General features: G+C 54.0%; 2 protein-coding genes across 4 annotated transcripts; one reads left to right on the top strand and one right to left on the bottom strand.

Moving 5' to 3' along the window:
- The first annotated feature begins 10218 nt into the window (after nt 1-10218).
- Nucleotides 10219-88964, top strand: Ap2a2 (adaptor related protein complex 2 subunit alpha 2). Of its 3 annotated transcripts, XM_070009763.1 has the most exons (23): nt 10219-10430; nt 35812-35880; nt 39836-39978; nt 47459-47652; nt 50892-51021; nt 54615-54716; nt 57226-57334; nt 62577-62727; nt 63123-63291; nt 66522-66659; nt 68767-68949; nt 69615-69712; nt 69922-70153; nt 70253-70426; nt 75405-75571; nt 78648-78730; nt 84054-84145; nt 85270-85391; nt 86043-86159; nt 86251-86320; nt 86410-86544; nt 87257-87367; nt 87444-88964. In XM_070009763.1, the coding sequence occupies exons 1-22, from the start codon at nt 10364-10366 to the stop codon at nt 87332-87334; spliced, it is 2823 nt and encodes a 940-aa protein (XP_069865864.1). In that variant the 5' UTR covers nt 10219-10363; the 3' UTR covers nt 87335-87367; nt 87444-88964. The 3 variants fall into 3 exon arrangements, with proteins under 3 accessions (XP_069865864.1, XP_069865865.1, XP_069865863.1); XM_070009764.1 differs by having other exon boundaries at nt 10220-10430; nt 62580-62727; nt 87257-88964; XM_070009762.1 differs by having other exon boundaries at nt 10220-10430; nt 87257-88964.
- A 1584-nt stretch (nt 88965-90548) lies between these two features.
- On the bottom strand, nt 90549-116662 carry LOC138818654 (mucin-6). Its single transcript, XM_070009631.1, has 33 exons — nt 116605-116662; nt 113344-113406; nt 112553-112793; nt 112338-112464; nt 111936-112026; nt 111740-111849; nt 110495-110702; nt 110264-110386; nt 109777-109897; nt 109516-109654; nt 109326-109430; nt 109167-109239; nt 108890-109027; nt 108511-108672; nt 108334-108428; nt 108061-108193; nt 107648-107897; nt 107512-107564; nt 107301-107410; nt 106779-106930; nt 106470-106611; nt 105921-106031; nt 105415-105600; nt 105004-105243; nt 102620-102776; nt 102257-102397; nt 101421-101483; nt 101086-101118; nt 100493-100678; nt 99794-100015; nt 92439-99404; nt 90987-91119; nt 90549-90726 (listed from the first exon to the last, which is right to left on the bottom strand). Exons 1-33 carry the CDS (start codon nt 116660-116662, stop codon nt 90549-90551), a joined length of 11310 nt encoding a protein of 3769 aa, XP_069865732.1.
- Between the last annotated feature and the right edge of the window lie 1939 nt (nt 116663-118601).

Here is a 118601-nt window from a genome sequence, read left to right as displayed (position 1 = left end):
CTCCACGTCCCACGAGGGGTGCGCACGGCACGCCACGTCTCCTCTCCACGTCCCACGAGGGGTGCGCACGGCACGCCACGTCTCCTCTCCACGTCCCACGAGGGGTGCGCACGGCACGCCACGTCTCCTCCACGTCCCACGAGGGGTGCGCACGGCACGCCACGTCTCTCTCCACAGCTCACGAGGGGTGCGCACAGCACGCCACGTCTCCTCTCCACGTCCCACGAGGGCTACAGGAGGGTGTGCAGAGGCACACCACCCACTGCTCTCTGCTTTCCTGACATCCAGTCCCAGGGGCCACCATGACCAGGTGATCCAGATGCTGACCCCCAGATCTGGCAAAGCTCTGAACAAGCCCCAGAGCTATGTAGGGAATTTTGGGGGTGGTGTAGTCCTGGCAGTACTGAGGCCAAAGCCCCTTAGGACAGGATCCCAGTAGGGTCAGAGGTCTGCAAAATCATGAAGGGTTCACTGTGCTTGGGTGCTGTTCAGTAGCCTAGAACAGAAGGCAGGGAACTCTTCCCAGAGCCCAGCTGTACACATCTCTCAGGGGCCTGTTTAGTTGATTTTTCTTTTTTTTGGTCGGTCATGGGTCTTGAACTCTGGGCCTGGGCGCTGTCCCTCAGCTCTGCAGCTCTGCAGCTTTTTAGCTAGTGCTCCACTGCTTGAGCCACAGAGTCACTTCCAGTTTTCTAGTGGTTCATTGGAGATAAGAGTCTCATGGACTTTCCTACTCCGACTGGCTTTGAACCAAGATCCTCAGATCTCAGCCTCCTGAATAGCTAGGATGACAGGTGTGAGACACCAGTGCCCAATGGGTCTGTTTAGTTGTAGGTACACAGGAGTCAGTCCCCCAGCTGCCCAGACAGCACCAAGATGCTCTAGATCTACAGTAAAAAAGGCTTAAAAATCACTTTTTATAGTCAGGTGCTGGTGGCTCACACCTATAATCCAGCTACTCAGTAGGCTCAGATCTGAAGACTGCAGTTCAAAGCCAGCTTAGGCAGGAAAGTCCATGAGACTCTTTTCTCCAATTAACTACCAAAAAGTGGGAAGTAGCGCTGTGGCTCAAGAGGTAAAGTGCTAGCCTTGAGCAAAACAGTTCAGACCCAGGCCCTGAGTTCAAACCCTAGGACCAGCATACACATACACACAAAAAAATCATCCTTTGTGGTGCTGGGAATCAAATCCAGGGCCTCTCTAATGCTGAGCTATCCCCATTACCAAAGGGACTTTTTGAAATGGTCATCCATCTTTACCCATTGGGAGATGTAGAAAGAAGCAAAGAAGGGTCTAGGAGAATGAGGATAAGGCATTAGCATTCCTATATTAAGTGAAACTTGAACATACTTTGTGTTTAACGTGATAGAGTGCCAGCCATGAACAGTCACAGGACGGTGAGAGTCCCTGAGCTCAAGCTCCCAAGCTGGCAAGAAAAGTTTCTGGGACATCTAAGCTAACTTGGCACCTACTACATTTAGAATTTGTTGCATGCTTTAGATTTCTGAGATTGTGTTGTCAACGTAGAGAACCTAAAGCACTTTAGTGGGGAGGGGCAGTGAGGCCACTCAGTCCTCAGTGAAAATGTAAAAGATTTTATTGAGTTAAAGTACTGATGCGGGGCTGGGAAGGTGGCTCAGTGGTAGAGCGCTTGCCTTGCATGCATGGGGCCCTGGGTTCGATTCCTCAGCACCACATAAGCAAAAAGAAAAAAGCCGGAAGTGGCACTGTGGCTCAAGTGGTAGAGCACTAGCCTGGAGCTGAAGAGCTGAGGGACAGCGCCCAGGCCCAGAGTTCAGGCCCCACGACCGGACCCCCCCCAAAAAAAAGAAAAGAAGAGAAAAGAAAAGTACTGACGCGCCAGGACCTTACCAGGAGTTGGGATCCCGGGAAAAGGTGGAGGGCTAGCCCACATGGGCTTTTAAGCATTTTGGGTTAGAGCAGGGGAAAGGGGGCGGGGGAGGGCTGGGTGTTGGTTTTAGCCAATGATTGTTACAAGAAATGCACGCCTTGAGTTTAAATTTCCCGCCTAGGTTTTGCTGGTGGGAAGCTGGGGAATAGAACAAAGGTGGTGATGGTCTGCTGGGTTAGGGCTCCCATTGCTCAGAAAACAGCAGAAACAGAGTTACAGAGTTACAATTACAGTTACTAGCTAAAGTAATGAGTTACCAGGGAAGTCTTATCCTCCGCACACTTACATTTATATCTTTTTTTTTTTTATTTTTTTTGTCTGGTCGTGGGGCCTGAACTCTGGGCCTGGGCGCTGTCCCTCAGCTCTTCAGCTCAAGGCTAGTACTCTACCACTTGAGCCACAGCGCCACTTCCAGCTTTTTTCTTTTTTGCTTATGTGGTGCTGAGGAATCGAACCCAGAGCCTCATGTGTGCAAGGCAAGCACTCTACCACTGAGCTACTTTCCCAGTCCTACATTTATATCTTAAAATCATTCATTATCCATTTTACACAATCCAAGTCAACTATCATACTCCATCTTTACATCCTCCACCAGATCACACTAAAAAGGAATATTTCATTTATAAATTGATAAATTCATCTTGAAATGTTGAAAACGCTTAATTAACTGGATTTGTAGATGGTTCTAAATATCATGCAGAGGCTCTAATAGTGTCTATAGCCAAGCTGTGGTGATACATATAACCCCAGCTACACAAGAGACACAGGAGGATTGTAGGGAAAAGCACAACCATAGCGGAAAAATAAACTGAAGCAAAAGGCCTGGAGGTGTGGCTAAACTGGCAGAAAGAGGGCTTGCCTAGCAAGTTTGGGACCCTAAGTTCAAACAAGCCTAGTGGGGGGCTGGGAATGTGGCTTAGTGGTAGAGGGCTTGCCTAGCAAGCAGGAAGCCTGGGTTTTATTCCTCAGTACCACATACACAGAAAAAACCCAAAGTGGCACTGTGGCTCAAGTGGTAGAGCGCTAGCCTTGAGCAAAAGAAGCTCAGAGACAGCGTCCAGGCCCTGAGTTCAAGGCCAATGACCAAAAAAACAAAGACAAAAACAAAAAAGCCTGGTATGGTGGGGCGTACCTGTAAACCCAGCACTGGGATTCAACAAAGTAAATTGAATCCTAAGCATTTAACTCTGAGTATACTCCCTCCCCTTTGCCCAGCCCTCAATCCAGCTTCCTAGCTCTTCCTACCAGGTCAATGTGGGGTGCTCTTCCTGGCTGAAGGCCAAACCCTGAGGTTGAGCCTGGCGCTGGCCCCGTGGAAGCTGTCCTGCTTGCTCCAGCCTAGGTGCAGTTGGCAGTGGAGAAGACAGAGAGCAGAGGCAGGCACTGTGGACCAAGGGGCCTTTCTGCCCTCTGCAGACCGCTCACTCCTGCCCTGGGACTAGCCCTGGTGCACCTCACTGAGACTACTTGGGGACACTCTGGGGCAACTCTGCGGTGTGACTGTAAATCCAGCGTGTGGCCCACACCTTGACCACCCAGGGCCTCCGGTTGCTGGAGATGGCCCGGGGCTGTGGAGCCTCAGGGCCAGTGGCCCTGGATAGGAAGCAAGGGTAAAGGCCCGCCTTGCTGGTGGCCCTAGGCCAGTCCTCATTTGCCAAGTCAGCATAGGCTAGGTCCTTCCCGACAGTGTAGCCCGTGACTGCTTCCTGTTCCGTCCAGAACCCTGGCCTCGGTGACCCGGAGGGCAGGTTCAGTGTGGACAACATCCTGTCGTTCTTGGGCCTGCAGATATCCCATTGTGGGGGCTGGGAGTCCCCGAGTGGGGACACACACCAGCAAGCCCTGCTGCAGAGATATCATTTCTGGGTGCTGGGATAAGCAAATCCAGGCAACGGGGAAGGAGGAAGCAGGCTCAGTCACATGCAGCAGAAGCTTCCAGATGGAGCTCCAGGGCCAACACAGCAGATTCTGTCTGTATTCCACATGTGGGCCCTGCTGGCCTTGGCAAGGGTGATAGCTGGGTACAGACGTCGGGTCAGCAGCTGGGCAGGCATCTGTCATGTCACGTGATGGCATGCTTTGTGCATTTGGAATTTGCAAGGGGCTGTATGCCTCCAGGCCTCCATCAGGGGTTTCTCTGCTCCTCTGTATCTCTTAAAGGATCCAAAATGCCTGAAGACAAAGGGCAGAGGTCTGGGTGTGGCGTTGATAAGGACGGTGAGGCAGCATGGCTTGGTGGCGGTTGTGGGTTTTCTAGTGCACTGTCTCCAAAACGATTGAGAGTGTGGTCTTACTTGGACACAAGGGTCTCTGCAGATGTCATCAAGTTATGGAGTTTGGATTAGGGTGAACCCTAAATCCAGTGACGCAGGTCCTTGTAAGGGGAAAGAGAGGCTGGGCTTTAGTGGCTCCCGCTATAATCCTAGCTACTCAGGAAGCTGATATTTAAGGATCCAGGTTTGAAGGTAGCCTAGGCAGAAAAGCCCTGAGACTCTTATCTCTAGTTATCCAGTAAAAAGCTGGAAGTGGAGATGTGGGTCAAGTCATAAGTGTCAGTCCTGGGTGAACAGGAGAGCTGAAGCCCTGAGATCAAGCCCTGTCACTGGAACGGGCACACACACACACAGACGGGAGAATGAGCTTTGAGACAGAGACGTAAGATGGCCATGTGCAAGTGGGGACAGGAAAGGGGCCATAGCTCTAAGCCCAGGATCACTAGCACCTGGAGACTCCATCTCAGGATCTCTAGATGAACCCTATCCGGCTGATACCTTGATTTTGGACTTCTGGCTTCTAAAATTGTGAAGAAATAAGTTCCTGTTCTTTTTGTTTTGTTTTGTTTTTTGCTTCTTTTTCTTCATCAGTCTTGGGGCAGGGACTCATGCTAGGTACTGCCCTGAGCTTTTTTCACTCAAGGCTAGCACTCTATTACTTTCAGCCACAGTTGTGCTTCTGGTGGTTAATTGGAGACAAGAGTCTCACAAACTTACCTGCCCTTGCTGGCTTCGAACTGCAATCCTCAGATCTCAGCCTGTTGAATAGTTAGGATTGCAGGTGTGCATTGGGTCAGGTTCAAATATCAGAGCAGTCCTAGGAAAACCATTCTGTGGTGTGGAAAGAACCTCGTGATTGTCTCAATGTGTTTTCTTTCCTAAAGCTGTTTCAATTCGTGCTGGTTGGGCCTGTAGGAGAAGGAGCCAGGGTTTAATGCCTGAGGGGTGGGTCTGGTCTGGACAGACCATTTGCTGTAAAATCCAGCCCATGCAGCAAGCCCACTGGCAGGCCTGATGGGGAAGGTCTATGGGAGTATTTCTGGACAGATATCTCAGGAGGTCAGAGGTCATGGGTTCCTGATGTGAGGGCAAAGAGGAGCTTCATAGGGGAGGGGATGGGTGTGTGTGTGTGTGTGTGTGTGTGTGTGATGGGTCTTGAACTCTGGGCCTGGGTGCTGTCCCTTAGCTTTTTAGCTCAAGGCTAGTGCTCTACCACTTGAGCCACAGCGCCACTTCCGGCTTTTTCTGCTTATGTGGTGCTGAGAAATCAAACCCAGGGCCTCATGCATGTGAGGCAAGTGCTCTACCACTGAGCTACCCTCCCAGCCCCTGAGAGACTCTTATCTCTAAGTAACCAGCAAAAACCTGGAAGCGCAGCTGTGGCTCAAGTGGTAGAGTGCTAGCCTTGAGCAAAAAGCTAAGGGACAGGGGCTGGGAATGTGGCTTGGTAGTAGAGTGCTTGCCTAGCATGCATGAAGCCTGGGTTCCATTCCTCAGCACCACATAAACAGAAAAATCCAGAAGTGGTGCTGTGGCTCAAGGCTCAAGTGGTAGAGTGCTAGATTTGAGCAAAAGAAGCTCAGGGGACAGCGCCCAGTGCCCAGGCCAACTTCAAGCCGCAGGACTGGCAAAAAACAAACAAACAAAAAACCAAGGGAGCTGAGTGCTGTTGGCTCATGCCTGTCATCCTAGCTACTCAGGAGGCTGAGATCTGAGGATCATGGTTCAAAGCCAGCCCAGGCAGGAAAGTCCATGAGACTCTTATCTCCAATAAGCCACTCAGAAAACTTGAAGTGGTGGTGTGGCTCAAGTGGTAGCATGCTAGCCTTGAGCTGAAGAGCTGAGGGACAGTGCCCAGGCCCAGAGTTCAGGCCCCATGACCCACAAAAAAAAAGAAAAAAAAAAAGAAAAAAAAATGATTAGGACAGACACATCCAGTAGACAACCGGATGAGGGAGGACACAGGGAGAAAGTGTCCTTTGGAAGTCAGGGAGAGGCCTCGGGTGAAGCCATCTCTAACACCTTAAACACAAGACTCCCAGATTTCAGGACAGTGAGAGAGTGAGTGTCCGCTGTGTGTGGCTGTGCATTTGTTCTGGTAGCCTCTAGTAATTCACACATCCTCCCTCCATGTTCCGTGGTTAGCTGGTGGTGCCTGGTGATACAGACTAGAAATAGTCTTTATTCTGCATGGTGCCTACTGAATCAAAAGTTCAGTTACTGAAGGAGTGGAGATTCCGTAAGAAGGAACAGCTTCAGAAAGAGGAATTGGCCAGCAATCTGTGCCATTAGAGGGCCTGCATCTCCCCAAGGCTCCAGGGTACGTGCTACTTCCTGCTTAGCAGGTGTAATGACCCAGATGATGCAATGACCAAAGTCCTCAGGAATTAAGCCATTGCTGAGCCGCCTCTAGAGCGTTCTTGTGTGACCCTGAAGGGACTTTTCCAGGTGTACTGCTTCTGTGAGCAACAGGCCAAAAGATCAGAGTTCCTGGCATTCTCTGCATATTTACTGTGGCATTGGCCAATCACTGTTCCTAGTTTCTCCGTTCTTTCTATATTCTTCAATTCTTACCTTTCTTTTTCCCCAGTGGGAAGGCAGCATCTGGATATATAGGGAAGACTGGCCTTGAAATTGAGGTTCTCGTGCCTCAGCTTGAACTCAGGGCCTGAGAGCTGCCCCTTAGCTTTTTTGCTCAAGGCTATCGCTCTACCATTTGAGCCACAGCCCCACTTCTAGACTTCTAGACTTCTAGACTTAATTGGAGATAAGAATATCACAGACTTGCCTGCTGAGGCTGACTTCAAACCAGATCCTCAGATCTCAGCCTCCTGAGTAGCTAGGATTACAGGCATAGTGGCTAGAATCACAGTGAATAGTTTAACCACTAAATCTAGTGATGACAGACTCAGGCCTAGCTGGAGTTTATCTTGGTGACCCTTTGCCCCTAAGCCAACCCTCTGAGCAGTTAACTGATAGCAACTGGGGTTCTAGGAATCAATGTGTCCAACCCAACATTCAGTAAACCCTGACCAGGAGATGGATGTCTCTTTCCCTAGTTTTGCCAAATCATCAGGAAGTAGGTCTTGGAAGATAGGATTATGTTCTTTCGAGGCCTAACATCGGATATACTGCCTTTTGGTCCCAACTTGCCTCTTAAAATCAAATCAAGTGAAGTTGACCAGGCCTGGAACCAACCTACTTTCCTTCCCTCCTTCCTTCCTTTCTTCTCTTTCCTTCCTTCCTTTGCCCCTACTCATTTCTTTTTGGTGGTTCTGGTGTTTTGTTTTTGTTTTTTTTTCCAGTCCTAGTGCTTGAACTCAGGGCCTGGGTACAGTCCTTGAGCTTCTTTTGCTCAAGACTAGCACTCTACCACTTAAGCCACAGCACTACCTCTGGCTTTTTCTGTGTATGTGGTACTGAGGAATCAATCCAGGGCTTCACACATTCTAGGCAAGCAATCTACCTCTAAGCCACATTCCCAGCCATTTGGTATTTTTAAATTTGTTTTTGTCAGTTACTCAGGGTCTGTGTGCTGTCCCTGAGCCTCTTTGTGTTCAAGGCTAGCATGCTACTACTTGAGCCACAGCACCTCTTGTTTCCGGAGTGGTTAATTGGAGGTAAGTCTTACGGGGACTTTTCTGCCTGGCCTGGCTTGGAACAGCGGTCCTCAGATCTCAGCCTCCTGAGTAGTTGGGATTACAGGTGTGAGCCACTGGCACCCAGCTAGTTCCGGTGTTCTGATTTTTGAACTCCTGGCTTTGTGCTGGCCAGGTAGTAAAGTACCACCGGAGCCATGCCCTGGCCTTGAGTTTTCTTGACCAAGAAGGAGCAAAAGGGCCACCTCTAGGGTTCCTTGAACAGGTCCCATCTGAATTCCTTTTGTACATTTTTTTTTTTTTTTGGGTCCGGGCGTGGGGCCTGAACTCTGGGCCTGGGTGCTGTCCCTCAGCTCTTCAGCTCAAGGCTAGCACTCTACCACTTGAGCCACAGCGCCACTTCCGGCTTTTTTCTTTTTGCTTATGTGGTGCTGAGGAATCGAACCCAGGGCCTCAGGCATGCAAGGCAAGCACTCTACCACTGAGCCACCTTCCCAGCCCCTGAATTCCTTTTGTAACTTACACAGTTCCAAGGCTTTGCTGGGAGGGGTCCCCTTGGGGATGGCCAGGCAGGATCAAGCTTTGAAGCTAGCAAATTCCCCTCTCTGAATATGGTTCTAGAATCTCTGACATCTTAACTATGTTTTGACACCAGAGGCAAGAAGAGGGAGGGATGCGCGATTGCTGGTGCATGGCTGGCAAAGGGCCATTCTCTGGGCCTACTGTCTGCATTCACCTACAAACTGTAGAGTTTTGCCAGTGAGCTCAACTTCCTGAAGTCCACGAGGCCCATGTTTTCCCCCTCAGGGTGTGTGATTTTGGGACTTGACATCTAGGTCCCCAGGATTAGTGGAGGAGGAGGAGGCTGTTGGAAGTGAGGATTGGGCCTTTACTTCCCCCATTTACCCCAGGCCAGCTCCCTTGGCCTCAAGGTGGCCCGTCCAGTGTGCAGCACCACTGGAGGACATCTGGGAGTCTGTTTATTCATTGCAGCAATTTTGCAATGGACGTGACATGCAGGGAAATTAAAGTGTTTCCAAGCACTGCATGTTATGAAGATGGCCTCTTCCTTGCTGACAGTAACTGTGGTCAGCGAAGACCACAGGCTCCTACTCCAGATGGGAGGGGCAGGGAGGGGTCACAGGGCTTGGGGAGCAGCGGATGGCAGGATGTGTCTTTCCTGTGGTCATTTGTTGGGCTCTATAGGACCTCTTGGCACACTTGTGTGACAGGATGACTGTGGGGCTCGGAGGCAGGGTCCAGGAGGGTCTCTTCAAGGATGTGGTCTGAGAGGTGACCCAAAAGGTGCTTTTACTGGGCCTGTGAACTAACTAAAAGTTGGACACACAGTCCCCCACCCCTTGCATCTGTGCTCTTTGATCTGTGCCACTCCCAGCTGAAGTCACTTTACAATCGCTTTGGGCTCCCTGTAAAGCAGGATTCACCAATAAACATCTTGTGGCAGAAAGCCAACTGCCCTCAGACCCACTTGAGCCACAGCACTACCTCTGGCTTTTTCTGTGTATGTGGTACTGAGAAATCAAACCCAGGGCTTCATGCATGCTAGGTAAGCAAGCACTCTACCACTGAGCCACGTTCCCAGCGTCTGTTCCTGAGCTTTTTGTGTGCAAGCCTTGTTCTATTATTTGAGCCACTGCTCCACTTCTGGTGGTTAACTGCAGCTAACGCTCACGGACTTTCCTTGAGCTGACTTTGAACTGCAATCCTCAGATCTCAGCCTCCCCCTAGCTAGGATTACAGACTTGAGCCACTGGTGCCTGACTTGGGCAATGCCTGCTATTTTTGTTGTCAGCTGTGGGGCTTGAACTCAGGGCCTGGGAGCTGTCTCTGGGCTCTTTTGCTCAAAGCTAGCAGTGCGCTACCATTTCGAGACCCAGCGCCACTTCTGATTTTCTGGTGGTTCATTGGAGGTAAGAGTCTCATGGACTTTCCAGCCCGGGCTGGCTTTGGACTGTGATCCTCAGATCTCAGCCTCCTGAGTGGCTAGGATGACAGGCGTGCGCCACCAGTGCACGTGTAATGCTTTTCTTTAATCATCTTATAGAGCACGGCCAAAAACCTTAGGAGATCACCCACAGAGGAGCTCCGGACTAAAAGCTGGTTTCAGTGGGAGGCCTGCCCCCCGGGAGCCGTTCCTCCACGGACCTCGCGGCATCGCCGGGCCGGCCTCCAGCCGGGGCTGGGACACAGCGGGCCGCCGAGCTGGGGCGTGGGGCCTGGCGCGGGCCGGGCGCGGCGATAACGGGGAGCCGCGCCCCGCTCCGTCCCCGCCTTCCCCCGGGGACGCGGACCCGCGGGGCGGCCTCCGGGAGCGAGGTTCTCGGCGCGTGCGCGCGCACGCCGCACGCCGCCCCCCCCCGCGCGAGGGCTAGCGTGCGTCGTGCGTGCGCGCGCGCGCCCGGAGAGCGGCGCTCGGGGCCCGCGGCGGCTGTGGTGAGGCGGCTTCGCGCTCCGGGGCTGCTCCGAGTCGGCCCGCGGCCGCCCGCCCAGCGCTCGACGCCGCCCGCCGGCGCCCGCCTTCCCCGCGCCTGCCGCCGAGGCCGCCCGGGCTCGCGAGAATGCCGGCCGTGTCCAAGGGGGACGGGATGCGGGGCCTGGCGGTCTTCATCTCCGACATCCGCAACTGTGAGTGTCCGGCGCGCGGCGGGGCCCGGCGGGGCGGGGGGTGGGCGCCCGGGCGCGGGGCCGCCGCGGGGCGCGGGGTCCGGCCCGCCGCCCCGCCGAGGGGCTTCCGGCCCCCGCCCCCGCTGACGTCACCGCCCCCTCCGCGCCGCGGGTTCTCGGCCCGGCCGCCCGGGGAGGGCGCTGGGGGCCTCGCCCCCCGCCCGGGGCGCGCCCCGCGGGGGACCCGGACGCCGGGCCGCGGGTGTGTGGAGGAGTTCCGGGCCCGCGCCGGCAGGGAGTCGTGTGGGGGACTTGCGAGGCCGGGCCTGGCCGGGGCCCCTCGCGACGGCGCAGCTCGGCCGGGTCTGTGGGGAAGAGGCGGCCCGGCGGATGGCGAGCCCGGCTTGGTACCCGGCCCGGGAGCCCCCGGCGCCCCGGACAGGCCTGCGCCCGGCCGGGCCGTCGGGATGGGCCGTCGGGATGGCCGGGGGGACAGGCCTGCGCCCGGCCGGGCCGTCGGGATGGGCCGTCGGGATGGGCCGTCGGGATGGCCGGGGGGACAGGCCTGCGCCCGGCCGGGCCGTCGGGATGGGCCGTCGGGATGGCCGGGGGGACAGGCCTGCGCCCGGCCGGGCCGTCGGGATGGCCCGTCCGGCTCGAGGATGCTGCGCAGCGCTGGACACTGCGAGGAGGCAGAGTTGGCTCTGGCTGGCTGAGAACCCGCGCGGGGCCAGTGCGCGGTCGGCAGCAGGCGGCCCCGCCTTGCTGTTCCCACCTCCCGTCCCTGTTCCCTCTCTTCTCCTTGGGTGGAGCCTTCTCCGCCAGGGCTGGGGGGGCCCTGCACGATAAGCCCTGTAAGTGGGCGCTTGTGAATCTCGCTCTTAGCATCGTCTGGCACGCACTCTGTGTGAGAGGTCAGCCCTGAGTGACCCTCAGAAGCCCTGAGTGAGCGAGCCAGACGGAGCCTGGGCTTGATTCCCCGGTGGAGGTAAGAGGGTCCTTGTGCTTTCTGGATTCCCATTGTAACGGTGGATGGTAGGAATCCTCAGGTCCCCAGAGCCGAGGGTCCTTGATCCTGACCCCAAAGTGCTGGGTCAGCCTGGCTCTTCTACCAGTCCTGTGACCAGAAGCCACCGGTAACTGAGCCTAAGTGTTGATGGGTGGGATTCAGCTGAAGTGCCGTCCCAGGCCCATTTCACCTCTGCCTTGTAGCTCCCTTCTTTCATGAAGACCTGTTTTTAGCATGGTGGGCATCAGGTAAAGGACAGATGAACACGTGAGCCATGCTGCCTGGCATCGGCTTGTATGTCTGGTTAGTAGTCTGCTCTTGGCATCAGCAGCCATGAACCTGCTCCAGGATTGAAGAGGCACCATTGTGTTGTGGCTTAGGGAGCAGATAAGCTCATAAAATGAACTTGTTTCTTCCCAATCAGCTTCCCAATCAACTAAGACCAGTGAGTTTGGTAGTTAAGTGTATGGGAGTTAATAAACTAGTTCTTTGAGCTGTCATTAAAAAAATTCTAGCCCTTTTTATTAAGTACTATTTTTTTCTCCTAAGCTGCTTTTATTTTTGTTAACATCAGCTGTTCAGGGGTTTTGTTTTAATGTGTCCCAATTATGAATAAATGCATTTTGATCAGTCACCCCAGACACCATTCTCCCTCCTCCCCCATGCCCTTTTATACTACCCTTTTTTTTTTTCCTTCCACTGTTAGGGCTTGAAGTTGGAAACCTTCAGTCCTTTGTTTTGGTCCTCTTGCTCAAGACTGGTGCTGTACCACTTGAGCTATGCCTCCAGCCTGGCTTTTTACTGGTTAGTAGAAGATGAAGTTTTCTGGTCTTTTCTTCCCAGGTTGTCATCAAGCCTGGATCTTTCAGCTCTCAGCCTTCTGAGTAGCTAGAGTTATATGTGTGAGCTACTAGTATCCAGCAACTATATATTATTTTGACTGATTTTAGGTGTTTTATTTTGAAATAGTTACAGGAAGTTGTGAAGAAATACATAGGGAAGCCGGGCGTCGGTGGCTCATGCCTATAATCCTAGCTGTAGTGACCGCCTACTCGACCAGCGAGGAAAAAACGACCACCACTCCAGGAGTCTTCTCAGATCACGCTTTATTGGAGAGCCTTTTAGTTGTAGGAGAGCTTGGGCGCGAGAGAGCGTGCACCCGAAATACAGCCGCTTATATAGGGAATTCGAACACGGGTCTTTTCTATTGTTGGTCGCCTGCCTTTTACCGTCACCAGGTGTCATGGGATTGGCTGGGGACACTACCTTGCTCGCGCACGCGACAGCCCAGGCGTCCCGCCAAGCACCGTCTGGAGTGGTAATCCTCAAAACTGCAAGGGAGTGGGCGGAGTCTCGCCTCGGCTCCCTACAGTTCCCCCTTCTTTGTTTTATGGCAACAGGTAAGAGTAGAGGTTGGGCCTCTGTCTAAGACATTAATGAGAGGACCTTGCACTGGCCTTCGCCTGAGGGGCGCCTTCCCCAGTGATGACCAGGCCCGTCCGATGCCTTTTTTGCAGAGGTGGGATCTTGGGCATCAACCCACTTGCAACCCAGCATGCTCTTCTTGAGGAGATGAGAACCATCTCCTCAAGTGCAGTGCACTTGCCTGGCACCCTGTCCCAAATTGCAAATTGCATACCTGTCCCGGTGCAATGGGATCCCCTGATCCCTCGGGGTGCTAAGGCTCTGCAGGATGGTAAGGCTTAACTGCCTCTCAGGGCCGACAGCCAAATCTGGGGTGAGGATCCACTCTCCAAAGCGGCTAATGCTTGCAAGATAACAACCTTGTCCCTTCTGGTTTGGGCTCGAAGGCGACAGACCAACCATAGGCAGACCACGCATCCTCCCAAGCAGCAGGCTAAAAACATTCCAACTCCCACCCGCTCTTTGACAAAGGACACCACAGAGGCAATCCAGTCAGTAAATTGTGACATCCCACAGCATCATCGGTTTAGCTATCACAGGGATTGCTATTAGCACTGTTGCTAACAGCAAGAAGATCAGCTGCATCTTCAAGAGCGGGTTCTGCTGCAGTCTCCACCGGCCTGGTCAGTCTCGTTGGCACCCAGTGAGGTACTTCTTGACTCTGTGGAAAAACACAAACAGCTCCCCTGGATCTCGTTATTACCGGATCCGGTCCATACCATTTATTATTAATAACATCCTTCCACATAACCATGTCTTTAGTATCCATGGAGTCTCTTGTCATATGCCGATCTGCGGCAGACTGATCGTTGTCATTTAGAATTAAAAAATTAAGGGTAAAGAGCGCAAGAGAAAGTCTTTCCCTGGGGGACGCGGACTCAGCAACTCCCCCTTTTTGTTTTTGAAGCATTTCTTTTATGCTTCTATTAGCTCTTTCCACTATACCTTGTCCTTGAGGATTGTAGGGCAATCCGGTGGTGTGGGCAACCTGCATTTGTGCGCAAAAGGCGCGAAAACCATGGGAAGTATAAGCAGGGCCATTATCCGTCTTAACCAGTTGTAGTGACCGCCTACTCGACCAGCGAGGAAAAAACGACCACCACTCCAGGAGTCTTCTCAGATCACGCTTTATTGGAGAGCCTTTTAGTTGTAGGAGAGCTTGGGCGCGAGAGAGCGTGCACCCGAAATACAGCCGCTTATATAGGGAATTCGAACACGGGTCTTTTCTATTGTTGGTCGCCTGCCTTTTACCGTCACCAGGTGTCATGGGATTGGCTGGGGACACTACCTTGCTCGCGCACGCGCACAGCCCAGGCGTCCCGCCAAGCACCGTCTGGAGTGGTAATCCTCAAAACTGCAAGGGAGTGGGCGGAGTCTCGCCTCGGCTCCCTACACCTAGCTACTCAGGAGGCTGAGATCTGAGGATTGTGGTTCAAAGCCAGCCCGGGCAGGAAAGTCCATGAAACTCTTATCTCCAGTAAACCACTCAGAAAATGGGAAGTGGTGCTGTGGCTCATGTGGTATAGCGCATGCCTTGAGCTGAAGAGCTGAGGGACAGTGCTTAGGCCCAGAGTTCAAGACCCACAACCAACAACAACAACAACAAAATACATAGGGAATTTCCTGGCATCCTTCACACAACCCCTCCTGCTGTAGACCTCTTACTTTCAGCAGGGTAAACTGTCACCGGTGCAGATCACTGGCTGTTTAGATTTCATTATTTAGGGTGGCGCATGGCAGGTCCAGCAGGTGCCAGGTGGCCTGAGCCTACCAGCCTCCTCTGCCCAGGGCCCATACTGCTCTGGCCTGGCCTGGCCTGGGCTGGCTGGGTGCTTCCTGAGAGAGTGTCACTGCTGGGTGGTCAAGAGCGCAGGTCTGGCCATGGCCAGCTTCAAATCAGGCCTCCTGCAGGAAGGCCAAGCACATGCTGATAGATGAGCAAGACACCCCCTGGTGGAGAGCTACTCTTTCCAGGCTTGAGGGGAGGTGGAGGCTGATGGCAATGGTGCTAAGATAATTAGCATATGCGGTTGACAAAAATTGAGGCAGGGGGTCATGCAGGTTCCTTGGTGAGCTGCTGTGGGAGTGGCACTGGGGAGGCCCAGTTCCTGGGTTTCCAAGTGGTGCATCTCAGATGGCCTGCAGCTGGTACCCTGAGGCTGCCACCCAAAGCCAAAGAGACCTCCGGCAAACGGGGCAGCAAGCGCTTGGACGGGCTTGCAGTCCCACAGACCCCACAGAGGAGCAGTTCCCTGTCCTGACGTGGGGATGTGGTAGAGGAGAATTGCTACACCTGATGTGAGTGGCGTTATCCTCCTTGCACAGTACCTGAGAAGCAGCATCAGGAGTTCAGCATCTGGAGGCTTTGCCAGGTGGCCTGGTGGCTCCTGGGCCACAGAGGGACTGGTCTCCCCACAAGAGGAGGGGTTCCTTCCAGCATGAGTTCGAGCTGGAGCAATGCTGGGCACCAGGGCCACTACTGTGGGCACAGCCGAAGTCAGACTAGCGGTTGAACCTGGAGGTGCCAAAAAAGCTAGCGGTGGGCCCCGAACAAACACCACGAGGTTCCCCAGGCACGTGCCGTCTGTGGGGACAGCTCCCCTCAAGTGTTATCTCCAGCAGAGAACGTTAATATGTTTGTAAACCCTTGTACAGTTTAGGCGTTTTTGGGGGGAGAATGAGGAGGGTTAGAAACCACAAGTAGAATCATTTGCTGTAAAGTTCACAGGGCAAGCACCGCACATCTAGAAACTGTCAGGTAGCCAAGTTTCTCTCCTGGGCCCCAAGAAGGGGCCTGTAGAGAGTTGTATCTGAAAGGGCAGGGTAGAGGGGTGAAATCATTAAAAAAAATACTTTACCTCTTTACCTTTTCTTATGGTACTTGGATCATGCTAGGAAAGTGCTCTAAAGCCACGTCCCCAGGCCCTAGATCTTACTAGTTTACATATACTCACATGTGTGTGCATGTGTGTGATTGCACCATAGAGAGATACACAACTGTCACATCGTCACAAAAGCTTCTTCCTGCCAGCCCTTGGAGCCACATGTACTGCCCCCATTTTGGCAGCCACTAATGTGTTTTCCAGTTCTGTAATTTTGTCATCTCAGGGTTGTTGTGTAAATGGATGTGTACATAACCTCTGGAGACTGACTGTTTTCTTGGTGGTCCGGTGAGATTCATATAGGCTGTTGTGTTAATTGGCATTGTATTCAACAAGCAATGGATTTAAAGAAATAAAGGCATTGCTGATATTGGAAAATAACTTGTTTATTACTTAGTTATTTTGGAACTTTTGTTTGCCTTTACACAGGGGACGTATGGAAGGAGAGTCACATAGAGCACTAACTCTGGGCCATACCCTCAGCCTTCATACCCTCTGTCTTCCTGCGTTGCTGTTGTCTTATCAGCACTAGACTCCATGGATGGGAGTACTGTATATAGATGATTTCCGACTTTGATAGTTTGGCTTAATTTTTATTTTTTCCACTGGCAGTCTTGAACTCAGGGCCTGGGTGCTGTTCCTGAGTCTCTGTGCTCAAGGCTAGACCCACAGTGCCATTTCCAGTTTTTGAGTGGTTAATTGGACATGAAAGTCTCGAGACATGCCTGGGTTAGCTTCGAACTGTGATCCTCAGGGGGCAGTACCCAGACCCAGAGTTCAGGCACCATGACTGGCAAAAAACAAACAAACTAAAAAATGAACTGTGATCCTCAGATCTCAGACTCCTGAGTAGTTAGTATTACAGGCCTGATCCACTGGTATCTAGCTTAATTGTATTCTTGCATGAAAGTTACATGCTTTTAGTAGAAGCCCTACTTTTTTTTTTTTTTTTGGGTCCGGTCCTGGGGCCTGAACTCTGGGCCTGGGTGTTGTCCCTCAGCTCTTCAGCTCAAGGCTAGCGCTCTTACCACTAGAGCCACAGCGCCATTTCCGGCTTTTTCTTTTTGCTTATGTGGTGCTAAGGAATCGAACCCTGGGCCTCAGGCATGCAAGGCAAGCGCTCTACCACTGAGCTACCTTCCCAGCCCGCAGTATTGGATTTTTAAAATAGCAATTGTTCAAAGTTAAAGGTCCATTTTGTCTTTTCTGACTGTCCATTTAAAAAGTGCTGACTTTGAGAAAAGAATGCTCTTCTTGCATATTTCCTTTTGCACTCTTCTGCGTAATTCATGTTTCTTAGAAACTGATTTGGGAAATGTGTGGGCAGAGCAAGGAGAGGGATGAGGAAGGAAGTCTGCTCCAGTTGCTCCCTCAGCTGGCCCATGGTTGCAGCTTCCCAGAAGTGCTCCGCTGTTCAGCTTTCCCCACTCCCCCAAAGCGTGGGGTCTCTGTTTCTTTGGTGTCAAGTCAGACTTCCTTGTGGTAGCTATTCCAGCGTCAGGTGCTTATTAGCATCTGTTCTCTTTCCTCTTAGAATGGTTTCCACTCTGATACTTTTGGCAACAGTATGCATGAGAGGTTGTAGTCATGGTTCTTGGAAAGGGCGTTTATTGGATTAGATGATGTTTCTTTGGTTCTTCAAAAATCAGATGAGTCAGTTCAGAAGGGATAATTAGAAGCATGATACAGAAAACAGTATTTTGAAAAGGCCTTGCACTATTATGAGTAGAGATTATTGTGTAGTATGAACTAGCAAGGAAGGCCTTGAGTTCCTTAGAACCAAACATGTCTGCTGCAGGCTCTTGAGCATGAGGCCAACCTCCCTAAGCACAAACTTCAGAATTAATAAGGTTCCAAAATAAGTCTTAAGTTTGTAATAGATTTACTTTGCAAAAACACCAGACCTGAAGAGGCAGCGGGGGTGGGGGTGGGGGTGGGGGTGGGGGGGTGGGGAGGAGGAGTTCAAAGCCAGCCTGGGCTACATAACAAGACCCTGTCAAAACCAACAAAACAAAATACAAATAAAAATACAATATCAAAAAACAAAAATACTGCTGGACTCCAGTGCCTCGTGCCTGTAATCCTACCTACACTCAGGAGGCTGAGATCTGAGGATCAAAGTTTGAAGCCAACTGGGGCAGAAAAGTTTGAAACTCTTCTCTCTAATCAAAAAGCTGAAAGTAGTGGTTTGGCTCAAGTGGTAGAGTGTTAGCCTTGAGCAAAAAAGGTAAGGTAGAGGAGCTAGGAAGGTGGCTCAGTAGTAGAGTACTTGCCTTGCATGCATGAGGCCCTGGGTTTGATTCCTCAGCACCACATAAGCAGAAAAAGCCAGAAGTGGTGCTGTGGCTCAAGTGATAGAGAGCTCGCTTTGAGCTGAAGAGCTGAGGGACAGTGCACAGGCCCAGAGTTTAGGCCCACGACGGACCAAAAAAAAAAAAAAAAAAAGTTAAGGTAGAATACCCTAGCCCTGGGTTCAAGCCTTATTATGAGGTGCATGTGTGCATGCACACACAGACACACACGCTTCCAGTCATTACAGGAAACTGACCCAGAGTGGAGGCCAGGTATTACACATGCCATGTGCTGGCATCCTCATAGAGAGAGGCTTTGGTCTCAGATTTCAGAAAGGGCACGGGCAGTCTGGGCCTGTTGGGGAAATGCTTACAGGCTTCCAAGAGGCAGAGCACATCTCTAGTTCCCTGAGGTGCCCGGTCCGGTTTCCCCAGTGTCCTCTGTCTACAATACCTTCTGCACTCAAAACTAGGTGCAGGGGGGCCTCAGGACATGGGAATGGAGGACATGGCCCCTGCTCTGAGGGACTTCTCTGGAGGGGGGTTGGCCCAGGGGACAGCAGAGTAGAACAGGAGAGGAGAGCACAAAAGCCCACTCAAGTTAAACTCAGGAATGCCTTTTGTTTGTGTATGCCCTTGTTGAGTCCACGTTCTTTTTCTGTGAAAGTGTGTCTGATGCAGTCCCTAACTTCAGGAAGATAAAACGAGTGCAAAACAAGTAGGAATGCTGCCCTCACCCCTTTCTCAGCGGTCATCTGTGTAAGTGCTTAACCTGATGTAAACACACCAGGATTTGATGTTAAAGCTACAGGTTTGGGAACTAGAAAGTTGACTATAGCTGTGTAGTTATTTTCCTGGGTCTTCCTGGGTTTTATTGCTCTTCAGGTCCTTTTTTAAAAAAAAAAAAAAAATCTCAGTACAAATCTGTTTTAATCACTATGGCTTTGTAGAATAGTTGAAGTCTTGTGATACTTCCAATGATGTTCTTTTTTGCTATTCAGGGTCTCTTATACCTTCATAGGAGGTTTTGGCTTTATTTCTGTAATTTTGTGAGGAATAATACTGAGATTTTGATGGTTATTGCATTGAATCTGTAGGTTGCTTTTGTCAATATGGGCATTTTTCATGGTTTTAATTCTTCTAATCCATGAATGTGAGAAGTCCTTCAATCTTCTGATGTCTTCAAGGTTTTATTTATTTAGTTGGTTGGGGGTTTGAACTCATGGCCTGGACTGACCTGCTTTGTGTTCAAGGCTAGTGGTCTGCCACTTGGGCCATAGTACCATTTCCAGTTTTTAAGTGGTTAATAATCGGAGATAAGAATCTCAGGGAGATTTTTCTGCCTGGGCTGGCTCCGAACTGTGATCCTCAGATCTCAGCCTCCTGAATAGGAATAGCTAGGATCACAGGCGTGAGCCACCAGTGCCTGGATCTTCAAAGTTTCATAGTTTTCATTGTAGAGGTCTTTCACTGCTTTGATTAAGTCAGTATCTAGGCATCTTACTGTTTTGAATGTTCATGTAAGTGAGTGTTTTCCTGATTTCTTTTTTTTTGTCGGTCTTGGGGCTTGAACTCTGGGCCTGAGGGTTGTCTGTCCCTCAGCTCTTCAGTTCAAAGCGAACGTTCTACCACTGGGGCCACAGTGCCACTTCTGGTTTTCTGGTTGTTTATTGGAGATGAGTCTCATGGACTTTCTGCCTGGGCTGGCTTTGAACTGTGATCCTCAGGTCTCAACCTCCTGCGTAGCTAGGATTAGGTGTGAGCCACTAGCGTCCGGCCTGATTTCTTTTTTACCCTGTTCATTGTTGGTATATAGAAAAACAGTATTGCTTTTGTACCCTGTTATCTTTCCAAGGTACTTACTAGTTCTAGAAGTACTTTTGGTCAAATCTGTAGTTCTGTTACATACAGAATCATAACATCAGTAAATAGGGATAATTTGATTTCTTCTTTCCCTGTTGTAATCACTTTTATTTCTTTCTCCTGCTTTATTGCTCTGGCTAGGAATTCTAGTACTGTATTGAGTGAGAATGGGGAAAGTGGACATTCTTGTCTCTTTCCTGACTTTGGAGGAAATGGCTTCAGTTTTTTTCCATTTAATATGGTGTTATCTATTATTTTGTCATAGATAATCTTTATGAAGTTCAGGTATATCCCTTTGATTCCTACCTTTTTTAGAGCTTCTATCATGAAAGGATGTTGCATTTGTCAAAGGATTTTTCCGTATTAATTGAGATAATCATGTGATTTTTGTTCTTGGTTTTGTTTCTATGAAGTATTTATTGATATGCATATGTTGAATCATACTTTCAGCCCTGGGATGAAACCAACTTGATCATATTTTGCAGTTTTTTGATGTGTTGTTGAATTTTGTTTGTAAGGTTTTTTTTTTTTTGTACTGTCCTAGGGCTGGAACTCAGGACCTGGGGTGTTGTCCCTGAGCTTTTGTGCTCAAGGCTAGTGCTCTATCACCTGAGCCACAGTTCCATTTCTGAATTTTGGTGCTTAATTAGAAATAAGAGTCTCATGGAGCTGGGTGCCGGTGGCTCATGCCAAGAGGCTGAGATCTGAGGATCACAGTTCAAAGCCAGCCCGGGCAGGAAAGTCCATGAGACTTTTTTTTTTTTTTTTTTGGTCAGTCGTGGGGCTTAAACTCTGGGCCTGAGCGCTGTCCTTCAGCTCTTCAGCTCAAGGCTAGCGCTTTACCACTTGAGCTACAGCACCACTTCCGGTTATCTGGTGGTTTATTGGAGATAAGAGTCTCAGGGGGGAGGGAGGGGGGAGGGGGGGGAGGCTGGGAAGGTGGCTCAGTAGTAGAGTGCTTGCCTTGCATGGGTTCGATTCCTCAGCACCACATAAGCAAAAAGAAAAAAGCTGGAAGTGGTGCTGTGGCTCAAGTGGTAGAGCGCTAGCCTTGAGCTGAAGAGCTGAGGGACAGCACCCAGGCCCAGAGTTCAGGCCCCACGACCAGACACCCCCCCAAAAAAAAAAAATCTCACGGACTTTCCTGCCGGGCTGGCTTTGAACCGTGATCCTCAGATTTCAGCCTCCTGAGTAGCTAGGATTACAGGCGTGAGCCACCAGCACTGGGCCCAGGAGATTCTTTTTTTTTTTTTTTTAAATTGTGAGAATACCGTACTGAGGAGTTACAATTACATGGGCAAGATAACGAGTATATTTTTTATCAAGCATTGTTGCCTCCTCTTTGTTTCCCCTTCCCATCCCTTCCCATACTCCACCCCTCCCCCTACCCAATCCTCCCCCCAGCCCCCACCAAAGTTGTAAAGTTCGTTTTTCGACATAATGACTTGCACATCTCATTGTTGCAGTGGCTCCACCTGTATCCCTAGTTAAACGATTTGTTTTTCCCCTTCTCCTCCACAAATTATACCAACATCAAATACAGTAAAAGCATGAGTTATACCGTGGGGGAGGGACATACAAAGCAACAAAGAAATCATCTTATAAATATGTTAGAAACAATTGCATGAAAGGAAAAAAAAACAAAAAAAACATTTGAATACTTATCTTGGGGTTAATTACCTTAACATCAACTTATCTGACCTTTTCTGCTTGACTCAGACATATACTAGTTATTGCAAATAAGGGAAACCATGGGACCTATGGTTCTTTGGGCCTGGCTTACTTCACTTAATATAATTTTTTCCAAGTCTTTCCATTTCCTAACAAATGGGGCAACGTCATTCTTTCTGATGGAGGCATAGAATTCCATTGTGTATTTATATACCACATTTTCTTGATCCATTCATCTACTGAGGGGCATCAGGGTTGGTTCCGTATCTTAGCTATGGTAAATAATGCTGCAATAAACATAGTTGTGCTGGTAGCTTTAGTGTGGTCTTGTTTGTGATCATTTGGGTAAATGCCCAAAAGTGGGATTGCTGGTCATTGGAGAGCTTTATGTGTAGTCTTTTGAGGAACCTCCATACTGCTTTCCAAAGTGGTTGAACAAGTTTACTCTCCCACCAACAATGCAGTAAGGTTCCCTTCTGTCCACATCCCCTCCAGCATCTGTTGTTATTAGAGTTCTTTTTTTTTTTTTTTTTTGGGTCCGGTCGTGGGGCCTGAACTCTGGGCCTGGGCACTATCCCTCAGCTCTTCAGCTCAAGGCTAGCGCTCTACCACCTGAGCCACAGCGCCACTTCTGGCTTTTTTTCTTTTTGCTTATGTGGTGCTGAGGAATCGAACCCAGGGCCTCATGTATGCAAGGCAAGCGCTCTACCACTGAGCCACCTTCCCAGCCCATAGAGTTCTTGATTTTTGCCATTCTAACTGGGGTGAGGTGGTATTTCAATGTTGTTTTGATTTGCATTTCTTTTATGGCTAGAGAGGTTAAACATTTCTTCATGTGTCTATTAGCCATCCTTCTTTCCTCTTCAGAGAAGTTTCTTGTTAAGTCTTTAGCCCACTTATTTATTGGGCAGTTGTTTCTTTGAAGGTTTGTTTTTGGGGGATTTAATTTTTTAGGTTCCAGGTATATTTTAGATATGAGACCCTTGTCCGTTGTATGGCTAGTGAAGATCTCCCAATCTGGGGCTTTCTATTGATCTTGCGAGCTATGTCTTTTGCCACGTAGAAGCTCTGCAGGAGATTCTTATTTCCAATAAACCACCAGAAAACTGCAAGTGGTGCCGTGGCTCAAGGGGTAGAGTGCTCACCTTAAGCTGAAGAGCTCAGAGACAATGCCCAGGCCCAGAGTTCAAGCCCCATGACTGACCAAAAAAAAAAAAAAAAAAAAAAAGAAAAAGAAAAAGTGAATGCTAATATTGAAGTATGTCATATTTCTGATCACTTTGTTATTTCTGTGGTACTTCTCTACTCTTCCTGCTTTGTGAATCTACTGTTCTACTAGGGCTTATTTCTTGTGTTTTTCTGTTTTTTATTTTCTTCTTTTTTTTTGTCAGTCATGGGGCTTGAACTCTGAGCCTAGGCACTGTCCCTCAGCTCTTCAGCTCAAGGTGAACTCTCTATCACTTGAGCCACAGCGCTACTTCTGGCTTTTCTGTTTATGTGGTACTGAGGAAACGAACCCAAGCCTTCACACATGCGAGCAAGTGCTCTACCACTAAGCCACATTCCCAGCCCCTTAAGTATTTTTTTGCAGCACTAGTTTAATAGTCATTAATTCCTTTGGTATTTGTTTAGCATGGAAGGTTTTTATTTTGCTGGATACAATAGTCTGGCAGCTGTCTCATAACTCGTAATTGTTGGTTTAGTCTTTCTGTGCCCTCCTTGCTTTAATGTGTATGTCAGGAAATGCGCTGTTACTGTAATGGGTTGACATTGTACTTGTCTGCTTTCTTTTCAGCTCTCAGTAGTCTTTCTTCATTCTGCATGATTAGAGTTTTTACTATAATGTGTCTAGGGGTGTTTCTTGTCTGATCTTGCCTGCTTGGAGCCTCAGTAACATGACTGATGCTTTTTTTTTTTTTTTTTGGATCCAGTAGTGGGGCCTGAACTCTGGGCCTGGGCGCTGTCCCTCAGCTCTTCAGCTCAAGGCTAGCGCTCTACCGCTTGAGCCACAGCGCTACTTCCAGTTTTCTGAGTGGTTTATAGGAGATGAGTCTCACAGTTTCCTTCCCAGGCTGGCTTTGAACCTCGATCCTCAGATCTCAGCCTCCTGAGTAGCTAGGATTACAGGCGTGAGTCACTGACGCCTGGTGAATAGGGTCTTTAAGCCTTTAGTTTTTATTTCTTCCTGGTCTATCAAAGGTTTGATCATTTGACAGTATTTTCTGGCCTTTTTTTTTTTTTTTTTTGCCAGTCATGGGGCCTGAACTCTGGGCCTGGGCGCTGTCCCTCAGCTCTTCAGCTCAAGGCTAGCAATCCACCCCTGGAGCCACAGCACCACTTCCGGCTTTTTCTGCTTATGTGGTGCTGAGGAATTGAACCCAGGGCCGCAAGGCAAGTACTCTACCACTGAGCCACCTTCCCAGCCCCTTTTCTGGCTTTTTTTTCAGTGTCTTTGATGTTTGGTCTGTTTGATCTCATTCCTCTGCTTTATTTTCAACCTCTGATATCCTCTTCTCGACTCTTTCTATTCTATTGCCTAGGCTTTTTTTTTTTTTGTCGGTTGTGGGCTTGAACTCTGGGCCTGGGCGCTGTCCATGCGCTCTTCAGCTCAAGGCAAGCACTCTACCGCTTGAGCCACAGCACCACTTCCGGTTTTCTAGTGGTTTATTGGAGAGTCTCACGGAGTTTCCTGCCTGGGCTGGCTTTGAACCGTGATCCTCAGATCTCACCTCCTGAGTAGCTAGGATGACAGGTGTGAGCCACTGGCGCCCAGCTTATCACCCAGGCTTTTGATTGAGTTTTTTTTTTTTTTTTTCAGTTGTGCTCTCCATTTCCAGAATTTCAATTTGATTTTTTTCAAGGTTTCCATCTCTTTATTGAATTTCTCTCTTATATCCTACATTGCCTTCTTTAGTTCATTCAGCTGTGTATATTTTCTTGTTGTATGATTTTTCTTGTAGTTTGTCCAATACATCTTATTTGTTTGAATTTTTTTTGAATTTATCCAGGTTTTTAAATATCTGTTCCTTTGTCATTAACTAACTGTATCATTGTTTTACTGATCTCATTATTTGAACTTTTTCTCTTTTCACTATCACTTAATTTCTTCATTGTAGCTTTTTTATTTTTGAGGGAGACAGGTTGCTCTGTTTGTTCATGATTTTTGTGATTTTTCTCTGGGATTTATGAATCTGTGTTCTGAGTTTGTTGAGATTTCAATCTCTTGTATATGTTCACTGTTGGTGGTTTCTTGTGGTTTCATTCAGATAGAATAATACACCGTAAGATCAAGGGAGGTGGAAACAAAGGCACAGTGCCTATGTGTTGGTCATATAACATAAGATTTACTGAAAGAGCTCTAGGAAATGGAATTAAGAGGGTTTTCTTTTTTGTTTTTTCTTTTGCCAGTCCTGGGGCTTGAACTCAGGGCCTGGGAACTGTCCCTGAGCTTTTTTTTTGCTCAAGGCTAGCACTCGACCACTTGAGCCACAGCACTACTTCCAGCTTTTTCTGTGTATGTGGTACTGAGCCACCTTCCCAAGAGTTTTTTTTTTCCTTAAAAAAAAAAAAAAAGTGTTGGGTGCTGGTGGCTCACGCCTGTCATCCTAGCTACTCAGGAGGCTGAGATCTGAGGATCACGGTTTAAAGCCAGCCGGAGCTGGAAAGTCTGTGAGACTCTTATCTTCAATTAACCACTAGAAAACCGGAAGTGGCGCTGTGGCTCAAGCAGTAGAGCGCTAGCCTGAGGACACATAGACCCAGGGACATTGCCTGAGTTACAGCCCTGGGGCGGGGATGGCTGGGTAGACGTTGCGCATGGGCGGCTGGGAGGGTTTCAGAGCTGGGGTGTGGGGGAGGCTCCTCTCCACTCCCGGTGAGGACACTTGCCACACAGGCTCTTGAGGGTGGTAAGCCCCAGTTCCATGCTTGTGCTGAGTGCTCATGGAGACCTGTCACTGCCACTGCTCTGTTCCTTTCTAGGAACGCTTGGTGAAGCTGGGACCCTCTTCCCTCAGTCTGACAGGCTTTCTTGTTCCTGGGAAGGTTAGCATCTGGTGCCCCCCCCCCCATTCCACCCAGCCTTCTGCCCCTCAGTCCTCAGTTCAAGGAGACCCAGGCCAGAATCCCTTCTCTCAGGCAGGCAGGGCGCTGCTGTATTTTGGTCTGTATGTGGGTTCTCAGTTGTCTGAGGGGAGAAGGAATATCTGGCCCCTGCTTAGGGCCTGTAGATTTTGGGGAGAGATGTTGAACTGCAGTTAGGAAACTGAGGGAGATGGGGCTCTGTAAAGGTGATGCTAGAGCCTAGGGTTCACTAAGCAAGGTGAGAAGATGCAGGCGCAGGCGCAGATGGTACTCACTGTCTCTGGGGTACAGCTGGCAGCAGGCTCTCTCTCCCCATCCCATGGGCGGAGATCTGAGGCCAGTGATGCTCCTGAGCACCGAGGCCTGGCAGGCAGACCAGGTACACACTGCATGGCACGAGCTGTCCAGAGGAGCTGTCCGGAGGCGTTCTGCGCTGAGCGGTTGGGGAGTGGGGGACCTGGCCCCAGGAGAAGCACCGCCAGTGAGCCTGACCGTGTCCCTGGGGGAGAGCTGGCTTGGGCCCCTGGAGGGCCTTGCTGTGAGAGCAGCAAGCTTGGGCTGCTGACTGCAGGACAGGTCTAACTCATCTGCCTGTCCTGTGCAGTCACAAGTGCAGTACAGTGTGAGTCACAGCTCCTCCACGGGGGTCTCTGGCTGGGGTGGAGAGAGGTGTCTGCAGGACTTGCATGGTGAGTTTTCTTCGTCACTTAATCAGGCCACAGCTGAACATAGGTCCTTCGTGGCAGAGCTCAGGTCTCCTTGCCTTCTGAGCCCAGAATGTTCTTTGGCCGCAGAGCCTGCTTGAATTCCTCCTTGTTTCTTCTGTTGGCCCTGGCTTGGCCTTCTGGCTCCTTCCTCCTTCACACACCCTTGGGTTCAGCAGGACTCCTGTTTCTCTCCATTTGGCGTGTGCAGCATCTCTCCTGCAGCATCTCTCCTGCAGGGTTCTTTCTGCCTGTAAGGAAGCACATAGGAGCCGGTAGCAGAACAGGGAGGTGAAGTCTCTGGGTACATTCTACATATCTGCAGGGTCAGGAGGGCTTTGAACTCAGGGCCTGGGTACTGTCCCTGAGCTTCTTTTGCTCAAGGCTGGCACTTGACCACTTGCGCCATGGTGCTACTTCCAGCTTTTTCTGTTTATGTGGTACTGAGGAATCGAACCCAGGGCTTCATGAGTACTGGGCCAGCACTCTACCACTGAGCCACCTTCCCAGCCCTTATTGTTATTTTTTCCAGTACTTGAGTTTGAACTCAAGCCTCCTGCCTGCTCAGCTTACTTATTTAGCTGGTGCTCTACCATTCAAACCATGCCTTTGCCAGCCTTTCTTTTGGTGCTGGTCTTGGGGTTTTTACTTAGGGTCTGGGTCTGTCCTTGAGCTATTTTTGCTCAAGGCTAGCTCCCTAGCACTTGTGCAACAGGTCTACTTCCAGCTCTTCAGAGGCTAATTGGAGATAAGAATAGTCTCAAGGACTTTCCTACTCAGGCTAGCTTCAAATTGAATTGTGATCCTCAGATCTCAGCCTCCTGAATAGCAGGGATTACAGATGTGAACAGACACCTGGCTTCAGCCAGCTCTTTACTGGTTATTTTGGAAATGAAGTCTCATGGACTTTTCTAGCTGGGCTGGCTTTAAATCATGATCTTCCATATCTCAAGCTCCTGAATAGCATGGGCTACCACAGATGTTCATTTTTAAACAGGGTGATCAGAGTTGTCTTGCTGTGAGGGTGAAGTTGAGCAGAGACTTGAGTTGCGTGACACACTGGACCAGCAGAAGCTGGGGAAGGAGCAGCAAGCTCAGGGCTATGTGGGGAGAGTGCCTGGGGTTGGAGGAAGCCGCCAGAGGCTCACCTGGCGTTGTAAGTATGAGAGCAGGCCTGGAGAAGACGTATGGTTAAGTTAACCCTGAGCATCTTTGAGTAGCTCGAGGCCCATTGAGGGGGTGGTGGTACGAAGCAAAGGGTGCAGATAAACCATGCGATGGGCAGCATAGCAGAAGGCCAGGCAGGGAGTATGGGGTGGATCTCAGCCAGTTCTGACAGGGCTGATGTGGTGTAGGGGTGATCCAGGAAAAGGTGCCGTGTGCCAAGCCGAGGGACACAAGAAGCCATGGTGAACATAGGTCCTTCATGATTTCAGCGTGACTAGTGCCTGGTGGGCATGGGCAGAGCCAGGGTAGAAGCAGATGGGGAAAGCCAAAACCAGGTGAGGAACTCCATTGTGAGATGTGGGCTTTGGGGCATTTCAGGCAGGCTGAATGGCTGTATTTATTTGTTTGTTTGTTTTTTGGCTGTGGGGCTTGAACTCTGGGCCTGGGCACTGTCCCTCAGCTCTTCTGCTCAAGGTGAGGGTTCTACCACTTGAGCCACAGCACCACTTCTAGTTTTCTTAGTGGTTTATTGGAGATAAGAGTCTCAGGGACTTTCCTGCCTGGGCTGGCTTTGAACCTTGATCTTCAGATTTCAGCCTCCTGAGTAGCTGGGATTACAGGCGTGAGCCACAGACGCCCAGCTTGAATGGCTGTATTTATTAGTAAAGTTATTTTAGATGTAGAGAATTAGATGTAGAGAATTGTGTGTGTGTGTGTGTGTGTGTGTGTGTATGTGTGCGCGCGCGCGTGTGTGCTTGCAAGTGCATGGGTGTGTGTGCACGTGTGCTGTTACTGGGATTTGAACTCAGGGACTTTTCCTTTTTTTTTTTTTGTCAGTCGTGGGACTTGAACGCAAGGCCTGGGTACTGTCCTTTAGTGTCTTTTGCTCATATTGCTCTACTACTTGAGATACAGTGCCAATTCCGGTTTTCTGAGTAGTTTATTGAAGATAAGAGTATCATGGACTTTCCTGCCTGAGCTGGCCTTGAACCACCATCCTCAGATCTCAACTTCCTGAGTAGCTAGGATTACAGGCACCTGGCTTGCTTGGTCTTTTTGCTTGTGGTAGATGCTGTACCACTAGAAACACAACTCCACTTCTGACATTTTCTGGTTATTGGGATAAGAATCTCTCCAGTTTGTCCTGGCTGGCTTTAAACCTTGTTCCTCAGATCAGCCTCCTGGTTAGCTAAGATTACAGGCAGGAGCTACCAGCCTAGCTGAGATAATGTTTTTTCAGAATAGGCATGTATATAGGTATTTAAGAAAAGATTGATTGTCCTGCTGGAGAAGATGTGAAAGAAGACTTTATTACTGACTTTCAGAAATGAAAAAGACCTTAAGTGAATACTGTGGATAATTGGGCACCAAAACATTAGGCATTTTAGATGAAATTAGCAAATTTCTAGAAATACAACTAATGAAACTAGCTGTAGAAGAATATGTAAATTACTAATCTAAATTAGTAATTACAAAATTCAGAAAATCTAAATTAATAATTTAAAGTCTTACTATAAGAACAAGCCCTGGGGGCTGGGAAGGTGGCTCAGTGGTAGAGCGCTTGCCTTGCATGCATGAGGCCCTGGGTTCCATTCCTCAGCACCACATAAGCAAAAAGAAAAAAGCCGGAAGTGGTGCTGTGGCTCAAGTGGTAGAGCGCTAGCCTTGAGCTGAAGAGCTGAGGGACAGCGCCCAGGCCCAGAGTTCAGGCCCCACGACCGGACCCAAAAAAAAGAACAAGTCCTGGACCAGTGACTTTACTGATGAATTCTACCAGACACTTAAAATATTAATGCTAATTTTTTGGTAAACTTTTTGGAAAAACAGAGATGGAAGGAATAGTTCCCAGTTTTTTCTATGAGGTCAGTGTTACCAAAACCAGAACAAACACCTCACAAGACAACTACAGGACAATCAGTGTTACCAAAACCAGAACAAACACCTCACAAGACAACTACAGGACAATCAGTGTTACCAAAACCAGAACAAACACCTCACAAGACAACTACAGGACAATCAGTGTTACCAAAACCAGAACAAACACCTCACAAGACAACTACAGGACAATCAGTGTTACCAAAACCAGAGCAAACACCTCACAAGACAACTACAGGACAATCAGTGTTACCAAAACCAGAGAAGACATCACAAGACAACTACAGGACAATCAGTGTTACCAAAACCAGAACAAACACCTCACAAGACAACTACAGGACAATCAGTGTTACCAAAACCAGAACAAACACCTCACAAGACAACTACAGGACAATCAGTGTTACCAAAACCAGAACAAACACCTCACAAGACAACTACAGGACAATCAGTGTTACCAAAACCAGAGAACAAACACCTCACAAGACAACTACAGGACAATCAGTGTTACCAAAACCAGAGAAGACATCACAAGACAACTACAGGACAGTATCATTAATAATTTGTTAAATATATTTAACAATATATGTTATTATATTAATCATAAATGTAGGAGCAGAAATTCTCAACCAAATAGTAGCCGCCTGAATCCAGCAACACATTAAAAAGATTGTGGTCTAGTTCTAAGTGAGAGTTGTCCAAGCAAGGCAAGCTTGCTTAACGTCTGGAAATAGTGAAATTAGCATATTAATACAATAAAGGGGAAAATGCACTATCACCATAGTTGGTGATGTAGTAAAAGAGCAAATGTTGGAGGGTTCACTTTCTTTTTTTTTTTTCAGCCTTTCTTGGGATTTTCATTTTTTATTTATTTTTGAACATTTATATTATCTTTTAGTAGTTGGAGGGTTCACTTTCCGATTCCCAGACTTAGAGTTTCAGATGGTGTGGTACCGGCAGGAGGACAGATACATAGATCAGTAGAATAATTCTGAAGTACAGAAGGAAACTGTTACATGGCTTGTTTATTTATTTACTTATTATTTACAGATACACAGATCAGTAGAATAATTCTGAAGTACAGAAGTAAACTGTTACATGGCTTGTTTATTTACTCATTATTTACAGTGATGAGGACAAAGCCTAGAAGGTGCTAGGAATGAGCTCTGCCATTGAGCCACCAGCTCAGCATCTGGTAAACCAGTGTGTGACAAGAGTGCCCAGACAGTAATCAGTGGGGAAAAGATCAACCTTCCTCACATGTGGGGCTGCGATCATTAGGGCTATGTGCAAAAGAATGTGCTGGCTCTCCTACCTCACAGCATACATGGAAATTACCCCCAAAGGGATTATCAGTCCCAATGTAAGCACTAAAGCTATGAGAACCTTCCCAAAGAGGGCTGGGGTCCTGGCTCAGGTAATAGAGCATCCTGAGTTCCCACTCGAGTGCTCTGTCGAAGCAACAGTCATGACAACAGTAACCACGTGGGCACGGTACGCTCTCTCCCCCCCCCACCCCGTGTGTGTGTGTGTGTGTGTGTGTGTGTGTGTGTACACATGTGTGTATAAATATCCATGTGTGTATATATACACGTGTGTGTATACAAACACATAAATCTTAGTGACTTTGTGAAATTTTTTTTTTTTGTCAGTTGTGGCGCTTGAACTCATCATGATCTGGGAGCTGTTCCTGAGCTCTTTTGTTCAAGACTCTGCCATTTTGAGCCTCAGCGCCACTTACAGTTTTCAGGTGGTAGAATGCTTGCCTTGCATGCATGAGGCCCTGGGTTCAATTCCTCAGCACCACATAAACAGGAAAAGCTGGAAATGGCACTGTGGCTAAAGTGGTAGAGCACTAGCCTTGAGCTGAAGAGCTCAAGGCCCTGAGTTCAAGCCCCAGGACTGGCAAAAAAAAAAAAAAAAAAAAAAAAAAAAACAAAAAAACCAAAAAAACCCCAGTTTTCAGTTGGTTAATTGGAGATGAGAATCTCAAGGACATTCCTGCCCAGGCTGGTTTTGGGTTGTGATCAGATGTCACTTAGCCTCCAGAGTAATTAGGACTACAGGTGTAAGCCATTGGTGCCTGGCCGAAATGTTTTCTTAAATATGACAGTAAAGTTATATGTGATTAATATCAGAAGATAAAGTAAAAATATGTACTTCTAAGTCTTAATAAGGTAAAGAAACAACCCAAGAATGAGATAAAAATCTCTGAAAATCGGGCTGGGAAGGTGGCTCAGTGGTAGTGCTTGCCTTGCATGCATGAGGCCCTGGGTTCTATTCCTCAGCACCACATAAGCAAAAAGAAAAAAGCCGGAAGTGGCGCTGTGTCTCTAGTGGTAGAGCACTAGCCTTGAGCTGAAGAGCTGAGGGACAGCGCCCAGGCCCAGAGTTCAGGCCCCATGACCGGACCCCCCCCCCAAAAAAAAATCTCTGAAAATAATATATTTGAAGAAGAGCTTAAACCTAGAATATTTAAAGAAGCTCAATTATAAGGCAAATAGCCCAATAATAAAATGTTAGATAGGGCTTGGTGGCATACAACTGTTTTCTGTAAACTTGAGAGACAGGAATGACCCCGAGTTCAATTTCAATCTGGGATACATAGTGAGAATCTTCCTCAAAAAGCAAGCTAGAGAGCCGGGCGCTGGTGGCTCACGCCTGTAATCCTAGCTACTCAGGAGGCTGAGATCTGAGGATCGTGGTTCAAAGCCAGCCCGGGCAGGAGAGACCGTGAGACTCCTATCTCCAATAAACCACCAGAAAACCGGAAGTGGCGCTGTAGCTCAAGTGGTAGAGCGCTCGCCTTGAGCTGAAGAGCTGAGGGACAGCGCTCAGGCCCAGAGTTCAAGCCCCACGACCGACAAAAAAAAAAAAAAAAAAAAAAAAAAAACAAGCTAGAGAGAGGTTTGCCTCAAGTGGCAGAGCACTTGCCTAGCAAGCCCAAGGCTTTGAGTTCAAACCCCAGGGCCACCAAAAGCAAAAAAACAAAACAAAACCCAAAAAACAAAAAAACCCACCAGAGCTGGGAATGTGGCTCAGTGGTAGAGTGCTTGCCTAGCATGCATGAAGCCCTGGCTTTGATTCCTCAGTACCACATACGCAGAAAAGGCCAGAAGTGCTGCAGTGGCTCATATGCTAGAGCTAGCCTTGAGCACAGAGAAGCTCAGAGACAGAGCTAAGGCCCCGAGTTTAAGTCCCAGGACTGGCAAAGAAAACAAACAAACAAACATAAAAATGTTAGGCAGAGCTGGGTGCCGGTGGCTCACACTTGTAATCCTAACTAATCAGGAGGCTGAGATCTGAGGATCGCAGTTCAAAGCCAGCCTGGGAGGAACGTCTGTGAGACTCTTATGTCCAGTTAACCACCAGAAAACCAGAAATGGCGCTGTGGACCAGGTGGTAGAGCACTCACCTTGAGCTGAAGAGCTCAGAGACAGCATCCAGGCTGAGTTCAAGCCTCAGGACTGACACATATACACAAAATGTTAGGCAGAGCTGGGCTGTGGTGGCTTACACCTGTAATCCTAGCTACTTAGAAAGCTGGGATCTGAGGATTGTGGTTCAAAGCTAGCCCAGGCAGGAAAGTCTGTGAGACTCTTATCTCCCATAAACTACTCAGAAAAATCTGGAAGTGGTGCTCACGTGGCTCAAAAAAAAAAAAAAAAAAAAAAAAAAGAAAACAAATGGAAACCGCATTGAGCACCCCAAGGGTGTGTGCGTCACATAATGAACTCCCCATACTGCCTGGTCTGGCTACAAATTCACAGTCCTCCTTCCTGCCTACCCTCCTAAATACAGCACCGCTCTATGGTCCTAGTTTGGTATTTTCTAATGAACCTGTTGTTGATTCCTGTCTTATATGTTGGAGTTTGAGCTGTTCTGGCATACCAATACTGTAGGTGATGAGTTCAGCTTGCAGAAGAAATGATTAACCAGCCTGTTGCTGAGGAATTAGCTTGAGCCCAGAAGCTCAGTCCATGCCTGTCCCACAGTGTGTTCCTTTGACTTACTGAGGCAAATCACAACATGCTTTGGTCTCAGCAATGGGTCACTAGTTAGCCATACCACTCCAAAGTCCAGTGTAGGAAGTATCTGCTGGATTTCAAATGTGGACAGCACAGGGTAGCTAGGGCCAAAGTCAGACTGGCAGGCCAGTTTTTCTGGCTGGCATGTTACCCTTTTACATATTTATTTCTAACATCAAGATGCCTAAAGCTCATCTTTTTTTTTTTTTTTTGGGTTAGTCCTGGGGCTTGAACTCAGGGTCTGGGCACTGTCCCTGAGCTTCTTTTGCTCAAGGCTAGCACCCTACCACACTCTACCCCAGTGCCACTTCTGGCTTTTTCTGTTTATGTAGTACTGAGGAATTGAACCCAGGGCTTCATGCATGCTAGGCGAACACTCTACCGCTAAGCCAGGTTCCCAGCCTCCCCCCTCCCCCCTCCCCCCTCCCCCCTCCCCCCTCTCTCTTTTTGGTCATGGGGCCTGAACTCTGGGCCTGGGCGCTGTCCCTCAGCTCTTCAGCTTAAGGCTAGCGCTCTACCACTTGAGCCACAGCGCCACTTCCAGCTTTTTTTCATTTTTGCTTATGTGGTGCCGAGGAATCGAACCCAGGGCCTTAGGCATGCAAGGCAAGCGCTCTACCACTGAGCCACCTTCCCAGCCCCCCTCTCTTTCTTCCTTTCTCTTTCTTTCTTTCCTTCTTTCTTTCTTTCTTTCTTTCTTTCTTTCTTTCTTTCTTTCTTTCTTTCTCTCTCTCTCTCTCTCCTCCTCCTCCTCCTCCTCCTCCTCCCCCCTCCCTCCCTCCCTCCTTTTTTCCCTCCCTCCCTCCTTCCCATAAGATCTTTGCCTGCAAGGTAAAGCCTGGCTGGGAATGGAGTGTGGTTTTGGCGAGGGAGAACTGTGGTAGACAGAAGCCTGGCTTGTTGTCCTTGTCATCCCATGGTGTGTCACTGACCGCAGATGTCCCCACACCTAGGATGGAGCTGTCCCATGGAATTGTGCTAAGTTGTCTGAAACCTTTCTTTGTAGGGCCCCTGACCTAGATTCTCCTATGTCTGCCTCCTGAGCATCTGAGCTTCCCAGCATGTAGTCTTGATGACTCCTTACTTATAGTCTCTTTGTGTGGAATTGAACCTCGATATTTTCCTATTTCTTGTTGTTGTTATATTATGGTAGTAGGAAGGGAGCCCAGGGCCTTGCCTGGCAAGTGCTCTGTTCTGAGCCACCTCTCAGCCCATCTTATAGTTTGTTTTGATATCAGATTAATGTTCCTGAACTGTTAGAAACTGAACAGGTTCCCATGTGGCCAAAGCAAAGGCTTGAACACCAGCTGTGGGACTTCTAGCAAGGTTCCATATTCAGTCTCATCCACCTGTGTGCCTGGAGCTTGCTGGGGTGGCACTGGCCCCGGAGTGCTTCCTAATCCAGCAAATTCTGAGTGCTGTTACACGAGCAGGTGTGCAGCAGGAGATAAGTGATACTCGGGGAGTGTCCCAAGGAGGACGTGCTGCTGGCGGGCAGATAAGCTGAGAGGGCCCTGTGAAGCGGAGGATACAGGCAGGTCCAGTGTTTGGGGCTCTGCGGCAGGGGGCCTGGAGGGCGGCTTCTGATGGTGGGGGGGCTGCCAGTGCACCCCCACACGTGTAACTCGCTTGAGAGAAAGCCTCAATGTCCACCTCACTGGAGCTTTCAACAAGTGACCTGCACACAGTCACAGACTCCCCTGTGCACACAGTCCTAAACTTACTACTTGTGTGCTGTAGGCCCAGCGGCATGCCAGTCCAGGTGGAGTGGAACAACAGGTCATTTTGTCTGAGATCTAACACAAGGTGCCCCTGCAGGCCTTGTGGAAGGGCTGGAAGTTTAGCAGAAACCGATGTTCTACTTAGTGAAGGTTTGGCAGTTGTGTAACTGGCAATTCTTCTGTCTGATCTTAGCACAGTAGAGAGATCTGGAGCTTCGTTGTGTGTTACATAAGTGGACTTACCAGAATTTTTTATGTTGGTGGATTTCATAAGGAAGAGAGCTGGAGCTGCATGGCGGCTATTGTGCTTTCACTGTCAGTCTCAGGAGTAAACTGTTACTGCTGTTGCTTGTTATGGAACACCTTTAGCAGGTGTTTGAATGTTTTCCAGTCTCAGAGCAGTGGGACAAAGGTGGAGTTTTAAGATGGGGGTAACAGCCGTGCGAGCACATGGCCGCACAGGCACCGGGCTCCTGAGTGGCGCGAGGCCAGGGGCTGCTTGTGTCTGTCCTTCTGTCTTTGGTTTTTCTTCCTGCATTAAAACACGCGGCTGAGCAGAGACTATAGGACTTCACTTCTCCTTAGCTAGGATTCTGGTGGTCATTTCTCAGTGTAGGCTCTACCGTGGCACAGGTGCTTTTTGGAGTCAGTTAAATAACATTTTTGGTTTTTTCTCTCTTTTTCAGGCAAAAGTAAAGAAGCAGAAATAAAGAGGATAAACAAAGAGCTGGCAAATATTAGGTCAAAATTTAAGGGTAAGTGTTTGGGTTTCCCACGGTGGGTCCTGTTTTAAATAAAATTTTGCAGTAAGGACTGGATCTTTTGATCCCATCTTCCTCCCACCCCGCCGCTGCCACCTCCCCACCAAATCGAGTTCTCAGTACAGTTACTATCATGGCTGTCAGTAATTGAAGCCCGTGAAGAGTCAGTCCACTGGCATTCCCGGGTTGTGGGAATAGCTCATGTCAATTGTTTGGATGGTGTGTCTCCTGGCATAGGTCCTGTTTGTTTGTTGTTGTTGTTTTTTCCTCCGCTTAATTTGTCCCCCCTTTGGAGATGGGCGCATGTGGCTCATACCTGTAATCCTAGCCACCCAGGAGGCTGAGTTCTGAGGATGGTGGTTCAAAGCCAGCCTGGGCAGGAAAGTATATGAGACTTTTTTCTCCAATTAACCATAAAAAGCCTGGAGTGGAGCACTAGGCTTGAGCACAAAAGCGCAGGGGGGCTGGGAAGGTGGCTCAGTGGTAGAGCTCTTGGCTTGCATGCATGAGGCCCTGGGTTCGATTCCCCAGCACCACATAAGCAAAAAGAAAAAAAGCCGGAAGTGGCGCTGTGGCTCAAGTGGTAGAGCGCTAGCCTTGAGCTGAGGAGCTGAGGGACAGCGCCCAGGCCCAGAGTTCAGGCCCCAGACCGGACCCCCCCCCCCCCAAAAAAAAAAAAAAAAAGCGCAGGGACAGTACCCAGCCTTGAGTTCAGGCCCCAGGACTTGCACACACAAGAACTTCTTTTCTTTGGGATTTTTCCTCATGGGGTGACAGGGAAATCTTTTCCCTATTTGGAGAGTCTGTTAATTTTTTTCTTTCTGCTTTCTTTAATGGCTTTCCTTTCACCCTCCATTTATATTATGTATATTACATATCTGTATATTATATGTGTGTGTATATTACATATATGTATATTATATGTGTGTGTGTGTGTGGTACCTGTTCTGGGCCTTGAACTCAGGGCCTGGGCACTGTCCCTGAGCTTCTTCTGCGCAAGGCTAGCATTCTACCACTTGAGCCACAGTGCCACTTCTGGCTTTTTCTATTTATGTAATATTGAGGAGTCAAACCCAGGGCTTCATGCATGCTAGGCAAGGGCTCTACCACTCAGCCACATTCCCGGTCCTATTATTACTATCTTAAAGTAGTTGTACAGAGGGATTTTAATTCAAAATATTAATTTATGAGTACAGTATTTCTTGAACAATGTCTCCGCACCCTCCCTCCCTGTCTCTCCCAACCCTACCCATTCTCTCAAGTTACTTAGTTCCATTTTCACATACATACACTGAACATTTAACTATGTTCACCCACCCTTTGTCTTGTCTGCACCCTCCTCTGGACCTTCCCCACTCCTGATGACCTAACATTTCAGCTTTATTTTGTTAAGCTATGAGTTGGTTGTTCAGTGAGTTAAACTATTGTAAACCTCCCATGCTTTAGACAATATGTTTATGGTTTATGTGTACACACACACACACACACACACGCACATGCATGTCCCTGTGTATGTCCTGGCATAGGTCTTGGTCTTCCCTTGGATTGGAACCACGCTGCTCAGCAGCTTGCAGAGGTAGGTGGATGTTAAGTATTTGGAATGCCCTGCCTGAGGCCATTAGATGTTTGAAATGTTAGGAAGGAATTACAGCACTTCTAGGGATGTCAGGTGTTTCCGGCTCTGCCAGTCCTACCTTCTCCAGGTGGCCGCCTCTTCCCTGAGCATGCTCACTTTGAAGAATTGTACAGCACGGTTTTAGTTTCTAGTCTTCAGCACGTTTGGGGAAGCCCAATCACTCCTTTATGCTCTTCAAATTTTGGTGTATTTTTGCAGGTTTGGGACCTGGCTCAAGCTCCTGGGTATACTTTAGCCCAGAGAGTACCTGCAATTGGCCAGAAACCATGAGTCCAAGAGAGTCTGGCACTGGACCCTGAGCAGGTGTGGGGTCTGCAGCAGTCTGCCCTGCGGACTCCTAGAGTCTTCCAAAATGGGTGCTTTTTGGGGGGCTTGAATGAATTTTTTAAACTTGTTTATAAGTTTTATTTATTTAAATTATTATTTGTAATTATAAAGGTGATGTACAGAGGGATTACAATTGCATAAGTCAAGTAATGAGTACATTTCCATTCCTTTACTCTGTCCCAGTCCCTTCCTCCCATCTCCACCCACAAGTTGTGTAGGTCACTTTCATTAGTGTCCATTGAGCTCTACTACTGCACTTTCGAGTGAATATCTTGTATGAGCAGCTGTTGCAGAAACTGGAGTTGAGTTGCTACTAGTTGGCATAGCACCTGTTGAGCCCTAGGGGCAGTGTTAAGTCTTGATATTTTATTTTATTTTATTTTATTTTATTTTATTGTCAGTCGTGGGCTTGACCTCTGGGCCTGGGCACTGTCCCTCAGCTCTTCAGCTCAAGGTGAGCGCTCTACCACTTGAGCTACAGCACCACCGGTTTTCTGGTGGTTAATCAGAGATAGGAGTCTCACGGTCTTTCCTGCTTGGGCTGGCTTTGAACCGAGATCCTTAGATCTCAGTCTCCTGAGTAGCTAGGATTACAGGCATGAGCCACCGGCACTGGCTTGATATTTTATTTATTTACATATGTATGTATGTGTGTGTATGTGTGTATTTATTGCCTGTCCTGGCACTTGAACTCAGGGCCTGGGCACTGTCCCTGAGCTGCTTTTGCGAGCGCTTGACCACTTGAGGCACAGTACTACTTCTGGCCTTTTCTGCGTATGTGGTGCTGAGGCATCGAACCCAGGGCTTCATGCATGCCAGCACTCTGTCGCTGAGCCCCCTTCCCAGCCCTTAAGTCTTGATACTTTATTATTTATTTATTTTTGTGGGTCCTGGGCCTTGAATTCTGGGCCTGGGCGCTGTCCCTCAGCTCTTCAGCTCAAGGCTAGTGCTCTACCACTTGAGCTACAACGCGACTTCCGGTTTTCTGGTGGTTTATTGGAGAAAGAGTTTCACGGACTTTCATGCCTGGGTTGGCTTTGAACTGAGATCCTCAGATCTCAGCCTCCTGAGTAGCTAGGATGACAGGTGTGAGCCACCAGCGCCCGGCAGGTCTTGATACTTTAAAGCCAGGCCCTGGGATGTTCTGATTGGGAGGCCTGCTGCTCCCATCGTTGTGAAGGGTGGGATGTCACAGGTCGCCCTCCCACCCCAGAATACAGCTCGGTGGGCTCAGGAGGACTCCTGCGCCTCCCAGGCAGCCCCGAGTGGCTCTTGGTGACTCGTGGGGTTTTGTATTCTGCTGATTACTGTTTGGAGCTTCTTTGTGGTAATCTTGAGAGAGGTGTTCAGTCATGTTGCAATTACAGTAAAGATACAAGTCCTAGGGTGTTTGTGTGTGTGTGTGGTTTTTATGACTTGGTGATTTGTCATCAAAGTGTTCTGAGGTAAAAGATAATTTGGAGTGTGTACGCCTGCCTAAATTACTGATCTTATTTAAAAGATTAAGTTGACAGGTCAAGGTGAGGCTTCCAGCTTCCCTGGCTCCTGTGACTTTGGGATTGTAGCACTCGAGGGAAGCCCTGCAGACCCCGCTGGGGTTTTGCTGCGGGGTTGAACTGGGGGGCAGCGTTCTTGATGCCAGATGCTCTGGTTCCACTGTCAAAAAAAAAAAAAGCTAACCAACCCTGGGGTTGGAAGCATGGCTTGGTTGGTAGAATGCCAGCCAGTGAGTAATAGTATCAAGTGCCAAGTTTGAGTCCTGGTCTTGAGTCTAAAGAAGTGAAGAGTGAAACGGTATTTCTGGATTCTGGTGTATACCACGTAGATGAGAAGTGCTGTCCTTGTTCTACTCCAATCTAGCTCTGGTCCAGGCCCCACACCCCCATGGGAGGCCCCACTCATGCCTTGCTGTGGCGTTATGGCTCATTTCTCTGCCTTACCTACCCTGACCACCTGGGATTAACCCTTTCTTCACGTTTTGTATAGGTGACAAAGCTCTGGATGGCTATAGTAAAAAAAAGTACGTGTGCAAGTTGCTCTTCATCTTTCTCCTTGGTCACGACATTGACTTTGGACACATGGAGGCTGTGAACCTGCTGAGTTCAAACAGATACACGGAAAAGCAGATTGTGAGTATGGTCACAGGGAGGGCTGTGTGCCTAGTGGACTGTTTTCAGACTCCTTCCTCCTGTTCCATGCTGGCACCAGCCTCGTTGGCTGGGACAGTGGAGGTTTGTCTTTTTTTTTTTTTTTGGGCCTAGGCGCTGTCCCTCAGCTCTTCAGCTCCAGGCTAGCGCTCTACCACTTGAGCCACAGTGCCACTTCCGGCTTTTTTCTTTTTGCTTATGTGGTGCTGAGGAATCGAACCCAGGGCTTCATGAATGCAAGGCAAGCGCTCTACCACTGAGCCACCTTCCCAGCCCCTGGAGGTTTGTCTTAAATCAGCTCTAAGGAGGGTCTTTGTTTGCGTGGAGTTCTGAGGGGGTGCCCTTTCTTCCAATGTAGCTTTCCCGCCCCAGTACTGGGGATTTAACGTGGGGCCTTGTGCATGCTAGGTAAGTATACTATCTTTTGGGCCATGTGTGCATGCTAAGTAAATATACTACCTTTTGAGCCATGTCCGCAGCTTTTTTTTTTTTTTTAATTTTAATTTGCTTTATTGTTGTTGGGTGATACACAACCAGTTTATATTTACATATGTCAGATAGTAAGTACATTTCCTTTTGCACAGTGTCATCTGTTCTCCCATTCTTTCCTATTCCCTTCTGTTCTTTTTCTTCTTCTTTTTTTTTTGTTGGTTGTGGGGCTTGAACTCTGGGCCTGGGCACTGTCTCTCAGCTCTTCAGCTCAAGGCAAGTGCTCTACTGTTTGAGCCACATCACTGCTTCTGGTTTTCTAGTGCTTTATTGGAGATAAGAGTCTCCCAGCCTTTTCCTGCCGGGGCTGGCTTTGAACCATGATTCTCAGATCTTAGCCTCCTGAGTAGCTAGGAGGACCAGAGTAAGCCACTGGCACCCAGCTATTGTTACTTGTTTTTGAGACTAAGTTTTACTCTCAGCAGACTAGACTAGAACTGTCATCCCCTGCCCTGCCCTTCTGATGGCTAGAATACAGGCATGCACCTTCTCCTTCGGCCCCTTTTGTCTTTGGTGCACACTCTGACCCTTCCTTTGTGCCTGTTGCTGCCCACATGGCCATCTTCAGCCTCTCTGTTCCCAGTCTTGTTAATGACAGCAGTGGCAGGTGGGTTTGCCCTGTGGCTCTGTGTCTGAAGGACACACGGCACCGACAGGGTCAGGAGGTGGAATGCAGAGGGGACGGTCCTCCCATACACACTGCACTGGGGTAGACAGCACACGAGCACCTGTGGCGTTTGGTAGTCTTAGTGCCCTGAGGATATTGAGGTACCATGGTAGACAGGTACATGAGTGTCGTGGGGTCCTGGACCAGTGCCCTGAGCACACCCAGATCTTTACTTTTTCTTTTCTTTTTTTTTTTTTTTTTTGGGTCCGGTCGTGGGTCCTGAACTCTGGGCCTGGACGCTGTCTCTCAGCTCTTCAGCTCAAGGCTAGCACTCTATCACTTGAGCCACAGCGCCACTTCAGGCTTTTTTCTTTTTGTTTATGTGGTGCTGAGAAATGGAACCCAGGGCCTCAGGCATGCAAGGCAAGCGCTCTACCACTGAGCCACCTTCCCAGCCCCAGATCTTTTCTTTTCTTTTTTAATTTTTTTATTGTAAAGATACTATACAGAGGGTTACAGTTACATGAGTGAGGTAATGAGTACACTTCCTCTTGAACATTGTTACCCCCTCCATTGTTTTCCCCCTACCATCTCCTCCCTCCCTTCCCCGAGGTTCTTTTTTTTTTCTTTTTTGATTGTGATTAAGTGATTACCTAATTTCCGGAAATTCACAGTATTGTGGAATAATGATGCTCATTTAAAGTCACAAGTTCATTCTAACTTTCCTGGAGCAAATTGTCTATCACAGTCTGTAATATATAACGGTGCTCACATGTTATATACCATATATGTGATCAGCAGCATGGGGATATTTGGTAGTGGTTCAACCAGATGAGTGGGAATTCTTTGTTTCTTAAGTCCTGTTAGTTTTGTCATATCACCTAACATTTTGGATTTAGAATCCACTTATCAGGGAGACCATGTACTGTTTGTCTCTTCGTTCTTGGCTTACCTCGCTCAACATGATTCCTTCTAGCTCCATCCATTTCCCTGCAAATGCCATTATTTTGTCATTTCTAATGGCTGCATAATATTCCATTGTGTATAGATACCACAATTTTTGGATCCATTCATCTGTGGTGGGGCATCTAGGTTGTTTCCATATCCTAGCTATTGCGAACAGTGCTGCAATAAACATGGAGGTGCACGTGTCCTTGTATATTGGTTCCTGTTGTTCAGGGTAGATGCCTAGAAGTGGTATGACTGGGTCGTAAGGGAGGTCAATCTTTAGCTTTCTAAGGACCCTCCGGACTGCTTTCCAAAGTGGTTGTATAAGTGTACATTCCCACCAGCAGTGTAATAGGGTTCTTCTTTCTCCACATCCCCTCCAGCATTTGTCGTTGGCTGATTTGTGGATGTGGGACATTCTGACTTGGGTAAGGTGGTATCTCAGGGTTGTCTTTATTTGCATTTCCTTCACCACCAGGGATGATGAACATTTCCTCATGTGTTTCTTTGCCATTTTTATTTCTTCATTTGAGAAGTCCCTCTTTAGTTCCCTTGCCCATTTAGTAATTGGTTTGTTAGGTTTGGGAGGGATTAGTTTCTTGAGTTCCCTGTATATACAGGATGTTAACCCCTTGTCTGATATATTGCTGGTAAATATTTTTTCCCAATTAGTTGGTTGTCTTTCTAGCTTGGTTGCGATAGCTTTATCTGTGCAGAAGCTTTTTATTTTAAGGTAGTCCCATTTGTCGAGTCTCTCTCCAACTTGTTGTGACCCTGGGACTCTGTTCAGGAAGTTCCTTCCTGTGCCTATTAGTTCAAGTGTCTCTCCTACTCTGTCCTGCAGTAGTTTCAGAGATTCAGGTTTAATGTTAAGGTCTTTAATCCATTTTGAGTTGATGTTGGTGCATGGTGATAGGCTGGGGTCCACTTTTAGTTTCCCCCAGATCTTTTCTTAATAAAAATTTATGGACCAGGTGCCAGTGGCTCAAACCTATAATCCTAGAACTCTGGAGGCTGAGATCTGAGGATCACAGTTCAAAGCCAGCCCAGGCAGGAAAGTCCATGAGACAGACTTTCTCTCCCCCTCCTTCCCTTCTTCCCCCCTTTCTTTCTTTCTTTCTTTCTTTCTTTCTTTCTTTCTTTCTTTCTTTCTTTCTTTCTTTCTTTCTTTCTTTCTTTCTTTCTCTCTCTCTCTCTCTCTCTCTCTCTCTCTTTCTTTCTTTCTTTCTTTCTTTCTTTTCTTTTCTTTCTCCTCCTTCCCTTTCTTTCCTCTCTCTTCCTCTCTCTTCCCCCCTCCCCTCCCCTCCCCTCCCCCTCCCCCTCCCCTCCCCCTCCCCCTCCCCTCCCCCTCCCCCTCCCTTTTCTTTTCTTTTCTTTTCTTTTCTTTTCTTTTCTTTTCTTTTCTTTTCTTTTCTTTTCTGTCCTGGGGCTTCAACTAGGGCCTGGGCACTGACCCTGAACTTCTTTTGTTCAAGGCTAGCACTCTACCACTTGCGCCACAGCACCAATTCTGGCCTTTTCTGTTTATGTGGAACTAAGGAATTGAACCCAGGACTTCATGCATGCTAGGCAAGCATTCTGCCACTAAGCCACATTCCTAGCCCCCGTGAGACTGTTAATCTCCAATTAACCACCAGAAAACTGGAAGCGACGTGGTGGCTCAAGTGGTAGAGTGCTTGAGCTGAAGAGCTTGGGGACCTCGCCCAGGCTCAGACTTCAAACCCCACGACCACCCCCTACCCCCCCAAAAATGTGGAGTGAGCCAGGGGATGTGGCACATTCCTGTAATCCCAGCTACATGGAAGCCAGAGGCAGTAGGATTGTGAGTTCTAGCCCAGCCTTCACAAAGTTAATGAGACTATTTAAAACATACTATGCAAGTGTGAACCATGATTCAAACGTGCCCCCGATATTTATGGTTCAAGTGGTAAGTGGTAGAGCACTTGCTTAGCAAACGAGAAGTCCTGGGTTCATTTCCTAGTACCGCATTAAAGAAAGGAAGAAAAGGAAAGATGGGAAGGGAAGGAAACAAGGAAGGACAAAAATAAAAAAATGAGTTTAGTGTCTGTCCTGTACTAAGCAGTGTGCTGGAAGACCCTGGAGAACAGTGACTAAGAGCAGATGTCAGCTTGCTGCTGCCCAGTGAGGTGACGGCACCAGATAGTCCAGTAAAAACCAGCAGCAGCTGATGGTGACTCACGTTTGTACTCCTAGCTACTCAGGAGCCTGAGATCTGAGCATCCTGATTTGAAGGCTACCCGAGTGGGAAAGTCTGTGAGACCCTTATCTCCAATTAATCACCTAAAAAAGTTAAAAGTAGAGCTGTGGCTCAAGTACTAACCTTGAGCAAGAAGAGCTCAGGGATAGCACCCAGGCCCTGAGTTCAATCACACACAAAAAAGCCCAGTTGTGGCTGGGCTCTGATGGCTCATGTCTGTAAATCTAGCTTCTCAGGAGGCTGAGATCTGCATCCTGGTTTAAAGCCAGCCCAGGCAGGAAGGTCCATGAGATTCTTACCGCCAATTTACCATCAAAAAGCTGGAAGTGGAGCTGGGGATCAAATGGTAGCTCTGAGCAAAAAAAAACCCCTCAGGGATAGTGCCCAGGCCCTGAGTTTAAGCTCTGGGACATACATACATACATACATACATACATACATACATACATACAAACACATAAACACAAACACACAGACACACACATAGTGTGGCCGATGCAAGGGTTCTGTATTGGTTTAAGCTTCAGGACAGATAGACACACAGACACAGACAACCACACAACACACACACACACACACACACACACACACACACACACACACACACTGTGCTGCCTCAGGATAGACACATAGACACAGACAACCACACAACACATACAGACACAGACACACAGACAGACACACAGACAGACAGACAGACACACACACACACACTGTGCTGCCTCAGGATAGACACATAGACACAGACAACCACACAACACATACAGACACACAGACAGACACAGACACACACAGACAGACACACAGACAGACACACAGACAGACAGACATACACTGTGCTGCCTCAGGATAGACACATAGACACAGACAACCACACAACACATACAGACACAGACACACAGACACACACAGTCACACACAGACAGACACACAGACAGACAGACAGACAGACAGACACACACACACACTGTGCTGCCTCAGGATAGACACATAGACACAGACAACCACAAAACACACACACACACACACACATACACACACACTGTGCTGCCTCAGGATAGATAGACACATAGACACAGACAACCACACAACATATACAGATACACAGACACACACAGACAGACACAGACAGACACACAGACAGACAGACAGACACACACACACACACTGTGCTGCCTCAGGATAGACACATAGACACAGACAACCACACAACACATACAGACACAGACACACAGACAGACACACAGACAGACAGACAGACAGACACACACACACACACACTGTGCTGCCTCAGGATAGACACATAGACACAGACAACCACACAACACATACAGACACAGACACACAGACACACAGACAGACACACAGACAGACAGACAGACAGACAGACAGACACACACACACACACACACACACACACACACACACACGGTGCTGCCGAGGCCAGGGCCCTATATTGGCTCTGTGAAGGAGGGGTGCAGGTGTGTGGAGAAGGGGCAATGGAAGAGCGGGGCTTGGTGTACACAGTGGGAGGCGGCTGAGGGGAGGGGGGGAGGGGGGGGACTCCCTAGGACCTTTACCTTGGGAGCCATGGAAGTGGGCTGTGATTTAATTGGGAAGTGTGTGGTCAGAGATATTTTGAGAAGATTGCTGTGTCCCGTGAAGGAAAGGTGTGAGTGACTCTTGTGGTTGTGTGTGAAGAGGAGGAGGTGACAGAATGGTGACATTGGGCTGGGATTTGGTTAGGTAGAGGTGTGACTGGGACACAGGTTGAGAGCGAGCAGTGGATAGCGGTCAGCTGAGTTTCTGAATAGTCTGTTTATTAATGAGTAATGCCAAGGTTGGTCCTCTGGGCCATGGCCCCTTTCTCCCTGATTTAAAGATGTATGGCTTCCAGACACTCAGATGCATGACGATTGGAATGTACCCTAGAAGGAATGCTGAGGCAGGGCAGGGTTGTAGCAACCGTGTAGCAGCCATGTAGCTTGTGTGCTCCTGAGAGTGAAGAGTGAGCTTTTGGGACAAGTCTCACCTGTTCTGTGGGGAAGGTGATGGAGATTTCATTGTGGACTGTGGGGACAGTGATGGAGGTCTCACCTGCTCTGTGGGGATGGTGATGGAGGTCTCACCTGCTCTGTGGGGAAGGTGATGGAGGTCTCACCTGCTCTGTGGGGAAGGTGATGGAGGTCTCACCATGTTCTGTGGGGATGGTGATGGAGATCTCACCATGTTCTGTGGGGACATTGATGGAGGTCTCACCATGTTCTGTGGGGACAGTGATGGAGGTCTCACCTGCTCTGTGGGGATGGTGCTCGAGGTCTCACCTGCTCTGTGGGGATGGTGATGGAGGTCTCACCATGTTCTGTGGGGATGGTGATGGAGGTCTCACCATGTTCTGTGGGGAAGGTGATGGAGGTCTCACCATGTTCTGTGGGGACAGTGATGGAGGTCTCACCTGCTCTGTGGGGAAGGTGATGGAGGTCTCACCTGCTCTGTGGGGAAGGTGATGGAGGTCTCACCTGCTCTGTGGGGAAGGTGATGGAGGTCTCACCATGTTCTGTAGGGATGGTGATGGAGGTCTCACCTGCTCTGTGGGGATGGTGATGGAGGTCTCATCATGTTCTGTAGGGATGGTGATGGAGGTCTCACCTGCTCTGTGGGGATGGTGATGGAGGTCTCACCATGTTCTGTGGGGACGGTGATGGAGGTCTCACCATGTTCTGTGGGGATGGTGATGGAGGTCTCACCATGTTCTGTGGGGACAGTGATGGAGGTCTCACCATGTTCTGTGGGGATGGTGATGGAGGTCTCACCTGCTCTGTGGGGATGGTGATGGAAGTCTTACCTGCTCTGTGGGGAAGGTGATGGAGGTCTCACCATATTCTGTGGGGACGGTGATGGAGGTCTCACCTGCTCTGTGGGGATGGTGATGGAGGTCTCTTTGTGTACTGTGGGGATGGTGATGGAGGTCTCTTTGTGTACTGTGGGGATGGTGATGGAGGTGGTGATGGAGGTCTCTTTGTGTACTGTGGGGATGGTGATGGAGGTCTCTTTGTGTACTATGGGGATGGTGATGGAGGTCTCACCTGCTCTGTGGGGATGGTGACAGAGGTTTTCAAAGGTTTGCTTGTCTGTGCATCGTGTGTTACGTCCCAGTCAGTTGTGATAAGCTCTTTGTCTCCTGCCTTCTTGGAACACAGGGATACCTGTTCATCTCCGTGTTGGTGAATTCTAACAGTGAGTTGATCCGCTTAATAAACAACGCCATCAAAAACGACCTGGCCAGCCGCAACCCAACCTTCATGGGCCTGGCCCTGCACTGCATCGCCAGCGTGGGCAGCCGGGAGATGGCTGAGGCGTTCGCTGGAGAGATCCCCAAGACCCTCGTAGCGGGGTACGTATCTGGTGCTGCGGACAGTGTGCTTTGGGTGGACGGATCAGTTGTGTAACGGCCGACTCAGGCCCCATCTCGCTTGTCTGTTTTATGCAACAGGATGTGCAGTGGTAGAGTTCACATTCCCAGTTAGGATTTTCCTCTCTGACTCATTAAGTGAACTCAAGGCCTTGTGCTTGCTAGGCAGTCCCTCTGCTACCACTTGAGCCACATTCCCAACGCTTTTTGTTCTAGTTATTTTTCAGTAGCATCCAGGTTTTTGTCTGAGGCTTGCCTCAGGCTGAGATCCTTCTACTTTCAGAGTTACCACGTGGCTGGAATTACAGGCACATGTCATCACGACCAGCTTTTCTGTTCAGATGGGATCTTGCTCATTTTTTGCCTGGACTGGCCTTGATTCATGATCCTCCTAAGTAGCTGAGATTACAGATGTGAAGTACAGTGTCTGGCTGACCACTGAGATTTAAGGAAGAGAAGAAAACCCTGACTCTCACCACCCACACCAGACCCAGGAGGGCCTGTATGGCACCAAAGGAAGAAGCATAGTTGCTTTTCAGTGTGGTTGAGCTCTGTCCTGCCTTTCCCATAAGCCTTGGAGAGAAGGCCAAGCCCCAGACCCTGAGGATTTGCATCACCTATCCCTTCATTTGGAGAGCAGCTGAGTGGGGCTGAGTGGCTGGCTATGGAAGTGTTTGAAATAGCCCTAGCTTGCTTCCCTGCCTGCTCAGGGTGTTTTGTTGAGTTGGACATCTGACCCTTTGATACGCTTGGCTATGCCTCCAGCAGGATTCAGAGGGGCGCAGGATGGCTCAGGAACTGGGCAGGTGCCAAGGCCACGAGGGATGCAGCTCTCTCGCTCGTGGCCAAGGCTGGAGAGAAGGTGCAGTGTGTGCCAGCCTTCTCCAGGTCACGTTGCCCCAAGAGGACCTGGAGACCGGGGCTGCGGTGCCCACAGTGAGGTGCCTGCTCAGCAGAGGTCCTTGGGCTAGAAGGGAGCCAGTAGGGGCACGGGCCTGCCGCTTTTCCTGGGTGTTTGTATATAAAACATTTTTGAGCCGGGGATGCAGTTAGTGGCAGAGCACTTGCCCAGCATGCATGAAGCCCTGGTTCCTTCCCCAGCAGCACACGCATACACACAAATGCATGTACACGCACATGCACACACGTGCACATACACATAAATGCACACACACACAAGTAACTTTGGGAGAGTCCTGGAAGAGAATGGAGAGTTTTTCCTATTGGTTTTGCTTGTTTAGGAATAAATATCAGTAACCAAGAAGTAAATGGGAAAGAGCCCCGTCTCTCCTCTTCCCTCTCTGTGGAACAGCAGTCCTTACCTGAAGTACTGTGAGGACATGGGCTCAATCTCAGGTGTATTCTGACAGCCTCTACAGGGTCTTCCTGGTGGGCCTGCAGCCTCCTGGCTAGGATGGGAGAGGGAGGGGCCCCAGTGCTCTCCACACTGGGCTGATCAGAAGCCAGCTGACCCTTGCCTGGCCTAGTGTCTCCTCAGACCTGCAGCCATTGTGCTTCTGGCCTTTGGGTTACCCTGGAGGGAGACGAGAGAGAGACAAGAGAGGAGAGGAAAGAGGTGGCAGTGTGCTCCCTGAGGCTCGATGTTGGCCCTGGGCTCTCCAGCCGTGGGACTGGAAGGGGCAGTGGGGTGGGCAGCATGCACAGTGGGGGAAGGAAGCAGGGCCGTCTCACACTGGGCCTGACAGGCTGAGGCCAGGCTAGGACACAGAAGTGACACATTTGTGCAAACTGCTTTTTCTTTAAGCTTTCTGATGAGAGCGGGTGTGGTGGTACACACTTAGGATCCCAGCTTTTGGGAGTGGAGGCAGAGGATTGTGAGTTTGCAGCCAGCTTGGGCTATATATAATGAGGCCATGACTTAAACAGGGCCTTGGGCAAAAAATGTCATGTGATCCTATATCAACCAACAGCTGGGCATGGCGGAGCACATCTGTCATCCCAGCTGTTCATAAATAAAAAAAGACGGGAGCGGGCTTCAGTGGCTCAAGCCTGTCATCATCCTAGGATCATGGTTCAAAGTCATCTTGGGCAGGAAAGTCCGTGAAACTCTTCAGTAAACACCAAAAAACTGTAAGTGGTGCTGTGGCTCAAGTGGTAGAGCACTCGCCTTGAGCTGAAGAGCTGAGGGACAGCGCCCAGGCCCAGAGTTCAAGCCCCAGGACTGAAAAAAACAAAAAACAAAAACAAAAACATGAAATCCCATTTGAAAAATAAATAATAAGGATCAAAAAGGGTTGGAGGCATGGCCCAATTGGTAGAACACCTACCTAGCAAATACAAGGCCCTAAGTTCAGACCCCAAGACTCCTCCACTGCAACAAACAAACCACTCATACCCCAAGGGCTAGAAATCTAGCACTTAGCAAAGTCTTGTATTTTTTTATTTTTTATTTTTTATTATGTGTTGTGGGGCTTGAGCTCTGGGCCTGGGTGCTGTCCCTCAGCTCTTCAGCTCAAGACTAGCACTCTGCCACTTGAGCTATGCTACAGCCACTTCTGGTTTTCTGGTGGTTTTACTGGAGATAAGAGTCTTATGGTCTTTCCTGCTTGGGCTGGCTTTGAACTGCGATCCTCAGATCTCAGCCCCTGTGTAGCTGGGATTACGGGCGTGAGCCACCAGTGCCTGGCCAAGTCTTGGGTTTTGTTCTTAGTATTTCCATAACAAAGCAAAACAAAACAAAAATCTATTCCCACTCCCACTTGTCTCAGTTCAGCTGTTGGGTACAAGTTAAAACCCTTCCTCCATCTTGGATATCAGGAGTGGGCAGATGCTGTCTGTGTGTGAGCCTGCCCCCCAACCCCTTCCGGCCCTGCTTCCTCAGCCTGGCGGGCAGGGTGAGGTGTGGGGGCGTGGAAGCGCGATGGCATTCTGGAGGTGAGAAGGGCCTCCCTGGACTTGTGGGTGGAGGCCCCTGGCACGTTCCTGGTGTGAGAATGGGTGTGTCGGACCCATAGCCAAAAACACGATGGGTCTAACATGCAGAGCCTGCACGGCCAGGAAAGGTGTGAAAGTTGATGCTGTTTGAGGTGAGCCTGCAGGGCTGCTGGGCCACCGGAACTGTGTCCTTCAGTGAGACCTGTGCAGTAGCACATTGATGTCCAGCCTTTGTGGTGATCCTGGCATGCTCTCCCAGAGAGGGGTGCTCTACCGTGCGGGGCTTGGCACGCAAGCCGCAGTGACTGCTCACCTCTGTCTTCTAGGGATACCATGGACAGCGTGAAGCAGAGCGCGGCCTTGTGCCTGCTGCGCCTCTACCGGACATCACCTGACCTTGTGCCAATGGGGGACTGGACTTCGCGAGTGGTGCACCTCCTCAACGACCAGCATTTGGTGAGTCCTGTTGCTGCAGAAGGGCCCGGTGTGACTGCGAGGGGCAGCTGTGATGGTGCTGGTGTCCCCCCCCCCCCCCCCCCCCCCCCGTGTGGCTGGGCACCAGCCCAGACTCCCCCAGGGACACTGTCTGTGTGGACCATCCCAGTTCCTCGGCCAGCTGCTGGTGTGGGGCGCTGGGCTTCCTGCCAACGCCCCTCCTGTTAGGGCTGGCACCCTGCTTTATAGAAGGGACAGGAGGTCTGCGCCCGCTGTCACAGGGCGGGGCTGACCAGGCTGGTGGCAGCGGGTGGTGGACAGTGTACCTTACGGCTTGTCCTGAGCAGACATGTCAGTGGGTCTGGCCCACTGGCAGGGGAGAGTGTTAGTTTGTTACTGCCTTATTCCCCAGGAGAAATCTCCAGATGCTAGAAGTACAGGTGATTGCACGTGAGCTCCGAGGGAAGCATGTGGGGTGTGGTGGATGCTGTGCTGTGGAGTGCGGCCTCCGGGCCTGCCCCCATCACACTCCTGTGCCTGCGGTGTGGGAGAGGGCCCACCAGCCAGGGCCCCTCAGATGGGAGCCGAGTAGCATCTGCAGGCTGGGTGCCGGGGGCGGGGGAGACTCACTGCTGGAGGCCGTTGTCAGGTGGACTTGTAGCCGAGTCCAGCCTCTGAAACCAGGCTGCGTCTTCAGAGGGCCTCAGTGGGTCCTGGGGGATCTCAGGCTCAGGCCTCACGGAAGTGTGCAGTGAGGCCGAGCTGTGAGGACTGCCCACAGCACTTTCTGTGGAGGACTGCGGTCCTGCGGCTCTGGCGCGTGGCATCGGCCTCAGAGGTGCGTGGCCACAGCACAGTGTTTTTCTGAGTGGCAGGGCCTGGCCTAAGGTGCCCGAAGGACCCTCTCAATGGATACTGCGATGCTGGGACCACAGCTACATGGAGAGAGGGGAGTCAGGGGAGAGAGAGAGAGAGGGACAGAGAGAGACAGATAAGTATGTATGTGTACTGGGGACCAGAACTATGTTTTTTTGCTTACAACGGCACTCTCTGCTTTGAACCTCACCTCTAATTCCTCCTTTTTGCTGGTTATTGGCAATGAGTTTGTCAGGTTTGTCTATTCTGCCAGGCTGGTAGCTAGGATTGTAGGTAGGAGCCACTGGTGCCTGGCAGGTAGTTTGCTTGTGGGTTTTCTTTCTTTCTTTTCTTTTTTTTTTTGGTCGGTCGTGGGGCTTGAACTCTGGGCTTGGGCACTGTCCCTGCTCTCTTCAGCTCAAGGCCAGTGCTCTTGAGCCACTTCTGATTTTCTAGTGGTTTAGTGGAGATGAGTCTCACGGTCTTTCCTGCCCAGGCTGGCTTTGAACCATGATCCTCAGATCTCAGCCTCCTGCGTAGCTAGGATTACAGGCGTGAGCCACTGGCACCCGGCTTGCTTGTGGGTTTTCATGTGTGTGACTTAATTGCCTAGTGCTGTGGCTAGCATCCTTTCTTTCAGTAGGTAGACCCTCAGCTTGATGTGAGTAAGGTAGAAGTTGCCACGTGCAGGCCAGGAAGACCTCTAACCTTCCTCTTTCCTACTCTTCACATGTGGCTTTGCCCAGCCTTCCCTGCTCTCAGCTTCTGGGACTTGGGAAGTGTTAGCTGCCCACTGGAAGTGAATGAGCAGTGTCAGGGCTCAGGGCCACCTTGTGCAGGGGGGTGAGAGGAATGGAGGTGTGGAGGCGGGGCAGTTAGGGTCAAGCTTGAGGTATCAATCAGGCAGGTGCTGCGCTGCCCTGGTGGGGAGTGGACCTAGACCTGAGCTGGGCCTGAGGGTCAGGTGGAGGAGCAGCTGGTCTGGGGAGGAGGAGGGCACTGTTCCAGCATGGCAGCAGTGCTCCATGAACTCGCTTCCTGCCAGGCTGTGGGGAGGAGAGGACAGCCACTGGGAGGAGCTGAGTGTCAGGGGGCTTGGAGCCAGGCTGAGCAGCTCACTGCACAGATGCAGCCATGCCCACAAGCCTCAGGGTTCTCAGAATTCTCTGTGGGACACAGGAGATCTGTCAGCAGTCATTTGCCCACTGAGCCGCTCAGGAAAGGGCAGTTAGGTCTGTTTGCTGAACGCCACCTCCACATTTCACTAGGCGGTCGCAGGCCTCCAGGTGGGCCTGCTCTCAGGCAGGGTCACAGGGGAGGCGGGAAGGGAGGGCAGAAGGGAGTACCTCCGGATGGTCCCTGAGCTAGCTGCTCATGTATTTGTAGTTCTAAATATTTTAATTTTTAGGGTTGTGGGAAAACTTGTTTTATTATTTATTTTTGTTGGTCCTGGTACTTGAACTCCGGTTTAGGCCCTGTCCTCAAGCTTTTTTGCTCAAGGCTAACGCTTTAACACTTGGGCCACAGCTGCATTCTGGCTTTTTGGTGGTTGATTGGAGCTAAGATTTCTCACAGACTTTCCTACCCAGGCTGACTTCGCACCATGATCCTCAGATCTCAGCCTCCTAAGTAGCTAGGATGACAGGTGTGAGCACTGGTACCTGGCATACTTGTGTTTGTTTGTTTATTTTGTTGGTTGTGGGGTTTGGACTCTGGGCTTGGGAGCTATCCCTGCGCTCATCAGCTCAAGTGAGCACTCTACCGCTTGAGCCACAGTGCTACTTCTGGTTTTCTGGTGGTTTATTGGAGATAAGGGACTCACGGACTTTTATGCCCTGGCTGGCTTTGAACCGTGATCCTCAGATCTCAGCCTCCTGACTAGCTTGGATGACAGGCATGAGCCACCGGCGCCCGGCCTTATTTATTTAATTTGAGACAGCGTTTTCCTCATGTAGCTGTAGCTGGTCTTGAATTTGCAGTCTTCCTGCCCTAGTTTCCTTTTTTTTTTTTTTTTTTGGTCGGTTGTGGGGCTTGAACTCTGGGCCTGGGCACTGTCCCTCAGCTCTTCAGCTCAAGGCAAGTGCTCTACCACTTGAGCTACAGCGCCACTTCCGGTTTTCTAGTGGTTTATTGGAGATAGGAGTCTCACGGTCTTTCCTGTCCGGGCTGGCTTTGAACTGCGATCTTCAGATCTCAGCCTCCTGAGTAGCTAGGATTACAGGCATGAGCCACCACTACCCGGCTCCTGCCCTAGTTTCCTGAGTACAGGGAGTACAGGCGTGTGTCAACATTCTCACCTAAGGATTGATGTAGTGAATTTCTTTTCTTAACTAAAATCGTTCAAGAGCAGTTACTGGGAACAACGGTTGGCTGTCCTGGGATGGCGACCTTCACGCCTCCTGCGAGACCACTGTGCTTCCTTGGGGTGTGAGCTGCTCTTACTTGACCCCAGTGGTTTGGGGGGACCCCGCAGGGAAGCTGTCCCATCTGGCATGGGCCCGCGTTCAGTGCTTCTGAGCTGGGGGTGAGAGGAGGCAGGGCTGTGACATGAGCGCTTCCATAGTGGACAGAATGACGAGTCAGAGCTGGTCCCAGCAGGTGGTCGCAGAGGCTGGCGGGGGGGGGGGGGGGGGGGGTGGGGGGGTGGGGGCAGGCCTCCTGCTCTATCTGTAGCTGTGTGCGGCCTGGGCTTCCCCTTCCCCGCCCGAGCTCCAGTACCCTGGCTGGACTCACACTGCCTCCTGCTGTCTGTTTTTAAGGGAGTGGTGACCGCAGCCACCAGCCTCATCACCACACTGGCCCAGAAGAATCCTGAGGAGTTCAAGACCTCCGTTTCCCTGGCTGTCTCCAGGTTGAGCAGAGTGAGTACTGGCAGGGATGGATGGCAGGGTGGGGCTTGTCTATTAGTTTACTTTTTTAGAATGTAGGCTATGTGACCACTTGGTAAATTCAGGAGTGGAAACTGTCATGACCAGTCCTTAGGTTTCTTTAAACTTCCGTTGAGTAGCCTCCTCTTCCACTCTGTGGGCAGGCGCAGGGTCAGCCGCCCGAGAGCTTGTCGGTACAGGTGTGTGCCCCTGAGCTTCGCCGTGCCACTGTCCTCACCGAGTCCGTGAGAGTGACAGCTGATGTAGTCAGATGTGCACGTCTTCCCTCTGAGGTTCCTGCTCTTCTGAGGGTTCCCTCAGGCTGGCCACAGCTGGCACGCTGTCTGCCTGTGAGGTGTCTGTTTTCCAGTGGCATCTTCTATCCTGGGACCACCCCGCTCCCAGATGGGGCACTGCTTCCCGCTCCCGCCCACACTGGCCTCCTGGCTTCTGGAGTCTGCCCAAAGCCGTGTTGTCCCGCCCAGCAGCCTTGGCGCCTCACGGTCCTGCTGGGTCTTGAGTCACCTTGCCTTTTTGTTTTTGTTTTTGTGTGCTAGTTTTGGGGTTTGACCTCAGGGATTGGGCGCTGTGTCTGAGCTTTTGTGCTCAAGGCTGGTACTCTACCACTTGAGCCGTAGCTCCACTTCTGATTTTTTGGTGGTTAATTGGCAATGAGTCTTATGGCCTTTACTGCCCAGGCTGGTGTCAAAATGTGATCCTTGGATCTCAGCTTCTTGAGTAGCTAGGATTACAGGTGTGAACTGGTGCCCAGCTTGAACATGCCTTTATGAACATGCATCTCTTCTTTTTGTTGGTTTGTGCTGACACTGGGGCTTGGACTCCTGCTTGGCTTTTCTGCTCATAGCTAGCACTCCATCACTTGAGCCATTTTGCCAGTTCTGGCTTTGTGCTAGTTAATTGGAAATAGATTCTCTTGGAACTTTCTGCCCAGGCTGGCTTCAAACTAGGATCGTCTTATCTTGGCCTCCTGAGTAGCTAGGACCATAGATAAAACCCACTGGCACCCAGCATGAAATTGAAAAAAAAACAACAAAAAAACCCCATACATTTTGGTGTGTGTGTGTGTGTGGGGGGGCTTTAACTAGAGTCACATGCTCCCAGCCATCATGCCCGTGGTCCCAACTTTTTTTTTTTTTTTTTCTTGACAGGCCTGGGACTTGAATTCAGGGCCTGGGCACTGTCTCTGAGCTTCTTTTGCTCAAGGCTAGCACTCCACTACTTGAGCCACAGCATATTCTGGCGTTTTTTGTTTATGTGCTATGGAGGAATCGGGCACAGGGCCACATGGATGTTAGGCAAACACTCTACCACTAAGCCACATTACCAGTCCCAAAACCATGGTACTTTTTTTCTTTCTTTTTTTGGTTGTGGGATTTGAATTCTAGGCCTGGGCACCATCTCTGAGCTCTTTAGCTTGAGGCTAGTACTCTACCACTTGAGCCATAGTGCCACTTCTGGCCTTTTCTGTTTATGTAGTGCTGAGGAATCGAACCCAGGGCCTCATGCATGTGAGGCAAGCATACTACCACTGAGCCACCTTCCAACCATGTAATTTCTTTGTGAAGAATTAGTTTTTCATTTGATTGGTCTTCTCTGATGTTTTCCTTCCCTCCCCCTCCCTCCCTCTCTCCCTCCCTTTCTTCTTCTTTCCCTTCCTTCCTTCCTAACATAGAGACAGGGAAAATAAGCCATGGCTTCAGCTTCATATGTTTTTAAGACAGCCCATATTAGCTCTGTCACTGTGTTACACTGAAACGTGTACTTGTTTTTCTGCTTCGTCTGGCTGTATGCTGTTTGACTACTTGCTATATTTGTCCTGTTAAGTCCTTTCTTTGGCAGACAGTGTTGAGGTCTGCCACCTACAGGTGTGACCACACCTGAGCTCAGGCTATGTTTTGCAGCCTAGAACTGGGCTTATGGATGCCAAACAGTGTTACACACGTGCACTTCGTAGTGAGGGTGGGAAAGCGCTGTGAGCCCTTGGAGCAGGAAGTGTGCTGTGTGCTTGTAGAATGAGCTACTTGTCAGAATACTGGCTCAGGGTCTGCTGCACTAGGAAGATACTGGACCAGGGGTAGAGCCCTGAGTGGAGCCAGGAGTCGGGACGCTGGGTCTCGTCCTGGGGGCTGTAGGTTGTGGAGTAACCAGCATGCTGGCGTCCTGGGCATTTCTTCCCCCTCTGAAGGACTAGAAGACGCTCTCTGGTGTCTGACTAGTTTCCTAGCCCACAAAGGAAAGGTGGAGTGTTTGCTGTTGTCTGGAGCATCTGTGGCAGGGTGCTGAAGAGCGGTGTTCGTGGTGACGCCGAGCAGCTGAGCACTGTCCACTGTTAGGCCGCAGGAGGGTGGCCATAGTGTCTCTCTCTGGGAGATAGGAAACAGTGCTCATACAGCTGATTCTAGCAACAAGCTGGTGTTCAGGAAGGCATGGCCCAAGGAGCCAGCAGGAAATAGTTGTCTCACCCCTGTGGATTGTCTTACAGATTGTGACATCTGCGTCAACAGATCTTCAGGATTATACTTACTACTTTGTCCCTGCTCCCTGGCTGTCAGTCAAACTTCTGAGGTTGTTGCAGTGTTACCCACCCCCAGGTAATGTTCCCCATCCCTTGGGTGTTCTCATTTCCCCTCCCCCAGACAATGTTCCCCTTCATCCAGGTGTTCCCATGAATTCCACCCCCCTCCCCAGGTGCTGGTTCCTGTAAACCCTCTTCCTAGAGATGTGCCCAGGCCCCTCCCAGGAGGTCCCTCACCAGCGCTCACTGGAAGAGCTTAGCTCAATGTCTTCAGTTTGTTAGTATACAATGTCTTGTCCCTGGATTGATACTGCCCTACATCCTGTTTTCATGAAGCTGTTATCACAACACAGTCCTGCTAAGTCATGGGTTTCTTTCTTTGTATTATTTTTTTAGTGCTGGTCCTGGGGCTTGAACTTAGGGCCTGGACACTGAATGTTTTTTTTGTTTTTTTGTTTTTTTTCTTTGGTTGTGAGGCCTGAACTCTGGGCCTGGGCGCTGACCCTGAGCTCTTTAGCTCAAGGCTAGCACTCTACCACTTGAGCCACAGCGCCACTTGCAGCATTTTCTACATATGTGGTGCTGAGGAATCGAACCCAGGGCCTCATGCATGCAAGGCAAGCACTCTTACCACTGAGCCACCTTCCCAACCCCTGAATGTTTTTGCTCAAGACTGTTATTCTACCACTTTGAACCACAGCTCAACTTTTGGCTTTTTTTTTTTGACAGTTAATTGGGGATAAGTGTCTCATGGACTTTCTTGCCTGGGCAGTCTTTGAACTGTGATCTTCAGATCTTAGCCTCCTGACTAGCTAGGATTATAGCCACCAGTGTCTGGCTTCTCTATACATCTATTTATGTATGTATTTATGTATGTCATGGGACTTGAACTCTAGGCCTAGGTGCTGTGCTGTCCCTTAGCTCTTCAGCTCAAGGCAAGCACTCTACCACTTGAGCCACAGCGCCACTTCTGGTTTTCTGGTAGTTAATTGGAGATAGGGGTCTCACAGACTTTCCTGCCTGGGCCGGCTTTGAACAATGATCCTCAGATCTCAGCCTCCTGAGTAGCCAGGATTACAGGCATAAGCCACTGGTGCCCAGCTTTCTCTGTACTTTTATACAGTATAGATCTGTATAGTTAAACATTTTTTTTTTTTGGTGGTACTAGGGTTTGAATTCAGGGTCTTGAGTTTGCTAGGCAGGTGTTCTGCTGTTTGAGTCACAACCCTAACCCCTTTTTTGTTTCTATTTTTAAAGTAGGGTCTGGCTTTTTGCCCGGCTGGTCTGGACCATGGCCCCTTGTGTGGCTGGGAGGATGGCATGCACTACCACACCCGTCTTTTTATTGGTTGAGAAGGGTCTTGAGAGCTTGTCTCCCGACCCCAGCCCCTTGAGTATCTGAGTCAGTCACTACTGCTAGATGAGAGTTAAAAAAAATTTAGCAGATGTATTTTAATGATTATGTGAGAAACTTACTACAGCATAAGCAATTTAGCTGAGGATGCAAAGGATAGACTTGTGTCTCACCCAGATCCCCCAAAATGATGAAGCACTTACCTCTAGTGTGGCTGTATTTGAAATAAGAAACTAAAGTTACATGAAATCATAAAGGTAGAACTCTGAAGATAGCCTTTTTTTTTTGTTTTTTTTGTTTTTTTGGGTCCGGTCGTGGGGCCTGAAACTCTGGGCTTGGGCGCTGTCCCTCAGCTCTTCAGCTCAAGGCTAGCGCTCTATCACTTGAGCCTGTGCACAGCGCCACTTCGGGCTTTTTTCTTTTTGCTTATGTGGTGCTGAGGAATCGAACCCAGGGCCTCAGGCATGCAAGGCAAGCGCTCTACCACTGAGCCACCTTCCCAGCCCTGAAGATAGCCTTCTTAACTAAAACTTTGAAATTAGAAAATTCGAGTTTTAAAGTTTTAATAGTTTGATATCTTTATGTTTCTGTTTCATCCAAGATACATTTGACTTCTAAGGGAAGAATCTAGATATAGAATCTCTTGAAGAATGTGAAATTAAAATTTTTGTTAGCTGAGCACAGTGGCTTACCTCTGAAATCCTAGCTACTTGGGAAGTGGACATTAGGAAGATTGAAGTTCAAGGCTAGCCTGGCCAAAAAATCCATGAGATCTGGTTTCGTCAAATAAAAAAGCTGGGCATGGTTGAACATGCTGGTCATTCTAGCTATATAGAAAGTGTAAATAGGAGGATCAAGGTTCAGGTTATATCAGGCAAAAACATGAGACTATTAAAAATAATGAGAGGGGCTGGGAAGGTGGCTCAGTGGTAGAGCACTTGCCTTGCATGCCTGAGGCCCTGGGTTTGATTCCTCAGCACCACATAAGCAAAAAGAAAAAAGCCGGAAGTGGTGCTGTGGCTCAAGTAGTAGAGCGCTAGCCTTGAGCTGAAGAGCTGAGGGACAGTCCCCAGGCCCAGAGTTCAGGCCCCACGACCGGACCCCCCCCCCCAAAAAAAAAAGAGAGCAAAGCTGGGCATTGTGGCTTGTGCCTGTCATCCTAGCTACTCAGGAAGCTGAGATCTGAGGATCACAGTTCAAAGCCAGCAGGGGCAGGAAAGTCTGTGAGATTCTCATCTCCAGTTAACTACCCAAACAAGGTATAGAGTGCCAGCCTTGAGCAAACAGGCCAGCTGAAAGTGTGAGACCCTGAGTTCAAGACCTATTACCAACAAAAAGGAGGGAGGGAGGGAGGGAATAAAAAAGTAGAGACATACCTTAAATGGTGGGATACCTGCCTAGCAAACTCAAGACCCTAAGTTCAAACTTTAATACCCTTTTTTTTCTTTTGTCAGTCATGGGCTTGAACTCTGGGCCTGGGCGCTGTCCCTGAGCTCTTCAGCTCAAGGCTAGTCCTCTACTGCTTAAGCCACAGTTGCCACTTCTGATTTTCTGGTGATTAATTGGAGATAAGAATCTCTTGGACCTTTCTGCCTGGGCTGGCTTTGAACCACAATCCTCAGATCTCAGCCTCCTGAGTAGCTGGTATGACAGGTGTGAGCCACTGGTGCCTGGCTGATTATTCTGTTCAAACTCCTTCCTCTCAATTTTTGGGTATTGTGTTTGGATTTTTTATTTTTATTTTTATCATTTTTATTTTTTGTCGGTCCTGGGGCTTGAACTCTGGGCCTGGGTGCTGTCCCTGCACTCTTCAGCTCAAGGAGAGTGTTCTACCTCTTGAACCACAGCACCACTTCTGGTTTTCTAGTGGTTTATTGGAGATCAGAGTCTCATGGACTTTTCTGCCCAGGCTGGCTTTGAACTGTGATCCTCAGATCTCAGCCTCCTGAGTAGCTAGGATTACAGGCGTGAGCCACTGGTGCCTGGCATGTTTGGTTTTTAAATTCAGAGCCTCCTACTTTCTAGGCAAGTGCTCTATGGCTTGAGTCTATCCCCTCGCCTTTTTTTCTTTCAATTATTTAATTAGGTATTATCTTGCCTACCTTGTGTTGTACCCCTTATTCCTCCCCCCCCCCCCCCCCGTGGTAAGGCTTGAACTGGGGGCCTGGGTGCTATCCTTGAGTGCTTTTGCTCAAGGCTAGCACTCTATCACATGAGCCACAGCTACTTCCCGACCTTAAGATAGGGTCTTACTTGCTTTTGCTCATGTGGCTGCCTACCTTCTGTTTCCTTCTGTCTCCTTCTGTCTTTGTCTCCTGAGCCCTTTTGCCTGACTCAATCTTATAACCTATTTATATTTGTGTGGGAGACTTTTGTTTGCTAATGTCAGGTAACTCTCTCTGCTGAATACCTTTGAAAAAATTAAAATTGTTATTGTAAGTAATGTACATAGAGGGGCTAGAGTTACATAAATGAGATAATGAGTACATTTCTTTTTGGACAGTGTCACCCCTTTCCCTTGTTCTGTTTTTCCCTTCCATCCCCACCCACAAGTCGTATAGGTTATTTTCAACATTGTGTCTAGTATTACTGTTTGTTCACCCTTTGTCCCTCCGTTCTGTGCCTCCACTTACCCTCCGAAAGACAGATTAATAAAACAAGGCACAAAGAAAACACAAAAGCAGCAGCATTTCCATTTCCTGGAGTTCATTTTGATAAACATTATTTTGTATGGTCATATGCACGTAGGCATTGTGCCTTGTGCTGAATCCCTGTTTACACTGAGTGAACCTTGTTCCCATGGGGCTGTACTCACTTCAAGGGCTACCTTTGCCCCTGTCTGGCCCCAGCAGTTCTCGGACAGGCTGGCCCTTCACTGAGGCTGGGGCCACAGATTCGGCCCCTCCTTCCCCTTAGCCTCTCAGTGAATGTTGGCCTCGACATCCCTGTCTGAGGCTTTTAGTTCTGCCCCAGCGTTTTCTGACTAACTGGTTGGCGGGAGCTCTGCCCTTTCCCCCATGCCTGGACACCCGGATCTCAGTTTCCACAGTGCCATTTTCAGGGGCTCCTCTGTGCGCTGTTGCCAAAGGGCTGTTTTGTAATAGGCTGAATGTACTGCTGATTTAAAAATACTGGTCAGTTGTGGGGCTTGAACTCTGGGTCTGAGTGCTGTCCCTCACCTCTTAAGCTCAAGGAGAGCGCTCTACCACTTGAGCCACAGCGCCACTTCTGGCGCTAATAATAAACCAGTGGTTTATTGGAGATAAGAGTCTCTCGGACTTTCCTGCCTGGACTGGCTTTGAACTGTGATCCTCAGATCTCAGCCTCCTGAGTAGCTAGGATTACAGGCGTGAGCCACAAGCGCCCGGCTATATCAAGTAATTTATATGTATTTGATCTTAGTTTCCTGACTGGGATTACAGGGATGAGCCACTGCCCTTTTGTCTTTTGTTTTGTGGCTTTTAATTGAATTATATTTTTTCTTTCTCATTTTTAAAAATAAGTTTTGTGATTACTGTGTTGTATAGAGGGTTTCTTCTATGTGTCCTGGGATTTACAGTGTTTTCTTTTGTTCATCAGAGCAGGAGAGCTCTATCAAGCTTTCCCCTTGAGCTTTGTAAGCATGCCTTGCTCACGTCTGTTGGATTTTGTTTTCTCATGACTAATCTCTTAATCTCAGCAGAAGTGCTCTGCCAGTTAGTTGCATTAAAATGAGGTGTCACTTCCATAGCTGCTGGACCTTTTAATTCTGATGTTTATTCCACTCATAGGAACAGCGAGGCTTGCTCATTTTTGTCTCACTTGGTTCTTCAAGTGTTCCCAGCCACGTACGGCGCCGAGCATGATTGTATCTGCAGTGCCCACAACATGTACAGCTAGTGGGGGGGGGGGGGGCTCTTTCCTAGGGGCCAGGGCTGGGTAGATTTAGGGCCAGGAGCCCAGCTAACAATCTTGTCTTGCCCAGAAGATCCTGCAGTGCGAGGCCGCCTGACTGAGTGCTTGGAAACCATCCTGAACAAGGCCCAGGAACCACCCAAGTCCAAAAAAGTCCAGCACTCGAATGCGAAGAATGCCGTGCTGTTTGAGGCCATCAGCCTCATCATCCACCATGACAGGTGAGCCACAGGGGGCACTGGCATCTGTTCAGGTGTTGCTCCTTTCTAGCTCTTGGTCTCTTCCTCTCCCTTCTTCAGCCCTCTTTGCCCTCAGAGCGTTCCCCCCTGCACCCCCCCCACCCCCCCGTGGCTCTGCTGGCTCACCCTCATCCATAGCACCTCCTCCAGCCTCCTTGTGCCTGAGTGATTTCTCTTGTCTGCCTACACAGAGGGAGCCAGGGCTCGTGTGAACTGTTGGCTTTGCTTAGAATGGAGCTGTACTCTAAATGGCTTGAGGTCTCCTGGGGCTGTGGACATGGCTGTGTCCATCTCCAGCAGAGGGGTGCAAGGTGCCCCCTCCTCAGCATGTGGCTCCTCACCGTGACCCTTTTTACCATGTCTCCCTCATCTTGTAGTGAGCCAAACCTGCTTGTCCGCGCCTGCAACCAGCTGGGCCAGTTTCTTCAGCACCGGGAGACCAACCTGCGCTACCTGGCCCTGGAGAGCATGTGCACGCTGGCCAGCTCTGAGTTCTCCCACGAGGCTGTCAAGACCCACATCGAGACTGTCATCAACGCCCTCAAGGTGCGCCGGCACTAGATTAGCGTGGTGCCTCCTGTCTCTCGGCAGATGGCCCCGCTCCATGGTCTTCCTGTCCCTCAGCAGATGGCCCGGCTCTGGTCCCCTGCTGTAGTTTAGGGTGGACTTACCTTTGGGAGTGAGAGTGGATTAGTGTCACTCGAAGCCGAGTTGCTTGGTTCTTGCAGTGAGACCCCAGTAACCAACCCTGCCCCCCCAGTCAGTCCTGGCCTTGGGGCCGAGCAGGTCATTATGTGACAGCCTTATGTGGCACTCTTCAGTAAAGTTCTGGTTTTGGTAGGAAGATGAAATATTTGTTATTACTTCCAGGAAACCTCATGCTTTGTAAAGCAAAATTGACTGTCAAGAATTTTTTATTTTGGAAGGGACACTGTGGCTCAAGTGGTAGAGCATTAGCCGTGAGCTGAAGAGCTGACAGAGCCCAGGCCCAGAGTTCAAGCTCCACGACCGATCCAAAAAAATTTTTTTTTTATTTTTGGTAGTAAGGGTTTGAACTCAGGGCTTCATGCTTTCTAGGCAGGTGTTCTACCTCTTGCACCATGCCCCTAGGCTTATTTTTCCAGTACCTGGTGCTTGCTAGGCAGTCACTCTGCCACATGAGGGACTCCACCACCCCTTCTGCATTGGTTACTTTTTCTTTTTGGGGGGTCCGGTCGTGGGACCTGAACTCTGGGCCTGGGCGCTGTCTCTCAGCTCTTCAGCTCAAGGCTAGCACTCTACACTTGAGCCACAGCGCCACTTCCAGCTTTCTTTTTTCTTTTTTCTTATGTGGTGCTGAGGAATCGAACCAGGGCTTCATGCATGCAAGGCAAGCGTGCTACCACTGAGCCACCTTCTCAGCCCTACTTTTCTTTTTTTTTAATTTATTTTTATTGTAAAGCTGATATACAGAGGGTTAAACAGGTCTCACTTTATACCTGGGCTGGTTGGGACCGCAGACATCCTATTTGTGCTTTCCCCATAGCTTAAGATGACAGGCATACACACTGTGCCAAGACACTGGTTAAGAGAGCCTCTCTAGTATTCTTTTTTTTTTTTTTGTCGGTCGTGGGGCTTGAACTCTGGGCCTGGGTGCTGTCCCTCAGCTCCTCAGCTCAAGGCTAGAGCTCTACCACTTGAGCTACAGCGCCACTTCTGGTTTTCTGGTGGTTTATTGGAGATAGGAGTCTCACAGTCTCTCCTGCCCGGGCTGGCTTTGAACCGTGATCCTCAGATCTCAGCCTCCTGAGTAGCTAGGATTACAGGCGTGAGCCACCAGCGCCCGGCCTCTCTAGTATTCTTTACACAGGCTAACCTTGCACCGCAAGCTTCAGCCTCTGCTGTCTAAATATCTAGGATTACAGGTAGAGCTATTGTGCCTAGCTTCTTAGTTTTTTTTTTTTTTTTTTCTTCTTCTGTTAGTCCTGGGGCTTGAACTCAGGGCTTTGGGTGCTGTCTCTGAGATCCTTTGCTCAAGAGCAGTACTTTACCACTTTGAGCCACAGCACCACTTCTAGCTTTTAAGTGGTTAATTGGAGATAAGGGTCTCATGACTTTGCTGTCCCATCTGGCTTCCAACCAGGGTCCTCAGATTTGGGCCTCCAGAGTAGATAGGATTACAGGTGCCAGCCACCAGCACCTGGCTGCTTCTCAGATTTTTTTTTTTTTTGGTCAGACGTGGGTCTTGAACTGGGCCTGGGTGCTGTCCCGCAGCTCTTCAGCCCAGGGCGAGCACTCTACCACTGAAGCCATAGCGCCACTTCTGGTTTTCTGCTGGTTTATTGGAGATAAGAGTCTTAAAGGCTTTCCTGCCCAGGCTGGCTTTGAACCGTGATCCTCAGATCTCAGCCTCCTGAGTAGTTATGATTACAGGTGTGAGCCACTGGCACCTGGTGTTTCTCAGATTTTTATTTTTATTTTTATTTTTATTTTTTTATTTTTGGGTCCGGTTGTGGGGCCTGAACTCTGGGCCTGGGCGCTGTCCCTCAGCTCTTCAGCTCAAGGCTAGCACTCTACCACTTGAGCCACAGCGCCACTTCCGGCTTTTTTCTTTTTGCTTATGTGGTGCTGAGGAATCGAACTCAGGGCCTCAGGCATGCAAGGCAAGCGCTCTACCACTGAGCCACCTTCCCAGCCCCTCATATTTTTTAAAAGATTAAAATTCCAGAATTGTGGTAGGTGAAGTTGGCTCACACTTGTAGTCCGCTACTCAGGAGGCTGAGACCTAAGGTTTGAAGCCAGATGGGGCAGGAAAGTCTGTGACATTCTTTAGCCCTAAGTGGCACGGTGGCTCAGGTTGTGGCCTTGAGCAAAAAGAAGCTCAGGGATGTGCCCAGGCCTTGAGTTCAAGCCCCAAGACTGGCAAAAAAAGAAAAAAAATTACAGAGTTGAAAGAGCCTAGTCAAGGTATGTGTTCCGGGGCTTACCTGTGAATCTCACTCAAGGTGATCTTGCTAGTGTCACACACTGTCTGCCCATTCTTGCTTTGCTTGTTAGTACAAGTGTGTAAGGAGGGAACCTAGAGCCCTTGACTCAGCCTAGTCTTGGGCAGTATCTGGGGACGCCGAGTGTGGCATGGAATTTACATTCAGTATTTGCTGTGAATTTGAGGCCGAGTTCTTCCTGGTCCTGATTGTGTGTCTTCAAGTTCTTCCCTGTGTCAGAGACAACCCTTGTCTCACTCTGCTCCGGCCCTTGCTGGAGGCCCTCTATCCTGTACCGGGCTCCCCCATTTTCTACCACTGCTAGGTGCCTGGACCTTTACTGTGTTCTCAGATGTTGCTGTGCTATGAAGTTTTCTAGGGTCTTATTCTGATGCCACTGGGGTGGGGTCCAAAGACCCGCCTTGTATGGAGTTCCTTGGTGACATAATTCGGAAGGTGCTAGAGTGTGACCACACAATAGAGAGACTTCAGTGACCTACCCACTTGGCCCTGAGCACATTCCTCAGAGAAGCTGGCCAGTGGGACAGTGGCAGTGAATCTAGGTTGTCCAGACCATTTGTTCCAAGTACAGAGAGCAGGGGGGGTGTGAGTCAAGGGAGAGGGCTTCTGACCTGCAGTGTTGGGCCCTGGTACAGATGGTGAGTGAGGCCCTCCCTGTGTGGTATGGGGCAGAGGAAGGGCTGCCGACAGGGCTGAGGAAAGCGGGGCCACGGGGGCCACATACTGTTCTAGACAGCGAGTGCCTCCAGCCTGTACTTGTATGTGGGGTTAACGGTCTGCTTTGCTTTCCAGACGGAGCGGGACGTGAGTGTGCGGCAGCGGGCCGTGGACCTGCTCTATGCCATGTGTGACCGCAGCAACGCCCAGCAGATTGTGGCGGAGATGCTGAGCTACCTGGAGACGGCTGACTACTCCATCCGAGAGGAGATTGTGAGTTCTCAGCCCCAATCCTTGCCTGCTGTGGATGAAAGCCCAGCGGGACTGTCTCACCAGTGTTCGGCAGTTCTGTCTGGGAGGCCCTGCTGGTGTCTATAGTGGACTGATGAGAGGCAGTTCTGTCTGGCAGGCCCTACCGGTGTCTATAGTGGACTGATGAGAGGCAGTTCTGTCTGGCAGGCCCTACCGGTGTCTATAGTGGACTGATGAGAGGTTCGTTTCTGCATCAATTTCCCTCTCAGTGCTGGAACATGTAAAACCCACGGGCAGGCTTCCCCCTCTTCTCCTCTCAGTAGCTGGCTGCTTAGGGTGTGAATGAGGATGTAGTAGACAAGAATTGTTAGGCTATTTTTTTTTATTAAGCAGTTGTATAGAGAGGTTACAGTTTCATAAGTCAGGTTATGAGTACAATGCGTCTTCCATTGTTCACATCCATTTTCCCTTCCCCTCTCTGCTATCAAGATACATAGTTCAGTTTTTTACATAAGGTACACTGAATACAATGACTGCATGTGCTCATCCTTTCTCTGTGCTGTGTGGGGAGTGTGTGGTGGGTTAAAATTCGCATCACGGATAGGCAGAGGAAGAGGTGGCAGCCTGTGGCCCTACAGCCCTCTCCAGGACATGCCAAGTGACCTTGGCATCTTCTACCCTAGAGAGCAGGCCTCCATTGCTTAGGACCCGGGGAAGTTCCAGACCCAGCTGCAGTAGATGATGTGGGGAGGGAGTGTGCTGTGTAGAGGAGGGCTGGTGCGCCATGTCTGGGTGTCACTATGTGACCCACCAGCTTCCTCCAGGGTCTGCTTTGGATTCAGCCTGGGCAGTGTGGCCCAAGTTGGGTAGGGCTGGCCTAGGGCCTGCAGTCATGCTGCTCCGGGTGTGCCCAGCACACAGCAGAGCACGGTCAGCACGTCTGTGTGTGGAGGACTGGAATCCACTCAGTCTTTTTGTGTGGTGAGTGATGGTCCTGCTAGCCTTAGTCACGTGTCCCTCTGTCTCTGCACAAGTGCTGCTTTGGGGCCTGCGGGGAGCCTCCGCCCTGGGAGGTATATGGAGGGCCGAACACTGGTCTGCATGTGCACGGGGTGACACCTGCGGAGGCTGACCCCATGTTCTGGGGCCTTACAGACTTCCCGAAGAAGGTGGGAGCTCCCGTCCGGGGGCTGAGAGTAGCTGGGATTGTGGCTGAGCACATGGCTGCATGGTCAGCATTGGGCTGCAAGTCCAGCTGTTCTAGCTTTTTCTAGAGATGGAACCAAGATACTAGGAGGTAGGGATGGAACAAGGACCTTAGGCATGCTAGGCAAATAAATGCTGCATCACTGATCTGCTTTCCCAGCCTAGGCCATGTGTTTTGAAGATGTTCTAAGGGTGTCATGGGGTCCGTGTAAGGGCGGGAGGTGGTAGAGCAAGTAGACATCCAGTCCAGGCTCTCGGCTGGGGCTCTGGGAGCCCATTCTGCCTGGAGTTCCTGGGAGAGGGTAGCAGGGAGAATGGTGGGGTTGTGTGTGACAGTCAGCCACTTGAGGAGCGCGTGGTGGTGCCAGCGGACACTCTTGGGGGGCAGTGCCAGAAGGAGACTTGGAGTTGAGCCCAGTTTGGAGGTGAGGCAGAGCTGCCTAGGCAGCAGCTGTCTCTGGGGGTATAAGCCTGGTGGCTCCTTGGGGGCAGGATAGGGTGGTGATCAGGTGGGTTTCCCATGAAGAAAAGGGGGACCTGTGGGGCTGAGGAGGGTGGATGATGACGAAGACCTGCTAGGAGAAAGGAGCTCTGGATGTGGGTTGGCAGCGGCTTGGTTGTGGCTGGGGGACAAGGTGCAGGACGGACTTCAGTGGGGTGGTCGTGAGGAGCAGAGTGGTGGCCTGGATGTAGCTGTGAGCCTTTTGAACCCCGGGCTTGGTCATTGCATCTGTCCTTGGAGGTCCACTGGCTTCCTTTGTTCAAGCCGGCCACTCCTCACCCTCTGAGATCTGGTGAATCTTCTCACACACCTCAAGTTTTAGATCCTTTTGAAGCCTCTCACGGGTTTTGACGCTGGCTGGTCCTTGGTGTTGCTGATAGCTTGTGTGGTACCTGCCTGAGCAGCCTGTCCACCCTATAGGTGCTGAAAGTCGCCATCTTGGCTGAGAAATACGCAGTGGACTACACCTGGTATGTGGACACCATCCTGAACCTGATTCGCATTGCTGGAGACTACGTGAGCGAAGAGGTGTGGTATCGCGTGATTCAGATCGTCATCAATCGTGACGACGTGCAGGGCTATGCCGCCAAGACAGTGTTTGAGGTACAGCCTGGGTCTCCAGCGCAGGAGGGTGGGTGTCCTCTCCGGCCCTGTGCCAAGCTCAGGTGAACGTGGGAGTCTCAGCTGCTCCCCTCAGCAGTTCTTTGGAATTCTTTCCTTCCACTGCTAGTGCCCCACACCCACCACCACTTTCCTCTCGTCTTAATTTCCAAACTGCATCCTGGGTGAGACACCGGCTCTTGAAGGGCTTCCTGAAATCGCTGCCTGGGGCTGCCCTTGAATCTGCCTGTGTGTGAGGGGATGGGAAGGGGTCTGGCTGTTACCAGGGAGCCTTTTTTTTTTTAAATTAAATTTAATTTAATTTGTGAACATACTGTACAGAGGGGGTTACAATTACATGGGCAGGATAATGCATACCTTTCTTACCAAGCATTGCAGCCTCCTCCTTTGTTTACCCTTCACATCCCTTCCCAGCCTCCCCCCCCCCTCCCCCCCGGGAGCCTTTGGAGAGCCGCTGCTGACCTTGCTCGGGCTGCTCTGCGGAGGGGCTCGGGTACAAGGGGCACTTAGTAGTCTTGAGTTCCGGGGAAGCTCCTGTGCAGGCCGTGCAGGCCTGGCTTTGGCTCATCATTACGCCGAGCCCGTCTCTAGATCCTTTGCTGCCATGCTTCTCCGGGCCCTGGCTCATGGTGTCCATGGTTTTCCAGGCTCTGCAGGCTCCAGCATGCCACGAGAACCTGGTCAAAGTAGGCGGCTACATCCTGGGCGAGTTTGGAAACTTGATAGCTGGGGACCCACGCTCTAGGTAAGAGATACCAGGAAGCAGCGCAGGGCACTCTGCACTGGCTGTCCTGTCCCCACCCCTAGCTGGCATCTGGCGTCAGATGGACGTGTGCCCATGGGGAGCGTCTGCTTTAGCCCACAGTCTTGCTGCTCACCGCCGTGGATGCTAGGCTGCAGGGTGCGGGATGGTGAGGTAACCGGTCCTCACCTGTGCTCTCTGTCCCCCCCAAGTCCTCTGATCCAGTTCAACCTGCTTCACTCCAAGTTCCACCTGTGCAGCGTCCCTACCCGGGCACTCCTGCTGTCCACCTACATCAAGTTCGTGAACCTTTTTCCGGAAGTGAAGGCCACCATCCAGGATGTGCTGCGCAGTGACAGCCAGCTGAAGAATGCAGATGTGGAGCTGCAGCAGCGGGCCGTGGAGTACCTGCGGCTGAGCACTGTGGCCAGCACTGATATTCTGGTGTGGACCGCCTGGCTGGGCTTGTTGGCACTGCAGCCTCTAGGTCGGTGATGGGCACTGGGGCTTGGTCCAGCTCTGACCCTTTGTTCTTTGCAATAGGCAACTGTCCTGGAGGAAATGCCTCCCTTCCCGGAGCGTGAGTCCTCCATCCTGGCTAAGCTCAAGAAGAAGAAGGGCCCGAGCACGGTGACTGACCTGGAAGAGACCAAGCGGGACCGGAGCATCGATGTGAACGGGGGCCCCGAGCCCGCCCCGGCCAGTACCAGTGCTGTGGTGGGTCCTTGCCACCGGGCCCCCAGCTCCACCAGTTGGAGAGAAGTTTCGTTTACTCGGCACGAGTCAGGAGTTTGGTGTCTGCCTCTTCCCAGGGTCTGTGCTCCCGCACCCAGGCCTTCCCAGGCCTCTGGTCCCAGGAGGCTGTGGGCGGCTGATTGCATCTTTGTGACGCCAGCTTCTCGAGGCAGCCCAGCTCGATTCTGTCTGTGGTGATTGGTTTGGAGGCTGTGCCACTTGTTTCTTGAGTGCTCCTTGTTGCTTTAGAGTGGACTTGGCCTTGCTAAATCTTGGAGGGTTTCTGTAGTGAGTTGGAGTAGAACAAATTTCTCCTTTGTGTGACGTGATGAGATTATGCACATAGATGAAAATAGGACCTTTGGTGTTTAGTGGATAGAAAATACTGTTTTGAGAGCTGTATTTGTGTTTTCTGAGATGCTGCCATGGCATTGTTACTTTTCGTAGCAGCTATGTCCTATGAACTGCTCTCTGCTCCCTAGGAGAGTGGGGGCTGCGGGGAGCCGGGCACCAGTGGCTCATGCCTGTGCTAGCTACTCAGGAGGCTGAGATCTGAGAACTGAGGTTGAAAGCCATCCCAAGCAGAAAAGTCCAAGAGCCTTATCTCCAATTAATCAACAAAAAGGCAGAAGAAGAGATGCATCTCAAGTGGTAGATTGAGTAAAAATCCGATTGAGAGCACAATGCCTAGTGTTTAAGCCCTGCTACTGGCACAAATAAAAAAAAAAGGGAGGGGGAAATGCTAGGGAGCTTTGCCTCCCCAGCCATGCTGGTGCGGTGATAGGAACAGGAAAGACGTAGCCTTGGTGGTTTGCTTGTCAAGAGTATGTTTATGTCTGAGCCCTGCTGTCGCTCCCTGGGGTCTCCTTGTGAGCTGCCTGCCGGTGGCTCGGCCCTCAGGCCGGGAGTGCTGGCCTGTGGTGAGACCTGTCATCAGCTTTGGGTGTCTGCTGGGATACAGTTCTCACTGCTATAGAAAAACAGTATGTACAGATGGAGAGTTCGGTGGTGCACTGTGGGTGTGTGTTCTTTTTTTCCCCACGGTGCTGCTCAGCATCTACTAAAAGATGTTTTGCCTTTCAACAATGTAATGTGTTCACTTTATCCCTTCAGTTAAACATATTACCTTTTGCCTTGCTTTTTTGGACACGATTTGCTTTTTAGGAAGTATGTTTTCCCAGAATTAAGGTTGGGAAACACTCAGCAGATCATACAGTTTCAACACAACTGATGACAATATGGGATTGATTGTACTTAGCTGTATCACCTGAGCTGCATACATGTGTAGGAACTTACAAGCTTATGTTTTACTGGATTGTTTTTGACTGCTTGGTGAAGAACTCCTGCAATCTACAAATGAGAATCCTCCACCCCTCATAGTAACGCTGGCCTGAAGTCTCCTCAGGTAGCTTCTGTCCTTTTTTCCCCTCAGCTCAGGTTTGTTAGCAACTGTACCCCTTCCGGTCCTGCGCTTCCCTTCCTCAAGACTTTCCTGCTGCACCACTCTGCCTTCTTCTGCCTTTGTGGTGACTTCTGACTGCTTAAATTTAATGACTAGTTAATTTGGGGTCAGTGAGAAGTATGTGTTTTCTGTCTAGGTGTGGTCTTTCTCTTGGTGCACAAGTAGTTCATGGGTTATGCTCAGCCTCTGCTGGCGCTTTCTCTGTAGAGCTGGGACCCTTTATCTGTGCACTTGTCCCTCAGGACTAGTACCAGGCACCAGATATGGGCTTCCTGTCCCGCCTCCTGCTCTTCCAGGTGACTGACACTCCAGTGAAGAAGTCACCAGCCCCAAGCCCTGGAGGGCTGTAGCTGGGGTGGACGGGTGAGGTGGCACGGGCTTCTGGAGAGAGTGCACGTGTGGGTGTTTGTGCGGTGCTAGCTTAGGCTTCCCACTGGTGGGGGTGGTGGGGCTGTGGCTCATCTTTTAGAGCCATGCCAGGGAATGGGCAGCAGCTGTGTCTAGCTGAGCCCACAGGTGTAGGCAAATGAGCTGATGTCTAACATGCTGTGTAGGCGGGAGGCTGGCTGGTAGCGACGGCAGGTTACTAGGAAGTGCTTTGGGAACCATGATGTGTTTCCTTACGGTGCTGGGCATTCCTGGCCTTCCTTGAAGCACAGACAGGGTCCTTGGGAGCCACTGTAACTGTTGTCCTTGGTCTCTGTCTGGCTCGTACTGGGTTTTGCACTTCCACATTGGCCAGGAACAGTACAGTATGACCGCCATGTCCGGGGCTCAGCTTTCTACAAGCAGGGACAGGCTGACACACCGCATTGCGGCTCAGCAGGCCCTCGGGATGTGACGAGGGCTGCCCCTGGGGACGGCATCTAGGTAAGACCGGCATCTAGGTAAGACCGGTTCTTGGTGCCTTCCCAGGGTCAGGTCAGCAGCTTTCCCACCTGCAGGCTGCGCACGTCCTTCCCGACTGCAAGGGTCAGTTCAGCAGCTTTCCCACCTGCAGGCTGCGCACGTCCTTCCCGACTGCAAGGGGCCTGCAGGTGGATGCTGAGCACTGCCAGCGTCTGTGGTGGTGGGCACGCCTCCTCCCATCTGCCTGAAATCTAGGGTGTCAGAGAGGCCAGACCGGGCCCAGAGGGAGACCGCCTCCGGGGAGGTGGGGAAGAAGGAGCGGGGCTGCTCCCGGTAGCATCAAGTGTCTGGGCTTCACGACTGTCTGTCTGTCTGTCTGTCTGGAATGACATTGGCCAAAGTTTTTTAGTTAAGAACAGGGTGATAGTAGATATTAGACCATTTGTTGTTTTCTTTGCACAAGTCTCTCCTTGGTGGGTGAGCTCTGGAGAGGCCTGTGGTCCCCAGGCTGTAGGCTTACCTGGTAACTGCCCGTTTCCCTGGTGGCCAGCCGGCTCTCAGAGGCTGGCCTGACCTGAGCTTGTGTACAAGAAGCTTTGAATTTACTTCTTGCCATTGTTCCTGTTGGAGGGCAGATGGGTAGCTTGAGTGTCCAGTCACACAAGGGTGTGCTGCGGGAAGGTCTCCCCAGACCCAGGGAGGCAGTAAGGCGGGAGGCCTGCTGGCTTCTCCTGCCAGTGCCTTGCTTCTGTGGTTTGTGTAACTGCAGTTTAGGCTTAATGGGACAGAAGGCATTTGAAGACTTCCCGGGAGCTGGTGTCAGTCGTCTGAGTAGGTGGGGGATGAGTCTCCCCTTGCTGCAGCTGTTGTTGGGCAATCCCAACTCTGGCCCCCCTGGGTCTTCGGCCGCTGAGCTCCTGGAGCCTTGCATCTGGCTGTCACTGCAGGTGGCCACAGGTGCCACACACTCTTGTGAGGCTGGCTCCCTTTTTCTTGAGTCATGGCTCCTTGGAGGGAAGTGTGCAGTACATAGGGGCCCAGGAGTCCAGCCTGTCCTTGGCTTTCTCAGGCCCCTTTCAGGACACGACAACTGTGTCCTGCCAAGTTTGCCTCACCTGCCATGGGCCTTGGAGACCCGAGGGCTCTCAGTCTCCCCACCCCCACCCCCTGCACAGTGGATGCTCTGGAATGCCTCATGTGTCTTGACGTGACATGGACAGTATCACATGCTGTCACGTGTACTTGTACAGAACACAGTACCAAGGGGGGTGTGGTTGTCTGTGCTGACATTCCTGTCCCCATGTGCTCAGCACGCTCTGCTGGCAGAGGTGGGAGGCCTGGCCCCACGCGCAGGCCCTGTGGCTTGCCGTGCCCCTCTGTGTGTCCACGGGGAAAGGGATAGTTGGATTCTTGGAAAGATCAGTTCAGATTGAGCAAAACACACATTGTCTTAATGTAAAAGAGCCTTAGGATTTAGGCTCAGAAAGCTCTGTTTCTTGTTCTCCTGATGTCCAGGAGTATTTTTGTAAGTTGCTCAAGGCAGGATGTCTCTTACGTCTGGGCTTTGCTCACGAACTGCGAGTAGTCTTTGTGGACCGCGTGAGGGTGCTTGTGTCAGCTTTGTGGTGAGCCTGGGCTCTGGGCCCCACTGTCCTGGCTGAGCAGAGCCGAGCTCTGAGCCCCGGCTCCGGCCCCCGTGGCCACCTCAGCAGTAGAGGTGTGAGCTCAGCCGCGGCGTCTTCATCCTGTGTGATGCTGTAGAGACCTCAGTGGCGCTTACGTTTTTGCCCAGGTCTGAAAATTCATAAAAGGTTGTTTTTTTTTTTTTTTTTAAATAACTAAGGTGGTGATTGCACTAAGGATGTCACCTTCATTTAGTTTATCTTTTGGACACTTGACAGTATTATGGCTTTCTTGCCACCACCCCTGCCCCTCTCTTGGAACTCAAGGCCTCCCAGCTGAGCCATACACCCAACCCTTTTTTATTTTAGTTGTCTTTTTGAACAGGGTTTTGTGCTTCTGCCTGGAGCCGGCCGTGGACTGCTGTCCTCTTACCTTTGCTGCCTTGCTGGGAGTTCAGCCCTGTACCACCATGCCCCACCTGTTTGTTGAGTGGGCCTCTCCCTCTGCCTCTGGTCTTCAGCTGCAGTCCTGATCTCTGCCTCCCCAGTAGTTAGGATTATGGGTCTGTGTTATCACACCTGGCTGCGTGGGCTTCTTAACCTTTTGTCAGAGGTACTACTGTTTGAACGTAGGGCCTTGTGCTTGCTGGGCTTTGCCTGCTCGGTTGGTACTCTGCCACTTGAGCCATGCCTCTAGCCTGGTTTTTCTTTTGCTGGTTATTTTATCTTACAGACTTCTCTGGGACTAGAGTTTAATTTTCATTGATGGCGAATACATTTTCAGATTTTTCTTACTCAAATATTTGTGGAAAAATACAGGCTGTTTGCTAGTGGTGTGAAGTTGAGATTGAATTGTGAATCTTGTGATTATCTCAGCGTGACTCTTGAGTTGAGGTGTGTTTGCATCTGACCAGAGGCTGTCCGCCTCACGTGCTGCTGCTCACTGGTCCTCCGGCGGTGTGGGGGAGGGGTGGGGTCAGAGGCGTTTGCTCATGCACGGCTGACCCTCTTCTTCCTTCTTTTCCAGTCCACGCCTTCTCCGTCGGCAGACTTGCTGGGTCTGGGGGCCGCTCCCCCGGCTCCTGCCGTGCCCCCTGCCTCCGCTGGTGGTGGCGGGCTGCTGGTGGACGTGTTTTCAGACTCAGCTTCTGCGGTCGCACCGCTTGCTCCAGGCTCGGAAGACAACTTTGCCAGGTAGCCAGGTCCCCTCGGTCCCAAAGACTGGCCAGGGTCAGCTGTGCAGAGCTGGGTCTGGTCACTGCTTGATGGAGGTGGTTGGTGTTGGGTGCTGTGTGGGATGGTAGACCACATGGTCTGCCTTGCTGGTACCTGAGGATGTAATTATGTTGTCTCCTTTGTTCCTTGTTGTTAGGGTGCTTCATCAACGATTCTGGCGCTTTTTCTTTTCCTTTCTCCTGTCTTCTTGTCTGGTGTTTTGAACTCTTCACTGTGCCTTTGTTTGCCTTCTAGATACATGCTGTGATGATGATGATGATGATGATGATGATATAAGGGTTGTGAAAGGGTTGATATGTGTCACGACTTTGATTGTCCTCCCCCAGCTCTCCTTTCCCATCCTTATCCTCAAGTGGCTCAGTTTAGTTTTTACATATGTATATTGAATATGTGGCTGCATTTGCGCACCTTTCCTCTCCATTGGTGTCCCCCGGCCTCCCAGGCCCTCCCCACCCGTGCCGCTTTTGTTAAGCAGCCCATTAGTTGTTTAGAGGAGCTATTCCATTGGACTCTGCCGGTGACTTCCTGCCCCTGTTCCTGCTGGCCAAGCTCAGAGGTTCCTGCCTCTGGCTCTGTCCTCCTGACTCTAAGGTGTCTGTGCCTGGATGCCTGTATGTGCCCCTTGTTCAGTTCCTTCCTCCCCGCCGTCTCCCGTTTTCAAAAGGGAGCTGTCAGACTTCTCTCCCAGCACCTGCTCTTGCCTTTTGCTGCAGCAGATTCCCTCGGTACGGTCTTGGCTCTGCTGTGTCAGTGGTGGCCTGGGTTCTGTCCTGAGTATAGATGAGGGAGCTTCAGGAGTGGTCCTTGGGCCTTTCTCCTGGAGATGTTGGTGGGACTTGTTGTTTTAGATATTTTTATTTCCTTGTGTTCATTTTGCACACTGATTCTTACATCCTTTTAGGGAAGATGGGTTTAGAATGTGGTCTTGGTGTAAGTTGCTTCTCTGGCTGAAAACAGATTCTTAGCACTTTAGAACTGCTGAGTTTGGGATTTGAAGGCACCACAGAAAACCCAGGTCCATAGCTGCTAAGGGGGAAGCCACTGCCTGTTCTGACCTGGGCTGGGCTGGGCTGGGGAGCCACCTGGCTGGCCTGGGCTGGGCTGAGGAAGCCACCTCCCCGCTGGGCTGGGCTGGGCTGGGCTGGGCTGGGCTGGGCTGGGCTGGGCTGGGCTGGGCTGGGCTGGGCTGGGCTGGGGAGCCACCTGACTGGCCTGGGCTGGGCTGAGGAAGCCACCTCCCCGCTGGGCTGGGCTGGGGAGCCACCTGGCTGGGCTGGGCTGGGCTGGGCTGGGCTGGGCTGGGCTGGGCTGGGCTGGGCTGGGCTGGGCTGGGCTGGGCTGGGGGAGCCACCTCCTGGCTGGGCTGGGGAGGGGAAGCCTCTAACTCTCCTGTCTTGGCTGAGGGCTGCATGGTGACTGAGGGCTCCAGTGAGTGGTCTTGGCCTTGCTGTGGTGTTATCTCACTGTCGGGGTTTTGAGAATCTGCTTGTGGCGGGCTGAGTGCTGCCAGTTGCTGGTTAACTGGGCTCACATGGTAGCGTTTGTAGTATCCCAGGGGACCCAGAGCAGCTGCTGTTCTTTTGGGAGCAGGGTGGTGGAGGAGAGCGAGTGGGTGGTGGTGTCGGGGGCCTGAGGCTTCTGCTGCCGCCGCCCCCCCCCCCCCGGGGTCTCCAGAGGCCACTCTGTAGGCCTTGTGCCCTGGCTGGCCCTACTCCTACTCCTGTTAACCCGGCTGTTGGGGCACTGGGCCTAGTTCTTCGGGGCTGCAGCCCGTGCTGTGTTTATGGCAGCTTTGCCTGGGGACCCCAAGGTCATTGTTGGCCTGTGGCACAAGATGGAACCGGAGTGGGTTGCGGGGCACAGCGTGCCTGCAGGAAGCTGGACTTTGTACCATTCTAACATGGAGTCTCTTTGTCCCTACATTGCAAGGTCAAGGTGCAGACCCTTTGGAAAGCAACCAGCAAACAGATGAGGGCACCAGGGGCTTCTCTTCAGTCTTGTGGGTGACAGCTTGGCATTCTTGAGTTTCAGGTGACTTCGTCTAGAACCAAGTATGTGGGCCCATGGATGGTGTTGGCTCTAGCACCTTGAATGGCGTCTGAGCTGGGCATGGAGGAGCCGTCTGGCTCTCCCTCAGGCAGCAGATCGGTTGCCGCTGCTCCCAGCTGCAGGACGGCTGTTGTGAGCAACTCCGGACTACATGTGCTTGCATATACTCTCAGCAGTGTTGTGAAGGTTGGGCTGCAGTTGAATAGGCAGTACTTGGCTTGAGACTTCTTACTATGGCCAGAGCTGCGCAGACACCTGCTGAGTTATAGTCACGTGTTTGTGTGTGTGTGTCGGGGGGGGGGAGGGCTGCTGCCTCTGCTTCCTGTGGGCACAGCAGGTTGAGTGGGACCAGCCGAGCCCCTGAGGCCCTTGCTGAGGCCCCACACAACATTCTGACCGCATGTCTCAGGGTTGCAGACCCAGGGAAGTCCGCTGCTGCTGCGGTCTCTGGCAGAGAGTAACTTGATCATGGAGTCTTTGCAGGCGCAGGTGCAAGTGGAAACTTCCAGGTGTCTGCCACGGGGGACTGTTTCTCAGGCCCAGCATGGGCCACAGGTGCACCCTCTGCTGCCAGCCTCTCACCTCTGTCATGATGAGTGGCACCTCCCTCTCCTGGGGGGGCTGCCGGAGGAGTCCTGCAGCCGCCCCTCAGTCTCCGCCTCCCTCTCCTGGGGGGCTGCCGGAGGATCCTGCAGCCGCCCACTCAGTCTCTGTGTCCCTCTCAGTGAGATCTTGTGTTTCTTTGTTCTCTCCTGTCTTCCAGCCACAGAGGTGTTCTGGTCTTGGGTATTTTCTCCTTTATTTTTTACGTTGTTGGCAACAGTGGGGTTTGAATTCAGGGCCTTGTGTTTGCTAGGGCAGGAGCTCTACTGCTAGAGCTATGTCTCCAGCTAAGATCTCATGTACTTTAAACTCTTTTCCAAAACAAATCCTTATATTTCAAATGGGCAATTTGAGTGACATACATTCTGTCCTTTTCTCCTAGGTTTGTTTGTAAAAATAATGGTGTGTTGTTTGAAAACCAGCTGCTTCAAATTGGACTTAAGTCTGAATTTCGGCAGAACTTAGGTATGTGTTTTAATTTCTTAATAAAAATGTCTACAAACTATGAGAAACTACTGGTGTGGAATGGTTGTCCATGCTTGTAAAAATCCTGGCATTCGGGAAGCTGAAGCAGGAGGATTGCAAGTTCTAGGCCAGCTTCTGTCATATGGTGAAACCCTGTCTTAAAAGCAAACAAACAGCCAGGCTCTGGTGGCTCATGCCTATAATCCTAGCTACTCAGGAGGCTGAGATCTGAGGATCCTGGTTCAAAAGCCAGTCCAGGCAGTAACATCTGTGAGACTCTTATCTCCAGTTAACCACCAGAAAACCAGAAGTGGAGCTGTGGCTTGAGTGCTAGAGCTCTTGCCTTGAACTTGAAAAGCTTAGGGACAGCACCCAGGCCCAGAGTTCAAGCCCCACAACCAGCCCCCAAAAAGCAAACAAAACCCCAAAACCTGAAACAAATGAAAAGAGAGTGGGAGAATTATGAAAAATGTTTACAAGTCATACACTGACAGAACATTTATATCCAGAATGTGTAAGATGCTCCTTTATACACCCACTGGAAAATGAACAGCCTACTTTATAAAATGGCGTAGGCACTTTTCCAAAGAAGATGAGCAAATGATCAGGAAACATACCAGAAGATATTCTTCGCTGGTTATTAGGGAAACACAAACCCAAACTACAAAAAGCTGCTGCCTCACAGGTGAGGACGGCTGTGTCACAGACAAGTGCAGAAAGGTGGCATCGTGCACGTTGCTTCCGGAGCTGTGAGCTGGCAGGCCTGCAGTGGAGTCAGGGTGAGGTCCTGTAGACTTGAATACAGGATCCACAGTCTCACTTGTGGGAGTAGGCACAGAAAGGAAAGCAGCAGGGTCTTGAAGAGAGAGATGTGTGTACTCAAAGCAGCCAAATGCGGAGGGAAAGGAAGAAAGCACGAACAATATGACAGACGTGCACTGGGGTTGGAGATGCTGACAGAACCTACAATGGGGATGGCATTAAGGGAGATAAGCCAGACTCAAAAGGCAAAGTACTGCATCATTCCACTCACGAGGTCCCCAGAGCACTCCACGAAGAGTAGGATGGTGCCAGGGGCTGAAGAATCAGTGTTTAGTGGGGACACTTTCAGTTGGGAAGATGAGAAAGTTCTGGAGGTGGGTGGTGGGATGGTTGCAAGATGCCAGTGTGCTAATGCCCATGCGCTGTGCCTTTAAACACGATTGAATGGTCTAATTTGGGTTATCAACCACATGCAGTTGTCTCAAGAGATCAGAGCACACTGCACTCATTCCTTTGCTTAAGCAGTAAAGCACTACCAAATATTTTAAAACGTAGGGTCATGTTACAGATGTTTTATAAATGAAGGTACATACAAGCCCATGATCTTGAATATACAATGAAACTTCTCAGTTTAAAGGAACAAGCCCCGAGCCTCACTGGGCGACGGTGGCTCCGATCTTTAATCCTAAGCTACTTAGGAGCCTGAGATCTGAGGCTCATGGTTTGAAGCCAGCTTGGGTAGGAAAATTGGTGAGACTCTTTTCTCCAGTGAACCACCAAAAAGCTAGAAATGGAGCTATGGTTTAGGTGGTAGAGTGCTGGCTTTGAGCACAAAAGCTCAGGGAAAGCACCCAGGCCTGGAGTTCAAGTCCCAGAACCAACACAGAAACAAACAAACAAAAAATGAGCCTCTGGATGGGAACATATCCACATGTAGTAAAGACACTAGCCTGAGTCTGTTTGGTGGACAAATGAAGTTTTATATATTATTTCATATTATAAACTATAAAATGCTTTAAAATACTCAACACATATTTAAAACATTCTGCTACAGATTCGGATGTCATAAATAGTTGATAAACTATGTTTTATGTTCTAAGTTTTTCAGTACCAGTACTCTTAGAAAAAAGATAAAAGCTCCAAGATAACAGCTGAAGATCCATACCTAGTATACATGGTTCATTTTGATAATGCTCTTTCCCTCAAGATCATTAATAATTATATACCATTATTAAGTGTATTTCTATATACAGTTTCTTGGTCATTTTCCTATATTTTGAAGCTTTTCGTATCAAAGTAAATGCTTGCCATTTCTTCCTAATACCAGTTTGATAAAACTGTTAGAATAAATGTAATATAGAAATTGAAAAAAATCTTGCATGGCTTTTCTGTAGAGATGCAACATGACATAGTGAAACAAGTCCTTTAAATGTAACTCCTGAGATTGCCTGGCCTGGCCTCCTTTTCATTTTTATTTTGAGACAGTGTCTCTCCTTGTGCATCCAGGCTGGCCTCAAACTCTGTCCTCCTGACTTAGCCTCTCGAAGGATAAGTTACAAGCTTGCGCCATCTGGCTTCTGCCTGCAAGTTCTTGCCTAGTGCTGCCGTGGTCTTCCTCCTTTTCATTTCTAGCCCCATTCATCGCCACACTTTCCTCCTCCTCCAGTGTGAGGCTGGGCTCTCGCGCTCCTGTGGTGTAGCACACTGGTTCATAACTGGCATGCTCAAAGACTTAGTAGGCTGTATTCATCCTTTTTCTTTCATTTTGAAAGGCTGGAGAGTTGTTACCCAGCTTCCTCTATATATTATTTTTCTCTCCTCTCTCAGCTATAATCTTCTTGTGACATCTTTGTGGCTTCTGATGTGCAGTGTTCTCTGCGTAAAGGTGTGCGTCATCCATAAAGGGAGGAGCGATTGCTTTAGTTCCTGTCTCCAGCGCTCAGATCCTCACTCTATCACCACTAACGTTGGGTATTTCAGGAGGACTTGCTGCGCTTTCAGGCGCCTTTCCCAGCACATGGCCGGATGAACTTGGCAGTCCCATCTGGTGTCGGCACTCACTTGCACCAGAGGGTTCCAGAGACTGGGAAGTCCAAGAGCCAGATTCCAGCAGTCCTACACCTGTCTGGCTGAGGCTTCATCTCTGTCCATGGCTTTACCCAGCTGTGCTAAAGCAATGACATCAGACTGCTTTGCCTTTATCTTTCTTTCTTTTCTTTTCTTTTTTTTTTTTTTTTTGGGGGGTCCGGTCGTGGGGCCTGAGCTCTGGGCCTGGGTGCTGTCCCTCAGCTCTTCAGCTCAAGGCAAGCACTCTACCACTTGAGCCACAGCGCCACTTCCGGCCTTTTCTGCTTATGTGGTGCTGAGGAATTGAACCCAGGGCCTCATGCATGTGAGGCAAGCGCTCTACCACTGAACCAACTTCCCAGCCCTGCTTTACCTTTTTATAGAGAAAAAACTAAACCTTGAGCCACCCCCATAAGCCAGCCAGCCTGCCTGCCTGCCTCCCTCCCTCCCTCCCTCCCTCCTGCCCCCTCCCTCTCTCTCCTCCCCTCTTCCCTCTCCTCCCCTCTTCCCTCTCCTTCCATCCCCTTCTTTCCCTCTGAGTTGTAGGGTTTGAATTCAGAACCTGGGCGCTGTCCCTGAGCTCTTTCACCCAGGGCTAGTACTCTACTACTTTGAGCCACAGCAGTCTTTTTTGAGTGGTTAATTGGAGATTAAAGAGTCTCACGGGGACTTTTCTGCCCAGTCTAGCTTCAAACTTTGATCCTCAGATCTCAGCCTCCTGAGTATCTAGGATTACAGGCATGAGCCACCAATGCTCAGCTTAGTTTCCTTTCTGAACTTAAAGGATAAAAGTATCCACTAAGACTGGGTGAAGGCATCACTGCCTGGTTAGCTAGAACAGTGAGGCATTGAACATGGCCTTGTGGAGGGCTGATGGCCACAGTGAAGGGTCCGTGCGTGTGGGACTGGCCTGCCTGGGCAGCATCAGTACCAGGCTGGCTGTGAATGTGGTTCAGCCAGGCCTCCCTTGGGGAGGTATGTGGGTGGTCTTGCTGTTGCTGGTATAGGGAAGACAGGTGTGACTGTGGTCCTGAGAAGATCCCTGGAAGCAGATCTGCCGGTGTCAGCTGACCCTCCAAGCTTGTCATTTGTAGCTCTCCCTGCCTCTCCCTGCTCTGTGAGAGCATGGGCGGCCTGGAGATAGGCACCTGGAGGCCGGAGAGACAACTTCCTGTTTCAGCTGTCATGCTATTTTTATTTTTAATTTTTATTTTTATGTTTGTCGGTCGTGGGGCTTGAACTCTGGGCCTGGGCGCTGTCCCTCAGCTCCAGCTCAAGGCCAGTGCTCCACCGCTTGAGCCACAGCGCCACTTCCGGTTTTCTAGTGGTTTATTGGAGATAAGAGTCTCACAGACTTTCTTGCCCCGGATGGCTTTGAACCACAATCCTCCTGAGAGGAGGCTAGGATTACAGGCGTGAGCACCGGGCGCCCAGCTGGCATGCTATTTTTTAAAAAATAATTTTTTATTGTGCTTAAGTGATTACATAAATTTCACAAATTTCACAGTGTTGTGAGATAGTGACACTCAGTTAAAGTCACACATTTTAACCTTCACAAGGCAAATTGTCATTATTGTGGTCTATACAGTTTGTGAATTGTATGAGCTTTGATAATACAATATAATTTCTTCCACATCGGGTGGTGTGTACATTTCTTTCCTTTTGCTTAGCTTCAGCAGCTCCCTCTTTCCCTCTCCTTCCCTCCCTCCCATCGCTGCCCTTGAGTTGCTTAGTTTATTTTCATCCATGTCCAGTGCAGCTGATGGGCCCCTCTGTTGTAATTTTCTCTGTTTCCTTCTGATTCTGTGCCTCCCCGTAGCTTCCCTAGATGTGTGTGTGTGTGCAGACGTGAGCACGCATGCACACACAGACCCCCCCCAGCCATACGTGTGGTCAGCAGCATGGAGTCATTTAGCAATGACCTTTGTTTCTCGAGTCCTGTTTACTTTGTTGTATCTCCTTGCATTTCGGATTTCACATCCATCTATCTGGGAGACCATGTGCCGTTTGGCTCTTGGCTTACCTCACTCAACATGATTTGTTCTAGTTCCATCCGTTTCCCTGCGAATGCCATTATTTTGTCCTTTCTAATGGCTGCATAATATTCCATTGTGTAGAGGTACCACAATTTTTGGATCCATTCATCTGTAGCGGGGCATCTGGGTTGTTTCCATATCTTGGCTATTGTGAACAGTTCTCTAGTGAACATGGAGGTGCATGTGTCCTTGTATCCTGGGTCCTGTTGCTCAGGGTAGATGCCAACTGCCTGCTATTTTTAAAGCTAAAAAAATTGTTCATATATATATATATATATATGTATTTGAAAATAATTTATTGTTATTACAAGGGTCTGTTTTCTAAGTCAGGTAATGAGAAGTTCTTAGTTTTAAACACAGGTATGCATCATAAGAACTCAACTTACTTGGAGGCTTCAGGGGATATTCTGTGGAGACATGGTGAGATAAACTGCTTTTGTGTTTTTTTTTTTTTCTAGGGCGGATGTTCATATTTTATGGTAACAAGACCTCCACGCAGTTCTTAAACTTCACTCCAACACTGATCTGTGCAGACGACCTTCAGGCTAATATCCTTGGCGCTCTCCCCAGGCCCAGACTGACACAGACACAGATGGGCGGCAAAGAGGATTTAGAGGAGGCTTTGAAGAGAGTTGTTCTTGGTCAAAGTAGCAAGTTATTTCTAGGTGGTCAGCAAAAGCACGCACGCGCTTGTACTTGAGAATTGACTTTGGATGACGCATTGAACATCATTTGTGTGTGTATGTCTGCTTTTATCTAGCCTAGGGGGTCATGTGCTTTCCAGCTTGTTTTGTTGTTCTGTGATGAGCTCTGGCCCCTGTGTGAAGCCCCTCAGATGATCAGCGCGAGCATCTGGTGACAAACCTGGGCTTCTGGGCTTCTGTTCACTCTCGCAACCCTTTGTTTACACCGAAGACTGATCCCTTGGAGGTCATTAGGAATACCAGTAGAAGGTTTCAGTTGAAGGAGACAGCTGGAGTCTGCTGCATTTCCTCCCAGTGATGTCTTCCTCCAGTGCAGCTCAGCGAGAGGGATGCTCCCCCTTGGGCTCATGACCCCAGGAGAGTGAAACAGTAGGCTCTGTAAGGGGCAGCTCCCTGTTCATTCAGTGTGGATAGAGAGCTTGTCCCCCCAGCACAGGCACAGTGGAAACACACACACACACATGCAGGACTGGCTATGTAAGTTCCTGCACACACAGCCACTTTCTGTGTGTCCTCTTCCCTGGGAATCACTGGACTCTGTGGGACAGGGGGTGGCGCAGAGCCTGGCAGTGTGTGGCTGATGGGCATAGGACGTACCCAGGAAAGGTCTCCTGTGTCTTGTTTGCAGGGACATCACTAAGAGTTTTGTGTTGGCTGCTTTCAAGCACCATACTCAGAGCAAGGCAGACTCTGATTCACGAAGAACCCAGGGGCTCTCCCAACCCTTATAGTAAACAAGCTCTGGTTTCTCCCGAGAGCAACAGCAGTCCATGTGTAAGTGCCAGAGCCAATGGGCACAGAGCCAAGACAAGGCCAGCAGTCCGTGTGTAAGCTGGCCGGGTGCCGTGCCGGCTCTGTTCTGGCAGGGCTGGCTGTGGTCCTGAGCCTTGGTCAGCAGTGTTGGTGGGAGGCAGGGGCAGTGGGGCTGGGCCCACACCCTACGTGATCTGGACCCCTTAACAGCTCACATCTGAAGCTGCAGACCAAGCCTGTGGACCCCACTGTGGACGGGGGTGCGCAGGTGCAGCAGGCAGTCAACATCGAGTGCCTGTCTGACTTCACGGAGGCGCCGGTCCTCAACCTCCAGTTCAGGTGAGAGCTGTGCACGCGTCCTCAGTGCGCAGAGCCTGTGGGCACTGCCTGGCTCTGAGAGCGTGTCGCTGCATCTCGGCGAACCCACACAGCAAGCTCCAGTTGCCTGTGGCGGGAGGGGGGTAGGAAGCTGGCCTGTGACCCTGGTGCGGTACCACCTTGCCTGTGGGGTCTCCCTGCTCCTGTGGGGCTTGCAGGCGAGGGCGTTTCCGACTTGAGGGCTGGGCAGCTAGTCCTCGTGGGTCTGCTGGGGCTGGCTCCGAAGGACGGCTGCAGGGGTGGTGGTGACTGACTTTTTCCTGACACTGGCCTAGGTGAGGAAGGCTCGTCTTGCACACCTGGGGAAAAGCAGAGTGGGGGTGGGTGGAGGTGGTGGTGTAGGGCCTGTCTAGGTCTTCATTTGCCAAAGGAGCTGGGCTGAGAGCGGAGCTTGGCCTCCGGACTCAGATGAAGTGGCGGCCCCAGCTTTGCTGGTCTGTGCATGTCACCGGACACAGACCGTCCTTGGTGCGCTGGGTGGAGGCTTAGCTCTGGGGACACAGTGCTGAGGGTGGCCTGTATGGCATGCGGTGGGGTACCTTGGCCCGTCCTGGTGCCCTGGCGATTTTCCAACTGAATTTCTGGGTCTCCAGTTATTCTCTGTGCTTGCAGGTATGGCGGCACATTCCAGAATGTCTCCGTTAAGCTGCCCATCACACTCAACAAGTTTTTCCAGCCCACAGAAATGGCTTCTCAGGATTTCTTTCAGCGTTGGAAGCAGTTGAGCAAGTGAGAGGGCAGGGTGGGAGGAGCGGGGCTCTGGACAGTCGCGTGCCTCTCGCTTGGCCCCCGTACTCACCCTGGGTGCTGTTTCTCACAGTCCACAACAAGAAGTGCAAAACATTTTCAAAGCAAAGCATCCCATGGATACGGAGATCACTAAAGCGAAGGTAAAGGGTCGTGCGGGAAGGTCCTCCAGGCTGGGGGCCCGTGGGCCAGTGCCAGCCAGCGTCCTGACCCCTTCTCTTCTTCTGAGCAGATTATTGGATTTGGTTCTGCACTCCTTGAGGAAGTTGACCCCAATCCTGCAAATTTTGTGGGTGCTGGCATCATACACACCAAAACTACCCAGATTGGGTGCTTGTTGCGTCTGGAGCCGAATCTGCAAGCCCAGGTCAGGCCTCCAGGGAGGCAGGCGGGTGTGCCCGGATTGTTAGGCCCGGCTCAGTTTATGTGCAGCGAGGGTTACGTGGACCCCAAGTACAGTGGTTCATGCTGACAGAGGCTTACTCCTCTCCTCTAGCTGCCCCCGGTCAGTGTATGTGCTGTCTCCCTCTACCCACAAATGACCCTGGCTGCTGCCCTGATACCCCTTGTGGCTGTGTTGCGCTCAGCTCCTGAGGCGCTACCTGCTTTAGCTTTGAGCTCTTGCTGAGCTCCACCCCGCTGCTCTGTGGCAGCTTGAGCAGCGTTCTCCTCACAAAGCTCAGTGGAAACCTTCGTGTCCTAGTTCCTGCGCTGTGTCTGCTCCTAGTTCCTGCGCTGTGTCTGCTCTTAGTTCTGCTCTGTGTCTGGTTCTTGTTGGTTGGGTACTGGTGTTCAGTCAGTTCACATGGCTGATCCCAGGAGAGCCTGGCTGGCTCACAGGGTAGATATGCAGCTGGCTTTGTGAGAAGCTGCCAATCGTCTTGTCAGAGTGCCTGGCAGGCACCCACCCACTCTCCCCAGCCGCTGCTCTGCGTCCACTGCGGTGAGAGCCGGCTTCCAGAATGGGGGAGCCGGGGAGAGCTCGCGCAGCCGCTGGGTATGGCATACCCCGGGCTGAAAGGCCCTGGCTGAGGCTTGCCAGCTCCCTGTGCCCACTGACCGGTCGCTCTCTGTTTCAGATGTACCGACTCACACTGCGCACAAGCAAAGACACCGTGTCTCAGAGATTATGTGAATTGCTGTCGGAACAGTTCTGATCCTCAAGGATGGAAGATCAGGCTCATGTGTTTGTGCGTTTCTCTTCGTCTCTACCATTTGTCTTCATTACCGTACTGCAAATAAACACCCCTTGTCTGAACCCCACAGCACAAGGCGTCTGCAGCCCTGCACCTCCAGACGGCTCCGTGGGTGTGGATGGGACGCAGAACGCGGTTCCAGAAGGGCTGCAGCCGGCCTGCCCCGTCAGAGGAGGGAGCCTGGACCTGGGAATCAAGACAGCCCTGGGGGTCGGCCTGGCACATTAAAAGGGAAATTAGAAGTTTGAATGAAAGTGGAAATTTTGTTGAAATTTTATTGAAGTGCTGCCGTAGGGCGGCTGACCTAATCTCAGACCCTGGGAACAGCCCTCTCTGCTTGTAGCAATGACTCTGGGCTCTGGCCATGCTGGGCGTGACACAGATGGCTTGATGTGTGTGGCTGGCAGCAGGCTGGGGCACGTATGTGTTCACACGGGTTGCTGCAGCGCCCCTGGCGGTTTCTGGGGTAGGATCTTTAACTTGCTCTGTCGACTGTGGGCAACGCAGCGTGCCACGCTCACCTCTCTGGCCATTCTTTTCACAGCCCCATTTTTCTTGAAGGGACATTTGAGACATTCATTCTACTTGTTTGAAACTGTGGGTTTGCGGCATGGTGGGAAGGAGTTTCCAGTGGCTCTGGGGGGTGTGGACCTGGCTCCTTTTGTTTTAAATGGGTGCATTGTCCTGGGTGCGTTCTGGGACGGGGGTGTCACAAGCGTGGAGTGGCGGAACAAGGCTGTGCAAGGAGTGAGACTCCACCAACAGTGCTTTATTTCCCTGGCTCGTGGTTTTCCTGTTGAGTCCTGGGTGCTGCAGACCTGCACCTGTCCAACCCTTGCGTGAGGCGGGGTGGAGGAGGGAGGCCTGGTTGGTCAGGGAATGAAGAGGCCAGGGACAAGGAGGGCAGCTGGCCTGTGCTGTGGGAGGCTGTACGGGGCTCTCTGGCCGGTGTGCTGCTGCCCAGCACGGGTCTTGCGCAGGTTAGGTGGGCCCTGCAGGCCCAGTCAGGAGCCCAGTCCAGGGCAGAGGCCTTGGGAGCCACGGGAAGCCCTGCACTCCGCCCCCACATGTGGACACCGTCGGGAGGGGCAGGTTCATCTGAGCACGTGCCCCCGCCGACAGGTCCCTCTAGTTCACAGGGGCACCAGTCAACTGCACATAAGGTCCTTCAGCCAGCCTCAGCCACAGCCTCTCGTGACAGCTCCGGGGGTCCCTGGCAGCCCCACGTGCACAGCCTTTGTGTTGGTTTCAGAACAAACAACCTTGTGTACTGGTCCTTGTGTCCTTTGGAGTCCGTGGTCTGGCTGCAGAGTCTGATGCCCAACTGCCAAGGCTTGTGCTGCGGGTGGATGGTCTGGCTGGGTGGTGGGAGCAAACTTCCCTGTCCTTTCTCCAGTGGCCGGACAGAGTCTCTTTCCACCATGTGGATGGCCACGTGCCTGTGTGGCTACGGCTTGAGTGCTCCCTGGTGGTGGTGTCTGGGACATAGGAAGGGCGGCTGCTGGAGCACAAGCCTTTGCTCTGCATCGGGAGCCCCTGTCAGTCCAGTGTGCTCCTTCTCAGAGAAAAATAAATTCTGGAGTGTGACCCATGCCCATGTGTGGTCTTTGTGGGGGGGGGGGCGGTGAGCATCGTACATAGCCCTCAGTCCCTTGTGGGCATTGTGGGGAGCTGAGCATCAAGGACCTTGGGTCCTGTCACTTGCCGCTCCACGCACAGCAGCGTTGGAGCAGGGCTGTCTCCTGCCCAGTGGGTTCAGGTATGGCTGAGCCTAATCTGTCCACGGTAGAGCTGGGCTGTGGCTCCTCTGGGGTCCTGACTCTTGAAGGCCTGTGTTGTAGCCTAGAAGAGGAGCAGGCACAGGGCTCTCACACCTCGTATGGACCCAGCGGTCTGGACCTGGGCAGGATGGCCCCTGCCTAGGGAGCCCTCTGCGGTTGGTACAGATGGGGGGTGGGACCCAGAGCACTGTGGGCTCGCTCCACCATGGACTTGAAGCGTCCTGAGGGGGAGGGCCTTGAGGTGAGGGGTGGTGTCCTCCCTCCGGCCAGCCTGGGGACACAGGTCTTGCTGAGCCCCTTGGGTCTCCCGGTGGCCCACCCTGTGCAAGTATGATAGAGGTTCCTAGTGGCCCAGCCCATACAGGTCTGCCGTGCAGCTGTGATGGGGTCCTGGCGTCCCGTTCTGTGCGGGTGTGATTGGAGGATTCCGGTGTCCTGGTGTGCAGGTGTGTTGGGGAGTAGAACAGAACTCTGGTGATGCCACTTAAGCAAGTGTGCATGATTGGGGTAGAACTATGGTGGCCTGACCTGTACAGATGTGTGTAGGAATTTGATCCCTGAGGGTCTTGATTTGTAACCAAATGCCCAAGGAGCAGCCTTTGTCTGACAAGAATCATTTTAGTTGGAATCAGCTTTTTGGCAGGTGATAGACCTCTCCGAAGACGAGTTGGAAGCAGCTTCCTGCCCTCCTAGGTGGTACTGTTGTACTCGTCCCCCCTGCCCCTCCCTGGCTCATTAGAAATCCCCTCTTCCCTTCCAGCTGTAGTGCTTTCCTTATCTTCAGTCCCACTTGTCTCCTGCCCATTGCCCACACCCTTGGGTCACCATCCGAGCAATTCTGCATCTCCTGAGGACCTGAGTGGACTGCCCCTTCTCTGGTGTCTGCTGTCCCTGGGAACCGGGTGGAGCTGCCCCTTCTCCAGTGTCTGCTCCTGTCAGGGACTATAGTGTGACATGTAGATGGATGGTGCAGACAGGAAATGACCTCCCTGCGTGTCAGAGCAGGCTCTTCAGGTCACCATTCCTTACTGGTACTTAGGTGAGCCACGTCAAAGGGTACTTTGAGGCCGGGCCATGGCCAGGGAAAGGTCTGCTAAATAGACCCAGAGAAGATGTCACAGTGGTGTTTTAAGCTGGCTCCTGGTGGCTCAACGCCTGTCATCCTAGCTACTCAGGAGGCTGAGATCTGAAAGTCTGTGAGACTCTTATCTCCAGTAAACCACCAGAAAACTGGAAGTGGCGCTGTGGCTCAAATGGTAGAATGCTCTCCTTGAGCTGAAGAGTGCAGGGACAGCGCCCAGGCCCAGAGTTCAAGACCCACAACTGACCCAAAAAAAAGTATGTTGTTTTTTAATCTGTGACTCTTCACTCCCAGGAGAACAGGAAAGGCCTTTTTAGTGTCTGCAGTTCCATGGGCGGCACGCACAGCCTCTGAACACCTGTAGGGTGAGTGTGAGCTGCCGGCCTGGTGCACTGGGGTCTGGGCAGGGCAGCAGGAGCTGCTGCTCATAGGTGCCGAGCGGGTAGCAGCAGCCGCAGTGGGTGTCCACCTGCAGCGTGTCAGTGTTGAAGCTGGCAAGGAGCAGAGGCCAGTCAGGTCAGGATGCCGTCCCCTCCGCAGGCCACCCCAGCGCAGGGGCACCCTGTCACCAGGCGTGCAGGCTAGTCCCTCGGTGTAGCCAGCCACGTACAGACGCAGGTATGTGGCGTGGGCCCAGGCACGGAGCCAGCCACTCAGCTCCTGGTCAGACAGGCTGGTGCCGGGAGCGCCGGGAGCCTGTGGCCGGGGCGGCTGGGCCCCGCTGGGAGGAGGGCGCCTGCCAGTGGCTCACCTGACCGAAGAGGAGCACAGGCCCTCGCAGTGAGTCAGGGTCACGTTCACCTCGCACCCCTGGTAGGTGATCTGCTGCTCCTGCTCCAACAGGCCACAGGGCCCTGGACCAGAGGGGGGGGGGGCAGACCAGGCTCAGTGCGGCCCTTCCCGACTCTCCCCTCGCCTTGTAGCATGTCTGGCCTGCACAGCCCCCTAGAGCTCAGACCACAGCTTTGCCCAGGACAAAAGCCTGGCATTCTTGTACTTAAAGAGCCTGAAAATGAGTGGGGATGAGCTGTGCTTTCAGTTAACTAGGTGCCTTGAGTCTGAGGGTGCCCAAGGCCAAGGAGACTGTCCAAGGAGAGGCATCTCCCCTTTCTGTTCCCGCACATAGGAGGGAAAGCAAAGCGGGCTTTCTGGAAGTGGGGCTGGCATGCCTCGTGACAGGCAGTGGTGTGCAGGAGACGGGCGGGGCAACGGGTGGCATCGGGAGCTGCCCGTGCCAGCAGGGCTCGGCAGTGTACGTCTGCGCTCCCAGCACTTGAGAGACTGAAGCAAGAGAGTCAGCTCAAGACCAATGTGGGTATGCTATGAGAATGTTCCAAAAAATGAACAAACATCACCAACAAAATAAAGGAGAAAAACTACCAATGTGGAACTGGGTTAAAAAGCTAAAAAAAAACCTGGGCAAAACCTGGAATTCTGCCCCATGCGTCTTCCTGCCTGTGCCGACTCCTTCCTGGCCCAAGCCTGCCTAGCTTCTCCACTCGGGCTGTTCTGTAGCGGGCCCTCCCCAGGCCTCCAGAGAGCTTGCGAGCACCCGTCTCAGTGACCAGCTGCCACATGTGCATCAGCGTGGGCACGTGCTGCCCGTAGGAGGCCTAGTGTGGACATGTACAGCCCGTAGAAGGCCTAGGGCTCACCCCACGGGATACCATGGGAAGGAGGGGTGTCTCCAGGGGTGTGCAGATGGGCAGGGCTCCATCTGCGGGGAGTCCTGGATGTGTGTGGGCAGGAGGACGTGAACACTGGCTGGCAACCAGTGCCCGATGGAAGGCAGCCCTGGCTTCCTGCCCCTGGCCTCCTGCGGGTCACCCCGAGGAGGTGCCTTCCGGGGCTGTCCTCGGTGGCTCTGCAGTCGGGGGTGGGGTGGAGGCCAGAAGGAAGGCCAAGACGGCAGGGCACAGGTGCAGGGAATACCGTGCAAGGGCCTGCTTGCACGGAGAGAGGGCTGCTTGGGAGAAGAAGGATAGATGCTCCAGTCAGATGCAGATAGGCCTGCGGAGGGCCAAGAATCTGTCCAGCATGAAGGCTCCAGGAGATGGGGGAAGGCGGAGGTCGGAAGGGTGTATCCAGATTGCTGTCCAGAGAGGGGCAGGAAGGGGAGGACGGGCCCCAGAGGCCCCAGAGGGAGCAAATTACTCACCAGATGGCCTGGGTGGAGCGGTCACGGCTGAGGAGCCCCAAGTGCTGGTCGGGGCTGGAGGCTTCGGGGTAGACGCAGGAGGACTTCCAGCGGGAGGGGTTGAGCTGGCCGGGAGTATAGAGGTAGGCAGTGGGGTGGCCCCAGGGGGCCTGGTCGTCAGGATGGTGACCGTGGCGCCCGGGTAGGCAGTCGAGGCCAGGGTGGACGGCAGGGGGCCCGCGGAGGGGGTGGGGGTGGTAAGAGAGGTCACCTGGGCGGTGGTGGATTCAGAGGCAGAGGCAGGGGATGTGGGAATGTGGAGTGTGGTCCTCGATGTAGACGGAGGGCTGGCACTAGGGAGCAAGCCGGGAGTGGAGGCGGGAGGCGCGTGGGTGGTGGGCGAGGGGTGCAGCTGAGGGGGGGAAGGCGAAGAGGCCAAAGGCAAGAGGGGGGTGTTGGGCACAGTGGAGGCTGCCGTAGGAGAGGAAGAGGGCGGTAGCGCGGTGGGCCGGGTAACAGACGAGGAGGGGGGCACGGAGGAGGAGGTGGGAGTGTACTGAGAAGTGGACGGGAGGGAGGGAGGGGGGGAAGACGCGGGCGGGGCGGTGGAGGAAGCAAGGAGCGCGGTCGTGATGGCAGGGGTTGGAAGAGAGGGTGATGTCCTGGGCCAAACCGTGGATGAAGGAGGAAAGCTCAGGGGAGGAAGAGAGGTGGCCGGGCTTGGGTGTGGGTTCAGAGTAGTCAGGGAAGAGGGCGGAGGGCTGAGCGCAGGGCTGCCAGAAGACAGGGGGCCCTGGGTGGGCGTAGAAGTTCTGTCTGTGCTGAGTGAGCTGTGGGGCGCGGAGGGAGCTGCCGTGCTGGAAGTCAGAGGAGGCGATGTGGGTGCCGGCCCTGTGCCCGACACGGGGCTGGCTGGAAGGAGGGTGCCAGTGGGCCCAGACGTAGAGGTGCCCGAGACCGCGTGGGAAACACTGGGGGTGATAGTCCTGCTGGAGCTTGGAGTCCCGGAGGAGGAGAACGAGGAGGAGGAGGAGACTGTTGGGAGCAGAGAGGTCTGGGGTGTGGAAGGGGTGTAGAGGGTGCTGGTGGTCTGCAGGGGCGTTCCTGTTGGAGGACCTGTGGAGTGTGCTGTGGTGGAGACAGACGCGGTTGGTGGGGAGTGTGTGCTGGGTGAGGTGTAGGCTGGTGTGGCTGTGGCCGAGGTGGTCCGTGTCACTGGCATTGTACTTCCTGTGTTGCCTTGGTTGGTTGTGGTCGTGGTGTCTGTGGATGCAGTCGGATTGTGTGTTGTGGAGGGAGGATGGGAGGTGAGGGAAGATGAGGTTCTGTCTGTGTTGGGTGAGCTGTACGCTGGTGTGGCTGTGGTGCTGGAGGTCTGTGTTGGGGCTGTGTTCTGGGTGGTGGAGGTTGGCAGTACGGTGCCCGTGGTCCCTGGGGTAGAAGTGGTAGAGAATGGGTGAGGGCTGCTTGGGCCTGTGGTGGTGTGGGAGGTTGGTATCTTAGTGGAGGAGGAGGAGGAGGATGTTGGGAACAGAGAGGGCAGAGAGGTCTGGGGTGTGGAAGGGGTGTAGAGGGTGCTGGTGGTCTGCAGGGGCGTTCCAGTTGGAGGACCTGTGGAGTGTGCTGTGGTGGAGACAGACGCGGTGGGTGTGGTGGGTGAGGTGTAGGCTGGTGTGGCTGTGGTGCTGGAGGTCTGTGTTGGGGCTGTGTTTTGGGTGGTGGAGGTTGACAGTATGGTGCCCGTGGTCCCTGGAGTAGAAGTGGTAGAGAGTGGGTGAGGGCTACTTGGGCTTGTGGTGGTGTGGGAGGTTGGTGTTCTGGAGGAGGAGGAGACTGTTGGGAGCAGAGAGGTCTGGGGTGTGGAAGGGGTGTAGAGGGTGCTGGTGGTCTGCAGGGGCGTTCCGGTTGGAGGACCTGTGGAGTGTGCTGTGGTGGAGACAGACGCGGTGGGTGGGGAGTGTGTGGTGGGTGAGGTGTAGGCTGGTGTGGCTGTGGTGCTGGAGGTCTGTGTTGGGGCTGTGTTCTGGGTGGTGGAGGTTGGCAGTACGGTGCCCGTGGTCCCTGGAGTAGAAGTGGTAGAGAGTGGGTGAGGGCTGCTTGGGCCTGTGGTGGTGTGGGAGGTTGGTGTTCTGGAGGAGGAGGAGGAGAATGTTGGGAACAGAGAGGGCAGAGAGGTCTGGGGTGTGGAAGGGGTGTAGAGGGTGCTGGTGGTCTGCAGGGGATTTGCTGTTGGAGGACCTGTGGAGTGTGCTGTGGTAGAGACAGATGCGGTGGGTGGGGAGTGTGTGTTGGGTGAGGTGTAGGCTGGTGTGGCTGTGGTGCTGGAGGTCTGTGTTGGGGCTGTGTTCTGGGTGGTGGAGGTTGGCAGTACGGTGCCCGTGGTCCCTGGGGTAGAAGTGGTAGAGAGTGGGTGAGGGCTGCTTGGGCCTGTGGTGGTGTGGGAGGTTGGTGTTCTGGAGGAGGAGGAGGAGGATGTTGGGAACAGAGAGGGCAGAGAGGTCTGGGGTGTGGAAGGGGTGTAGAGGGTGCTGGTGGTCTGCAGGGGCGTTCCAGTTGGAGGACCTGTGAAGTGTGCTGTGGTGGAGACAGACGCGGTGGGTGTGGTGGGTGAGGTGTAGGCTGGTGTGGCTGTGGTGCTGGAGGTCTGTGTTGGGGCTGTGTTCTGGGTGGTGGAGGTTGGCAGTATGGTGCCCGTGGTCCCTGGAGTAGAAGTGGTAGAGAGTGGGTGAGGGCTACTTGGGCTTGTGGTGGTGTGGGAGGTTGGTGTTCTGGAGGAGGAGGAGGAGACTGTTGGGAGCAGAGAGGTCTGGGGTGTGGAAGGGGTGTAGAGGGTGCTGGTGGTCTGCAGGGGATTTTCTGTTGGAGGACCTGTGGAGTGTGCTGTGGTGGAGACAGACGCGGTGGGTGGGGAGTGTGTGTTGGGTGAGGTGTAGGCTGGTGTGGCTGTGGTGCTGGAGGTCTGTGTTGGGGCTGTGTTCTGGGTGGTGGAGGTTGGCAGTACGGTGCCCGTGGTCCCTGGAGTAGAAGTGGTAGAGAGTGGGTGAGGGCTGCTTGGGCCTGTGGTGGTGTGGGAGGTTGGTGTTCTGGAGGAGGAGGAGGAGAATGTTGGGAACAGAGAGGGCAGAGAGGTCTGGGGTGTGGAAGGGGTGTAGAGGGTGCTGGTGGTCTGCAGGGGATTTGCTGTTGGAGGACCTGTGGAGTGTGCTGTGGTAGAGACAGATGCGGTGGGTGGGGAGTGTGTGTTGGGTGAGGTGTAGGCTGGTGTGGCTGTGGTGCTGGAGGTCTGTGTTGGGGCTGTGTTCTGGGTGGTGGAGGTTGGCAGTACGGTGCCCGTGGTCCCTGGGGTAGAAGTGGTAGAGAGTGGGTGAGGGCTGCTTGGGCCTGTGGTGGTGTGGGAGGTTGGTGTTCTGGACGAGGAGGAGGAGGATGTTGGGAGCAGAGAGGTCTGGGGTGTGGAAGGGGTGTAGAGGGTGCTGGTGGTCTGCAGGGGCGTTCCGGTTGGAGGACCTGTGAAGTGTACTGTGGTGGAGACAGACGCGGTGGGTGTGGTGGGTGAGGTGTAGGCTGGTGTGGCTGTGGTGCTGGAGGTCTGTGTTGGGGCTGTGTTTTGGGTGGTGGAGGTTGGCAGTATGGTGCCCGTGGTCCCTGGAGTAGAAGTGGTAGAGAGTGGGTGAGGGCTACTTGGGCTTGTGGTGGTGTGGGAGGTTGGTGTTCTGGAGGAGGAGGAGGAGACTGTTGGGAGCAGAGAGGTCTGGGGTGTGGAAGGGGTGTAGAGGGTGCTGGTGGTCTGCAGGGGATTTTCTGTTGGAGGACCTGTGGAGTGTGCTGTGGTGGAGACAGACGCGGTGGGTGGGGAGTGTGTGGTGGGTGAGGTGTAGGCTGGTGTGGCTGTGGTGCTGGAGGTCTGTGTTGGGGCTGTGTTCTGGGTGGTGGAGGTTGGCAGTACGGTGCCCGTGGTCCCTGGAGTAGAAGTGGTAGAGAGTGGGTGAGGGCTGCTTGGGCCTGTGGTGGTGTGGGAGGTTGGTGTTCTGGAGGAGGAGGAGGAGAATGTTGGGAACAGAGAGGGCAGAGAGGTCTGGGGTGTGGAAGGGGTGTAGAGGGTGCTGGTGGTCTGCAGGGGATTTGCTGTTGGAGGACCTGTGGAGTGTGCTGTGGTAGAGACAGATGCGGTGGGTGGGGAGTGTGTGTTGGGTGAGGTGTAGGCTGGTGTGGCTGTGGTGCTGGAGGTCTGTGTTGGGGCTGTGTTCTGGGTGGTGGAGGTTGGCAGTACGGTGCCCGTGGTCCCTGGGGTAGAAGTGGTAGAGAGTGGGTGAGGGCTGCTTGGGCCTGTGGTGGTGTGGGAGGTTGGTGTTCTGGAGGAGGAGGAGGAGGATGTTGGGAACAGAGAGGGCAGAGAGGTCTGGGGTGTGGAAGGGGTGTAGAGGGTGCTGGTGGTCTGCAGGGGCGTTCCAGTTGGAGGACCTGTGAAGTGTGCTGTGGTGGAGACAGACGCGGTGGGTGTGGTGGGTGAGGTGTAGGCTGGTGTGGCTGTGGTGCTGGAGGTCTGTGTTGGGGCTGTGTTCTGGGTGGTGGAGGTTGGCAGTATGGTGCCCGTGGTCCCTGGAGTAGAAGTGGTAGAGAGTGGGTGAGGGCTACTTGGGCTTGTGGTGGTGTGGGAGGTTGGTGTTCTGGAGGAGGAGGAGGAGACTGTTGGGAGCAGAGAGGTCTGGGGTGTGGAAGGGGTGTAGAGGGTGCTGGTGGTCTGCAGGGGATTTTCTGTTGGAGGACCTGTGGAGTGTGCTGTGGTGGAGACAGACGCGGTGGGTGGGGAGTGTGTGTTGGGTGAGGTGTAGGCTGGTGTGGCTGTGGTGCTGGAGGTCTGTGTTGGGGCTGTGTTCTGGGTGGTGGAGGTTGGCAGTACGGTGCCCGTGGTCCCTGGAGTAGAAGTGGTAGAGAGTGGGTGAGGGCTGCTTGGGCCTGTGGTGGTGTGGGAGGTTGGTGTTCTGGAGGAGGAGGAGGAGAATGTTGGGAACAGAGAGGGCAGAGAGGTCTGGGGTGTGGAAGGGGTGTAGAGGGTGCTGGTGGTCTGCAGGGGATTTGCTGTTGGAGGACCTGTGGAGTGTGCTGTGGTAGAGACAGATGCGGTGGGTGGGGAGTGTGTGTTGGGTGAGGTGTAGGCTGGTGTGGCTGTGGTGCTGGAGGTCTGTGTTGGGGCTGTGTTCTGGGTGGTGGAGGTTGGCAGTACGGTGCCCGTGGTCCCTGGGGTAGAAGTGGTAGAGAGTGGGTGAGGGCTGCTTGGGCCTGTGGTGGTGTGGGAGGTTGGTGTTCTGGAGGAGGAGGAGGAGGATGTTGGGAACAGAGAGGGCAGAGAGGTCTGGGGTGTGGAAGGGGTGTAGAGGGTGCTGGTGGTCTGCAGGGGCGTTCCAGTTGGAGGACCTGTGAAGTGTGCTGTGGTGGAGACAGACGCGGTGGGTGTGGTGGGTGAGGTGTAGGCTGGTGTGGCTGTGGTGCTGGAGGTCTGTGTTGGGGCTGTGTTCTGGGTGGTGGAGGTTGGCAGTATGGTGCCCGTGGTCCCTGGAGTAGAAGTGGTAGAGAGTGGGTGAGGGCTACTTGGGCTTGTGGTGGTGTGGGAGGTTGGTGTTCTGGAGGAGGAGGAGGAGACTGTTGGGAGCAGAGAGGTCTGGGGTGTGGAAGGGGTGTAGAGGGTGCTGGTGGTCTGCAGGGGATTTTCTGTTGGAGGACCTGTGGAGTGTGCTGTGGTGGAGACAGACGCGGTGGGTGGGGAGTGTGTGTTGGGTGAGGTGTAGGCTGGTGTGGCTGTGGTGCTGGAGGTCTGTGTTGGGGCTGTGTTCTGGGTGGTGGAGGTTGGCAGTACGGTGCCCGTGGTCCCTGGAGTAGAAGTGGTAGAGAGTGGGTGAGGGCTGCTTGGGCCTGTGGTGGTGTGGGAGGTTGGTGTTCTGGAGGAGGAGGAGGAGAATGTTGGGAACAGAGAGGGCAGAGAGGTCTGGGGTGTGGAAGGGGTGTAGAGGGTGCTGGTGGTCTGCAGGGGATTTGCTGTTGGAGGACCTGTGGAGTGTGCTGTGGTAGAGACAGATGCGGTGGGTGGGGAGTGTGTGTTGGGTGAGGTGTAGGCTGGTGTGGCTGTGGTGCTGGAGGTCTGTGTTGGGGCTGTGTTCTGGGTGGTGGAGGTTGGCAGTATGGTGCTCGTGGTCCCTGGGGTAGAAGTGGTAGAGAGTGGGTGAGGGCTGCTGGGGCCTGTGGTGGTGTGGGAGGTTGGTGTTCTGGACGAGGAGGAGGAGGATGTTGGGAGCAGAGAGGTCTGGGGTGTGGAAGGGGTGTAGAGGGTGCTGGTGGTCTGCAGGGGCGTTCCTGTTGGGGGACCGGTGGAGTGTGCTGTGGTGGAGACAGACGCGGTGGGTGGGGAGTGTGTGCTGGGTGAGGCTGAGCTGGTGTTGGCTGGTGTCCTTCCTGTTGCTCTGGTCGTGGGGCTCTCCGTGGATGTGGCGTGATGCACTGTGGAAGGCTGGGACAGGAGGTGGGCAGAGGTGGTCTCGGGGGTGAGTGAGCTTTGGGACTGGGTGGTGGCGGTGGTGCCCGAGGCCTGGGTCTGTGCCGTGAGTGTGGGTCCTGTGGTTTTCACTGTGGTAATGGGCAGGACCGCTGTGGTTTGGGCGGTAGAGGCTGAAGGGCCCCGATGTGGACTGGTTGTGATGGTGGCTGCATGTGAACTAGGAGTGGAGGCGGAGGAAGAGCTGGGGACCAGAGAGGGCAAGGGGGTCTGGGGGCCGGACGGAGTTTGGGATGTGGTAGTGGCGTGTGGCGACGTTCCTTGGGGGGTCTCGCTGGTGGGGGCCGGGGTGGAGGCAGCCAGGACTGATGAGGGCTGTGAGTTGTGGGAGGTGAGGGTGGACCAGGCGTGGGTGGTGGTGTCCTGGGCGTGGGGTGTTGTGGACTCCGTGCTGTGCTGCTGGGTGGTGAGGATGATCTGATCGGACGGCGGTGGTCTGGTGTGCCCCGTCACTGTGCTTGGTCCTTGCTCCTGAGCCGTGGTGGCTGTGGATCGCGGTAGCTGTTAGCGTTCGCCGCGTGAATTCAGACGTCCCGCGCATGTGTTCTGTGCTCCTCGCTTGAGGGCTGATGGCTGTTTCCCTGGGGTTAGGGGGCACCTGCCTTCCTGGTCTCTGGTTCCGTGTTTTCATCTGCTCTCTTGGAACCAGGCTAACCTGGGAGCCTATCTTGCCTCACCTGACTCTGTCTGCATCCTGTCATTTTGTTTTCCTGACCTTGGCCCAGTGAGTGCCCCCACCCATGACCTATGTGCTTGTGGGCTTGGCATCCGACTTCCCCGTGGGCCCCCAGGGTCTTGTTCCTGCTCTCCTGCTTGTTGGGCTGGGAGCCGGGCCAGGGGTCTGGGCCACGGGCACCTGTGGTCTGTGACTCACTGTGGCTAGGAGACACGGCAGGCCCCGCTGACGTTGGCGGTCCCTCGGTGGTGCGTGCTGTGTGCTGAGCTGTGGACGTGGTGGCTGGGCTGGGGGAGGGTGCTGTGGGCTCGGAGGTGGCCTGGGTCACCGTGAGCCCCGTGACCGTGGAGCTTGCCGTGGCAGTCGGGGTCACGGGCAACGTTGACAGAGCAGATACCGCCATGGTGGTGTGTGACGAGTCTGCGGGGGATGAGAGGACATCTCCGTCCCCCGTGGCTTCCCCAGGCCCATGACCCCAAGATCTCCTGCCAGTTTCTGTTCCTCCTCCTCGGAGCAGCAGCCTTTGCCTTTCCTGCCTGGCTCTTAGGTCCTGAAGAGTCATCTGGCTGAGCTGGCCTTGTGGCAGGGGTGGGGAGTGCAGGCTGGGGTGGGTCATCAGCCTTCCCATGGCTACCCGTGTCCCCCCCCACAGTCCCGGGCAGCAGAGGGCTTTGCTGCCGTGTGTGTGGGCAGATTGGGCTGCTGTGCGTGCCTGGCATGTCCTACTAGTTCCGGTTCAGACAGCCTGCAACAGCCACGGCGAGCGGCCAGTTTGAGTTGTAAGCAGTTTTCAGAAGATGCGTAGCTCTAGCCTAGAGAACGTGTGCTGAGAATCTGCTCATTGGGACCACCTTCGTGGAAGGCAGAGGCTCCTGGGTGCCCGGGAGCTGCTCTTACCTCCAGAGGACACGGTGGATTTCCTGGGTGTGGTCACAGTTGTCCCTCTGTCCGGGGAGGAAGGGGAGGAGGGTGGAGCGGAGGGTGCCGTGGCCGGGCTTGCGGTCTGCGCGGGGCCTGTGGGCAGAGCTGGGGGGCCCGAGCTGACCCCGGGGGTGGTGGGCAGGACCTCCGTGGGCCGAGGGCCTGTGGAGAGCAGTTGTGGCCTCAGGGTGAGCAGAGCCCAACCCGGTGCTGTGGGAAGAGGCCTTTTCTCCCCGCAGCCCCTGGCTGTGGTCCTTCCAGGGCCTCCTCGGGGGCCTTCTGGAGGACTCGCCTGCGGAGGCCCAGCTTTGTGCCCGGTGGCAGGCCCAGCCAAGGCAGAGTGGTCAGGGTCAGTGACCAGCCAGGAGCTATGCGCCACAGGCCCGTCCCCTCTCACCCCAGACTAGCGTGTGTTTCCTGTCCATTCTTGGAACCAAGGCTGAGGCGTGTGTGTGTGTGTGTGTGTGTGTGTGTGTGTGTGTGTGTGTGTGTGTATGTACATGTGTGTGTCTGTGTCCAGAGCCAGGAAAAAAGCCAGGGACCCCATGGCACCCAATGGCCGCAATCACCTGTGGTGGTTGGTGGTGTGGTGGGCAGCAGCGCTGCAAGAGAAAGGGGCCGTCAGGGACCGCTGCCCTCCCCCCTCCCTCCCTCCCCTGCCCTCCCCTCCAGCTTCCCACCCCCCTCCCCAGCCCTCCACCTCCCCGTCCACGAGCCATCCTAGCTGAGTCAGCTTTTCCCCGCTGGCAGGGCCGTGGCCCAGGACCCACAGTGGAGGGCTGAACTGCAGACACCACTCCCCGCGCGCACACGGGCCAGACTCCATCCCCGCACACAGGCACCGCACACGTGCGGCCCAAGGACAGGGTGTGTCCCGGAGGCCTCAGGCGGAGCCTGGACTTACTGCATGGCACGCAGATCCCCTCCTGGTGGTTGAAGTACTCGTCCTGGGAGCAGTTATAGCAGCCTGGGGCAGAGCAGGGCGAGGCTCAGCAGCCCTGTCCTGCCCACCCCTTCTGCCAGCCCCTCATTCCCCTCTTCCCTCCCGTCTCTGAGACTCCGTGTTGGGCCCGGGGCCGCCTCCTGCGTGGCTGGCAGTGCTTGTTGTGGCCCTTGGCGGCTGTGGACTCAGCCCTCCCAGCTCTCCCCAGACCCCTGCCTCATCCTCTGGGGCTGGGCCTGGCTCTCAGCCGCACGCCAACCTGACCCTCCCTGTCCGGAATCATGTCCTGCGTGGTCCAGCCAGCCGTGGCGGCCGGGCACCCGTCTTTCTATTGGAGCATGTGCGTCATCCCACAGATTTTTGCCCCCTTATTTTGGTTTTCCAGAATCTCTTCCTGGCCAGGAGAGAAGCTCCTGCAGGACAGGGCTGTTTTGTGGGGCCATGTCCCAGCCCAGAGCCGCGGCTGGCCCTGAGGACGCGTTCGCTGGTGTGTGCAGGTGAGTGCTTCGTGAATGAGCGCGTGGATGAATGGATGGAGGTGCTGGTGAAAAGGTGTGTGTGTGAGTGTATCTTGAAGTGTAGGTGAACCAGTGGATATCTGGGTGAATGACTGTGTGTGTGGGTGACAGGACGTCAATCCCTGGGCCTGGGTGAATGACTGTGTGTGTGGGTGACAGGACGTCAATCCCTGGGCCTGGGTGAATGACTGTGTGTGTGGGTGACAGGACGTCAATCCCTGGGCCTGGGTGAATGACTGTGTGTGTGGGTGACAGGACGTCAATCCCTGGGCCTGGTACCTTCGATGTTGGTGTCCGGGAAGCTCTCCAGACGGCCGGGGCACAGGCAGGGCTGGTAGTGCCACGTGCAGTTGGCCGTCGGTGTGTACTGGTACTCATTGCCGACGTGCTTGTGCGTGTTGTAGAAGTCGCAGTAGATGGCTGTGAGGGGAGGTGTGGTCAGGGCAGCCAGCCCTGAGCCCAGGCGCGGCGGCCCGGCGGCCCGGGGCCCGGGTTCCGTTGGAGGAGGCTCTGAGGGACGTGGGCAGAGGCTGGCAGCCTACGCAGCCCTGCAGGTGGCCCGGCGCCTGCCTAGGGAGGGGTTCCCGGTTCCCACGGCAGGTCTCTGGGCCTGGCAGGCGTGGGGGAGGGGCGGGCACTCACGGCAGAAGCTCGGCGTCCTCCAGTCCACGCACACGCCCTTGTCCAGGCAGGCCTTGGCGTAGGCAGCCACCGCGTCGCACAGACACTCGCAGTCGCCCCCCGTGTCACACCCGCACGTGTCCCGCACACAGGCCTCGTAGTAGGGCAGGTGGTACACCTGCAGGGGGCGCCCTGTCGGTGTCTGGCGGTGCAGCCGGGCCGGGCTTGGCTGCGCGTGGGGCCTGGCCCCATAGCCGTTCAGCCCTCAGCCAACGCCACGTGGTGATGTTGGTGCTCAGCCAGCTCCACCCTGGGGGACCCGGTCAGTGTTCCTGTTCCCAGAGGCCTCCCCCTGGAGCCAGCAGAACCCTGCCCCGTGGCCTCTGCTGCACCCCGCTGTGTCCATTCCCCTCCCCTGACCCTGTCCCACGCCATAGTGCTCGCTCACATGGCCTCTGAATGCACCGGCTAGTCCCAGCTTCCGGCCTTTGCGCTTCTCCTAGTCTTACTGAGACCCAAGCGTCAAGGGCTCTCCTAGGAGCCCCTGAGTCCAGGAGGCTCACCTCTGGGTCAGGATGGGTCTCCTACCTTAGAGTGGCTCCTTGCTGACCGTACACACCGAAGCAGGGGCTCTGCCTGGCAGTTCTGCAGACCCCGGCCCCCAGTACTCTGCGCTGTCTGGGAGCTGCTACAGCTTCCGGGGGTGGAAGCCTGGTGCTGCTGCCCACAGCGCTGCTTGTGGGGACCCCTCACCTGAGCCGTGGGGCCTGCCATCCACCCCTGTTCCCCTGCCTGCTCCCAGGACTCTACCCTGTTCCCATGGGAGGACAGGGCCTGGGCTTGGGCCTGGGCTCAGGGGGGATCAGGCATCCCCGGGCTTGGGCCTGGGCTCAGGGGGGATCAGGCATCCCCGGGCTTGGGCCTGTGGCTCAGGGGAATCAGGCACCCCCGGGCTTGGGGCTGGGCTCAGGGGGGATCAGGCACCCCCGGGCTTGGGCCTGGGCTCAGGGGGGATCAAGCACCCCCGGGCTTGGGCCTGTGGCTCAGGGGAATCAGGCACCCCCGGGCTTGAGCGTGTGAGGGGGGATCAGGCATCCCCGGGCTTGGGCCTGGACTCAGGGGGGTTGAGGCACCCCCGGGCTTGGGCCTGGGCTCAGGGGGGATCAGGCATCCCCGGGCTTGGGCCTGTGGCTCAGGGGAATCAGGCACCCCCGGGCTTGGGCCTGGGCTCAGGGGGGATCAGGCACCCCCGGGCTTGGGCCTGGGCTCAGGGGGGATCAGGCACCCCCGGGCTTGGGCCTGGGCTCAGGGGGGATGGTACCCCCCGGGCTTGGGCCTGGGCTCAGGGGGAATCAGGCACCCCCGGGCTTGAGCGTGTGAGGGGGGGTGGTACCCCCCGGGCTTGGGCCTGGGCTCAGGGGGGGTCAGGCACCCCCGGGCTTGGGCCTGGGCTCAGGGGGGGTCAGGCACCCCCGGGCTTGGGCCTGGGCTCAGGGGGGATGGTACCCCCCGGGCTTGGGCCTGGGCTCAGGGGGAATCAGGCACCCCCGGGCTTGAGCGTGTGAGGGGGGGTGGTACCCCCCGGGCTTGGGCCTGGGCTCAGGGGGGGTCAGGCACCCCCGGGCTTGGGCCTGGGCTCAGGGGGGGTCAGGCACCCCCGGGCTTGGGCCTGGGCTCAGGGGGGGTCAGGCACCCCCGGGCTTGGGCCTGGGCTCAGGGGGGGTCAGGCATGCCCGGGCTTGGGCCTGGGCTCAGGGGGGGTCAGGCACCCCCGGTCTTGGGCCTGGGCTCAGCGGGGATCAGGCATGCCCAGGCTTGGGCCTGGGCTCAGGGGGGGTCAGGCACCCCCGGGCTTGGGCCTGGGCTCAGGGGGGTCAGGCACCCCCGGGCTTGGGCCTGGGCTCAGGGGGGGTCAGGCACCCCCGGGCTTGGGCCTGGGCTCAGGGGGGATCAGGCATGCCCGGGCTTGGGCCTGGGCTCAGGGGGGGTCAGGCACCCCCGGGCTTGGGCCTGTGGCTCAGGGGAATCAGGCACCCCCGGGCTTGAGCGTGTGAGGGGGGATCAGGCATCCTCGGGCTTGGGCCTGGACTCAGGGGGGTTGAGGCACCCCCGGGCTTGGGCCTGGGCTCAGGGGGGGTCAGGCACCCCCGGGCTTGGGCCTGGGCTCAGGGGGGGTCAGGCACCCCTGGGCTTGGGCCTGGGCTCAGCGGGGATCAGGCATGCCCAGGCTTGGGCCTGGGCTCAGGGGGGGTCAGGCATCCCCGGGCTTGGGCCTGGGCTCAGGGGGGATCAGGCACCCCCGGGCTTGGGCCTGGGCTCAGGGGGGATCAGGCATGCCCGGGCTTGGGCCTGGGCTCAGGCGGGGTCAGGCACCCCCGGGCTTGGGCCTGGGCTCCGGGACCCACCTTGCTGTGGCAGGCAGCAAAGCTCTGACTGTTGATGATGCTGCACTTGCGTTCTGCCCAGGAGCGGCGGAAGGTGTTGATGCTGCAAGGGTCCACCACGTAGCTGGCGTCCCCGCACAGCGGGCTCTCCTTCCACGAGTTCACGAACTCCAGCTCGCTGGGTGCCACGTACTGGGTGCGCGTCTCAAAGTCGTCCTTCATGTTTCCGTTGTAGTTGCCACACAAGCCACAGAGCGGGTCCTGTGTGGGGGACATCAGGTGGGGGAGCACACCTTTACAAGTTGTGTCCTTCCCCAGAGATGGATGGGGCTGCCGGCTGGGGCACACCGGCTGGGAGGGAGCGGCGCGGCGGCGCGGGTACCTGGGAGGTGGCGGGGGTGGGGTGGGGTGGGGGGGGAGCGGCGAGAGTACCTGGGAGATGCGATACATCTTGATGGAGACGCTCATGTGCTTGTTCCAGATGAGGGTCAGGTTGAACCTCCCAGGCATCCCCAGGTCCAGAATGAGGTTCAGGTTGCTGGGCTTCACCTGGAAGTGCACGGCGGGCTCCCGTCCGCTGACAGTGAAATTCCTGTCTGCCATGGTGATGGACAGGCCCTGTGGGAGCAGGGCCCCAGTCAGCCTCGCGCAGGGCCGGCCGGCTGCCCTACGGCTGGCCCCTCCCCCGTGCCCAGTGCCTAAGGAAGCCCTGGCCAGCGAGGCACCGATGCGGGGCCCCCCGGGGCAGCGCTGAGTGGGGTTCTGAGGGTGTGGACAGGGCTGGGTGGTGTCTGGCACCCTGCCTCCTGCCCCTTCATACAGAGGAAGGGGGGGCTTGCGGAAAGGGCCACGGTGAAGGGGGGCTGGGGCGCCCGCGGGCCGCTGGCCCAGCTGTGTGACGAGGACTCCGCCCCTGCTGCCCGAGGCCCGCTGCTCACGCCCACGGAGATCTTGATGGCCCGAGAGCAGGTGACGCCTGAGTTTCCGCAGATGACGTTCTCTGTCAGGATCTTGAAGGTGGGCTGTGAGCTGTTGGCACCACAGCCATCCTGCGGGGCATCGAGCAGCCTTGAGACCCACTGTGACCCCTGGCCTCTCTCCTGGCACTGGCGGTGCCATGACCTCTGCCCTCTCTCCTGGCACTGACTGGTACCACGACCCCCGGCCTCTCTCCTGGCACTGACTGTGGTACCACGACCCCCGGCCTCTCTCCTGGCACTGTGCCATGACCTCTGCCCTCTCTCCTGGCACTGACTGGTACCATGACCCCCAGCCTCTCTCCTGACACTGACTGTGGTATCACGATCCCCGGCCTCTCTCCTGGCACTGGCTGGTGCCATGGCCCCCGGCCTCTCTCCTGACACTGACTGTGGTATCACGATCCCCGGCCTCTCTCCTGGCACTGGCTGGTGCCATGGCCCCCGGTTTCTCTCCTGGCACTGGTTGTGGTATCACGACCCCGGCCTCTCTCCTGGCCTGGCACTTACTGTGGTCAGGATGTACTCGCAGTTGCCATCAAACACGAATCGCTGTCCATCAAAAGTGATCATGTGACCCTCGCCGTATAGGACGCAGGTGGCCGAGCAGTGGGCATTTTGCTGACAGGTCCACTTCCCCTGTGAGCAGGTGCTGGGCGAGGGTACGGGCGTGTGTGTGTGTGTGTGTGTGTGTGTATGTCATACGTGAGGTTTGTCCTGAGTTCCTGGGGTCCTGCTCTCCACCTCCAGACACCCCACCTCCAAGTGCCCCGCCCAGGCCGCCCCCGGGCCCCGGGCCTTGGGGGAGCGAGTCCTTACCAGGTCTTGCAGTCCGTGTGGAGCTCGGCTCCCCCGGGGTAGGAGGTCCCTGCGTATTCACACGGGCAGTCTTCCGGGGGTACGCACTGCCCCTGGGGGTTCTCATAGAGCCCCTCGGCACAGACGCAGCCGGGTTCGCACTTGGTTGGCACCTGCGGGGAGAGGTGGGCTCAGGGGCTCGGGGGGGGGGCGGCTCGGCCTGGGCTCAGAGACCCACAGCACTAAGGCCCGTCCCTCTGTCTAGCCTGCTCTCAGCCTCGGGACAGCAAAGCCACCCCCCTCGGGGAAGGGTGCATGCCTAGCTGGACCTCCGCACGGACGGCGGTACTGCTCAGGCCGGAGGCCAGCCATGTCCCTCAGAGCCCCACAGACAAGCCCCTGACCCCTCGCAGCCCAGTCCCAGAGCCGCTGTGGACCTTTTGACCTCCCGCCTGGTGCCAGCCGCTGGGACAGACAGGCAGAGGGAAGGGAGCAGTGCCAGCCCCGTGTGTTTTTGGAGGCCATGTCCCCCTTGCCCCTTACACATGTGCTGCCCGTGGCCAGCATCTGACACGTGGGGGCGCAGGCGGCCCCAAACTTGTCCTCTGAGGACTGGCTGCAGGACTGGAATGTCTTGGGGGCCGTGCAGGATGCTGTGGGGAGGGAGAGGGAGAAGGGAGAGCTGGAGAAGTCTGAGGTATGGGGCCCGCCGGCCAGCCCGCGCAGGCCGTGGACAGGCCACGTGGGTACATACCCAAGAACATCTCCTGCTGCCGTGGACAGCTCAGCCGTCCGTTGGTGCAGTAGCTGTGAGGGAGAAGCCTGTGAGCCTCCTGCGGGGCCCTGCCCTGCCCGGCGTGCCGCCCGGCGTGCCCGGCGCCCAGCCTCACCAGATGGCCCCATTGATGATGGTGGACTGGTCAGCCAGGACAAACTTGGAGCCGTCCAGCAGGCAGGGGCACTGGGCCTTGCGGACACACTCAGCCTTGTGGTTCAGGTAGGTGCCCTCGGGGCAGTTACAGCCGTCCACCGACACGGAGCTGGCGTGGCACTCTGCCGTGCGGTCGGACAGAGACACGCAGGTACGGTCACACGCCGTGCTGTTGTAGCTGAAGGTGCGGTTCCCGGAGCAAGGGACAGCTGTGGGAAAGGAGGGTGGGCCTCGGACAAGCAGTCGGAGGGGGCTGGAGCGTGGCGCCGGGCTCCCTTCTGGCTGCTCCTATCGCCCGAGCCCGGCGTCTCCCCGCCCCTCCCCGCCCCTCCCCGCCCCTCCCCGCCCCTCCCCGCCGTGCCTGGCACTCACTGCAGTTGTCCACGCTGCGTCTCCAGCCCCAGAGCAGGACCCCTCGGGAGGAGCAGGCCTGGGCGTAGGCCCCCAGGGCGGCGCAGATGTGCGGAAAGGTTTCCTCGTAGTTGCAAGCCTGGTACACGCACCTCTGCAGGAGAAGCTGGCCGTGGACACCTGCCCTCCTTGGGCCACGGGAGCCGTGGGCTCCTGCCCGCCCTGGCGGCGTCCCAGCTGCCGGGGACCCAGGTGTGGAAGGCCCCACCCCGGCCGGATGCCCGCGGGCCCCACCTTATAGAAGGGCTGGGGGTTCACCGCCGTGTGGCACTTCTCGAACACGCTCCCCTTCCTCAGCAGCACGGAGCAGTGGGTCTCCGCACACACCTCTGTGGGCGACAGGGCCAGCTCTGGGTCTCCTGTCCCCTCTGCGCTCGGGGCCTGCGCGGCGAGGGGCAGCGCGGCACTCACTGTTGAGCTGGCTCATGGAACAGGGGTCCGTCTCGCGCTCCAGGGCGGTCGGACAGTTCCCTGCTCGCCAGGAGTCCACGAAGAGAGAGGCAGTGCCTTCATCCAGGCCCGCGCTGGTGGTGAAGTCGTCGGTCGTGTCCCCGTTGAAGTTGCCACAGAGACCTGAACCAGCCGGGCCGTAGGATTCAGCCCCCCTGTCCTCCCGTATCCCCCTCGGCCTCAGACTCCCTCTGCCTCACTGGGCCCCGGTCAGGGCCGTTCCTGGCCTGGAGGAGCAGCTCTTCCAGGGTCCGGTAGGTGGAGGGCCTTTCCCCACCTGCTCATGGTGGATGGAGGTGGCCCGGCCGGCCCTGGGAGAGGCCGGTGGGCAAGGGCTCACCTCTGGTTTGGCCTCTGAATTGGGGACTGACGGTGATGTACACCTGGAAGACCGGCTGCATCTGGATCACCAGCTCCAGCCCAAAGCTGGTGGCCATCTGGAGGTGGGTGGATGTCTGTCTGAAGATGGTGATGTTGTCTGCAAGGACAGAGTACTGAGGGGCTGTCTGTCCACCTGCCACTCCGTCCCCCTCCCAGCACCCCCCCTCGCTCTGCCCCTCCCCTGTCCGATGGACCCCAGGTGCTGTCCGCCTGCTGCTCGCCTGTGGAGGACTTACGAGTCTTGTATGGCAACCACTTGGTGTCTCCATGGTTTGTGATGGTTTCATCCTCAGAGATCATGATTTTGTCCTGGAGGAAAGGTGTCCTGAGTCAGAAGGGGCAGGCTGAGAGGCAGGGGGGGCTGGGGCTCTGGGGCGGAGGGCGGGCAGCCTTACCTTCCTGGACAGGTAGACGACGGCCACCAGGGAGGTCTCTGAGTGCGAATAGCCCGACTTGTCGTACACAGCCATGAGAGTTCCCTCATCGGGAAGCCAGGGGCTCTGGAGAGACGGGGTGGGCTGCTTGGGGTGGGCGGCTTGGGCTGGGAGAGGCCCCCCTCTCCCCAGCCCCCGATATTCCTCCCACCTGGAGAAGAACGTAGGTGCAGGTTCCGTGGAAGCGGTAGGGCCTGGCGTCGAACGTGGTGACGAAGGAGCCGCCTTCCAGGGCGCAGTGGCCAGGGCAAGGCTTCTCCGTGCATGCCCAGCGCCCCTTGGAACACTGGCTGTGGGTGGCGCGGGGGTAACCGTGGAGGCCGGGGCTCTGGCAGGGGCGGCGCCCACCCGCTGTTCTGAGCCGGGGGCGCTCGGCCCCCACGGGCGCAGCCCCGCTGTCCCCTGTACTCACCAGGTGCGGCAGGCAGCCCCGGTGGCCTGTCCTGGTTGGTAGAGCGCCCCTCCGAGTGTGCAGGGGCACTGGCTGATGGGCACACAGGTGTGGTTTGTGGTGAGATCATTCAGCACCATACCTTCAACAAAGAGGTTCTGGAGCTTGGTGGGGCTGTCATTTCCCGTGCCCAGAGGGCAGAGGCTCTGCTATCACTCCCCCACCCCCCCCCAGGCCTGGGGAGATTTCTGAATGGGACATCTTGAACAGCCCTACAGCAGCTTTGAGTATGGCCCATATCTTAAAAGCCTGCCTGGATCTGCAAGCTCCTAGTCCCCCCCCCCCCCCACGTAGGCTCTGCTCACCCATGGGTGAGGCCCAGGGCAGAGGGGCCTTGGGACTCGGATGGCAGAATGTCTGGGCCCAGCCGGGGGTAGGGCCTTGCATGTCTCCTCTCTAGGTTTGTTTCTGGGGGTCCCCGGGGCAGTGGGTGCTGGTGTGTGGGTACCGTCGGGGCAGAAGCAGCCGGAGGTGCAGGTGCTGGAGCAGCTGTGCTGTGGGTTGGAGCAGGTCCCGATGCAGGGCGTGCCGCACTCTTGGTATATCTGGTTGGCTGGGCACTGGCCCAGGGCTGCGGGCAGGGGCGTAGGTGAGAGCCTGGCTTCCCTCCACCCTTCTGTGGCCCGGTCCTTCTGTCATTCCTGCCACCCCACCTGGCCTGGCACTCCCGGGGACTCACAGCAGAAGCCGGGACTCCGCCAGCGGTTGACCGGCTGGCCCGCCATGCGGCACCGGCGGGAGTACTCGGACAGTGTGGCACAGCTGCAGTTCCGCTGGCCTGGCCAGTCGCACTCAGCCATGTCTGCCTGGCAGCTCAGCAACAGTGGCTCCTTGGGCACGTTGCACTCAGGGGACACCAGGTCCAGCAGCTGGGCACAGATTCTGGCCTGGGCAGGGAGCCACTCGGGGTCAGATTGGCAAGGCCATGTCCTGTGTCATACTGGGCTTGGAAGGTGGGGTACGGGAAAATCATTGGCCTCTAAGACCCGGTAGGTCCCCTGGGGTCAGCCCTGCTCCCACGTGGGCCCTTGACTGAGACCCCGCAGTTCCCCGGGGTCGGCCCTGCTCCCGCGTGGGCCCCCAGCTGAGACCCTGCAGTCCCCCGGGGTCGGCCCTGCTCCCGCGTGGGCCCCCAGCTGAGACCCCCAGCTGAGACCCCGCAGTCCCCCGGGGTCGGCCCTGCTCCCGCGTGGGCCCCCAGCTGAGACCCCGCAGTCCCCCGGGGTCGGCCCTGCTCCCGCGTGGGCCCCCAGCTGAGACCCCGCAGTCCCCTGAGGTCGGCCCTGCTCCTGCATGGGCCCCCAGCTGAGACCCCCAGCTGAGACCCCTCAGTCCCCCGGGGTCGGCCCTGCTCCCACGTGGGCCCCCAGCTGAGACCCCGCAGTCCCCCGGGGTTGGCCCTGCTCCTGCATGGGCCCCCAGCTGAGACCCCCAGCTGAGACCCCTCAGTCCCCCGGGGTCGGCCCTGCTCCCACGTGGGCCCCCAGCTGAGACCCCGCAGTCCCCCGGGGTCGGCCCTGCTCCTGCGTGGGCCCCCAGCTGAGACCCCCAGCTGAGACCCCTCAGTCCCCCAGGGTCGGCCCTGCTCCCACGTGGGCCCCCAGCTGAGACCCCGCAGTCCCCCGGGGTCAGCCCTGCTCCCACGTGGGCCCCCAGCTGAGACCCCGCAGTCCCCCGGGGTCGGCCCTGCTCCCACGTGGGCCCCCAGCTGAGACCCCGCAGTCCCCTGAGGTCGGCCCTGCTCCCACGTGGGCCCCCAGCTGAGACCCCGCAGTCCCCCGGGGTCGGCCCTGCTCCCGCGTGGGCCCCCAGCTGAGACCCCCAGCTGAGACCCCGCAGTCCCCCGGGGTTGGCCCTGCTCCTGCATGGGCCCCCAGCTGAGACCCCACGGGTCCCCTGGGGTTGTCCCCGCTCTCTCACGTACATGTGTGTTCTGCGGGATGGAGACTCTTGGGATGGCTTCATGGGAGCAGATCTCATTGGGGTCATCCAGTTTCTGGAGTATGGCATACTTGTGGGGTTCCAGGAGTTTGCCTGAGAGTGTGGGGCAGAGGTTGGGAGGTGGATCTGGCTGCAGAGGGGCCTGGGTGCCTGTAGCCCCACCGTTCCACCACACCTACCGTCCTCGCTCAGAAACTCGTTGTCGGCCTTCCCGTCGAAGTTCCCGCACAGCCCGCACATCTGGCCCATGTACTTCCTCTCCACCAGGACCTGTGGGTGCACACTGCTAGGCCCAAGGGTACAGGAGAGGCCTCCCCAAGCTGGGGGGGGCATGGCACCTGTGCTCAGGGCCTGGTCTCCCCCTCCCCGACACCACACCTCCTGGAGCTCGGCTCCTGGCTGTCTCCCCCCACTTTTCAAATGGGGAAGCTGGATACCCACCAAACCCAGGTCCTCTGTGGTTGTTGGCCGGGGACCTGGGCTGCTTTGCAGGAAGTGGGTTGTACTGGTGGGGGGGGCGCGTTGGGACCCTCCAGCCCTGATTATCTGGCCATGGCCCGTGGGGACCCTGCTGCGCTCACCATGAGGTGGCTGTCTGGGCCCCATGTGACCACCAGCTCCAGCTCCAGCTGCTTGGCCACCAGCTGCACGCTGTGGCCATGCGGTGTGATCTGGAGTCCATTGCGGGTGTAGGGCAGGCTGACCACACTATGGGTAGGAGAGGTGAGTGGTCAGCAGCCGTCCCCTGGCTGCCTCTCTGCCCAGCTGGCCAGCCCAGCCCAGCCCCGTGCCCTACCCGACGTCCTTGACAGAGATGGAGCCCTCGCTCACTGTGACGGCGGTGGCCCCCAGCTCCACAATGATGCGGGAGATGCTCCCGTGCGCCCCTCGCCGCAGCTGGACACTGAAGGTGGGCGAGGCCTCCCTGCAGGTGGCCGCCAGCACATAGTTGCATGTTCCGGAGAACTCGTATGCACGGCCATCAAAGGTGGAGAAGTGGCTGGTTCCCCAGGTGGAGCACTGGCCCTTGGCAGGGGCTGTGGAGAGACGGGGGAGGTCTCAAGGTCTAGGATGCCTGGCCCATGCGCTGGGGCCCAGGCAGCCCACGCTGGGAGGGACGTAGGCCTGGCCCCTGTGCCCACTGGGCTCTGGCCTGGGGCCTGCCTCCCAGCCTTGCAGCCCTGCAGGCTGCCCTTGGTGTCAGGGCTGGTGGCATCTAGCTGTGGCATCTCTAAGACAGGAAGACACTGATGGACCTCCTATCAGCGGGGGACCTGTGGCAGCTCTAGGCAGGGCGGGGCAGGGCCGCAAAGAGAGGCCACTGTCCCTGAGTGCCCAGCTTCCCCAATGACACCCCTGCGTGTGCCCTTGGCTGCTGCCTGGATGGTGGCCTTGTTTCTGTGTTTCTCATGGGAACCCTGGACCGCTGCGTTAGCGTAATAGTGCACATGCTTGTGTAGTTGGAAGCACATTGCATCGGTGTGCACGAGTGTGACCCAGCACGGCCTGGTGTGGGAGCCTCTCCCTTCTGCACCCGGCCCAGGCTCTCGGCTCTCTGGAAGCACCTACAGGGGCTTGAGCCCTCACCTGTCTGTAGAGAGTCCGTTGGGTCCCGGGATCCTGGGCTGGTGAAGGAGGTGGTGTGCAGACCTGCACAGACAGGGCTGGTGGTGAGTGTGCCGTTGTCACCCCATGGCCCCGAGTGCCCTGCCCGAGGCTCTCTACCCAGTCTGTTGAGGTGCTGGGCTGCCTGCAGATTGCAGCACCCCCCTCTGGGCAGCAAGGTAGCCAGATTAGCAGGCTGAGCCCTGCATCCTTCAGCTCTGTCTCCTTTTTCTGATTTTATGACTTTCTTGTTTCTCCATTCATTCATCGGCTCCGCTTGTCTACACAGAGCAATTGCTCAGTGCTGCTTGCTGGGGGAGGGGGAGCTGTGGCATGTGGTGCCAGGGCTGCACCCACAGTGTGTCCCGGGGGGGTGAGAAGCGGGTGCACACACACGCACACGTACACACGTGCACACACGTGTGTACGCGCACTCCTGGCCATGACGAGGTCCCCTAGGAAAAGCAGTCTGCAGGAGAGACTGCACCTGGCTGCTCTGGGGAGGTGATGGCCTGGAGTGTGCTCTCCTGGGCTGGGCCTGCTGGAGGACCCACCGCCTGCGGGCCGGCAGCGAGGGATGGAGCAGATGTACTCTGCCGGGAGCATGCCAGGCTCCCAGCCGTGGTACCCTCCGGGGGAAGCACCTGTTTGTCTGTCAGGATTACTGCTCACACAAGTCGGGACATGCACCCAGCAGAGGGAGAACCGAGCACAGGACACACAGGTGTGTAGGGGACGGGCGTCCGTGCCGAGGGCAGGAGCCGGTGTGCAGAGCTGGGCTTAGCTCACCTCCGGCCTCTGGGACAGCTCGGCAGGGGGTGGGCATGGGGTGGGCTGGGGGCGGGGAGGGGCAGGGGAGGGGGCGGGGAGGGGCAGGGGAGGGGGTGGGGTGGAGCAGGGGAGGGGGCGGGTTGGGGAAGGGGAGAGGGCTGGGCCAGTAAGCCCGGCTGTCTGGAGGCTCCACCTCCTTCCTCTCTGGCAGCCTCCACAACAGTGGGATTGGGACTGTGGTAATGGTTGCTAGAGAGATGCCTAAATAACAAGGTCACAGTGACCTTGTGGCTGTCCAGGCAGGGCAGGGCAGGGCAGGGCAGGCAGAAGATGGCCCTGCCTGGCTGCCGGAGCTGTGTGGGGAAGCTTCTTCTGGCCGTGGGGGCTTTCTCCCTCTCCACCTCCTCTCCTTAGCTGGAGATATGTACCCCCACGTTGGGGCTTTTTCTGTGGCTGCTGTAGGTCCACAGGTGTCCACGTGCTGGCCAGACGGTGTCCTGACTCGCCTGGGGGCAGCGCCCACCCTGTTGGCCAACCTTAACGCAGTGCCGAGGGCTCCCGGCCCTTCCTGCCCCTGTCTGGTCCCCCCCCCCCCCGTGCCGTCTCCTGGGGCCAGATTGTCTCTGGAGGACCCCAGAACAGGGACAGAGAGCCGGCAGTGGGCAGGCACAGCGTCTGGGTGAAGAGGAGCTCAGCCACAGTCTTGCTCATGCAGACTCGGGCTGGACAGTGGGAGTGGCTGGATTAAGTGAGCCTGTGTGTGTGTGTGTGTGGGGGGGTGCTTCATCCTGTGATGCCCTTTGACCCCAAGGTTGTGTCTGCTTGGCTGGGTGTGGACATACCCATGCACCCAGCTTGTACTGTGTAGACCCCAGACTTTGTAGCACTGAGGCCAGGTGTCTGCTGTCCCCACACCCCATCCATCTCTGGCCTTGGGGCCCCGTGGGCCGTGTGGCCCCAGCCCCAGCCCTCCCTCCGGGAGTGGTGTCAGGGGAGAGGGCAGTATGTGCTCTCAGACCCACACCTCTGGGAGGTGCAGAGCCTTGGCCAGCCTCCCCTGGCACAGCCTTCTGTGACTCAGTTTCTCTGCCTTTCTGATCTGATGGGTCTACCCCCCCAGCACAGGCTCAGGTCAGCCTCTGTTGGCCCTGAGAGGTGTCAGGGGAGAGGGCAGTATGTGCTCTCAGACCCACACCTCTGGGAGGTGCAGAGCCTTGGCCAGCCTCTCCTGGCACGGCCTTCTGTGACTCAGTTTCTCTGCCTTTCTGATCTGATGGGTCTACCCCCCAGCACAGGCTCAGGTCAGCCTCTGTTGGCCCTGAGAGGTGTCTGTCCCCACAGTCCCCAGGGACTCCAGAGTGACTGTCCTCTCCACCTCAGCCTAGCCGCCAGGTGACCTGCACTGCCGTTCTGTCCCCTCCGTCTGTCCTGGGTTGAGCCAACTGGCTCAGGCACTTCCTCCAACTGTTAGGCCGTCTGGTCCCCGCAGGCCCCGCAGACCCTGCAGGCCCTGCAGACCCCACAGACCCCACAGGTCCCCCTCCAGGCCCCACAGACCCTGCAGGCCACACAGATCCCCCTCCAGGCCCCGCAGACCCTGCAAGCCCCCCTCCAGGCCCTACAGGCCCCCCTCCAGGCCCTCCAGGCCCCCCTCCAGGCCCCGCAGGCCCCCCTCCAGGCCCCGCAGGCCCCCCTCCAGGCCCTGCAGGCCCCCCTCTAGGCCGTGCAGAAATGGCCATGGGAATATGCTCTCCCAGGGCCATGTCCCGGCATGCCCTCCACGCCCCGCTCCCCTGCTTGGATCTAGCACTCCCACGGGGTGGCCCCCATGACTTCCCACCGTGTGTGTGGGAAAGGCTTGGCTGATGCCCCCAGAGGGCAATGGGAAATGCTCAGAGCCATGACTCCATGGCATGGGAGCGCGGCAGGGCGGGTACAGAGGCCAGGTGGGCCCTGGAGAGGGACCAGTCGGCCGTCGACCCACGCAGGGCTCCCTGATAGCTGATGGGGACTGTGGACTTTCCCCACATGTACAGAGCGGGAAACGCAGCTGTGGTGGGGAGTTCTGTGTAGTCGGGGCGGGGAGCCTGGTCCCAGCAGGGGGCTTTGGCCCCTCCTGGCTGGGGGGAGCCGTTCCTCTGTCATGAGATGGCTCTGCCTCTCCAAGGATCCGACCCCGAGAGGGGAGCCTGTCTGTCCTGTCTTCAGCTAGTGTCCTGCTGCGCCTGTTCAGCTAGGGTTCTGGCTGATGGCTCCCCACGAATGCGCTTCCTCCTGGCATTGTCCTAGCTCACTGGGAGGTGGACAGGGCGAGGGCGGTCCGGGGCGGGGTGGCGGCCGAGGGCCAGCGCAGCGCTCCAGCCGGGCCCCTCCTGCCTCCCACTCTTGGAGGCCTCTGGTCAGCCGGGGAGGGGGCTCTGTGCAGGGGCGGGATGCGGAGCCTTTGGTGTGGCCGGGCAGATGCCCACTTACCAGTGACAAGCAGCGGTCCTCCGCAGGACAGCAGCAAGAGCAGCTGAGGCCCGAGCATGGTGCGCGGCTGGGGTGGCCACCAGCCCTGGCCTCCCGCGTCCGGGCAGTCACTGCTGCTGCCGTGGCGCTTGAGCGGCCAGCCCCCAGCACCTTATATAGGGCAGCAGGCCCTGCCCCTGCCTCACCCGCCCTGGCCCCTGCCCCAGCCCTGCAGTCGCCACTACCTCCAGGCAGAACCGAGGCCAAACAGGATCTCAGACGCTGCCTTATCAGGACTGACTTCTTTGGAAAATCTGCATTGACCGTGGCCCCATTATCACCGTTCCAGGGGGGTTGACGCAGCTCCAGGAGGACCACGAGCACCTCCTGTGTGTGGCGTCCTGTGGGCCGGGACAGATCCTGCTATGCCCCTGCCCGCTGCCCCCCCTCCCGTCCCCCCCCTCCCTATTGTGGACACTGGCCACACAGGCCTGGATGGCCAGGGCTGGGGCTCATCCAGGGAGGGCTGAGGGGCCTGGCTCCCCCCCCCCCCCCACACCTTTGCTGGGTAGTTCAGGGCGGCAGACAGCTCCTGAGCCAGCCACGCCCCTCTGTGGACCCTAGGACCCCCACCTGCCCAGCTGCGGGGCTCTTTCCCTTTACCCACAGGAAGCCCATGTGAGGAGGGCCTGGCGGGCCCGTGCATGCTGGGGTCTCAGGCGCTGCTGGCCGCTGGCCCAGGAGGTCTGCTGGAGGTGCCGCCGGGGCCCTGCAGCCCGGGGCTGGAGGACGGGCTTCCCGAGAGCCCCTGGCCTGGCCTCCGTAGCCCGCTCCGGGAGCGGGCATGGAGCCCTCTGAGCTCCAAGCGGCTCTGTTGTGGGGCCCGGGAGAGTCTCTGGAGTACCTGTGGCTGTGTGGGGACACGGTAGACCCGGGGGTGCACTCCTACCCCTGAAGGGCACCGCGGTCCAGCCCCAAGGGGCATGGCGTGGGGTAGGCTTTGCGCAGTCAGTGCGTGCACGGGCGCAGGGTGAGGGTCTCCGCGGAGACCCCGCCACAGGAGGCCAGGCCAGCGTCCCGGGGGCTGGGGCGCAGGCCCTCCCTCCCCCGGGCTGCTCTCCTGGTCCCCACAGCTGCAGTATCGGGGTCCCGCCGGCCCCTGCACAGCCGCCTCCGCAGAGCCTTGGCAGGAGCCTCAGCCCTCCTGAGCCCAGATCCCAAGGCCTTCTGGTCTCTCCTAGCCCCCAGCTATCACCATGGGAATGCACCCTGGTCCCACAGACCAGACCCCAGCCCCCACACCCCATCCCCCACACCAGACCCCCTCCCCCACACCAGACCCCATCCCCCACACCAGACCCCAGCCCCCACACCGGACCCCAGCCCACACACCGGACCCCAGCCCCCACACCGGACCCCAGCCCACACACCGGACCCCAGCCCACACACCAGCCCCCAGCCCCCACACCAGACCCCAGCCCCCACACCAGACCCCAGCCCACAAACCAGACCCCATCCCCCACACCAGACCCCAGCCCACAAACCAGACCCCATCCCCCACACCAGACCCCATCCCCCACACCAGACCCCATCCCACACACCAGACCCCAGCCCACACACCAGACCCCAGCCCACACACCAGACCCCAGCCCACACACCCCATCCCCCACACCAGACCCCAGCCCCCACACCAGACCCCATCCCCCACACCAGACCCCAGCCCACACACCAGACCCCAGCCCCCACACCAGACCCCACCCCCCACACCAGACCCCATCCCCCACACCAGACCCCAGCCCCCACACCAGACCCCAGCCCACACACCAGACCCCAGCCCACACAGCAGACCCCATCCCCCACACCAGACCCCAGCCCACACAGCAGACCCCATCCCACACACCAGACCCCAGCCCCCACACCAGACCCCAGCCCACACACCAGACCCCAGCCCCCACACCAGACCCCAGCCCACACACCAGACCCCAGCCCACACACCAGACCCCAGCCCACACAGCAGA

The sequence above is a fragment of the Dipodomys merriami genome, unplaced genomic scaffold (genome assembly GCF_024711535.1).
Source record: "Dipodomys merriami isolate MVZ:Mamm:240054 unplaced genomic scaffold, mDipMer1.0.p SCAF_78, whole genome shotgun sequence".
NCBI lineage: Eukaryota > Metazoa > Chordata > Mammalia > Rodentia > Heteromyidae > Dipodomys > Dipodomys merriami.
Note: the sequence above shows the minus strand (reverse complement) of the source record. Positions and strands in the feature narration are given on the sequence as shown.

Coding starts and splice junctions, on each gene's coding strand:
- Ap2a2 (XM_070009763.1), top strand. CDS start 10,364: ATGCCGGCCGTGTCCAAGGGGGACGGGATGCGGGGCCTGGCGGTCTTC. Junction 62,728..63,122: donor CTCATCATCCACCATGACAG/GTGAGCCACAGG, acceptor CTCATCTTGTAG/TGAGCCAAACCTGCTTGTCC. Junction 66,660..68,766: donor ACTCCATCCGAGAGGAGATT/GTGAGTTCTCAG, acceptor TCCACCCTATAG/GTGCTGAAAGTCGCCATCTT.
- LOC138818654 (XM_070009631.1), bottom strand. CDS start 116,662: ATGCTCGGGCCTCAGCTGCTCTTGCTGCTGTCCTGCGGAGGACCGCTG. Junction 108,194..108,333: donor ACCCCCAGCCCTTCTATAAG/GTGGGGCCCGCG, acceptor CTTCTCCTGCAG/AGGTGCGTGTACCAGGCTTG. Junction 107,411..107,511: donor GCAGCAGGAGATGTTCTTGG/GTATGTACCCAC, acceptor CCCTCCCCACAG/CATCCTGCACGGCCCCCAAG.